At 41.9% G+C, this 142,684-nt stretch overlaps 2 protein-coding genes across 7 annotated transcripts; one reads left to right on the plus strand and one right to left on the minus strand.

The window, feature by feature from the left end:
- Positions 1–8,334: 8,334 nt before the first annotated feature.
- Cntrl (centriolin) lies at positions 8,335–95,889 on the plus strand. 5 transcript variants are annotated; one of them, XM_059260149.1, is made up of 44 exons: positions 8,335–8,721; positions 14,775–15,022; positions 16,642–16,772; positions 20,437–20,567; positions 22,059–22,200; positions 24,039–24,225; positions 25,908–26,101; positions 31,425–31,544; positions 32,508–32,730; positions 34,611–34,720; positions 36,630–36,824; positions 40,643–40,796; positions 41,925–42,145; positions 44,570–44,746; positions 47,272–47,406; positions 50,258–50,403; positions 50,865–51,072; positions 51,796–51,975; positions 53,767–53,946; positions 54,977–55,093; positions 55,504–55,648; positions 56,270–56,418; positions 63,849–64,038; positions 65,943–66,259; positions 69,062–69,270; positions 71,358–71,550; positions 77,161–77,291; positions 77,387–77,527; positions 77,624–77,750; positions 77,897–78,061; positions 78,769–78,928; positions 81,348–81,463; positions 81,538–81,755; positions 84,913–85,070; positions 86,274–86,347; positions 87,242–87,430; positions 87,829–88,054; positions 88,640–88,845; positions 89,902–90,042; positions 92,393–92,656; positions 92,827–92,889; positions 93,439–93,642; positions 95,097–95,145; positions 95,460–95,889. In XM_059260149.1, exons 2-43 carry the CDS (start codon positions 14,806–14,808, stop codon positions 95,127–95,129), a joined length of 6,987 nt encoding a protein of 2,328 aa, XP_059116132.1. In that variant the 5' UTR covers positions 8,335–8,721; positions 14,775–14,805; the 3' UTR covers positions 95,130–95,145; positions 95,460–95,889. The 5 variants fall into 5 exon arrangements, with proteins under 5 accessions (XP_059116132.1, XP_059116131.1, XP_059116130.1 ...); XM_059260148.1 differs by lacking the exon at positions 95,097–95,145 and having other exon boundaries at positions 81,348–81,448; XM_059260147.1 differs by lacking the exon at positions 95,097–95,145 and having other exon boundaries at positions 65,946–66,259.
- A 16,661-nt stretch (positions 95,890–112,550) lies between these two features.
- On the minus strand, positions 112,551–134,983 carry Rab14 (RAB14, member RAS oncogene family). 2 transcript variants are annotated; one of them, XM_059260151.1, is made up of 8 exons: positions 134,696–134,983; positions 126,129–126,187; positions 125,044–125,097; positions 123,634–123,811; positions 120,376–120,442; positions 116,060–116,147; positions 115,697–115,727; positions 112,551–114,765 (listed from the first exon to the last, which is right to left on the minus strand). In XM_059260151.1, exons 2-8 carry the CDS (start codon positions 126,178–126,180, stop codon positions 114,588–114,590), a joined length of 648 nt encoding a protein of 215 aa, XP_059116134.1. In that variant the 5' UTR covers positions 126,181–126,187; positions 134,696–134,983; the 3' UTR covers positions 112,551–114,587. The 2 variants fall into 2 exon arrangements, with proteins under 2 accessions (XP_059116134.1, XP_059116135.1); XM_059260152.1 differs by lacking the exon at positions 134,696–134,983 and adding an exon at positions 129,877–131,512.
- Between the last annotated feature and the right edge of the window lie 7,701 nt (positions 134,984–142,684).

A 142,684-nucleotide genomic window follows, 5' to 3' on the forward strand; every position in this document is an offset into this window, starting at 1 on the left:
GATAAGAAAACAGGATCCATCCATCTGCTGCATACAAGAAACACACCTTAACTTCAAAGACAGACACTACCCCAGAGTAAAGGGCTGGGAAAAGGCTTTTCAATCAAATGGACCTAAGAAGCAAGCTGGTGTAGCTATCCTAATATCTAATAAAATAGACTTCAAACTAAAATCAACCAAAAGAGATCAGGATGGACATTACATATTTATCACAGGAAAAATCCACCAAGATGAAGTCTCATTCTGAATATTTATGCCCCAAATACAAAGGCACCTACATTTATAAAGGAAACATTACTAAAGCTTAAAATGCACATCAAACCCCACACATTAGTAGTGGGAGATTTCAACACACTACTCTCATCAAAAGACAGATCTACCAGACTGAAACTTAACAAAGAAATAAAGGACCTAACAGATGTTATGACTCAAATGGACTTAATAGATATCTACAGAACATTCCACCCTAACACTAAGGAATATACCTTCTTCTCAGCACCCCATGGAACCGTTTCATAAATTGACCACATGCTCAGTCACAAAGCAAATCTCAACAGATACAAAAATATTGGCATAACCTCCTGTATCTTATCGGACCATCATGCCTTAAAGTTAGATTTCAACAACAACAAAAATTATAGAAAGCCTACAATCTCATGGAAACTGAATAATGTCCACCTGAAACACCAATGGGTCAAGGAAGAAATAAAGAAATTAAAGATTTCCTAGAACTCAATGAAAATGAAAGTACAACATACCCAAACTTATGAGACACTATGAAAGCAGTGCTAAGAGGAAAATTCATAGCTCTAAATGCACACATAAAGAAGATGGAGAAATCTCATACCAATAAATTAACAGCACAACTGAAAGCTCTAGAACAAAAAGAAACAAACTCACCGAGGAGAAATAGGTGCCAGGAAATAATCAAATTGAGGGCTGAAATCAATGAAATAGAAACCAAGAGAACAATAAAAAAAAAAATCGATGAAACAAAGAGTTGGTTCTTTGAAAAAATCAACAAGATAGACAAACCCCTAGCCAAATTAACCAAAAGGCAGAGAGAGCACCCAAATTAACAAAATCAGAAATGAAAAGGGAGACATAACAACAGACAACGAGGAAATCCAGAGATCAATCAGACCATGCTTCAAAAACCTGTACTCCACAAAAATGGAAAATCTAAAAGAAATGGACAATTTTCTGGATAGATACCACATACCAAAGTCAAATCAAGACCAGATAAACTATTTAAATAGACCAATAAACCCTAAAGAAATAGAAACAGTCATCAAAAGTCTCCCAACCAAAAAAAGCCTAGGACCAGATGGTTTCAGTGCAGAATTCTACCAGATTTTCAAAGAAGAGCTAATTCAAATACTCTTCAAATTGTTCCACACAATAGAAACAGAAGGAACATTACCAAACTCCTTCTATGAGGCTACAATTACCCTGATACCCAAACCACACAAAGATGCGCAACAAAGAAAGAGAATTACAGACCAATCTCCCTCATGAACACTGATGCAAAAACACTCAACAAAATATTGGCAAACCGAATCCAAGAACACATCAAAAAATTATCCACCATGACCAAGTAGGTTTCATCCCAGGGATGCAAAGATGGTTCAACATATGAAAATCTGTCAATGTAATACACCATATAAACAAACTGAAAGAAAAAACCCACATGATCATCTCATTAGAAGCTGAAAAAGCCTTTGACAAAATCCAACACCCCTTCATGATAAAGGTCTTAGAAAGATCAGGAATGCAGGGAACATTCCTAAACATAATAAAAGGCAATTTACAGCAAGCCAATAGCCACCATCAAATTAAAAGGAGAAAAACTAAAAGTGATTCCACTAAAATCAGGAACAAGACAAGGCTGTCCACTCTCCCCATATTTATTCAATATAGCACTAGAAGTTCTAGCCAGAGCAATAAGACAACAAAAGGAGATCAAAGGGATACAAATTGAAAAGGAAGAAGTCAAACTTTCACTATTTGCAGATAGTGATATGACAGTATACATAAGTGACCCCAAAAATTCTACCAGGGAACTCCTACAGCTGATAAACTCCTACAGTAAAGTGGCAGGATACAAGATCAACTCAAAAAAATCAGTAGCCCTCCTATACACAAACTATAAAAGGGCTGAGAAAGAAGTCAGAGAAACATCACCCTTTACAATAGCCACAAATAATATAAAATACCTGGGGATAACACTAACTAAACAAGTTACACTAACTAAACAAAAAGTTGATAAGGACTTTAAATCTCTAAAGAAAGAAATTGAAGAAGATATCAGAAAATGGAAGGATCTCCCATGCTCATGGATAGGTAGGATTAACATAGTAAAAATGGCAATCTTACCAAAAGCAATCTACAGATTCAATGCAATCCCCATCAAAATCCCAACACAATTCTTCACAGACTTGGAAAGAAAAATACTCAACTCCATATGGAAAAACAAAAGACCCAGGATAGCTAAAAGAATCCTGTATAATAAAGCAACCTCTGGAGGCATCACCATCCCTGACTTCAAGCTCTACTATAGAGCTATAGTAATAAAAACAGCTTGGTACTGGCATTAAAACTGACATACAGACCAATGGAATTGAATTGAAGACCCTGACATTAATCCACGCATATATGAACACCTGATTTTTAACAAAGAAGCCAAAACTGTACAATGGAAAAAAGAAAGCATCTTCAACAAATGGTGCTGGCATAACTGATTGTCAATATGTAAAAGATTACAAATAGATCCATATCTGTCAGCATGCACAAAACTCAAGTCCAAGTGGATCAAAGACCTCAACATAAATCCAGTTACACTAAACTTAATAGAAGAGAAAGTAGGAAGTACTCTTGAATGCAGTGGCACAGGAGATCACTTCCTAAATATAACACCAGCAGCACAGACCCTGAGCACAACAATTAATAAATGGGACCTCTTGAAACTGAGAAGCTTTTGTAGGACAAAAGACATGGTCAATAAGACAAAAAGACAGCCCACAGAACGAGAAAAGACCTTCACCAACCCCACATCTGACAGAAGACTGATCTCCAAAGTATATAAAGAACTCAAGAAACTAGACATCAAAATACTGAACAATTCAATTTTAAAAAAGGGATAAAGAGCTAAACAGAATTCTCAAAAGAAGAATCTCAAATGGCTGAAAGTCATTTAAGGAAATGCTCAGCATCCTTAGTTATCAGAGAAATGCAAAATCAAAATGACTCTGAGATACCACCTTATACCTGTCAGAATGGCCATGATCAAAAACACTAACGACAGTCTATGTTGGAGAGGATTCAGAGCAAAGGGAACACTCCTCCACTGTTGGTGGGAATGCAAACTTGTACAACCACTGTGGAAATCAGTATGGCAGTTTCTCAGAAAATTGGGAATCGATCTACCTCAAGACCTAGCCATACCACTCTTGGGCATATACCCAAGGAATGCTCAATCTTACCACAAAGATACATGCTCAACTATGTTCATAGCAGCACTATTCGTAATAGCCAGAACCTGGAAACAACCTAGATGCCTGTTAACTGAAAAATGGATTAAGAAAAAGTGGTACATATACACAATGGAGTACTACTCAGCAGAGAAAAACAATGACAGCATGAAATTTGCAGGCAAATGGATAGAACTAGAAAATATCATCCTGAGTGAGGTAACCCAAACCCAGAAGGACAAACATGGTATGTACTCACTCATAAGTGAATACTAGATACAAAACAATGTACAATCAGACTGCAACCCACAGAACCATAGAGGCTATATAGCAGGGGGGACACTAGATTGACTGTGGCTTATAATAAGTTTTGGTTTTACTCAATTACTGGGTAAGCCTCAATGAAACATTTCACTATCACTATTAGGGTAAGAATTTATACTGTATCAAGCTGATAATAGATAGATAAATAAATAAATAAATAAAAATGAAAAAAATAAAAAAGATGATGAGGGTAATTAATACAGAAACTAAAACATTTAAACTGTCATGGAAAGTATGGTGGTTTGAATGAGAAAAGGCCTCATAGGCTCATGTTTAATACTTCGTCCTCAGTTGGTAGAACTGTTTGGGAAGGATTAGGAGGTGTGGCCTTATGGAAGATTGTTGGGGTCCACAGAGGTTTCCTAGTGAGATCTGTGTTTGCTTTACACAGCAGGGCTGTATTGGGGATGGCTTGACCATGTGCATGGTCACCAGGTGTCTGAGATGGTCTGCACTTGGCTGTGCTGGGGGGAGGTCTTTTGCTCCACTCCTTGGCATTCCTTTTAAAGCCCTTTGGCAGATACAGTCAGGGCCTGATGGATTAGGATCCAAGCCCTCCTGAGGTTATCCTGTGTTTTCTGTCTGTCTCTAATTATATTTCCATCTAATATTTCATGCTGTTCCTGTTTGAGTACCCTGGGGAAAAATGGGGGTGGGTAGCCCCCCCACAGGAGATGTGTTACAAGGGGTAGGCTTTGAAGTTTCAAAAGCCCACAACATTCCCCGTTAGCTCTCTCTGCCTCATGGCTGTATTTCAAGATGTAAAATATCCACTACTGCTCCATCAACCATGCCTGCCTGCTTGCTGCCATGCTCCTGGCCTTGATGGTCATTTTATCTAGATTAACTAGCTAGAATTCTTCTGAAAAAGGCAGTGGGGGCACTTTCTTTTTATAGCAATTCACATAGCCGACTTAGAGAAGCTTTAAAATTAGAAACAAAGTCAGAGGTCTGTGGAGCTGAACAAATGAGAAAGCTGGACATAAGCAAATAGCATTTGCTGTCTGTTCTGGTCTTCAGTGTTCGGGGATGTGCCCTTTCACTTAGATGAGAGAATCTCTTTGGCCTTGGGGAAGGGAATGGTGAATCTGGCTTTAAGGGGTACAGTTCAGAGACAGAGGGGTTCCAGATTTGCAGGACTGGTTCTAGCTGGACCTGAGAGTTTAAGCCCAGTCCTGGCTTTAGAGTAGAGGCAGACTACAAATGTCACAAACTTCAGCACTGGAAAAAGGCCTAGGGTTAATCCATTAGGTTATTCATTTATTTTAAATGATACAGTGGACATGAAAGGTCTTCCCAGTGCATACTTGGATTCACACCGTATTAAAAAGGAAGTCTGTAATTCCACTCCACTATCACAATGCCATATTTCCACATTTTTCACTGTGCTACAATCTCTCTCAGAGCCCAAATGATATTTACATTCATTCACCAAGCATACTCACAGACTACATACATGTTAGGGTTATCACATATCCACATATTGAAAAATAAATATAGAGCAAGGAAACACAAACAACAACAGAAGCCCAGTTAATTGAGGGAAGATATTGAAGGCAGCTTATGAAGTCTGATATTCTGTAGATGGCAGCAGGCCAGCTGAAGTTTTTTATAGAATCGAGTCATTTTCTCATATCTGTATTTTCAAGGGTCTAAGATAGAATTTATATTTATCATGGAAAATATTTTTTTAAACCATACCTTATAAGACTTAGAGGGAAAAGAGCAAGTCATACAAAAATCCCAGCGTGCATGGGGTCACAGTCTCAACCCTAGCTAAGGAGCTATTGGCAATTGATGAAGGCTACAAGACTCAGTTTTCTTCAGGGATGAGTGCTGTGGAATAATCCTCTTGTACACTGTAAGATTTGTCATTTGAATCGGTTTAATAAAACACTGATTGGCCAGGCATGAAGTGTAGGTGGGGTGACCAAACTAAGAATGCTGGGAAGAGGAAGGGTGGAGTGAGGAATCACCAGCCAGATGCAGAGGAAGCAAGATGAGAATGCCACACTGAGAAAAGGCACCAAGCCACATGGCTAAACATAGATAAGAATTATGGGTTAACTTAAGTGTAACAGCTAGTTAGTAATAAGCCTGAGCTACTGGCCAAGCATTTATAAATAATATAAGCCTCCGAGTCAATTATCTGGGAAGCAGCTGCTGGGTATTTGGGAATAGGCAGGCGGGAGAGAAACTGCCACCTACAGATGAGGCCCTTGAGAGGCCACCCATGCTTCAGCAGCAGACAACCCTACACCCTTACCCATACTGACAGCACTAAATAAACTTGATGGGTTTACAGAAAACAAAAATAAAACACATTAATTTCGGAGGAAAAAGTGGAGGGGGGGAGAGTGTAGGAAATGGGGGGTGTGTTTGACCAAAACACACAACATGGCCCAGTGGTGATGGCACATGCCTTTAATCCCAACACTTGGGAGGCTGAGACCATCCTGGTCTACAGAGTTAGTTCTAGGACAGTCAAGGCTACACAGAGAAACCCCGTCTCAAAAACCAAAATAAATAAATAAGCACACACTGCATGTACGTATGAAATTTCCAAACAGAAACAAGCTTTATTTTTAAACGTAGCTGTAATCTAGTTAATTTTTGTAAAGTCATGCTATTAAGTCACAGAAATGGGACAGTGGAGGCTGCCACCTCTGCCTCAGAAGTCCCTCTGACTCTCTTTTAAAGGTGACACACGGTGCTTAGTGTGGAGTGCAAAGGAGGAAGCAAGTAAGAACGCAGAGTTTTGCTAGGGCTTGGACAAAAGAGTCAGCGAGAACTAAGTCACTGTGCCGTGGCCCATCTTTCAACCTTGGAGACATGTCACAGCCAGGCTACCTTCACATCTTCTAGGTGATATCTATATTGTAAATTAAATGCAACCCAGAAAAATGACAAAAAAATGACAAAAAAAAATGACTCTCTTCTGAAGTCTCCAAGGCTGGAGGTACATCCAAGGTTTTCACCATGCTAAACTCCAGGGAAGGTTAATTACTAGATCCGTATGAAGAAGAAAAACAGGGCAACATGAAACCAGATGAAAACAGGAGCTACACAACTCCCTGGAATTTTGTGTGTGTTTTTTGAGAGCTACTGACAGGATTGATGAATTAACTCTGGCACAGTGTAATCCGACAATGGAACTCATCTGAACACCATTACAGATTAGGGGTACAGCCATGAGCTTGTGCAATAAACCCAAGTCTCTGAAAAGACAAGTAGACGGGTATTAAAGAACAGAACAGAACCTCAGCAATGTAATACCGAACTAATACATAACATTTGAACTTCGACTAGAAATGGATACAACTTCCTTTCAAGGTTAAACAGATCTTTACATAAAGTTTGCTTTTCAACTGCAATGACTATTGTGCTGAATAGTGATGGGGAGGGGCGCATTATTCAAATGGGAGTAAATAGCGCCCCCTGTTGGCAATTACCAGAATTTCCTGTCCGGTGATATTACCTCTGCTTCTATAAAACAGCAAGGTTTAAAGCTGCTTGTAAGGTTCCTCTTCCGTCTTCAGCTTCTGCACTCCAGACTATTGCACAAGCCATACTGAACTACATTTGTGTATTACTTACGTTTTCTTCCAACCACAATGAATTACTTAATATCCAGTTCACTGCCAAATTCTCTTCCCCAATTCTTCCTGGGGTTTGTACAAGCTGTTCTCTTGGCCAAGCAAATCTCCACCCTTCGGTTAAATTCTTCTTTCAGAGTTAAGATGAAAAGTGATTTCTAAGAAGTCTTGCTTAATGATAAGAACAATTAGAGCATACTGAGAACTTACTAAATGTCAGATACTGCTCTAAGTTCTTTCAAATTATTAAAGTTTCTGCTCATTGGGAAAACTGCAGGAAATGGAGATGATTACCTGTTACGTGGGAGAAGAAACTGAGGCAGAGAGGAAATACCTAAAAAGTGTTAGAAAAAATGAGCCAGGAAGTTAGTGGTAAAGAAAGGAAACTTTAATGCTGGACTGGAGAATAAGGTAGTTAAGAAATACGCTGGACTGGCTAAAGAGGTGGCTCAGTGCTTGGAAGCACTGGCTGCTCTCCCAGAGGACCCAGGCTCAGTCCCAGCACCCGTATGACAGCTCAAAATGGTGTGTAACTGTAGTTTTAGGGGATCTGATGCCTTCTTCTGGCCTCAACAGGCAGGAGGCATGCACGTGGTGCAGACAAACATGCAATCAAAGCAGAAATGCAGTAGAAGACAGCACTTTTGGGCATACCCAGCTCAAGTCTCTGCAAATCCTTCTTGCTTTAGTTCCTTTGTGCTAACATGAAGAACATTCTCGGGCTGAATATCTCAGGCTCACATAGCTCCCTAAACCTCAGGAGGATGGCAGCTGGAGCCCAAGGACACGCAGCCACGTCTGGCTGGATAGGTTCCCAAATTTGCCTCCAAAATAGTCAGGTACGGGATAAGCTGCTTTGAGACACGGAAGCTCAAGGCCAGCCTTCCACCATCCGAATGTTGTGGACAACTGGTCCCTCAGGCTGTTGCCTCAGGGAGAGGAACGGCTGGCCTGGAAGCCTCCCCTCACAGACTCGGTGCCCAGGAGGCTGACCACAGCCCGCCAGCTCGTTCACGGAAGCCGCGCACGCGAAGCGGAGCCCGCCCAGAGGCGACAAGAGTGGCGGGAAGTCACCCCCGCCCCGCCCACTAGCTCCGTGCCGGGGGCGTGGCGAGAACACGCCCCGCCCACGCCGAGCGGCTCCTCTCGGCAACTGGCACAACACAACAAGATGGCCGCCGCGCCGCCGGTCGCCTGAGGGCCCGCGTCTCCGCGTCGCCCCTCCCGCGAGGCTGTCCCTCCCGTTCCTCAGGCGGTGAAGTGTGCTTCGGCGTCGGCACCAGGCGGGGCGGGCGTGCGGCTAAGGCCGGGAGGCCCCGGGTCAGCGTGAGGTGGGCCGGCTCGGGACGGATTCGGGGCGGGGGTGTGTGCTTGGAAAGGGGATTGGACGGGAGGGCGGGAGGGCAGGGGCCGGTGTAGGCCGGGGAGGGAGGGGAGGGAGGAGAGGGAGGGGAGGGAGGGGAGACGCTCGGCCGCTGGCTCGCCCGAGCGCTGCTGTGTCGCCGCCGGGCTGGGTGCGACGCTCCGAAGGATGAGGTCCCGCTAGGAGGATAGGAGGAAGGGGGCCGGGGCGGCGTGCCACTGTCCCCCGAATGCCTGCGACGGAGATGGGCTGGCAGTCCAGAGGGCAGCTTGGGAGGGAGTGTCGGTCGAGAGAAATAGGGACAGTGAATGTGGACGCCACACTTGAGTCTACCACTCTGCTTTCCTTAAACCTTAGCTCTGTGGCTCTAGGCAGGTTCCCTTTTTTAAAAACTTTTTTTTAAAAAAGTATATGTGAATGGGGGACATGCCGTGGTGCACATGTGGAGTCACTTCTATCCTTCTACGTTTACATGGGTTCCAGATATGGAACTTAGGTCATCAAATTAGCACCGGATGCCTTTACCCACTGAGCCACCTCGCTGGCCCCCTGGGCATGTTTCTTAACTACTTCCTTGATGTCTTAGTTATTGCTGTAGTAAGACACTGTGACCAAAATCAACTTGGGGAGGAAAGGGTTTTTTGTCTTACAAGTCCCTGATTACAGTGCACTGAGGAAAATCAAGGCAGGGACTCAACAAAGGAATTTAAGCAGAAGCAGTGGAGGAATGCTGCTTACTGGCTTGTCCCTCTTGGCTTGCTCATTCTGCTTTCAAAATACCATCCAGGACCACTTCCCCAGGGGTGGTATGGTCCCCAGGGATCTGGGCCCTCTCCCATTAATCAAGGAAATGCCCTACAGGCCAATCTTTGGTTTTTCAAGACAGAGTTTCTCTGTGTAACAGCCCTGGCTGTCCTGGAACTCATATGTAGACCAGGCTGGCTTTGACCTCACAGAGATCCACCTGTCTCCGCCTCCCAAGTGCTGGGATTAAAGGTGTGCTCCTCTACTGCCTGGCACCTACAGGCCAATCTTATGGATGCATTTTGTCAATTAAAATTCCCTCTTCACAGTTGTCTAGGTTTGTGTCAAGTTGATAAAAACCAATCAGCACCCTTGATCTGTTTCTTCATGTGTAAGAGTCATATCTAATCACTTTTGAGTGTTCGCCATGTGTCAGATACAGTTCTAAACACTACTTAAGTATAAAGTCATTTAGAATTTAATGTAACTGGAAGTTGCATTCACACTTTAAAACTGAGCAAGTAACCTCAAAGTAAATAATTTGTCTTAATGTTACATAGTAAGTGAAAAACGATTTTGATTTAGGCCATGTAATTCTAGAATCCAAGGTCTTGATTGCTAACTATCACTTGTAAATGAGATGAGTAATTTTGTTGTAACATAGCATCTTAAGGATTTAAATTTGGCAATGTCTGGAGCTGGAAAGATGGCTCAGAGGTTTAGAGCACTGGCTGCTCTTCCAGAGGTCCTGAGTTCAATCTCCAGCAACCACATGGTGGCTCACAACTGTCTATAATGGGATCTGATGCCATATTCTGGTGTGCATGCTGACAAAGCGTCCATATTCATAAAATCTATATTTAAACAAATCTTTTTTTTTTAAATGGCAATGTCTTTGGAGTGTTCACCTGTCCCTTCCAGGCAGTAGGCCTTCTTATTGTTTATACAATAGGCAATCCTTCTCTACTCTCTTGTGGCTTACAGTCTGATAGGAGGAACAAATCCAATGGAATGAATGTTTATAAATCACTTAGTGCAGTCTGCAATGCAGAGACTGTTTTCTCATACATTCTGAGTGTAGAAATCTCAGCTGTGTGTTTGCTCCTCAATTCATAAAAATTGTTCAGTGAAGTTGGATAAATAAATATCTAATAGAGAGGGATGGGAAGTTTGTGAGATGGGAGGGAAGAACTAAGGTTGTAAATAGATAGAGGAAGGTATACTAGCCAGGGTGTTAGCATGGAAAGGCATGTTCTGAGATAATCAGGTTGAAATGAAGATGAGTGGCGGTTTGGGCATGTTGTTTGAGTATTCAAAGAATGGAGAAGGATGTGGTGGTACTTGGTGAGTTGAGAGAGAAGCAGGTGAGGAAGATGGGATAGATACTGAAGAGTTAAGGGAGAGTATTAGAACTGTAGAGAAATGGGGAAGAATACTGTGGTGTCTGGGAACTGGGCCAGAATTTGTGGGGAAAACTTTACAGTTCAAATGGTAGTGAAAAAGTAAAAGGCAGAAGTGGGTAGCACGGAATGGGACATTGGCTTTAAAACGAATTGTGACTAGGTTAGAGACCTTGAAGAATGATGAAGTTTAACAAGAATATTTAAATAAGCTAGAAGGTGTAGAATGAAGAGAATCAGAGGGATAGTACTAAGATGTTAAAGGGCTAAGGAAAAACTGTTGGGGTTGTTAGATCAGGGCAAGTACCTGGGTTTGTGAGTGGCAGGATGTCGTGTGTTAGAGCTTAGTCATATAAATCTAATTGTCACAACACTCCAGTGGTTCTCTCTTGCTCTGTTGAACATCTGCTGGGCATTTAAAAACAAATCTCCAGCTCTCCACTTGTTTTCTTGTTTCTGTTTTGTTCCTTGACAACACAAGCACTACCCTGTCTTCTCTTTTCCATTGTTTCCATTTGTTCATTCTGGGGTCAAACTTCAACCCATTGCAGACAACAACACAGGGTCATACTTCTCTGTTTTTTCCTTAAGAAATGAGTGGCAGGCCGGGCGGTGGTGGCGCACGCCTTTAATCCCAGCACTCGGGAGGCAGAGGCAGGCGGATCTCTGTGAGTTCGAGGCCAGCCTGGGCTACAGAGTGAGTTCCAGGACAGGCTCCAAAGCTACACAGAGAAACCTTGTCTCAAAAAACCAAAATAAAGAAAGAAAGAAAGAAAGAAAGAAAGAAAGAAAGAAAGAAAGAAAGAAAGAAAGAAAGAAAGAAATGAATGGCTACCACCAAAGTTAACTAGAATATGCTAGTAGCCACTATTTACACAGGGTTTACCAAGTACCAAATACCATAACAAACTTGTATTTGTTGTGTGATATTTTGTTTGTGTTCTGACAAATAAGGCTTGCCTGGAGATCAGAGGGTGGAGCTAGCCACTAGTTAACCACAGAAGCCAGGCAGTGGTGGCACACACCTTTAATCCCAGCATTTGAGAGGAGGAAGCAAGAAGATCAGGAGTTCAAGGCCACCCTGGGCTATCCATATTGAGCCCGTCTAAAAGAGGAACAGGAGCTGGGCGCTGGTGGTGCACGCCTTTAATCCCAGCACTAAGGAGATGCAGACAGGAATATAAGGCAAGTGGAGACAGGATCTCATCCCATTCAGTCTGAGGATTCTTGGAGACAAGACCCCCCCCCCCCCCTTCAGTCTGAGGATTCATGGAGACAGGATCTCCGCCCCATTCAGTCTGAGATTTCATAGAGGTATGAAGTCTCTGATGGCCCACTGCTCTGCTTCTCTGATCTTTTAGCTTTCACCCTTAATATCTGACTTCGGTTTTTATTTGATAAGACTAATTAAAATCACACATCATATATTGTCATTGGAAGAACTGAATACATACTATCTCATATTTTACAGATGAAGAGTTCATTTGCCCAAAGTTCCACACTAATTGGATAAGCCAAAATTTCAATTCTCCTATGATCCCCAAACTTGTGCTCTTTGTTACCATGTCACATAGCTGGATGAGTTTTCTGGGGTTTGGATCATGTTTTTCATCATGTCCTGCAGGGCACCACATGCCTTACACAAAACAAACTCTAAGTGACTTCTGCCTCATTACAGTATTACATAGTTAGTTCACTGCACACATACACACACATCGCTACTTTAAACTGCTAACTTACATATGTCTATACTTTTTCTTTCATTTTTCTCATGTGTAACTAACCATATAAGTCAGAAAAGCTTTCTCCCGAAGTCACAAAACTACTGTTTATACCACCATCACAAAACTTTTTGCTCTTTATTTTAAAAGGGTGGCTAAAATAACTAAACAAAAACCCATTTGTGTCTAATATCATACTATTCTTACATGGAAAAGGGTCTCTTGGTCATACTATTGATTCTGTGTTAAGGTGAACTGGCATTCTCCTTCAGATATGAACAATACACTCAAGCTTGAGAAACTAGGCTTGATGCAAACACTTAGATAAAATGGTTTGAATTAGGGTGGCCCCATAGGCTCATATATCTGAGTACTTAGTCCCCAGCTGGTGGAACTGTTTGGGAAGGATTAGGAGGAATGGCTTTTTTGGAGGAGTAGTGTCACTAGGGGTGGGCCAGGTAGTTCACCTTCTGCTTGTGGATGAAGATGTGAGGTCTCAGCTGCTGCTGCCTGCCTGCCGCCATGCTGCCTGCCATGATGGTCATGAACTACCTCTCTGGAACTGTAACCTTTGATAAGTTCTTCCTTCTCTAAGTTGTCTTGTTATAGTGTCTTGCCACAGCAGTAGAAAGTAACTAAGTCACTCTCATTAATAAAATTAATTAATGGATGACAAATACTCTAGGTTATAGTTCTCATAAAGGCAAGAAATTCAAAACAAAACAAAACAGGGAGGTACAGGCCCATCCTCTTATATTTTTTTTCCTGTCTCATTATATCTGATGATTATAAAAATAGAATAATGTGTATCATATACTGTAGATATATTTTTATATTTTTCTTGTTTTTGTTTAAAAAAAAAAAGCACCCTATATCTTTAGGCAGTTCAATTATTTTGTGTCTTACATCTTAGTCTTCTCTCCAAATCATCGAAATTGTAAACCATCTAGAATTCCTCTTGTAAATCCTAGTGATCATCTCACTAAATTATTATGAAGTCTTGTTACCTCTCCTGCTAAGTGAAATTTATATTTACCCAGTCATAGAATTAGAAAAGTATTCTGTGGATTCCAGAAACCTTTTTATAACCTGTGACCTGAAAGATTAAGTGATGGTTCCAAAGTCACAGTGCACCTGCAGGTCCCTCCTTGAGTTGCCCAAGTCTGGATATTGGAACATATACTGTCTCATAGGGTAACTATCCTGTGAGCCAAAGTTTGGGATTACAGGTTTTGAGAATGGAGACTCAGGCAGCACTTAGGGACAGAAATGGAACTGAGGTTTGGGAACAGTTTCATTGGTTGCAGATCAACATTTGTCTTATTTGAACATGGTTTGATACCTTAGCAAACCCGTGATTAAGAAAAGCTGGACTAAGACTCAGCTAATTGTTTCAAAAGTATATTGTTAAGTTGGACTTTCAGTTTAGTTTGTACATGAAGGTTGTGTTTGGCTGTATAGAAACTCAAGGCCAAAGGAATGCAACCACAGGCCAAATTCAACATACATAAAGATGTGTATACATCGTTCTATTACAGTATCCCCTTCGGATACCAATTTATTATTAGATTGAAAACTACTTTAACTTAATACACTATCTCACTAAATGTTTTTTCCTAAAACTTAACTGTGTATTTGAGAGCTGAGGGTATGTGTTGGATCGTCCAAGGTGACATTTAAAGGGGACAAAAGGGAAACTTAAAGGAGTACTGGCATTTGGGCTGAGTAAAGGATCATGATCCAGTGAAGGAGGCTACGGAGTAGCCAGAAAGATGGAAGAAAGCCAATAGAACGTGGTGTCACAGACTGGTTTCTAGGAGGAAAGGGTGCTTACAAGTATTGGTTGTCATATATTCCCATATGTGACCCTGTATCGGAAGGATTGGGAAAAGTTTGGGCTGATAAACAGAGAAAAGAAGTAACAAGTAAGACTCTGACCTGAGCATGTGTCAGTGACAGGCCTTCCGGGGTCTCGTCCCTATGGAGGGGTGATCAACATTTAAGACAGCACTGCTCCATAAGTTTAGAGAAGTATGGGCCAAGTCTCCATAGCCTTTGAGTTCACAGCCTTATGGTCTTAGAGCTCTAGAGATAATCTAATACTCTTAATAACTGCAGAGAGTTAACATTATTAAATACATTGAAAACTCTTACAGGTTTTGATGGCCACCTGGTTTTATTCTTGCAATGAAGAAAGGTTCTGAACAAAAGCTCTCCAAAGCAAAGATGCCACTGTCATCTCATTTTTCTGGGCCATCATCTCTTATGTCCAATATGCGATCTAGGTCACTTTCACCTTTAATTGGATCTGAGACTACACCTTTTCATGCTGGTGGACAGTGGTCTGTACAGACTGAGCTTACAGATGAAAACACCATGCTTTTGGAGTCCCAACACCATAAAGGTACTGCTAAAAATGTGTCTGGTCTCACATGTAAGTAGAGATGGGAAGTACTGAGCTTAGATGTAGGACCCTGATGTAACACCCTCCTGAACTAACTTGAATTGCTGTTTTAACTGGTAGAAACTGTGAGAATGGGGAGAGGACTGAGGCTTTGGGTGAGGATAGAGATGTCTGTGAAGGCATCAGGGGTGGGGAGTTTCTAGAGAGGAGGTTAGATTTCTTGTTGAGTTCTTTCAAGCTCTTCCTAGGAATATTCCACCCTCTTTATTTAGTTGGGGTTGGACATACCTCCTTACTTGAGAGTGGAGTGCTTTCAAGATAGAAGTTCAGTAGAAATGTGCTTAGCCGTGTTTGGCACTTCAGTCTGCTGGTTTTCAAAGTGCCTCTCTGTGAGAGCACTGACTTCCACTTAGGGACCATGCACATGTCCCCCCAGCAATTCAAGTTTTTTTTTTTTTTTTTTCCTTAAAAACTTTCTGCTGTGCTAGTTCCTGTTTTCAGAAATGCTTTATTCTTTACTAGGTCATGAAATCTCGTCAACCTCTGCTGACTTGATGGTTTTATAAAAATATGTCAACATTGAGTTCATACTCTACTGTGCAGCTTTACTGCTTATTGGTACCTGGTTATTTCTGAATTTATTATTCCAAAATATTGGTTTTGTGTTAGGAGACTTTTCTTTTTATAAAACAATATGGCTTTAACAGTCTTTGACCACACTTTCCACAAAGGCCATAAAAGTTCTGTTACTTACAAGCTGATACCTTATGTCTATAAAATATGTTACTTTTATTAAATAAAGCAACAGATGAAAAAAAAATAGCGCTCTGAAACAAACCTCAGTGCTGCATATGGTTGAAAGTACAAGTAAAAACACTTGCCACATAGGCCTGAGGACCTGAGCTTGAGCTCCAGGACCCATGGTGGAAGGCAAGAACTGACTCCCAAAAGTTACGTTCTTATATCCACACATGTACCATGGCAAAAGTGCAGCTGCGCACGTGTACACACACACACACACACACACACACACACACACACACACACAGAGTACAAGTTTTAAATGTATCTGCTTGAGTTGACATTTTCATTTGCGCTATATTAGTTGCAGGATATTGAGACAAAAATTTAAAATATTTATTTTTGTATGTGCATGTTTTGCCTGCATGTGTATCAATGCACTACTTGTATGCCTGGTGCCCTTGGAGGCCAGATGAGAGTATTGGATCCCTTAGCACTGGAGTTACAGATGGTTGTGAGCTGCTGTGTGGGTGCTGGGATCAAACCCATGTGCTCTGAATAGCAGCCAGTGCTCTTAACTAATGAGCCATTTCTCTTGATCAAACAGTTTTTTATAGAATGTGAACATTAATAATTTTTCTTCACAGGTTTATACAAATTACATTTTTAATGTAAATTTATCACAAAGCCCAAACTGTAACTTTTCATCATGATAGTGAAGTGATATAAAGTGACATATTAAGGTACTGTGATTACAACTAGCCAGATACTCTGTACATCTACATAGATTAAAATTTCTTTAAGTATAGTGTAAAAGTGATTTGTATTTTATGATATTTATACCTTCTTACTGATAATGACCTGTTTTTGGATTTCAGGAGCGGATTCATATGTAGGAGTCCGGTATATTACAGAGGCCCTCATCAAAAAAATCACTAAACAAGACAATTTGACCCTGGTACATTCTCTGAACCTTTCACTTTCTAAAGATGGTGGCAAGAAATTTAGGGTAGGTTTCCAGCAATTTCTAAACATAAACATTGATTTCATTTTTTTATGTCTTAAAGCTGCCAGAATTTTTTTTAGGAATGTCTTTTATTTTTTCCTTTAGTGACTTTTTAAAATTTAATTTTAGTTTTGTGTGTTTGCACACATGAGTGCAGGAGGTCAGAGGCATTGAATCCCTTGGAGCTGGAGCTGTGAGTATTTGTGAACTACTTGATGTAGGTACTAGAAATTGAACTCAGGTCCTCTGCACCAGCAGTACAGGCTCTTTTAACTGCTGAGCCATCTCTCCAGCACCCTTCAGTGAAAACTTTTATCAAGTATTGCTTTGGCAAAATCAAGTTTTCATTTCAGGTTTATAGTGTTTGTGTTTAGGAAATGTCTATTCACTGCTGGGACTTTTAAAAACCATATACTGGAGTGTTATATCGCTTTTTAAGCTGGAACAGTTTGTTTATATTGTGTGTTGCGGGGGTAATTATTATTTTGGTTCACTTTATTTTGTTTTGGTTTTAGAGATCTCAGTCCATAGTTGTTTGGCTCTGGTATTTGGGGGCCTATTGTGAGGCAAAATACAGCAGAGAGACATGCCAGAGCAAAGCTGCCCAGCTCCCTCCTGGCAGCCAGAAAAGAGAGAGGACAGTCGGCAGGAGCCAGAGTTCTGTGCCCTCTTGTTTTCAGTGGGGGTGTCATCTTCTTTCCTAACTGGCCGCAGAGCTTTTGCTGTACCATAAAGGAAGACACTATAGATTCAGCTTCCTAAAGATTTTAAAGAGAGCTTGTAAATGTCCAAAGGCAAACAGATCTGGCAGTTAGTGTGGGCAGCATGTGTAGCAGCACCATTCATGTAATACAGAAGATGTCCTCTGATTCAGTGACAGAGACAGGGGAGATTTGCAAAGAATGTGAGTAGGCAGTTCAAAATGTGGTATCAATGACCACTAGTAACTTGAAACCCTGATCCGTTCATTACTGTCAAATAAAACAATAGTTTGGTAGCATTGTATGTTTTGTACAGCCAGTGGTCAAGTTTTGAAAGCTTTCACTATCCCAGAGGTCTGAGAAGGGGTGTTTTGTGTGTGTGTGTGTGTGTGTGTGTGTGTGTATACGGAGAGCAGGTAGTGTTCAGATGTGCTTGTTCTCTCGTCAGTAACTTGGTTTATACTCGCTGAGTTTATACGCAGTACCCAGCAGTTCTCCTACTCTATTATACTTTTCTAGGAACACGTTTTGAACATATATACCAAAATGCCAGTACAGTGATGCTTATTAAGTACTATTTAGATAGAAAATTTAGAAATGCCTAAACGTCTCATTGGAGGTTGGCTAAATAAATTATAGTGCAATATACCATGAACTAATGTGTCAATTTTTTAAAGTGATTTAGAATCCTATGTTAACATGTCTTAGTCAGTGTTCTGTTGCTGTAAAGAGACACCATGACTAAGATATCTTTTACAAAAGAAAACATTTAACTATGGGCTTGCTTACAGTTTCAGAGGTCAGTCCGTTATCACCATGGCAGCAGTGACACAGCTCCTCCAGAAAGGTCACGCTTCCTAACCCTTCCCTGATAGCTCATCAGTTGGGGATGTAGCTTGAAATATGTGCGTGTATGGGGCCAGTCCCATCCAAACCACCACAATGGGGTGTACTTCTTTTTTCTTCATATTAGTTTCAGTGAAAATCAAATTCTAAAAGTGTTTTATTTAGTATAATCTCAAGCTATTTAAAAAATTCTGTTTGCTGTATGCATGGCCAGAAAGGAAGAGAAGAACCTGAATGCATACACATCAGCCTCTTAACAGTAGTTCACTGAGCCATGCGACTCTTACCTTAGTGAGCTCAGAAAGAATGTTTTATGTTTCATTTGAAGATTTAAATAGAATACACTCAGGTTTCAGTTATATAGTTATGGAGGAGAAGGAAACCTGCGGTAGTTTTAGAGTTATAGAAATGAAATATCAAATCAGTTTGTAGTTGTTCGTGGCTCTTATATGCACCAGACATGTCAGTCTGAGGAGGTGAAACAGAGGTAAATAAGCTTAGCTTTAGTCTAGGATTTTAGAGTTTGGTGTGAAAGTGTCCAGGATTGAGTGTGAGATTAGGGAGAATCAGGGCGTTTGGGTTGGGGAGGCAAAGCCAGTGTGAAAGCCTGAAGGATCTGTTGTATTGGAAAAGACCCGAGAGCATGAGGCGTGGAGGCTACGGAGAAGGATGAGGAAAGTGATGCAGAAGAGCCAGAGAGGAGAGCAGAAGTCATGGCTTTCTCAAACCCACCAGGCCATTCTTCCAAGGCCTCTGTAGAGTTTTGTTTTTAAGATTTTTATTTTGAGTGTGTGTGTGTGTGGCCTGCATGTATGTCTGTGCACCTTGTGCATGCCTTGTGCCCACAGAGGCTAGAAGAGGGCACTGGATCCCCTGGAACTAGAGTTAGTTGTAGTAACCATGTGGGTGCTGAGAATCAAACATGGGTCCTTTTCTTACCTGCAGAGCCATCCCTCCAGACCCTTGCTTGCGGTTTTTGTTATTTAGTTGGCCTAGTTTTCTGTGTTCCAGGGTGTACACACAAATGACTTCATGTTATTAAGTCTGTGCTGTATGTACTTCCTCTGTGGGGCCTTCTCTTACTACCCAGTTTTAGACAGATGCCTTTCTCCTCTTCATTCAACAGATACTTACTTAGCGCCCAGTTTGTGTCATACTATCACAAGATGTTTTTCTTATTGTCTTCTTTGAATTTTTCTGTCTGACAATCTTGTTTGATGTTGATATGCCAGTAAAGTCAAGAAACCCTATTTTTCTTACTTGCCACTATATTTCATGTACATAGAACAGCTCCTGGCACATAATCCATGTTGGATAAATATTTGCTGAATGGATGGTAATAGAGAGGACACAATGTGCTAAAAAGATGTATTGCCTTACCAGTACAATAGCAGTAACAGGGAAGGCAGGAAAAGAAATGTAGACCTAGCCGGGCGGTGGTGGCGCACGCCTTTAGTCCCAGCACTCGGGAGGCAGAGGCAGGTGGATCTTTGTGAATTTGAGGCCAGCCTGGTCTACAGAGCGAGATCCAGGAAAGGCGCAAAGCTACACAGAGAAACCCTGTCTTGAAAAACCAAAAAAAAAAAAAAAAAAAAAAGAAATGTAGACCATTCTTGTGAGTATGCTCGTGATGAATGAGGGGCTAAGAGGAAGGCTCAATAGAAACCCTGTTATAGTGAAGTGCGTCTTGCTGATAACAGGAGAAGTGTGAACATGGCGAATATGAACTGTGCAGCGGGGAAAATGGCCTAGGCCACTGCCATAGCCTTGCTGCAATGGCTCCCACTTCATTGATATTAGCCATGTGATGCATATCGATTGTAAAGTGGCTGCCTTTCAACTGAGAAGGGGAGAGGCCGTTAAACAGTGCAGTCCTTAGTTTGTACAGAGGAACAGTGGTGGGAGAATTCTTGTTGAGTAGTTTGTGCTGCTTACTGTATGGGCATTGCTGAGGGTCAGGGAGAATATTGGCAGAACCTTACTACTCGGTCAGGGAAAGCAGTAGAGGTCTAGGAAAGGTGTTAGGATTCACTGATCAAAGCTGCCTCTAATGCACCTCCCTTAGTGTGTTCTGTCAAGGAATCTGTTGTATAAAGTATTTACCATTTATTTCCAATTAGTACATCGAAAATTTGGAGAAGTGTGTTAAACTTGAAGTACTGAATCTCAGCTATAATCTAATAGCAAAGATTGAGAAAATGGACAAGCTGCTAAGATTACGTGAACTCAACTTATCCTATAACAAAATCAGGTGAGTGACTGCTCCTTTAGGTAGCATTGCAGGGTCTTCCTGTCAGTGGTAGACTAAGGGTATCCAGGTCATTGAAAGAATCCACTGAAGGATTGTGTGCTGGAACTTCCCATCTTTCTTCATATTTCAGCATTACTTAACTAGAGGATAGTATTTTACTTAGCATTATTAAAGCAGATATATTTTTTGTACCAACTTTTAATTATATTTTTAGCAGTAACTTTGTCTAGATATTGTCTGTGATTCCTTGCCTTATTATATAATAATGTTTATGTAAGAGAATGGTATTTTGATCTGGAAAATATTCCAAATAACTTGATCCTGTGTATTTATCTTCATGTTCTTTGCTCATTGTTGTAAGAAATAACACTGTACGTCTCATTTCTAATTCAGATTCACATACAAATATACAACTGGGAGATATAAATGTAAAACCTAGTGATGACTAAAGCTAGGTATAGAAAACTGTGACGGGGAAGATGAAGCAGGAAATCTTGGAAATCTTTAAACACTTTTTCCCCCGACCTAGACTTCTTAAATACAGTGGTCAGTAAATGAAAACAGGCTGGAGAGATGACTCAGCAATGCAGAGCACTGGCTGCTCCTCCGGAGCACACAGGCTCTGTTCCCAACACCCATGTGGTGGCTCCAAACTGTAACCCCAGTGTCAGAGGAATCCTACACCCTTTTCTGGCCTCCGTGGGCACTGCACACACATGCTTCACGGACAAATTCATGTAGGCAAAACATATATAAACATAAAATTTTTAAAAGTTGGGGGGGGAGAAAACAACTGTAATAACAAGAGAAGTTCTAATTAAGACAAAAAATGAAATGTAAAAAAAAACTTGGCAAATCAAGTTCACAATATGAAAACTTCAAAAGAATTGATCTAATGAAAAGAATTTCATGAAAATAGAGAAGCTCAGGAATATTTGGTCAGTATAGTAAATTGACTAGGGAATTAAATTGACAACTAAATTGCTGGTAATGTAAAGGATATGCTATCAATGAAAGTTTAGTGGGATGAATGGCAAATGTGTTTTATTTAAGTATTTTCATTGCAGTGTATATGTTCACAAACACAGTATCATTTTAGAATGTGCCGCATGTGCTACTGGTATAGTTCATCTTTGGTGAGGCCAGTGTAGTTACTGTGGACATGTGGACAGCACTGCGGCCTACAGCAATGTGCTGTTGAGTGCTCCACTCTCAGTGGTACGGCCATGGGCACCTCTTCTTTCCTGTTAGGAGATCTTCGAGTACGGTAAGGCAAGTAGGACTACGGGCTCACTCACAAAGGGTTGGCAGTTTAGCTCTGTGAGGAAATTTGACTTTGGCCACTTTCTTTAGTTGTCATTCAGGAAGAAGTTAATAAATTATAGTTATGAAAAGCAGCTTCGTGCAGCTGATGCTATTTACTGTAAACTGCTGTGAAAGAACTTAATCATTTTATGTACTAAGTGTGATTTGTTGTACTCTGGTTTTCAGCAAGATTGAAGGACTAGAAAACATGTGTAATCTGCAAAAGCTAAACCTAGCAGGGAATGAAATCGAGCACATTCCAGTGTGGTTCGCAAAGAAGTTGAAATCTTTGCGAGTCCTCAATCTAAAGGGCAATAAGATATCATCGGTAAGTGTTCAAAGTATCGAGATTTATTTTTCCTAAAACTTAGGTTATTTGAATTGTAAACTCGGCCATGTTTATGTTTTATATTGAACATGACCCCTTAGGCCAGTGCCCTCTCTTTTCAGGCCCCTTCCTCCTCCAGTTAGTCCCTTTTGTCTTCCTAAAAACTTCTTTATTTAAATTTTTTTATTTATTGGGAAAAAATATTTAGAAACCTTAAGTTGTTTTTAAAGTATGATATTTCTTTTAATATCCTTGATTGATTGACCATATGCTAAATTCAGATATAACCTAGGATTCTTGAGTGTAATGAAACATAGACTGATCTCATTTTGCAAAGGTTCCATAATAACCAAGAATTGATCTCTTAGTATTTTATATCCATCATTTCATTGCACCTTCTTTTATCCTTGTTGCCTAGTGCCGTGCTTCAAGTGTAATATGTATGTGATACATACCTATTTTAAATTAATTCATGTTTAGTTAGAAAATGCCTTCTGAACACCTAATGAATAAATGTGGCACCTAATTGGTGTTACATTGGGTATTAGAACTGAAACAATCATGACATATCTTAAATTGTTATACTAGAAATGGAAAGGCATGACCAGCCACAGGCCAAGGCTGTCCTAATGTACCTTGGAGTCCTTTGATTTCTATGAACTGTTTAAACTAGAGAAAATAATTCTGTATGGCCTCTTTACGGAGGTGTCAAGAGACTCAGGAGAAATGAGAGAAACGTTCAGAGAATGAGTGACTTAGGCTGTGTTTGCTGTTCCTTAAATGTGAAGACGTATTAGAACAGGCACCATTTGTTCATCTCACTGTTGGTGATCTTGTTTGTTATTACACTGAGCTTGTGGAGACGTCTTTCTCTGTAAGTCAAGCACAACTCAGACTTACAGCTCTCACACCTTCATGTCCACACGTTGCTGCCACGGGCGTCCTCTGCCACACTCGGCAAGTATCTTCCCTTCTTCCATTTTTATAAAGATCTGGGAAGGAGACTCTATTTTACTGCAGCAGCTCAAGAGCCTCAGAGTCCAAGCCTTACGCCATTCTTATGTTACCTCATGCTCTTAAAACTCACAGGCCCATAGGAAGAAGTAGCCAGGGATCAAAAATTGACCCTAAGTATTTCTCAGTTCTTGATTTTAGGTCATACCCAGTGTCTGCTGAATAACAGGAAAACTGTTCAGTATTTATTATATGTAATCATGTATCATTTTCTCATCTGTATGTTTGGAATTGGCATTACTAAGGGTAATACATGTTTATTTAGGAGAAATACATACTTGTACAAGCTGTTTAAGATAGTGTTTCTCAACCTACATAAGTCCTTAGAATAAACAAGAAGCTTCAAAGAATGTTGGTATCTATACATATTTTTGTAGGTTTTTTTTAACCATCAGTTATAATTGTTACCTCAGAATTTAACAGAATCCTTCATAGCAGTTCATTTCATGCTTACTTGAGCAATACAAAATAAAGACATCAGTTTAGAATAATATAGACTTAGATTGAAACCCCCATTTTATTCAGTGTCACTAGCTTCTAAGCAAGTCATATCTTTGACTCTTGAGTTCTTGACCTGTAAAATTCAGGTAACACTTACAGCATGGGTTTTGTGAGGAGCCACAAAGGAAAACGAATATTACTGCCTGATATACCAATGCTCATATGCTCCTTTTCTGTCCCTTTCTTACATTGCTAATTTGGGGCAGTAGGTTTTTTAAATAGGTTTCTGGACATGCTAAAAGCAGTCCTCTGATTTGTTACTTTCTTTGTTAGTTTATGATTTTAAAGTAAATTATTCCAATGCTGCTATTGTACCGTTTCAGCTCCAGGATGTAAGCAAGTTGAAACCACTACAAGATTTGACTTCTCTAATCCTCATTGAGAATCCAGTTGCGAGCCTTCCTCATTACCTCCAGTTTACCGTTTTCCACCTTCGTTCCCTGGAAAGTTTGGAAGGTCAGCCAGTGACCACCCAGGACAGACAAGAGGCTTTCGAGAGATTCAGTTTAGGTAAGGTGATACTTAAAAACTTGACTGAGGAAGGAACTTGTCTTTATAGTCTCTAGAGGGATGGGGTCTTGTGAGGCAGCTCAGAGGGTAAAGACATTTGTTGCCAGACCCGAGAATCTGAGTTCAGTCCCCAGGACCCACTTGGTGGAAGGAGTGAACCGACTCCTACAAGTTGTTCTCGGATCTGTACACTTAGGCCATGTCAGTAGATGTTCATTCATACCCACCTCCAATAAACACAAACCCTCAGTTTAAACAGGTGCATATCACTGCACCTGACTTTTTTTTTAAACAAGGATTAATTATAAACCTTAAAATCCTACTAAAATTTTCATAGAAAATGGCACCATAAATTGGTTAATTAAGCAAGTATCTGTTGAGCATATACTATGTACCACAAGTTCCCTGCCTCAAAAATGATCTCCTGAATGTGTGTGTGTGTATGTGTGTGTGTGTGTGTGTGTCTAAGGTGTGAGAAGAGGAAGAATGGTGAGCAGCCAGCCAAGAAAACAGTAAGTGACAGGCTAGCAAGATCAGAGTACAGGAAATAGTTTCAAAAGCCCAGAAAAGAGTTCAGGAGAACAAGTGGTCACCATGGTGAATGGGCTGACACATGAGGTAAGACAGGCGCAGAGACGGCTTTAGAATGGCTTTGGACTGGGCAGTGGGGTGCACACCTTTAATCCCAGCAGTAAAGAAGAGAGGCAGGCTAATCTCTGAGTTTGAGGCCAGCCTGCTCCAGGATGGCTGGGGCTACACAGAGAAACTCAAAAAACAAACAAACAAAAAGAATTGCTTTGAATTGGTTTGGTGTTCTTGCCTAGAGCAATTCAAGAGGAATGGGAGCTAATGATAGATGTTAACAGATTAAAGAATGGGAGGAAGATGTTTGAGCAAAGACCTGAAATTCCTAAAACAGCTTCACTCTTCTAATACTTAATAATTGTGATTTTTTTAGTTTTAAAGGTAAAGAAAAGATCCAAGACTAAACATTCACCAATAGCTTCAAGGCCAGGAAATGGGAAGAAACAAAATGCAATTAAACCTCAAAGTTTGTAGTGATGAAATAGTGTTTCTAAGATCAGGAGAGACGAATCACACCTTGATTCTTTTAGTTCATAAAAATGAGGACCATGAGATTAGATTGGTAGGAGGAATACATTCTCCGTTAAAAAGGAGAGAAGAAAGTGTAGATGTTGGTGCTTTTGTTGTTTGGAGTAGGAAAATAAGGGCATCCCTTAATGAAATGGGAAGCGAAGCTGGCCTCTGTTCAGTCTGAAGTGGAAATTGAATCTGAAATTGGCATGCATCACTTTTGACCTACAGAAATGGCAGTTTCACACCATGGTGGTGGCTTAGTGAGGAAGGCAGTTCTGAGCAAGCCTGCTAACTTGAGTCCCATCCTGAAAACCACAAACAGGTGGAAGAGCCAGTTCCACCGAGCTGCCCTGTGACTTCTGTGCCACATCATGGCTTCTTGTGTGTGTGTCACACAGATAATGATTATAATAAAGATCTCCTCCAATTACTACTTTCTTATGTCGGATTCAGATCCAAGGTGGTCCTCATTTTCCCGAAAGCCCACGGGCGTATAATTTTCAAAGTCATGTTGCGTGTTCTTAGACCTCTTCCACTGTTGCTCTGAGAAGCACACTCTGTTCCTATTACGTTTTTATTCGCAGAAGAGGTCGAAAGACTGGAAAAGGCCCTGGAAAAGAAGACGGTGGAAACAGAAGAGCTTAAGAACAAACAAACAAAGTTTCTTGAAGAAATTAAAAATCAAGATAAGCTAAATAAGTCCTTAAAAGAAGAAGCCATGTTGCAGAAACAGAGCTGTGAAGAGCTAGAAAGTGACCTCAGCACAAAAAACAAGTTGGTGAGTCTGTGCTACACATTGCTTTGGCTGTATTCTTTTAAGGTAGAGAAATTTTGCTCTTATATTTAAAAACACAACATCCTGACTGTAGCATCGGGAAGATGGCCAAAGGCTTTGTGAATTGTAGTTGACTGTGATCTGCTACCCAAAGGCTAATGTGTGAGGTATGGTGTCCAGCATGAAGGGAACATAATACTTCACACTGGGTCACACTGGTTAGGATATGTTTAAAATAGCTTCATAGATAAGACTATATATTGTCAAAAGTTTAGAAGCTGGCAGAGTTATCCAAAGGTTAACCGTATGCACCCTGTGTCATGGAGACTCCTTTTCTGTAGAAATGGTAGCACTAATGTGTAAAAGTAAGCCCGTGTTCATACACAGACACACACACACACACACACACACACACACACACAGATATATGACATGCTTTATATTAGCAAAATTTCAAATAACTAAAATATCCATCATTGGGTATCCATGTGGTTGAATAACTTATAATAAGCTCCTAATAAAATGAAGCCAGACATGGAAGGGTGCTGGGCATATTTTACTATGTGAAAAATTCCAAGTGGTGAGAACAGTGAATCCAGCATGATCCTGCATGGAAAGAACACGATGGTCTTCTGGGGGAAAATAGCAGAAGATTAACAGGAGTTGTTTCTGAGGATTAACCATCTAGGAAATTTCCAAGGTGACCTTTATGTATCTCTGTAAAGTCTAACTTTTACATAATTTACTTTATAGTTGAAATGTGGAGAAAAACATTAAAATGTAGAAGAGTTTGGACAAATATTTGAGAAGGTGACTAACTGAGAACTTGAGAGGTCTGGCGAGGGTCAAGGAGCTAGTTGTCCAGGCTGGAGGCAACTCAGGGGGCTCTACCAGTTGTAGCTGTCTCACACAAGAAGACTTAGAGCTATACTTATATAAATCAGGCCTTGTGAGGTAAATTTAAGATCTAGCAGAGACTTGTTTTCATTTAGTAGTGAATCTGATGAGTCTTGAACTATACTACAATAATCAGAATATACCTCTGTCTTAAAATAAGCAAATATTAACTGTGTGCTTGGTGCTTCAAGAAAGACCTTCCCCAGGCCCTACCACCACCTCCCTCTCACCCCCTCACCCTACAGGGTTTCTCTGTATAGTCCTGGCCAGCTTTGAATTCACTTTATAGACCAGGCTGGCCTCGAACTCACAGAGATCAGTCTGTCTCTGCCTCCCAAGTGCTAGGATTAAAGACATGCACCACCACCTGGCCAAGAAAGGCCTTTCAACACAGACAATATGATTTTGTAAATTTATACACACACACACACACACACACACACACACACACATTTGATGTGTGCACATGTGGAGGTCAGAGGACAACTTAACAGTTTTTTAGTTCTCTCCTTGCCCTGTGTGAACCCCAGGGGTTGACCTCAAATCATAAGATTTGAGGGCAAGTGCCTTTACCCGCTGGGCGATCCTGCCAGTCCCTTGTTTTCCTGTCGTTTGTTATAATGTTACACCTTAGACAGGTGTTTTATAAACTGTCAACAGTTTTGTTCCTTCTTCTGTATTTTTATTACAAGTCATATGCTCTTCTGTGAACTGTACTATTTTTATTGTTAACATTTTTAAAACCTTTTTATACATAATTAACATTTATTTTAACAAATTCAGGTCATAGAAATATAAGCATATGGAAATGAAGGCTTTCTTCTATTTCACTCCCCCAGATGTTAATGTGTAGCCTTTTCATTTCCATGCTTCTGTACTACATATGTAATAAGTACATTATACACTGGAATAATTTCATGAATATTTTAAAAAGGAATCTTTTTAATATATATGTATCTATAGACAATATAGATAGATACTGCATTTTATCTTTAATAACACAGTCAAAGCTCTCCAAGTTAAAAAATAATGTATATATAAATCTTCCTCAGTATTCTAAAAGTCTGTGGTTTTTGTTCCATTGAATGGCTCCTCCATAATTTAGCCAGTGCTGCAGATAGATATTTAGATAGTTGTTTTTGCTCTTGGAAGTAGTACCACATAGAAATTGAGTGTGTGTGTGTGTGTGTGTGTGTGTATGTATCACACACTCACACTAGTTTTTTTTTTAGCATAAATCACATCAAGGACAATTACTGTGCAAATTTCTTTTGAAGTTTTGACAAATGAGACCAGCAGGATAACTCAGCAGCTCAAGGTGCCTGCCACTGAGTGTACAGACCTGAGTTCAGTCTCTGGAATGTACGTGGTAGAAGAAGACAGCCAGCCCTGCAAGTTGTTAACATAACACACACACACACACACACACACACACACTCACACTCACATACCACACACACACATACCACACACATCACACACACACACACACACTCACATACCACACACACTCACATACACATACCACACACTCACATACACACACACCACACGCATACACACACCACACACACACACACACTCACACTCACATACCACACACACACATACCACACACATACATACCACACACACACACACACACACTCACATACCACACACACTCACATACACACACCACACACTCACATACACACACACCACACACATACACACCACACACACACACACACACTCACACTCATACCACACACACACATACCACACACACACATACACACACCACACACACACACACACACACACACACACATACTCACATATGCCAATGTCAACTTAAAAAAGCTTATTACTAATTTGTGTTTTCCACAGCAGTGAGTAAAGGGGTCTAACTGGGTTTATTGTTGTGAACTTATTAGAGAGAAAAAAATGGAATCTTGTTAGTTTATTTTTATATTTTTTTAACTGTTGGAGGAGTGAATATTAATTGATCATTTTGTCTTTCCTTCTAAATTACCCATTTCATTATTTTGTCTCATGTTATCTCAAAGTACTACTATATATTTAGAAGTAGAATTCTAGGTCGTCTTTTGAGAGCTTACATTTCCCTTTGTCTCTTGCAAGATATGTGATGATAATATCACTCCAATTATATAACTGTGCAATTTTATTAAGTGATTGTGTACTAAACTAGTTCCTTTATAAAACAAAAGTTGTTTTGATGGTTATCTAAACTGTAGTGGGCCCTATCCCCACCATCTGCAAATACTAACCCAACTTCCTCCTGGTCATTTTGCAAGGTATTTAACCCTGACCTTTCAGTGTTCTTGTTGTTTAAATGGAGCATTTACTTGTCTCGTCACCTCATGGCCTTGTGAGGATTTAGTAAGGTTCTAAATGTGAGAATAACTTCAAGTGAAGCCAGCTAAGTAATGTAAGGTGGTAAATATACACTCAGTGACGCCATGGGTTAGAGTAAGAGTGACACCAGGACTGATATCATTCGGTGGTGAGCCATCAAGAAAAATGCTGGGGGCTTCAGAGCCTTCCTGTCTCCATCGTGCTGCAGGTAATGTGTGTCTGTCTGCTGCTTCTCTTAGCCCTTCCTTCTCTTGGTCTCTTGCAGGCCTTTTTCTGCTGGGTCTTTAGTCTTCTGTCAGGTAGTTCCTTCAGGACTGAATGCACTGTTTTCTGTGATGTTGCATGGTAACTTGTATAATATGCTTGTTTACATTTTAAGTTTTGAAACTGGTTTGCCTCTTTGGGAATGTGTTTGTGTAATAATGTTGTAAATGACTTTGGATACAGGCGAGCAAATTTGAATGTGAGAGGAAATGTGTATTATTGTTCCTGTTTGTAGTGAGTTAACTGCAGTCATTTCTTGATTCTCCATAGCCAATATACTACTGGCCTACTACTTCCCTTGGCCTGTGTTGCTCCCATGTATGCACTTCTGCTTCCAGATGTTTGCTGAGGGCTTATCATCATCTAAGTCTAGAACTATGGGAAACACAAAAGTACTTTGAAAACACAGATTAGTGTAAAAAGTAGTGGAAAAAAACTGAAACTAAGTTGATGCTGTTGATTGTGAATTGTATCTCTGAGACTCGTCTCTTGAGCGTTCACTGGAAACATCAGTGTGGGCAATGTGCTAGAGAGCCTGCAAGAGGACCCTGAAGGCAGCATAGGACAATAGACAGTGTTAGACTAAAACTGGTTACACAGATTTGTATTTACCTTTTCAACCAGCTGCTCAGCTGGGCAAGTGGAGTAACCTCTCTGAGCAGCTTGTATCACCTCAGAGAAGGTTGTGCAGCCTGGGTGAGGTAGCAATGTAAACCACACAACGTCTGGCTCTCAGAGAGAGCTCAAGATCGGTGTTACTCCTTTAATGGTACTCAGGAGGTGACTGCACGTTAACTCATGCACGATTTTGATTTCCAGTCTTGTAAAATGTTCATGTGTATGCTTTCTTCTTTTCAACTTGTATTTTGATATTCATGAAATATTTCTGCATGCTTTTCTGTTTGAAATCAACTCCCAGAATGCCCCCCCCCAAAAAAAAAAAGAAAAAAAAAATCACTTAGTGGACCTTTGAAATGAACTCAAAGGATTAGTTTAGTAGTCTGGTAACCTGTGGCAAGGCAGTTCATCAATCTGAAAAAATTCAGAAAATTAGGTTAGATTATCCTTACATTTTTCTCTCACTCGAAAATCTTCCAAGAGTAACCAAAAGGTTGTAATTAAAGTTACTGTATTAAAAATGACTGATGCCACATATTTGCATCTGATTGAGCTTATTTACGTTCCTTACCTCTCTGCTACAGAGTAATGTTCTGGCCCAGCATGGAGGCACATGCCTGTAATCTAGTGCTGAAGAGGCTAAGACAGAAAGATCACACACTGCCTTCCTGGGCTGCATAGCAGATTCCTGGGAAACACAGTGAGATACACACACACACACACACACACACACACACACACACACACTGAACACTCACAGCTAAGAGTCATTGACTAAAGCCAATCTTTCTCCTCTTCTGTAAAATGTCTCTCCATGAATTGAAGCAATCATTAAAATGAAAGAGTAAGCTAAGAGTTCAGTTCAGTAAATTAGTGCTCATAATTGGGAAACCAGGAAGCAAGTACTACAAAATGGCTGATAATTTATTTTCATGTTTAGATGAAACAACCTAAATTGCTTTTTAAAACTTGACTCACTATATCCTGAAATAGCGTACAAGCTTCAAAGGTCTTTTATGTGATCTCTTCTAAAATGATAATTCTGTGTTTCATTTTTTGTAATATAGGATTGAGATAAAATAGTCTCAGTGTTGTGCTATTTGGTGTAGCTATAGTGAGAACTACCTATATCATTATAGGGTCATGCTAACTCACTGATACTGATTCATCTCATATTGACCAATAGCTAAAACAGAAAACAATGGAACTAACTCGAGCATGTCAAAAGCAGTATGAGCTGGAGCAGGAACTGGCCTTTTATAAAATTGATGCTAAGTTTGAGCCACTAAATTATTATCCATCAGAGGTAAGTTTATATTTTTTTTAGCACTCTAAAAGGGATTTTAATCACTCGGTTTTCTTTTTAAATACGTATTCGTGTTTGTGTGTATAGGGAGGGCATGCATGTGGAGGTTAGACAGTTTTGGGAGTTACTTCTTGGCTTCCACTGTGTGGTTCCCAGAGATTGAACTCAGGTGGTCAGCCTTGGCAGCAGGTGCCTTTGCCACAAGTGCCTGTGCATGCAGAGCCAGCCCACCAGTCACACTCCATTTTCTTGATGTAAAGGTATCACCAAAATAAACTGTATTTTGGTTGAGTGTGTGTTATTTGCCTCCTGGAGTTAAAGTAGTGTTCTAAAAAGATAAACGTTCCAAGGAGATCCTTGCTTATAGCCACATCTATCATTGAAAGCAGTCATCTTGGCCACTGTTACCTTACTCTGGGTGTGGGTCAGTTCACTGTATACTTTGAATGCGGGTGCTTCAGCACCTGAGTGGTCACCTCCTCAAATGGCTTGTCCACTGTTCTCTAGAGCCAGCACCAGGCAGCCATTACTAGTAAAAATGCCATAGAAACAAGGAACTGCCAATGTCCAAGACCAGTAATTCAACAGTATCATGTTTAGGTTTTAAAATGTTAATATTAAAATGTATTAGATGGAGATCTTACTTATATTGGTCAGGAAGCAACATAATACACACAGGCTTTTGACTGAAAGATGAAACAATGTTAAAAAGTTGTATAGCCGTGGGTAGTCTTTAGTTATTAAAGACTTGTTAGTAGAGAGAATCCTTTTGAGACCGTTTTTAATTCTAGTTCCTTTTTGCTATATGAAAAAGAGGATAAAGAATAACATTCTATCTTTCAGCTTCTAGACATATAAGATTAATATAAATATAAGTAATTCTGTGATATATTTGCCACCAATAAGATAAATAATGTTGGGTTGCTTCTTAATCTATAAACCTATTGCTATGCTTGCTTTTAGTATGCTGAAATTGAAAAATCCCCAGATGAAAGCCCTTATATTGGCAAATCCAGATACAAGAGAAACATGTTTGCCACTGAGACTTACATTGTCAGCGATGCCCAGGCAGTTCAGATCCAGAAGATGACGTCAGGAGGACAGCTTAGACATGAGCACGTGCCCCTGAGAGCCCATGCATCACCGGATGTACAGTTGGAAGACACAGAAAAAAAAATAAGTGCAGGTTAAACAAAGTTATTCTTAAGTTCTTAAAAAATATGAGATTGGGCATGTGGCTCCATGTGGACATTTGCCTGGCATGTACAAATCTTTTGGTTCAGTGTCTAGCACTACAAGAAGTAATGCATGCATACAGACAGACAGTCATAAACTAACAGGATATGCAGATTGATTTTTATCTTATAAGTTTTAGTTGAACATATTGGTGGTACTTATTATTTACATGAAAAGTCTAAAGCCTAAGTAGTGATAATTGAGCCCGCTTTTTAGATGATTCCTGTTGTACTTGAGGATGAGATTTCTGACAGTAATTGATGGCAACATGTCAAGGAATCCATCTAATAAGAGTCTGGCTAGGCAGTGATGGTGCACATCTTTAATCCCAGCACTTGGGAGGCAGAGGCAGGCAGATCTCTGTGAGTTCAAGGCCAGCCTGGTCTACAGAGTGAGTTCCAGGTCAGCCAGAGCTATTACAGAGTGAAAACCTGTCTGGGGAGGGAAGTATGTAAATCGGATTCTGCCAACAAGCACTGAAACTACTCATTTAGAGATACAGTTAATAATCACTGAAGCAGGTAAAGAACCATGAGGGCAAAAGCCTTCCAGTACTGGAGAAGAGCACTCTCCTTAGGCTTAGACCTCAGGCCGGCCTCTGACTCTTCCTGACATGCCCTGCAGTCTGTTTCCTCAACCCTGGTGTGCAGCCCCCAGTCTAATTCAAGGGATCTTTCCACTCCCGGTAAGCCAGTACAGGAAGAGGTTAAGCCAAGAGGTACTGAAGGGTCTCTGCCAGTGTTAGCTCTGAGTCCACTTAGTCACTGGCTGTGTGGATTCGGAAGAAAGGGAACCCTGACTGGAGTCTGTGCACCTTGTGGACTCCTGGTCCACTGTGGGGCTCCCACTAATCAGATTATCAGCACATCCTTGCTTAGCTGATAGTTACATAGGAGTCCAGGTGGACACTGATTTCTTTTTTTTTTTCATGTATTTTATGGAAAGCTTTGGCAGGAGAAAGAAATAAATGAGATGTGTGTACAAACTGGCTTCAGGAGGGTTTTGTGAGAGGATGAAGTGTGAGCAAGGGAAAAGGCAGAATGAAATCTGTGGTAGAAAGTAGCTGATTTGAGGTCCCCTCGAGAGTAAAGTTTTTCTTCCTTCCTTCCTTTCTTTTCTTTCTTTCGTTCTGTTACTTCCCTTTTCTTTATTTCCTTTCCTTCCCTTTTCTTCATCGGTGCTGGGAAACAAGCCTGAGGCCTTGTGCACTTACTGGACAAGTACCCTTCCTCAAATCCAGCTCCAGCCCTCCCACAACGAACTACTTGGGTTTCAGTGTTTGTTTTTTCTGAGACAGGATCTCTCTATGGTTCTGGCTGTCCTGGAACTCACTATGTAGATCAGGCTGCCCTCAAACTCACAGAGATCTCCCTGCTCTGCCTCTGAGTGCTGGGATTAAAGGCATACACCACCATACCCAGCCCCAGATGGTGAACTTCTTGATACTGAATCCCATCATAAAGCATTTAATCTGTAACAAAGGAGATGGTAGTGGTGTTATTGTTAATATCCCGGGTGAATTATGACTTAGTAACATGTAAAGTAAAGTACCTACTTTGCAATGAAGTTCTGTTCTCTTAAAACAGTTCACAGTGGTAAGAGAAATCAAGTCCTTCTCGTGTTAAGAAGTATACAAATAAAAGGATCAATTATAGTTTTGTAGAATGGAGCTGAATAGAGATGGACGCCATCATAAGTACTACATTTCCTTGTTCTGCAGTGGAACAACTTACCTAGGGTGGAGCTCACTGCACAGAAAGAAAACGTAGTAAGAACTTGAGAAGTCAGCGTTTTTCTTGTGTATATAGGAGAATTGTTTTAAATTTGCAGCACACATTCGACTGTCAGAGCTCCATCACGAAATAGAAACAGCAGAGCAGAAAATATTACGGGCTACTCAAGAATTAAAGCAGCTAGAAGAAGCTATACAACAAAAAAAGGTATGTGGAAGCATAGCTAAGAAAATAGTTTTTAGTGGGTTTGCTTCCTACCTGTAGAATTTCAGTGGTGGTGCACGCCATTAATCCCAGCACTCGGGAGGCAGAGGTAGGAAGATCTCTGTGAGTTTGAGACCCACCTGGTCTACAGAGTGAGTTCCAGACCAGCCAGGGATGTATAGTCATATAAATCATTTTTAAATTAATTGTTGGATACTTTTAGAGTTGAATATGGTTAAAGCATGTCATTCATGATGACATCCTATTAACATTTCATAGACTGTATAGAAATAAATTACTTAAAATTGACATAAACTGAGACTGAGAGATGGGTCAGTAGTTAAGATCAATTACTGCTCTTCCAGAGGACCAGAGTTCAGTTCCCAGCATCCATGTTAGGCAGCTTACAACTGCCTATAACTCCAGGGGGATCTAACACATCTGTCGTCCATGGGCATCTGCCCTCACACAAATTCACATACAGATACACAAATAATTAAAATAGTAAAAACAAATATTAAAAATTCTCACAGAACATGTATTCGGTCTCCTATACTGTGTTGCTCCCTGACTCGTCTCTTCTGATGAAGCCTCTTCACCTGGGACTTAGGTTAAGAACCAAAGAACACCTCTGCCGGGCCGTGAACATTGTCAAACGCAAGGTTGTGTGTCAGGTGGGGGACATACGACCAAAAACTACTTTGAGCAATTGCCAAGTGTTTCATGCAGTTCAAATCCATGATGTAATTGCATAGGTTAAAAAATATTTTTAATGTATTTTGGATTTTTTTTTTAATACAGGGTCTCATGTAGCCCAGGGTGGCCTGGAAATTGCTATGTAGCTGAGGATAACCTTGAACTACTTATTCTTCCTCCTGCACCCACTTCCCAAGTGCTGGGATTAAAGGTGTGGACCATCCTCAATCCTGCACTTCTGAAAAGCGTTGCTACTTTGTATAAATCTCTACATTAAAAATTTTTGGAAGTAGCCAGGTGGTGGTGGCCCACACTTTTAATCTCAGCACTTGGGAGGCAGAGGCAGGCAGATCTCTGTGAGTTTGAGACCAGCCTCCGTGGTCTACAGAGCTAGTTCTAGGATGGCCAAGGCTACACAAAGAAACCCTGTCTTGAAAAACCAAAAAGAAAAAAAATTGTTGGAAGTAGTAGATGAATATAAATTTATTGCTACTGTGTCAATCCTCGGAACTCACTGGTTTACTATGTTCATATTTAAACTGTAATACAATAGTAAAATTGTCTAAAGTCACACATAGTCTTGGTTCTATAACCTCCTAATGTGACCTTGAGCAAGATACCCGAGTTTTCTGTGATGTTATTTTCCTTCCTGTAAAATTGCTGTAGTGCTGATATACACGTTTAATCCCAGCACTCGGGAGGCAGAGAAAGGTAGATCTCTGTGAGTTCAAGGCCAGTGCGGTCTACAAAGAGTTCCAGGATGGTCGGGATTGTTACACAGAGAAACTCTTGAAAAAACAAAATTAATTAATTGTTTAATTTGGGGGGCTTGGGGTTCCAGAGGGTTAGAGTCCATGACCTTTGTGGCGGCAGGCAGGCATGGTGCTGGAGCAGTGGCTGAGAGATGACATCTTGAGGTACAACACAAGGCACAGTGACCTAACTGGGAATGGCTTGAGCTTTTGAAACCTCAGAGCTTGCCCCCAGTAGTACACCTACTCCAGCAATGCCACACCTTTGTTCTTCCCAAACAACTGGAGATCAAGTATTCAGATATATGAGCCTGTAGGAACCATTTTCATTCCAACCACCACAGCCAAATCTCTTATTTTCCTCATTTTCTAGGATATGAAATATTTTTTAAATTATAGATGTGAACTTCATAAATTGTTGTTGCTCCTTTGTTAATTCCATGCTGGGGTTTGGGGAGAATTAGATTTCAGAAGCAGAGAAAGATCTTCTTCTCAAGCAGTTGAGTGATAGAATACAACTTCTAAACAAATTGCGCCAGGAGGCTCTGGATCTAGAAATGCAGATGGAAAAGCAAAGGAAAGAAACAGCCGAAAAGCAGGAGGAGATCAGCAACCTGCAACTAGCCATAGATAGCCTGGACTCCAAAGACCCAAAGCATGTGAGTACGATAGGAAATCATGACTTGTTCTGTGTGTAGATAGGACATGCATGCCTCATCATTTTAAATGGCAGAACCCTTTCTGAAAGTCTCTTAGTTTGATACACAGATTTAAGTGATATATATGTATGTATATATAATTAAATACAAATATATGCTATGTATTCATGTGAAGCATTCATATCCAAAACAAAACAACCTAAGTCTTGAAAGAATGGCTTTCAATAAATGAAGGCTGCGTGGTACACTTTGGGTGCGCAGTGGTTGAATTCATTGTGTTTTAGAGCAAGAGAGACTTGCTTCAAGGTGCCCTGTAAATTTCTCTCTCTTTAGAGGGAGAAAGTGCTGAAGGAGGGGTGGGGTCAGAGGTCTTATGTACCTCTTTAATTCTTCGTACAAATATTCCACAGAAGCTGTTTGCTGTTCCTGTTCATTTTGTCCTTAAAAATAAACCATTTCTCTGGAGTTTGTCATCCTGAGTTATGAAGTCAGATGCTGAATGGTAGGGTCAGACTCTTGTGTTTTGTCAGTGATTCTTACTAATGGCTTACATTTTAGCCACTATTCTGAAATAGGTGAAACTAATTCCTTCATGTTTTCCTGTTACAGTTTGAATCGTAAAGTTATAAGTTAAGAAAATGTAAGCTCTCTGGACTAACAGGAATAAAAATTTAATGTGATAAGGACAGTGCACTACAAATGCTTTAAGTACTTGACAAATTAGTGGTTCTTTAAATGTGTCAGTTTTGTACATATGTGTGTAAGTGTGTACATACCTATGAATAGAGGACCAGGTAATTTTGACAAAGGGTAACATTATTGTCATATTCTCTAAAAAAGGCCTTATGACTTATACCGTTCAAACTGAAAGTATTATTTTTAATTGTGTGTATGCATGCATATGTAGTGTACACACACATTTATGTGTATGTACATGTGCATGTTGTATATGTGTGGAGGCCAGAGGTCAGTGTCAGTTTCCATCCTCATTTGTTGTCTGTCTTATTTGTGCACTCATTTATTCGTTGATTCGTTTATTTTTGAGACAGGATCTCTTACTGAATCTGGAGCTAAGTAATTCAGCTAGGCGGGCGGGCCAGTGAGATCCAAGGATTGTCCCCCCCCCCCCCCCATCTTGTGCTGTGCCTGCTTTACATAAGAGCTGGGTATCTGAGTTCAAGAGCTGGGTATCTGAGTTCAGCTTCTCATGCCCATATGGCTATCTCCCTACTAGCCCTAAGAGTCTTGGTTATTTTCGGGAATTTTTGTTAGATGAAAACTCAGAGATTTTTAAGTACCGTGATGTATAATAGTCAATTATTATGTGATGTGTTAAGAAGTCTTCCATCTGTGTAAGGGTTGCCCTCACAAGAGAAAACTGTATCCCCCTACAAGGCAGGCAGGAAGCAGCCTGATGGTCCTGAGTCCAGTTAAAGCCTGAATTATGTGTTTGCTTCAGCAAACGATGTGACATCCTGGGCAGAAGGGGAGTGTACTTTTCACTGTGGAGTGTCACATAGAGGAGAGGCTAAAGAGACTGAGGAATGGTGTTTTATGTCGTGAGGGTAGCTAGAACCCATCTGCTCAGGTAGGAGTAAGGCCACCCACCAAGCTCAGGTCCCCACACCAGAGCACAGCCTTTTCAGTTCACCTCATCTCAAGTTTTCAATTTGCAGAGGGTAGGAATGTGACTTGGAAAACTAAGTTATCTGCCCCTGATCACTCAGAGGAAGAGATGGGGCCCTTGCTTAATCCTCAGGAAAGGATTAAAATCCAAAAATAAAGATTAAAAAATGAAAAAATATTAGCTCAGGAACCAAGCCTAGTCAGATGTTTTTTAAAAATACATTTCATTAGATTTCAGGATGGAAAATGGCATTTAAAATCGAATCCCATTGTAGTTACCAAGTTTTCCCAGCTAGAGGAACAGTATCACTGAGCAAACATCATAAAGATCTGTGCTGCTTTCCTAGAGGGAATTAGCCCAGTGATCTTTCAACCTCTGGGCGTGATTGGCCCTCGGGAGCTTCCTGTGTTTTGATTTAAAGTTGGGGGCGGGGCCTGTTCACAGAGCATGCTGGTGACTGGGCCAGCTCAGCTGTCACTCAGCTTGCCTAGGACGGTGGTTTGAGGCGCTGGGAAGTTACTTAGGCACAGAGGCACTTGTAAAGATGCGGCTGTCAGAGAGGGAAGGGCACATGAATTTGAAGATGAACTTAGCTTTCCTCCCACTATTGGTGTTCTCCATGGCTCAGTTGTAACTGATTCGGAGTTAAGGTATGGTCGTTCTTCTGTGTATAAAGAAAGGGCTTGGAAGGAGGAGGAGTCAGGTCTGTGAGTTCCTGTTTTCACAGTACCTCTTTTGTGAGCTCCACCGCTGCGGAAAACCACGGGGTCTGCTGTCGTTCCGTGTGTTTAGTGCCCAGCACCGACATCTTGAACCACATGTTTGCCCTGCGTGCAGAGGTTGCAGTGTACTTTAACTGGGAATTTTCAGGGTTGTTGGTTAAGATAGGAGTACAGTAGGGCTTTTGTTCATTTTGAGCCACCAAAGTCTAGGGTGTACTATTAGGATGTAAACTCTTATCTACAGTAACTGAGTGTCAAAAGATTGAAGGTGAGTATTTGGGGAGTGTGGGGAAAAGTAAGATTTGAGCATCCCTTGATCAAATTTACCGGTAGTAAAATAAAAGCTGACGGGTGCATTGCCACGCATTCGTTCTCCGTTTGAAAGGAGACCTCTCAAACAGAGGGCGTTCTTGTCTATCCAACAGGTCTCAGGCTTGAGAACCTCAGCATTTGTTGTTCAGGCTCTAACTGTTCTGACAGCTCTCCCTCAGTCATTGTATTATCCGAGCCTGTTGGGTAAGGGCAGAATGAGTGGGAAGGCAGACTTTCTCTGGAGAATTACTGTGTGAATGACTGTTGCCAAAGGAGACCCCAGTCAAGACGTTTGATTGATCTGCGACTCAGGCTTACATTTGTGAAATGAAGGGTTAGATAGATGATTGGTTCTCTGGTTTCCCCCAGCACACCTGAGGAAGAGAATCCATTCCTTTCATGTGGCAGTGGCTGGAGAACGCCATCATTGTCAGGAGGCAGGGAGTGTGTGGGCCATGGATAGTGTGAGAGCAATGTCTCTCCCAGGCCCTGCATTGAATACTTGCTGCGATATATGGTCTTTGAGCACCCTCACCATTCCCAGTTTAGTATATCTAAAAACAAAATGTTTGAATAGAAGATAGAAAATAAACGTGAATTCTCAGTATTTGGTTATTACAAGTCTCCATTTTTCCCAAGAAACCTTTTAAAGTACATTCAAATGTATTTTTTCACATTAAAAAGGCCTTAGTTATCTGTTATAAAACTCCCAACCCCAAAATTTTGTAAATAAAAAAACCCATAAGTAAAATCTCTTAGAGTCCTTGTACACAGACATAATGCTTATTTATGTTTTGGAATGCACTTTTGGATGTTCCCTGTTAATATACTGTCTTTCCGTATAGCCAGTGCTCTGGAAACCTTTTTTAAAAGACACATTTTAATTTATGCATAAAGCACTGAAATTTTCTATATGACCTACCAATTGTGCCCTTAATATTTTACACTCCCTGATCAGCTCTGATTTCTCATCTTATTTCAACTCATCCTAGGGTTTAACAAGAACCACTTACATGAAAATACTACAGGGCCTAACTCAAGCAGATGCAATTGCCACATTTTATTTTCTATCCTTCCTTTTAAAATGTTGCTAAAGATTATTTTTTAAGAGTTTTAAAAACTTAGGTTGTATTGATTTTTTTTCCCCCTAAATTCAGTCCCATATGAAAGCCCAGAAAAGGGGTAAAGAACAGCAGCTTGACATTATGAACAAGCAGTACATACAACTGGAGAGCCGCTTGGATGAGATCCTTTCTAGAATTGCCAAAGAGACTGAAGAGATCAAGGATCTTGAACAACAGCTTACTGATGGTGAGATTGAAGTGTGATTTAAGTGAATGGTCTCAGTGTTAGCAGAAGTTACCCAGACAGACAGTCTGGGACTTGGCTGGATACAGCCTGGGTGTTAGTACTAATATTTGATAGGGAAATTTTGCTGAATTTATCCAGAATGTTTGATAAAATTTAAAGTATTTTGTATTATTATGGTTTGTTACATTGACGACTAGTAAGCATGAAGTCAGTATGATGAGGAACAGCTGGTCATTGGTTATCTTCTGTGGCGTGAAATCCTTTCAGGAGCCCGTTGACGTTAGGAGACTCCTTGTCTAGTTACAGAAAGTGTGTGGAAAGAAGTCTGGGTCCACATTTGCAAGGCAGTTTTAAATGGGAACACTCTCAGAATAGTGGTGTAGTAATGAGAGCCTGCACTTAGTGTACAGCAAGATTCCATCCCCTGATTGCCACTCTGTGTGTCACCTTAAACTTGTTTATATCTTGATAATTAGTTGTGGAGACAAGTTTTTCGTACTGTTGTCAATAAAGTATCCTGCAAAATAGCATGTATCGGCATATACTTTTAAAATCCTTACACAGAAATGTATGTGAATGGGTATTTTGCCTGCATGTATGTCTGTGTACCATGTGCATGTGGTGCCCATGGAATGTAGAAGAGATTGTCAGATCCCCTGGGACTGAAGTTAACAGCCAGTTGTGAGCTGCCATGACAAGCAGCCAGTTGCTCCTAACTGATGGGCCATTTCTCCAACCCCCATACCACATATCACTTTGTTTGTTTGAACTTTCTTTTTAACTCTTCAGGGTCTGTATTTATGCTGCCAGTCTGAAATTGGTGTTTAGTCTTATTTATTGAGTGGTCTTGTTTTGTATATTCAGCAAGAACTCATAGTTTTATTATACCTTTTTTTATTATTTTAGCAGAAATTAAATTTTTATAGCATTAGGCATTCTGTAAATGTTTGTCATTAATATGCTTATTTTATTGTATACATGCATAATATTATAGGAAATAAATTATCCTATCTTGAAAAATAAAGTAAATAAGAAACTTAGAATTTCACTCTGGGCTAATAACCAATCACAAAGGAGACAAAGTACTTCTAAAATACATATTACCCCCTCTGTTTTAACCTTGCACAGGCCAGATAGCAGCAAATGAAGCTCTGAAGAAGGATTTAGAAGGTGTCATCAGTGGGTTGCAAGAGTACCTGGGGACCATCAAAGGCCAGGCAACTCAGGCTCAGAATGAATGCAGGAAGCTACAGGGTGAGAAAGAGACATTGCTGCAGAGACTGACAGACGTCAAGCAGGAGAGGGATGAACTGGAAATAGTTGCCATGGATGCAGAAAATATGAGGAAGGTATGATTTCTTTCTTTCTGTTTGTTTGAACTTTGGAAGTAAATGCTGTCCAAATTTAGTTAGACACAGTGCCACTGTAAGTCACAAAAGGATTAGTGGTTCTTTGGTGTGTGTTCTTTCAAGTTGAGGACAATGACAATTACTATTTCTTATTCTGTATACTTGGAAGCGTTATTCTTTCTTTGCCTAGAAAGATTATGCTAGCTTTGTTCCTGTCTCTCAAAGGTTGCCAAACAACTAAAGATTATGAAATTGTATCTGCTCAAAGTGATATATAAAATATTTATGTAGGGTGTATGCAGTAAAATTATAGGAATAGCATAGTTCATCTTACTGTTACTACTTGGTAACTGACATCGTTTTATAGCTGTGCCCCACACCCGTAAGGCTGTAAGTTAGACCTTTCATTTGTTGCCCATCCTCATCACTTTGAGAATTTCCCTGTGCTGTCTTAGTTCTCTTTTTCAGATAAAATCTTGCTATAGCTGGGTGGTGGTGGTACATGCCTTTAATTCCAGCACTTGAAAGGTAGAGGCAGGCGTATCTCTGAGTTTGAGGCCAGCCTGAGCTACAGAGCGAGTTCCAAGGCTACACAGAGAAACCCTGTCTCAAAAATTTAAAAAAAAAAAAAAAAAAACTTACTGTGTAGCTCAGGCTGGCCTTGAACTTGTGACTCTTCTGCCTCTACTACCTGAGTTCTGAGATTGTAGGTGTGCATCACCACACCAGCAGGAAGTGTAATTATTTGTCAATCTGCTGAATTTTAAAAAATGTCTTCCTCCAAACTTTGTATTATGAAAATTTTCACATTTGCAGGAACATTGAAAGAGTGGTTAAATATCTCTGAGCCTACTTAGAGTAATAAATATTTTGGTTTGGATTTTATAAATGTATATGCTTTGTTCCTGCTCATAAGGTTTCAAACATCATACTTTCATATCACTGTTGTTAGTTTCTGACATCACTACAATGAATGCCATTCTTACACCTAGGAAAAGTGAGGGTACTTCCTTGGGGTCATCTAACGGTTAAACTACCTTCAGATTTTCCTACCTATCCCCAAAAATGTCTTTTATAGTGGTGTGGGTGTGGGTGTGGGGCACATGTGCATGTGCCAGCATGTGTGCATGAGTGATGAAGCTTTGGACTGCTCTCCATTCTGTACTTGTGCCTGATGGGTTCCTTGTGCTGGTTTACTATTGGAAATTATTAAGGCCACTCCACATAGTTGAAAGGGAGGTTTATTTTGTGGGGTAACTTACAATTGAAGGGATAGGTAACAGGGTCTGGGAAAGGTGTAGCGCAGTCCAGCGGTGTTCTCTGGAGAACTCTGCTCAGTCTACCTCCAGTGTCCAGGGTCCAGGAACCAAGAGAGGCCCTCACATCCGATCTCGGGTCTCCAGGGTCCTCTCTCGGCCCCGCCTTGTAGGCGTGACAGTTACCGAAGCCTCAATGGGGGTTGGAACTTCCAGATCAAAGCTGGAATGGCTACCCACTACAGTTTACTTTGTTCTTCTATGCTCCATATTAAATAGTATCTTCTTTTAATTTCATTTTCCCTGAGTACTGGAGAGGTTACACACCCTTCATTTGTTCTTTGAAGTTCAGATTTCCTCAGCCTAATGGATTCCTAATCATATTCTTTGACCTTTTTTTTTTTTGTATTAGACCCTCTTTCTTTTGTTAATGATTCACAAGAATTCTTTATATTTTGGATGTTAATCTTTTGTGGTATACGTGCAATAACTGCATTTATTCACAGTAGTTTAAGCTAATTCTTCTATACCCAAATAAATAGGCTGAAGTTGCACACTAGCGTATGAAGGTGTGTCAGTATAGTTTAGTTTGGAAAGCATTTTCCTTTCCTCAGTGGCTAGCACTTGGGTTGTTGGCAGCACTCTGTTCAGTCACTGCCATCTTTAGAATGCCAGTCCTTCCGTGTTCACACTATGGTTTACTCAGAAAAGTGTGGACTTTGCCGTCAGAGATCTAGGTCCATAATGCACCTCCTTTTTCTAGCACCATGGTGCTGTGGTCACTGAGATGGTTCTCCAGTTGCTTTCCTAGAAACCGTGAACTGTCTTCCAGACCTGTTAGGAAGGTAATGAAACACAAGGTCCAGGGAAACAGGCCTTACACTTAGTTATTCTTTTTTTTTTGTGCATTTTCCCCACTCCTGTCTTTCTCATATGCTTGCAGAGTAGAGTGTCATTCAAATAGTTACTTGGAAACAGCATGTTGGTAACTTGGTGAATTTTCAGGACTTGGATATGCCAGCATGATATTCCATCCTGCTGTTCATAAATCTTTCTGTGCCAGGCAGTAGCAGTTGGTCAGCATTGGGTGCGCAGGTTAGTTACGATGACTTGCAGATGATCACACAACACTCAGGATGCTGCATTTAAACATGCTGCATCTTTGCAGGAGCTTGCAGAGCTAGAAAGTGCCCTCCGGGAGCAGCGTGAGGTGAATGCATCCCTGCAGCAAGCCCAAGGAGATCTCAGTGCCTACGAAGCTGAGCTGGAGACTCGGCTAAGACTAAAGGATGCTGAAGCCAGCCAGCTCAAGGAGGAGCTGGAGAACCTCAAAAGGCTCACTCAGGTAGGTGGAGCATATGCCAAGTATAGACTAAGCAGCCTGTGATAGCATCTCACTATGTAGTGTAGCCTAGGCTGGCCTGGGATTCATGGAAATCACCCTTTCTCAGCTTTATAGTGCTGGGATTACAGGCATGAACCACCAGTCCTGGCATAATCCTAATAGTAAATATTTTTAAAATAAAGGATATGAATTGATGGAACATGTCAGAGAGCATATTTTGGGAGTCTGGCATTCTGAATTCAAACATTACCCCTATGTAAAACGTGGGCAAGTCATTTCAGGGCTCTGAGCCCCCAGCCTGTTCCTCCGTTAGATGGGAGATGGTGAGATAAAGGAGATATGGACATTAAAGCCCTTGGTAGTTCGTACTTGATAAATCCTAGTTTTCCTTTCTCAGAATAGCTCCAAGACCTTCTTTTTAAGTTAATGTTAGATTTTAGTTTGCTGTTTCCTTTTATGATTGGTTGAAAGAGCCACTACTTGGTTATACTTGCAAATTAGAGAAAACAATATTCATCCAATAAGTATTCATTTGCCTCTGAGGACCTGTCTTGAGGAGTTGATAGTCCAGCACATGAAACAGGTGAGAGAGAGAAAGAGGTGACCACCCTTTAGAAATGATGTCTCAGCTGTGACCTGGAGGGTGAGTGGGTAGGCTGTGGGCACAGGGAGGGTCAGGAGTGAAAGGAACAGAGAAGGGAGGGGTGAGTGAACTTGCAGAAGGATCTTCAGACCTCAGGGCAAAAGAAGAGTGAGGAAAGAAGGTAAATTTACTACAAGAAGGTAGAGGGAGGTCAGCTGTGCATAGTATCTATCAGAGCGAAAAATACAGTTTGGGCTGGGTGATGGTGGCAGAGGCAGGCAGATCTCTGAGTTCGAGGCCAGCCTGGTCTACAGAGCTAGTTCCAGGACAGCCAAGGCTACACAGAGAAACCCTAACTCGAAAAATAAAAAAAGAAAGAAAGAAAAAGAAAATACAATTTGGGGAGCTGAAGAGATAGCTCAGCGTTTAAGAACATTAACAGAGGACCAGAATGGATTCTCAGCACCCACATGGTGGCTCACAACCGATTATAACTCCAGTTCCAGGGAGTTAGATGCTCTCTTCTGACCTCTGCAAGTGCCACATATGCATATAGTCTACAGACATCCATGCCAGCAAACACGTAGACATATAAAATAATAAAGAAAGCATAAAGGCACATGCTGAGAGTGTCCTGTGATTAGGAAAGGAACTGAGAATAGGACTTGTACTGTAGTGGTTAACGTTCTGTTCTTCACTCTCCAGAGGTTGTTAGCATCTTGCCAAGAATCAGGATTGCATTTTCAAGAGATTTAAGTTTTACAAAGCCCTTGGCAGGATCAGAGAAACAGAAAACAGCAGGTTAGGGAAAATAAAATATAAGTGAATACTTTTTTAAAAACAATAGTAAATAAAATTTCTAAATGCCATTTCTTTAAACTTTTTTGTCAAGTCCGCCCTAACTAGTCTGAACGATGCTATCTTTTGTACTTCTACTTTGATTTTTGGTTAAGTCTTGACAAAAATGTTAGAAGACCTTGATGTCCACTTGTTATTGAAAGCAGTACTCTACCCTTAACCACCAGGACTGGGCTTCAGACCATGTAGAAAATACAGAGCTTGGAGGCTCTGGTCTCTCGTGTTGTTATACTGTAGTTACATGAAACCATTTGTGAAGCTTGTGAGATGCAGAGGCCATAGATGTTCTGACCTGTCAATCTGAGATGGGGTCTGGCCGTCTGCTCTTTTGTTTTGTCCTTCTTCCCTTTTTTCTTTCCTTCTTCCCTCCCTCCCTCCCTTCTTCTCTTTATCTCCCCCCTCTTTCCACCCCTTCTCCCCCTCTTTCTTTCTTCTCTCTCTCTGTCTCTGTCTGTCTGTCTCTGTCTCTCTCTGTCTGTCTGTCTCTCTGTCTCTGTCTCTATCTCTCTCCCTCTCTCCAAGTTCTCATTTTGTAGCCCAGGCCGCCCTCTCTCTCCTCCTCCTCAGCCTTCCACGTGTTGGGATTACAAACCAGGCCTCAGGTATTGCTTCCTCGTCTGTCTGTGTACCACGTACATTCCTGGTGCCTGCCAAGGCCAGAACGTGTCTAATGCCCTGGACCTGGGGTTACAGATGGTCGTGAACCACCATGTGGGTGCTGGGAATTGAACCCAGGACTTGTGGAAGAGCAGCCAACTGAGCCATCTCTCCATCCCCCTCACTTTTAATAAATATGAAATTATTTTGATACTGGTGTTTGAGGACCACAGTTTGCTTTTAAAGGTTGGTATTGGAGACTGCCCTGAAGATTCTGATGGTCTATCTAGGCTGAGCTAATTCTGATGTGAGTTCCTCATATGTAGTCAGAGTGACATGTGGAAAAGTGATGTTGGGTTTTTAACTTCAGAGTATTAATGTACAGCTATAGCAATGGTGTGTGTGCACATGTAAATATACCTGTGCGTTTGGGATCATAAACTGTGACCATTTGTCTCTTTGATACCATTGCTTCCTCTGACAACAGCTAGAGCAGTCTGTGCTTCAGACAGAGCTGGAGAAGGAAAGAGAGTCCCTCAGGGATGTCCTGGGCAAAGCCCAGTCCTCGGAAGAGAAGCAACAGGAGAACAGCAAGCTCCGCACACAGCTTACAAAGCTGCAGGTAAAGACCTGTGCTCGTGGAGCACCCCGAGCTGGTGATGACTTTACTCGGGCTTTAACAGCCTGCTCTAACATGCACTATGCAACGTGAACTGTTAGGTGAAAATGAACTCTGGAGGAGTCGCACCAGAGCCTCTGCTTCTTCCTAACGCTGCTTTTAATTAACTGGATTAACCAGGACTCTGTAAACTCTTCTCTGTGAAAGCAGCTCCTTGCCTGCTTCCTAGGAACTGTCAGCAGACTGAGCTAAGACTGCTAGATCAGTGCACCCTCTCCCATTGAAATGTCTCCTGTAGTGAGCTGCAGTAAGATCTCCTAATTATAAACAGTTCACACAGTCTTCTCAGTAAAGATGCAGTTAAAAATATAATCAGTTTTTCATCCTTGTGTGGGATCTGCGTGTGTGTGTGTGTGTGTGTGTGTGTGTGTGTGTGTGTGTTTGTGTGTTTGCAGTCTTTGCTGGATTAATTTTTATTTTTAGTATGAAAGTTTAAGATGATCACAAAAACAAAATAAGCCCATGACCTTTTATCCATTGCGTTTTATATAATTTTTTTAACCTATTGTGGTTGGTTTTTTTTTTTCTTGAGACAGGGTTTCTTTGTGTAGCTTTGTGCCTTTCCTGGAACTCACTCTGTAGCCCAGGTTGACCTTGAACTCACAGAGATCCTCCTGCCTCCACCTCCCGAGTGCAGGGATTAAAGGTGTGCGCCACCACCGCCTGGCTACAATTTTTTTTAATGTACATTGGTGTTTTACCTGAATGTGTGTCTGTATGAGGGTGTCAGATCCCCTGGAACTGGGGTTACACACAATTGTAAGCTGCCATGTGGGTGCTGGGACTTGAAACCAGGTCCTCTGGAAGAGTAGCCAGTGTGCTTAACTGCTGAGCCATCTCTCCAACCCTGTTTTATACAGTTATTAATACTGTTTCATTTAGTTCTTTTTCTTTGAAATATTTTAAAGAAAAATTCAAGTCTGGAGGCAGAGGCAGGTGAATCTCTGAGTTCTGGACCTGCCTGGTCTACATGTAATGGGTTCCAGAACAATAGGACTACATAGTGAGACCTTGTTTCAAAAAGAAAGGAAAAGCCCAATATATTTTCACCTAGAAATACTTAATATGCAGCTCTTACTGAAAAGAACTAAAATCAAGTCTTCAGGGGCCTTTCTCTAAAGTGTAAACTTTCCAACCTGGAAGTTGGAAGTCCACTTTCCAACCTGGCCTTACCATGGTCTGCCTTGGTTAGGGTTAGATCCTACTTGGCCTTCTAGCCTCCTGATGGAGAGTACAGCTTTTACCCTCTACCTTTCTCTTTCTCAAATGTCAGTTTGATAGGATGAATAGACAAACCAAAGTATGCATACCACCAAAGTCCAGCTTGGTGAACCAATGGATGTTTATTGGTGTTAACACAGGAATGTGGGTGAGGGGTCCCTTACAGGAGCAGAAATGACTCACAGACAGCTGCATCACCAATGCCCACCTGAGCACAGGTGACAGCCCACAAAAGCTGGGAACCTGGAGCACCCCGCACAGCCTGCAGGCAGCTCAACAGGCTGGAGAGTGTCCTTTCTATGTGACTGGTCTACACCTCTTCCCGGCAGCTCAGCTGGTTTCTACTATTCCTAGACAGCTGCGCTGGTCTCAGTCTTCTTTGCAACCCAACTTCCTTGGCTGAGAGGGTCTCTCAGCTTCTATTGCTTACTCTGGCAGGGAGGGGCCTGGTGAATCTGGTCAGTTTCAGGGAGTTCGTGAAGCTATTTTGAGCTGTTTACATTCCTGCTTAAGGTACTTCCCTACAGGATGGAACATTTCAATCTAGAAGGAAACTGTCAACACAAAACTTGCTGAGAAACAAAGTTATTGATCAGTCTTTTAGGGGCTAAATGGCTCTCATATTTATTTCTTCTTCCTAATTCTCTGTGTATCATATTTAACACAACCCGAACCCCAGTCCTGAGTTTTTGTATTGTTTCAGGTCCAACTCTTGTACAGACTTTATATGTACTATATCCAGCTTCAAATTATGAAGATAGTAAGAGCCTATTTTTCTGGCTCTCAGTGGGTTTTGGCTGGTCTTGAGTCAGATCCCCTAGGGCCAGGATTAGGCTATAGAGATGTCCTTGATTTATGATGGGGTTATGTCCTGACAGACCCACTACAAGTAGAAAATAATTTGCAAATACATTTACTATGCCTAAGCTTAATATCATACTATGGCCCAACTATCCTTAAATGTGCTTAGAATATGTGTATTTAGTCTAGTAAGGAAAAGTTACCTTAACATAAAGCTTATTTTATAATAAAATGTTGGCTATCTGTTGTTACTTATTGGAAACATGATGACATTCAAAAACACAAGACCATGTAAAAAACATGGCATCTGGGTGCACTGTAGGGTAGTATTACCCTGGTAGCCTGGCTAGTCCGGGAGCTGGGTCTCCTTGCCTCCACACAGTATCAGGAGAGAACAGTTGAAAACCCATAAAGTGGGGGAGGACACTGTGGTTCAGGGTATTGGGAGGGAGAGTACAGATCAGACCTAGATACCATGGGCACTTAAAATGCATTTGCCATTTTAGATCCTCCTTGTAACTAGCAGTGCTGCCTTGGATTTGAAATAGAGTAATCCCTAGGGTATTACAGGCATTCAGGGGACTAGCACTCATCTATCTCTTAGGATATACAACATTTTTCTTTATATTGTGGGGACATTTTAACAATTCTTTTTATTTGAGAGAGGTACCATATGAATTTCATTCTGTGGTCAAGATATGCTCTCGCATCTGTTAGTAATGAATATCTGTTGGCAGATAACACATCTTCTCCATTTCCTGCCTACACACAGGATGACAACAGCCTATTAAAGCAGCAGCTAAAAGATTTCCAGAACCACCTCAACCATGTGGTTGACGGTCTGATTCATCCAGAAGAAGTAGCAGCTCGTGTAGATGAGCTAAGGAGAAAGTTGAAACTAGGAGCTGGAGAAATGAGGTAAGGAGAAGCAGGACCCCCAAGTTAGAGTGAGCCTTCCCACCTCAGAGCTGTGCCTGAGACCAGCCATGAGCTCCCCGTCCTCAGTCTTTGTGGTACTGACTGATGTTTCTGAAAGACAGTGATGCAGGGTTGCTTCATTCTAGTAACAGCATAAAGATATTTATTTAAGAGTCTTTCTTGAAAGTTCATCCGAAGGAAGAGTATGCATTTTCAGTAGGGAATGAGTACAAAACAGGATAACCTCAAATTTGCGGACATGTATTCTTAGCCTGTGTCTTCAGAGTGGCCACAGTGATTTGATACAGTGATTTGCTCTTAGGAGGTCTTGAGCAACATGCTGCAATTGACAACAGTCCCTTTGCACAGTACTTTCTGCTCTTAATTTTGACATGTTTGCATTGAACATGTTTGCATCAAATCAAATGTCACATTTATACCTTCTTGTTTTTTCTCCTTAGAATCCATAGTCCTTCAGATATCTTGGGGAAAAGTCTCGCTGATCTACAGAAACAATTCAGTGAAATCCTTGCACGATCTCAGTGGGAAAAAGAGGAAGCACAAGTTAGAGAGAGGAAACTCCATGAAGAAATGGTTCTCCAGCAAGAGAGACTGGCAAATGGACAAGAGGAGTTCAGGCAGGCCTGCGAAAGAGCACTTGAAGCCAGAGTAAGAAAGGGCAGAGACAGCCAGAGGGTGGCCTTCAGCAAATGTGGATGTTTTCAGCGTGTGAATTGAGCATACCCTTGTTTTTTTCACTCATAACTAGTCTGTGACTAAAATCCAGTCCTGAATATGGTTATTAATGCCAAAATCAGGCCTGTTTGTACCAGTGCTTTCCTTGTTTTGAAAGCAGATGAGAGATACTTTACAGTGGACAGATTAAATAATACCACATTACTAAAGTATAGTGTGGTGCCAGAATCTTGAGTTCTTTTTAACCTACTGATGTTCACATTGAGGCAAGCATTCAAATCCCAGAGAACGAGATAAAAACATCTCTGGTCACTATTTAGTATAAAACCTTGTTATATTTATATTCCCTGGTAAGGAAACCATAGCTCCATAACACTTTTATTTTGCTTAAAATACACATATATTTATATGTTTATATGTTTGTATGCTTACATACATGTTTATTAATGTGTTTGGTTACATATGTGTTTGAATATATACACATGTTTTTATGTACACACACACACACACACACACACACACACACACGCACACATACACACACACACAGATGCCTATGATCCTATCACTTGGAAGATGCAGGTGGGGGTTTCACAAGTTCAAAGCTGGCTTGGGCTGTATACCAAGAGCCTGTCTCAAAAAAAAAAAAAAAAGAAAGAAAGAAAAGAATAAGTTCTTCATTTTGTTTCCTCACAGATTAAGTTTGATAAAAGGCAACATAATGCAAGAATCCAGCAATTAGAAAATGAAATTCACTATTTGCAAGAAAACCTAAAAAGTATGGAAGAAATCCAAGGCCTTACAGACCTCCAGCTTCAGGAAGCAGATGAAGAGAAGGAAAGAATTCTGGCCCAACTCCAGGAGTTAGAGAAAAAGGTGGGGAACCTAGAAGAGTAAGAGACCTGCTTCTCGGGTCCTGCCCCTGGTGACAGAGTCACCACGCTCTGAGTGCTGAGGCTGACCTCACAGCTGGGTGCTTGTTACTCAGTTGTGGGCCTGAGACTCTCCTAATCCAGGGAAACAAAAGACTTGGAAATAGGAGAACTCACCTTAGGGTCACGTAGAAGACACTTAACAAATGATAATGGGGTAAGCTTGCCACCTTAGACACACTTTGGCCACCTGGGTCCATCCTCTTCCTCTCCTTTCCAATGCCCTGGCCTCTCTGATGGCCTTTTCTCCATCTCCCTTGCCCATCCCCGTGTCTTCTCCACAGTCACACTCAGAAATCTCACTCAGCACTTCTGAAACCACAGACTGAAGCCTCTTGTCTTCCAGTGCTCCTCATGTTAATGCTTTTGCAGCCTTCTTGAGCTTCTGTTCACTGGCCTCCAGCTTTTCAGTCTCTTCTGGCCTCAAGTCCACAGCCAGCTGCTAAGTCTTTTTGTCGCCAAGAAGTAGCTTCAAGTCCCTCTTCTTTTTCTCCTGTCTCACTTCCCCTGACAAAACTGAGATCACTGCTTTCTTGGAGTCTGCATGGTTCTGGGGGAGGTGGAATATCCTTCTCCAGCACAGTAGTATCACTACAGTCTCACTGTCACATGTCACGTGGCATCATTCTTCACTGTAAGCTCGCCTCCTATCTTGCTGTTTGGTCTGTCCCTTTCCACATCTGCCATCTCTTCCTCATCTCAGTGAGTGATTTACCCCATAGGAACCCTCCAGTCTCCAAGTCTTGTTGACTTCCATCTCCCTTTAGCCATTCTCCTGCTCAGCTGCTGGGCTACCAAGCCAGTTTCCCCATTCTACACATGACCCTATTCCACAGAGCAACCAGTCCACCCTCTGAAATGGGGAAATGGCTGTAGTCAGTCCAACCTCCTCTCCCAACCTCCACTGTTAAAGACCCTGTCTCATTCAATAGCCTCAAAAATGTCAAGGTCTTCACTATCATATATCCAGGCCTGATACAGTTACTTTGAAAGCTTTGTCCATCTGTTACGGTGCCTAGAAATAAGGTTGGGTTTAGAAGGTTGTTTGTTTAAATATTATTCATTTATTTTCATGTGTACGGGTATTTTGTTACCATGTGTGCTCCAGGTACCCACTGAAGCCAGAAGAGGGTGTTGGATTCCCAGGAACTTGAGTTACAGATGGCTGTGAGCTGCTGTGTGGGTTCTGGGAATCCAACTTTGGTCGTCTGGAACAGTATCCAGTGCTCATAACCTCTAAGCCATCTTTCCAGTCCAAGATTCTTAACTAAGAAAAGAGTTATTTAAAAAGTCTTATGTATTTGGGGAGCTGGAGAGATGATTCAGCTGTTGGGAGCAGTGCTGGCCATCATGAGGACCAGAGACCATCAACCCTCACAACAGACTGTACTCCTCCATACACCTGCAGTCAGAGCTGTGAGGGAAGCTGAAACAAGAGGATGGCTAGGACTTGCTGGCTGCAGCCTAGCTGAGAAACACAAGCCCCAAGAAAGATTCTGTCTCAAAGGACTGAGAGGGAAATGGTATTTGCACGCACACACACACACATACACACATACACACACACAGTTTTTGTCTCTTTTTGTCTCTATTGAAATTGCCTGTTCAGTGAATATATAATGAAGCACCTAGTATACATCAGGTATTATTCTAGACATGGCCCTCTTGCAGCTCATATCTTAATTTATTGCCTCTAAACGATTCACTTATCTCAGCTATGATTCTCTTACTTTAGAAGAGGCGTGAAGACGCCAAATCTCAGGAGCAGTTCCTTGGTCTAGATCAAGAGCTGAAGAGTCTGAAGAAAGCTGTGGCTGCTTCTGATAAACTAGCTGCAGCTGAGCTTACCATCGCCAAAGACCAGCTCAAGTCTCTGCATGGAACTGTCATGAGAATTAATCAGGAGCGAGCAGAGGTTAGTCCATAAAGTCTGGACGTCTTCACCAGCTCTGTCTCAAAAACGCAGCAGCATACATATTGATCCTTGGTGCAGACTTTGGTCATACAAACTGCTGTGATACTCTGCTTTTCTTTTTTTTTTTTTCTTTTTTTCTTTTTTTGGTTTTTCGAAAACAGGGTTTCTCTGTATAGTTTTGGTGCCTGTCCTGGATCCCACTCATGTAGACCAGGCTGGCCTCAAACTCACAGAGATCCACCTGGCTCTGCCTCCTGAGTGCTGGGATTAAAGGTGTGCGCCACCACCGCTCGGCGACACTCTGCTTTTCTTAAGACCCAGTGATTTTATACCATCATGGGGGCTATCTGGGCCCCAGGTTTTACTGAGTTCTGAAAGGAACCATCAAATGAATAGTAAAAGCTAGCAGTCTTCTTAGAGAAATCACTGTCAGTACATGCTTGGATTGAAGTTTTGAAAGCTAACCATACAGTCCCTCTGAGCCTCAAGTTTTGTCTTTCTTTTCTTTTTTGTGGTTGTTTGTTTGTTTGTTTGAGATAGGGTCTCTCTATGTAGCCCTGGCTGTCCTGGAACTGGCTGTGTAGACCAGGCTGTCCTGGAACTTACAGAGATCTACCAGCCTCTGCTTCATGTTCTGAGATTAAAGCTGTGTACCACCAAGCTCATCATGAGCCTCACAATGTTTATTTTGTATATGTGTATGAAAACCTTATATGCTGTTAGTGCTGTGGCTGGAGTGATGGTTAAAGTGCTCAATGTGACACAGATTTCAGTGAGATTGATCTAGTAGATCATAGGAAGAGAACCCAGAAGGATAGTCTTGAGAGACCGTAGGATAATGAACAGAAGGTCCTTTTCTTCATGCAAAACCCTCCACTTGCCCCAGGACTGGTCAGGCTTGGCACCCCGTGTGCAGGAGTAAGCAAGGCTGGTAATAGGATGGAGCATAGGGGAGGGGTCACTCTGAGAGAGGACTGACTGAAGATGACCATCATGATGGCCGTGCCCTTCTCATGTCCTGTCCCAATAGGAGCTGCAGGAAGCAGAGAAGTTCAGCAGAAAGGCCACACAAGCAGCCAGAGACCTGACCCGGGCTGAAGCGGAGATCGAGCTCCTGCAGCATCTTCTCAGGGAGAGAGAGGGGCAGGTCAGTGTTGGTACTCAGAGACACTCTCCAGAGAGAGGGGCAGGTCAGTGTTGGTACCCAGAGACACTCTCCAGAGAGAGGAGCAGGTCAGTGTTGGTACCCAGAGACACTCTTCAGAGAGAGGGGCAGGTCGGTGTTAGTACCCAGAGACACTCTCCAGAGAGGGGCAGGTGGGTGTTGGTTCCTGGAGCCGCCCTCCTGGTGAGCTCCTAGGCGTCTAAACCAGGCCCTGTGTGACTGCTCAGCACACTGAGGTCCGTTCGTAGGCAGTACTTCAGCTTCAGCTGTGCAGTACCATGAAAATGAAGGGTAAGGTGGTGTCCTCGTTGTCAGAAGTGAACAAAAACTGCGGGATTCTTAAGTTACGAGGGTAAGTGCTCCTATAACTTGGTGTGTGTGCTTTGTAATAGTTTCGCATTGAGATGGAGAATGCAGATGTAGGTTCAAAAGGAGCAACCTCACAGCTGCTGGAGATGGAGACGCTGAACGAGGCCATGGCAAAGCAAAGGGCTGAGATCACAAGGCTTCGGGATGTCCTAAACCTCACTGGGACTGGTAAAGTACTGTTGGGTTTGATTTGGGTGGTTCTGTAATTATCAAATTGAACTGCCTTCTTCTGCCTTTAGAAAAAAGCACTTAACTGAAAGAGTCAGTTCCTTGCCTGACCTAGAGAGTCGTGGCTTACTTGACAACTTAAAGGTCTTAGAAAGCATTTGACCATGTGGTGTTAGGGATTTGATTATAAAAAGACAAGCTGTAGACTGTAATTTAAAAAAAATAATGTTTACAAATCTGTTTGTTTTCTGTGAATTACTTTATAATCGATGTAAAAAAGGATGTTCTGTCAGTGTTCAGCAAAAAGTAATTACCCAGCCGGGCAGTGGTGGCGCACGCCTTTAATCCCAGCACTCGGGAGGCAGAGCCAGGCGGATCTCTGTGAGTTCGAGGCCAGCCTGGGCTACCAAGTGAGTTCCAGGAAAGGCGCAAAGCTACACAGAGAAACCCTGTCTCGAAAAACCAAAAAAAAAAAAAAAAAAAAGTAATTACCCAAGGGCAGGCTGAAAGTCAGCTTTGGGGACATGGTAGAACCTGTTGACTCACGTGTCTCTCTTCTGTGTTGGAAAAGAAAGGAAGTTCATGAATGCATGAACTTCATAGAATGGCTTTCCTTTACAGATAATAAAGGAGGCATTGAAAATGTTTTAGAGGAAATTGCTGAACTCCGGCATGAAGTTTCTGCTCAGAATGAGTACATCAGCAACATGACAGATCCTTTCAAAAGACAAGGCTATTGGTATTTCATACCACCACCGCCATCATCAAAAGTAGGAATTCTGTGTTGCTAGAAGTATATACTGAATTTTCTTGAAAGTGACATTTTCTCCTTCCCTAAATTTGTTAGTAGGTGCTAAAAATACTTCTCTGCTGAGACATACATTTAGGCTCTTCAGTGTTTGTGTTATTTGAGATTTAAAAATAGAGCTATCCACAGACAGTAGTACTTGCCTTTCACGGCCAGTGCCATGAAGCAGATAAAGGATAAGGTGACTTAAGCCCAACAAGCTGAATGAAAATGATTATAGAAATGTGCAGAGGTGTAGACAGAATACTGGGTACCTAGGTTTGATTTCCTTTTTAAAAAAATCTTGGAGTGTTTACCAAAGTCTAGAGCACGTGCTAAGCAGTATTGGAGTGCTGTGATGACAGATGCATCCCTGCACTCAGAAGAACCATGCTGTGCCAGGGTAGTTACAGAACAGTGACGTACTGTGACAGCAGACTTGGCCGCTGTGCTCTAGTTGCTGAGAGGTTGGTTTCCAAGATTCTTCTCATAAGGAAAGAAAGCTAACTAGCTGAGGCTATGAGGTGAGCAGTGAGCAAATGTCCGGAGAGGGCTTAAGAGGGAGGAGACAGCTTGTGTGAAGAGGAAGGGTAGTGTAACCATACTGAGGAACCTGTAGATCAACAGTTTGCTGGGAATGCTGAAACAAGAGCTGGAAAAGTAGATTGGGGCTGTGTTAGCTGCTTTTCTGCCACTGTGATAAGTGAGCATGCCCAGAACAACAAAAGAAAGAGTTTATTTGGGCTTGTGGTTCCAAAGGGCAAGAGTCTCTCATGTTGGGGAAGCATGGCAGCAGGAACAGAAATCTGAAAGCACACATCTTGAACCACAAGCACAAAGCAAAGAGAGTATGCACTGGGACCCCCAGGATGTATATCAAGGCCACACCTCCCAAACAGCACCACCAGTGAGGGACCAAGTGTTCAAATACCAGAGCCTTATGGAGACATTCTCGTTCAAACCCACAGGGGCCATCCTTCTTTAAAAGGGACATTATATATGTTATGGGAAAATGAGATTACTGTTAATAGAGTCAGAGTTCAGAAGGGTATTCTAGCTGAGCATGGGGGCTAGAGTTGCAGCTAGGTGAGCTCTGTGAGGCTATTTGAAACCTTTCAAGTGCAAGATAGAAGAGGCCAGGCTAGATTAGTGGCACTGGAAAAGAGATAATGTTAAGGGATGAGCTTGCTATCTGAGTTTGGAAGTGAGGAATGGATCTAAATGGGACTTAATCCAAAGCAGAGGGACTGAATGATACCTTCTGAGTCAGCTGTGGAGCAGTAGCAGGAGAAGCAGCTCAGACACTGGGGTCCCAGGGATCTGACTGTAGTCTCAACCAGAACCTACTAGCAGAATCCATCTCCCAGAAATCTGAAGGAAACAACACCCTGTGTGCAACCAAGGCTGGAGGTCAAAAACAGGAAATAAAAGGAAAACACTACACCTGTGCTGAGTGTGCTGGGAAACGGAGAATAGAAGCACCACATTCCCAGGACAGCAAGACACTAGCCTCCAGTTTCCTCCAGAGTGGGTGGTTTCCTTTACCTTAGCTACTGGGCCATTAAGGACAAGGCAGAGGAAGAGAAGCCACTAAGTGGTGAGTGCAGGTAGAAGGAAGATGTGACACTAAAGGGTCTGATCACTTATGGAGAATTTATTTTTATTTTTCTCTCATGGAAAATTATTCCATAAAATAAACTCAGTCAAACAGCCAGCTTGCATTTACCACTGCAGTGCCGTGAGGATCCATATTCCTTGAGAACAGCCAAAACAGCAAGGTGGGAAATGGATGTGTTGGGTCTGGGGTCACGAAGTAATGGGGGACAGACCACCAAAGTCTGTTAAACCAGAAGTAGACTTTATTCCAGAAAAAAAAAGAAAGAAAGAAAAGAAGAAAAGAAAATTGCTGTGGGGTACAAAAGCTTATCAGCTAGCTGAGACCACAGCCAGGGTTCTAGATTCTGAAGCTGTGGCGAAGGGGTGGATTTCAAACCCCTTTTTATAGCAAAAGTAAGCATTAGGCATTGGATGCATGCTAGGAGTCATGTAGAAACAATTATTAAAAGTTAACTTTGGTCCAAGCAGTTGTTGGCTATAAGGGGCAAGGGGGTTAAAAGTTAACCCCTGGCTGTTGACAGAGAAACTGGCTGTAAGCAGAGAGCCATTGTTAGAAGTTAACCTTTAGAGCTGATGACTGTCAGCTTTTATTTTTTTTTAAGGTTTACAATTCTATATTTCTATATTCCTGGACCTTTCCTTCCCCCCTTAAGTTATAACCAGAATCAAACCTTGGATTCTTCTAGGTCTAAATATGAGCCAGATTATAATCCTGAATGATTTATATAAAAATAATTTTTTAAGCCTTTGACTTGGCCTTTTTAGCCTGTTTTGGGGGCAGGGATTATTCTGTTCTATAGCTGTTTCAAGCTGAAACGGGACATTGATGGTCAGGGCCCAGGAAGGCTAAAAGGCTAATCAAAGGTAAGGAGGGAATTTATGCCATGGGGTACTTATCAGAAGCATCTGATTTGACCCAGCGGGAGACCAGGAGCATTCATATCGGCTGGATTGGTCCATGTCAGCTCTTTAGCAAATCCATGGCTCACAAGTTGAAGTCAGCAGCTGATTCGTAAGTGTGTCAGTCAGTCAAGTGGAAACCTGCTAAAACAGATACAGACTAGAGACAGAAGTTAAAATTTAGGAATTTAAGGGGAAATTATAATTGGAACTTTTAGGCCCAAATCTTAGTAATTGGAGAAAGGAAGAAGTCCCAAGACAAGAGAGGGAGAGAGACATCATCCTCAGGAACAGATAGATAGGGGAAATTTAGGCTGTACTTATCTGGAATCCTTTTGATCTATGAGAAATGGATTTAAGTCTTAGGACTTTTTTGATCCTTTGAAGCCTATATGAATTTTATATCATTTTTATATTTTTGAATCCTAGCAAAAACTATAGATTTGAGTTAAAAAGTATGTACATTTTTCTTCTGTCTCACAAGCCAGGTATAGATTGGACAGAGATGTCTTTGGCTTGATGAGATGCATCTTTTAAGTTTACATTTAATTGTTTATCAGGTATATAAGTAGCTATTATTGAGAGCAGTCTTTTCAAATTATATTTGAAATCTCTTTGTCCCTTAACATGAAGCATGTGAGTAAGGCAAACCTGTTTGTCTTTTTTATCAAGAAACCGAGTAGCTTTAGAAAAAGCAAGGCAGATATATATATCTGAGAGTCTGGTTGTCCAATGCTGCTAAATTGACAGTTATAGTTAGCCTAGCCATCAGTATTGTCAGAGATCTGAGAAAGATAAATTATACCTGAGTGCAGACCAAGCAGCTTCTGAATCTATCAATATATGACAGAGACTAGTCCATACCCAGTTAGCCATACCCAGGTCTCCATGGCATTGGAGGCAGAAGTATCAGAACAGCATCAATCTTCGCCTGCCAGGCCTATAAGGGGAGAGTTTTTCCTATGGAAGAGGGACATGGGGAAGACCAATCTTACTTTGTCTAGGCAAATGGGGTGCAATCCTCCAGTGTCCTGTTGATTGTCCACAGTCTGGCTGGGTCCTGTTGGCAGGTGTTTCATCAGGGCATCTTGCCCAGTGGTCAGGATTGCCATAATCCAGGTAGAGAAATCGTGGTGCCCTGTAATCTTTGGAGACCTTGGGGCACTGCTAGGATCTAGGAGTCTCTGTCTGATATAATAAGCTTTTTAGTCAACATTTTAAATGCCATATTCTGCAGATCTCTGAAGTACTTGAAGCCTGTCCAGGTATATCTGGATAGACAAACTTTGTTTCTATCCTGAAAACATATGCAAGGGACTAAGTAAAACTTATCTCTGTAATTAATTACCTCAGTCCCATAGTCTTATAAATTTAAATATTTTTAAAAACTGTTCTTAAAAAATTACAATCTCTCAAATGTCTTCCTGCAATATCAACAATAAAGTACCCTTTTTTACTTTAAGAGGGAGAAAACATATCATAACCATAATCTGTATAAGGCAAAACCAAGCGCCAAGTGCAAACAGTCCCAAAGTTCAGTATCTGGGATTCATTCACAATCCTTTTGGTTCTTTAACTTAGAGGCTTGGATCATTTCTTTGGCCCCACCTTTGGCAGCATATAGATAGCCTGCCTTCCAGATCTCAGCCTGCTCCATTTCACTGTGGCTGGTGCTTCTGATGACTATCATCTGGCCCTGGCATTTCCAAAACTGTTAGGATCCATCATTGCAAATGGACCCTCAGCTGTTCCCTATGATCCCTTCATGCCTTTAAAGCCATTACCACCTGGGTGACTCTTACATTGCAAAGTTTAGTTGCCAGAGCAAGGTACATTCTTGTGTATAAAAGCATTGAGGTTCAGCTTTAATATCTTATTTATTAAATATCTTATCAAACATGTGTAGCCATCTATTTAAATTCTCTAGAAGCTTGCTATTGAACATTTGGCAAAGACTTAGGTGTAAATCTCTAAGTTTGCTTTTGTTAACCTGAATAGCTCTTTTACTATTTATAAGATCTATATAAGGTTATAACCTTAGTAAAAGTTGGCTATCAACCACGGGGCTGTCTATATCATGATGGGGTCACCAGCCAATCTGGAGGAAAGCCACATGGTTGCTATTTAAAACATGTTTTTCTAAACAATAATTATATGCACACGTATGCACAGTTGGATCCAAGTTACATACACATACAGAGTTAAAGCTAGCTTACATTCACATATATAGAGTTAAATCCAAGTCATATATGTGTTCATATATATGTATATATCTTTTTTTAACAAACATTTTGCACTGAAGAATCATCAGCTATTTTTAAAATGAAGAAAACCAACCATAATTAACCTAATATGGTCAAATTTCAAATTCAGTGTTTGCAGGTATAAGAAACCATAACCAACAGAGTTCACATCCCCTCTGGCCTTCTACAACCTTCTGTATACCTTCAGTCTGTTCCTTTGATTCCTAAGACATTTTTGCTTCAGACTAATTCCTCTTTCCTTTTCTTTCTCTTTATTATTCCAATCTCCTGCCTTCTTTCTTATTTTCCAAACATAAAACTTTATCAAAGTCTTTCTTGTGATTCCTCTCAGTAGTCTAGAATATATTGTGTGGCTACAATATTTTAAACATACATATGCCATAACAAAAATAACTCTAAATTTGCATCAACACTGTACCAATGTAAAGCATCTGAAACTAGCAGTAGGGTTTTTTTTTTTTTTTTTTTCTATAATAGTTGAATCTAAGTTATAAGCATATATATGCATAATTAAGCCCAGCTCATTTATATATAGATATATAGAGAGAGTTAAGTTTAAGTTGTGTATGTGCATGCATATATGTGCATGCATCTCAAACAGGAGTTGACTATACATATGGGCCAAACCAGATATATATATATACATATATATATCCGTGTGTGTATGTATCCATGTATAGAATTTTAATTATAAGCCCTTTGTTATAAGCTTAAAGCCAAATTTTGTCATAAATTATATAGATTTAGCTCATATCTCATGAGCAATTTATTAGTCCTGAGGTAAGAGCTTATAGTATAATTTTAAAATAGTATTATTATTATTATTATTTATCCTTATTATATTAGACCCAATGACCAGGAAATCCAGAGGTAAATTTTAAGTTTGGGCAGTAAAAAGGGCTGCAGCCAGTATACATTGAACATAGTTGACTCATACATTTAGAAATAAGCATTTAGTGGCCACCTTTATGCATTCAAACCAGATAAAACTTTTTTTACTTTATTTAGCTGAATTTTAGGGGGGGGTGCAGCATGCCCTTTGTGCTTTCCTGGTGGGGATGTTCCTGCTGCTGTTCGGCCTGGTCTTTCCTATGCAGCTTTGGAGCATGTGCCATTTCTGTGAGACTTAAAACATTTATTGTCCAGAAGAAGGCACCTGGCCTCATAGTCTCCTTTGCCCTCCCCTGCTGGGCTCCTCATTGGTACTCTGGCAGGAGGCTGCAGCATCTGGGGTCGGGGGGAAAAACAGAGGGTCCTCTTCCTGGCTGCAGGCTGCTTGCACAAACTGGAGCCAGCTCAACTGCCTTGGGGAGCCTGGACTCCTGAAGTGGAGAAAGACAGGGAAGGCTGGCAAAAACTACTGTTATGTTCTTGAAATCCTGGAAATGAGAGAACAAGACCTGAAAGGGGCCTGAGGCTTAGAGGAACCTTGGCCCAGGGTAAAGGTTAATTTACTAACAATCACCACAAAGAGACTGAGAACAGGTAACATGACAAACAGAATAGATAAGACATTAAGAAGGAAGAACACTGCATGCAGGGATCTGGGGCTCCCAATCCAGTCCTGAAGGGCTGCAGATAAGCAGCCAATGGCCAGAAGAAGGGTTGAAGCGTCCTTCATCCCTGCCAGCTCAGGTCTTTGGTTGGTCAACCCACTCTTATTGAGCGTTGGTTTTATCTAGACAGCAGATACAGAAACCAGACAAAAAAACTTACGGTTGGCCAAAACCAGTAGAATAAAGTTGCCAGAGACTGAGGTGTCCCCCAGAACCAGTATTGCGAGAGGTCCCAGGTTTCAGCACCAAAGATAGGGTCTGGGATCATGTAATAACGGAGGACAGATCACCAAAGTCTATTAAACCAGAAGCAGACTTTATTCTAGAAAAAAACCAAAAACCAAAACAAAACAAAAGAAAAACAAAAAAAAGAAAAAAGAAAATTACCACAGGGCACAAAAGCTTGTCAGGTAGCTGAGACCACAGCCAGGGCTCGGGATTCTGAAGCTATGGCGAAGGGGGTGGATTTCAAGCTCCTTTTTATAGCAAAAGTAAGCATCAGGCATGGGGTGCATGCTAGGAGTAGCGTAGAAACAATTATTAAAAGTTAACTTTGGTCCAGGCAGTTGTTGGCTATAAGGGGCAAGGGGGTTAAAAGTTAACCCCTGGCTGTCGATAGAGAAACTGGCTGTAAGCAGAGAGCCATTGTTAGAAGTTAACCTTTAGAGCTGATGACTGTCAGCTTTTATTTTATTTTTTTAGGTTTACAATTTTATATTTCTATATTCCTAGACCCTTCAGATGCTATTACATAACTTCCTGAAGAGATCCCTTCTCTTTTCACAGAGCAGTCTGACATAACTCTAGCCACTGCATATATACTCCTCCCTGCCCAGCCTTCCTGACACTGCTCTGCTAAAGAAATGTTAATAAGCTGAGCCATATGTATAGACCATAGTTTATAACTGTGTAATCATTTCTTATTTCTGTGAAAAATGAGAATCATAATAAGGAAATAACAAATCCTTTCTTAGTTTGTGTGTATCTCACCTTAGCTGTATACTTTGATCTATCTAAAGGTCAGCCTTTCCTTTCCATTGGTAATAGGCAATGTGCTCTCCTGTCACTGTTTTTAGGTTTCCAGCCATAGTTCTCAAGCCACCAAGGACTCTGGTTTGGGTCTAAAGTATACAGCATCTACTCCTCTTAGAAAACCACAGCCTGGACAGCAAGAAGAGAAGGACAACAGTGGACCTCTGCCTGCTTCAGGATACTGGGTCTATTCACCCATCAGAAATAGGTTGCATAAGTCATTTTCAAATAGAGGTAGGTCACATCACATAAGGGAAGTTGCATTTCTCTTACCTATTTAATAACCTTTTATTGTTTCCTTGAAATCTACAGATGCATTCCAAAGTCCTTAGCTTACTCTGAGGTCCTGTATAATCCTGCGTTGGCCAATAACCTATCTTCCCATAGATTATCTGAAGGGGACTCCCACACAGCGGGGGACTCCCTTCCAGACCCCAGATTAGGCACAAACCACACCCAAACACCTGTTTTCACAGAGAGATCCTTTATTAAGCTGGGAAGAAAAGTTAAAGTGGCTGCTTTCTGACTCTGGCCGAAAAACAGCAGCAAATGATGTTGCAGGTGTCACTCTTAAAGGGAGAAGAAGGGGAGGTCTCTGTTAGGATGGGCTAGGATGCAGTGGTAGAGGAGATGGGGATGAGGGAGAAGGGGAGGGGGAGGGTCATCTGTCCAGAGGGACAAAGGACGGTCTCTGGATAGAGAGGAACAGGCATGGCCCTTAGGCAAATGGCGGTTCGTAAAGGGAAAGGGGAAACCCCGAAGTAGGATGAGGTGTTTAATTTTAATTTAATTAGGTGAATCAAAGGGAGCTTTTGATTGCTGGACCTTGGTAGTCAGCCTCAGGAGGAGGAAGTGGTCAAATTGACCAAACAGACCTTGGTGGCTAGCTTTAGGACTGTAATCTAAAGGATTTTAGCAAGGCAGAGGGAATGGGGGAAGGGGAAGGCCGCTGTTAGTGTCCTTTCATTATCTGTCTAAAGCAGTGGTTCTCAGCCTGTGGACTGCAACCCTTTAGGGGTTGAACAACTCTTTCACAGGGGTTGCTTATCCTGCATATCAGATAATTACATTATGATTCATAACAGTAGCAAAATTACAGTTATGAACTATAATGAAATAATTTTATAGTTGGGGTCACCACAACATAAAGAGCTGTGTTAAAGGACACTGTGTTAGGAAGGCTGAGAACCTGCTCAAAAGATACTTGTAGCATGCCAAGTTCCTCAAGCCCTTGCCTTTGTTGTTGGTTTTCAGTGCTGTGGGCTGAACACTTGGCCACCAAGCTCCATCCTCACCTCTACACCTCTCTGTTTTAAGCCATTTTTCTGTAATGCTGTCTTCCTCTTTCCTTCCCCAAACCCATTCAGAGTCAAGGTTTAGTAAGACTGTGCTCCCTGTATGGTGCCTTCCTCCACTCTCCAACTGAACAGCTCTGTGGCTGGTGCTTCTGGATCATGAGGCATTGGACCTTTTTTTTTTTAATATCATGGCTTTCTGTCGTAGCTCTACTAAGATTGTCAGCGGTTACTCTTCCAAAGCTCTGTTCAAAGAGTGAGACTTGCATTAGCCTAAGCTCTTACATTTCATAGCTCTGTGGTCATAGTCAACTCATTTTACTGCTCTGAGACTGTTGATCTGTGACATAATAATGCTCCATTTTGATGATTTACCAATTAAGAAAGTATTTTTGGGATGGGGATGTGGTTCATTGTTAGTTCCACCCCTAGCAACACAAAAGCAAACCACAGAAACTCTGTATTGGGTGAGCACTGCTGTGTGCTTGCTTTATTTGATGTCAGGTCCGCCAGCCCAGCTCCTGCCTTAAGGGGAGATCAACGCCATACTAGAGTGCTGCATGTCATGGCAGAATCAATTGGAGTTCTTTCTGATCTCACAACACTTGTACATGTTTTCTGTAGGATGAAGCAGATATTCAAATGATTGTTGAGTACATTATTAATTAATGGGTGAAGAGATGTGAAAAGCTGGCTGCTGAAGACACTGTGTATTGATCTGTTTCTCACAACTACAGTTGACCATTCTTAGAGTTTTGTTCTACGTCTCCATTGTTTCCATTGAATTGTTGCTGTTTCTTCGTAAATCTACTTACCTAGTATACTCTCCTGTTTGTTTCATAGAAGATGCGGACAGTGGAGGAGATAGCCAGGAAGAGAGTGGACTGGATGACCAGGAAGATCCCTCATTTGTGCCTCCTCCTGGGTACATAATGTATACTGTGCTTCCTGATGGGTCTCCGGTACCCCAGGGAATGGCCTTGTATGCACCATCGCCTCCTTTGCCCAACAACAGTCAACCTCTGACCCCTGGCACTGTGGTTTATGGCCCACCTCCTGCTGGGGCCCCCATCATATGTGGACCTCCTCCCACCAACTTTGCTGTTCCCCTTGTCCCTGTGGGTGTGCAGCATTGCAACGTCCCAGAGCACCATAACCTAGTAAGTGGGAAACACAAGTCTGTCCCCATTGTACCATAACCTAGTAAGTGGGAAACATAACTCTATCCCCATTGTACCATAACCTAGTAAGTGGGAAACACAAATTCACACCACTTCCCAGTGCCTGAGACAGACGCACATGTGATGAGTTCACAGAAATGTGGGCCTAGCTCAGGAGTGAGATTATAGGACTGATGTTTATGAACTAAACATTCTCCTGTTAAAATATGATTTTGAACAGGATAGTAAATTCTCAAGCCCAAATTCTGGCACAGCTAGCTGTTTTCTAAAATGCTTTCAGTCTAAAAACCAACAACTTTTCCTATGATTTTCTCTAGTTAACTGTGTAGGAGTGTTTATGTAAAGCTATCACATACTATTACCTATAGCTTATGCACATGTGAGTATGCTTCACATGAACATGTGTGCCTGTATATGCTGATATGTATAAAGAGCATACAGTAGGTATGGGTTGGAATTACCTCTGGGTTAACTGATGATTATACATTATTTCCACAGTTACTGTTGTATGCACATTTGAATTCCATTTTCCCATTTAATGTTAGAAATAATACCTAGTACTTTACATTTTAATATTTTATTGGTTTTAATTAATGTATATGTGTGTTGGGAGAGTATACATGTGAATGTGATGCCCTCAGAGGCAGAAATGGTATCAACTCTCTTGAAGCTGGAGTTACAGATAGTTGTGAGAAGCTGGTGTGGGTTCTGGGAAAGGAACCTAAGTCCTCTGAAAGAACTGTTGTATGAAATACTTTTCCTGGGGAGACACAACACAGGTATTTACTCACCTGGTATAAGGAACCCACAACAGACTAAAATACAGATCCCACCAAAGTCCAGCTTGGTGAACCAATGAGTGTTTATTGGGGGCACTTACAGGAATGTGGGTGAGGGGTTACTTACAGGAGCAGAAATCACTCATAGACAGTTGCATCACCAAGGCCCAGCCCGGCTCACAAAAGCTGGGAACCTGGAGCACACTGTACACACTGACAGCTTACAGGTTGGAGAGTGTCCTTTCCAAGTGACTCAGTTGCTCTAAACCACTTCCAGGCATCTCAGGAGTCTTTGCAGCTTAGCGCTGCTTGTTCTGGCAGGGAGGGGCTTAGTAAATGTGGTCAGTTTCAGGGACTTCCTGGAGCTATTTTGAGTTGTTTACCTTCCTGCTTAAGAAGCTTCCCTGCAGTATGGAGTGTTTCAATATAGGAGGAAACTGTTATACAACAGTCCCTACAAATATTTTTAAACAGCATGTTAACATCTAAATAATCTTTATTTGTAGATGTAATAGGTGACTGTGTGGATTCTTAAGTATGCTTTTTATTCTTTTCTTAGGCTAGATTCTAAGGAGGGATTACTTCCTGATCTGATTGCTTTCTAACTTCTGAGTTCTAACATAATAAAACTGCACTCCAAGTCCTCTTTTGAGCTCAGAGCACTTGGAGCTTTTGTTCTTTGCTCCCTCAGCCCACTGAGGGAATAGAAGACAAGATACCTCGTGTTCCCTTCTAGTAGGTCACACTTGGTCCACAGGGCCCACGTGCATTTGTGTGGCTACTACAGTAATTACCCACATATTCTGTGGCTCTGATGTACATTCAGCTTGTAACCATCTGTCTGTTAAGCATTTGCTGAGACTGCTTGGATTGCTTCTTCTACTTTCCAGAAGTGAAAGGACTGAATTGGCACAGGACACACTGAGACCTAGTTCTCAGCACAAACGAGATCTATTTGCCCCAGAGAGACAAAGACAGGAGACAGAAGACAAGGAAGAGAAAAGGGGCGGGGGCGGGCGGAATATTTGTCCTGGAGGACAAAGGACTGCTTCTGGATAGAGAGGAGACAGGTGTGACAAGTGGCAGTTTATTAAGGGACAAGGGGAAACCCCCATGTTAGGATGAGGTGTTTAATTTTGATTGAGCATGTTAATTAGGTGAGCCAAAAGGGGGCTTCTGATTGCTGGACTAAAATACTTTGATAGCTGGGCCTTGTTAGCCTCAGGAGGAGGAAGTGGCCAAATAAGGGAACAGGCCTTGGTGGCTAGCTTTAGGAATGCAGTATAATTGTTTTTAGCAAGAGAGAAAGAGAAAGGTGAAGGGCAAACCTCTTAGTGCCATGCTTGCTGTGCTTGGGCCTGCTGGAGCCGTTCAAGAATACAGGACTCAGACAGCTGCGCCAGTGTGCTTTCACACCTCAGACACTTTAGCAGCTACTGCTGCTGCTGCTTTTTTTTTTTTTTTTAGTTTTTCAGGACATAGTTTCTCTGTGTATCCCTGGCTGTCTTGAAGCTTGCTCTGTAGACCAGGTTGGCCTCCAACTCTGAAATCTGCCTGCCTCTGCCTCCCAAGTGCTGGGATTAAAGGCGTGCCCCGCCACTGCCTGGCTAGCTTTTTATCTCTTGAGAGTCAATTTACCTTATTCATTCTGCAAAATGCAGGGAAACATGTCTTCTTCTAGGAACCTATTCCAACAATTCTCCCATGTGTGGAGAGTGGAGAGAGACTTTAGTGTGTTTATTCTGCTGGATCAGGAGCTCCAGAGACAGAGAGGTCTGGTGAACCTCTAATGCATCGTCAGGCTGGTGGAAAGGTCTTGTGAAGTCTGTCCGTTTCATCTATGCCACGTGAAAACATTGGCTTTGGTTTTTCTTTCCATATCGACGTCTTAGAATGTCCCACTATTTTTTAGACCACTTTATCCAATTGATTTCAGTTTTGACAGCAAAAGGGAAGAGACGCCCTCTGATATCGTAGTAATGCATTCACTTTCTGTGGTCAGGAGAATGAAGTGTCTAGACTGGAAGACATAATGCAGCAGCTAAAATCAAAACGACGGGAAGAGCAGAGGCTGAAAACATCCAAGCAGCATTCTGAGAAAGAAGTAGAAGAGCTGCATCGTAATATTGATGACCTTTTGCAAGAGAAGAAGGAATTAGAACAGGAAGTAGAAGAATTGCACAGAACCATCCAGAAACATCAACAACGACAGTAAGCATTCGCCATTCTATTTTTATAATTGAGAGGTTACGTACGATATCAGTTCTGAAGGGCACCCTCCGTCAGCACTGGCTTCATAAAACATTCTGTCTTTTTAGAAGTTCTTAGATCTAAACAGCAAAATAGTAAATGTTAGCCATATGTGGGTGGAGGTCTCTAGATGTGGCAATGGGAACTGAGAAACAATTCATTTGCAGTTAATTTAGTGCCCACATGGTGAATACCATTTAGGACAGCAAATATCTAAGATCTCCTGGTAAATAATACAAATTGGCTCTTTTTGTAGTTGTCTTTGTTGAACAGCATGACCATTCTCCATCCCAGCTACCACAGCAAAACATACAATAGGATGTTTAAACCTTCTTTCTCCATGGCGTCTGTTTGGTTTCCTTGTCCTTCTGACCATTTTCTGTTATTTTCACTACATGCCCTTTAATTAGTGGAATTCTAGACCACTAGAGTAGGTTCCACGCTTGCCACCATGTGTAGAATCTTTCTTTCCAGTCTCTCAGGAAACACTGGACTCAGTCTCATCTCAGTACACAGGCAGTCGGAACCCTGCCTCTCTGTCATCCTTCAGCCTCACACAGTGCTTGACCTGACCCACTTCTACGGTCTCCCCAGCACCACTTTTCTCCACCTCCACACCTCCACATCTTCTGTCCTCTTCCTGAAATGCCTTCCCCAAGCCCTGTCTCTCTGTCCTGCCTTTCAAAACAGAGCTAGGGTGGAGAGACTGGAGAGTCGGCTCAACACTTTAAAGCACTGGTTGCTTTCTGGAGAGGATGCAGGCTTAATTCCCAGCATCCACGTAATGGCTCACAAACATCCATAACTCCAGTTTCAGAGGATCTGACACCCTCTTTTGACCTTTCTGGACACCAGGCATTCAGTGGTGCATATACATACATGCAAGCAAAACATTCATACACATAAAATCTAAAAAAAAAAATTAAAACAAAGTCAGGGGATCCTTTTACATTAAGCCTTTCTTTTTTTTTTTTTTTTTTTTTCTTCTCAGGTACCCTGTAAAATTTAGGGTTAGCAACCCTTGACATAGCCCTGTTCATGCAGTGCTGTGAGCAGCCAGAGAGTCAGTTGGGGTAATAGCTGGACCTCCATCTATGGGTGCCAGCACCTAGCATAAAGTCAATTCACACAGCCTCTGTTGTCTGGTCAGTTATCTAAAATGTCTTCTGTGGTGGTCCATGGACTATGGCAGCTCCCTAGTTTGTGTCATTTAATCTAGACTAGCCAAGGCTCAGGGTGGTAGGAGGCCTGTGAGGCATGCGGAGTGAGGCGTGCGGATCACTGCCATCTAGGGGTGGACAGCTGAGGGATTACAGTGCTGAGGAAAGGGAGAGCCATGCTGAGAAGAATGGGGTGGGGGTTATAGCTACTTCTCAATTACAAATGCATGTTAAAAGAAGAGGACAGTGGGCAGGGCAGTAGGGTGCCACTTCTGCTACTCTTAGAGTGATGAAAGGATCATTCCAGGAGATTTGTGTCAGACCTGAGTGTCAGAGTTTTAAAAAGGCAAAAGTTTTCTGCATGCCTTTGTGTAAAGAAAGAAGAAAAGCATCAGTGTGCTGAGCTTGTTTTCATATTTTTCTATGAAGCAGTCCATTTGCATTTAATTTTGTCATGTTAGCCTTGAGTTACTGGATTTTGTGTCCTTTTTTTTTTTTTGTCAAATCTTTTATGACAGTTTTCTCTGACATAAAGAAGTCACACAACCATGCAGTGTTTGGGGCTGACTGACCTGGGAACTGTCCTTAAAGACTGTCAGAGGAATTGGATATTATTATGTAGTCATTTCCTATATTTCTGTTTTTCAGAAAAATAATGTGGCAGCGCTGTCTTGGCCAGATGTTGACAGCACAAATCCATCAGGCATTTTACCTAGTGTGCATTTACTGCCAGAAATATTCCATGTTTATAATAAGAGTATATTTTGAATTCGAGTTGAACATAATCAATTGTAGCAAAGTTAGTAAATCTTAGAAAGTTAGTAAATTCCCATTCTATGAGTGTACATATGGTCTGTTTAAAATCTCTCTATTTATGTAATTTTTTAGGGACTTCATTGATGGAAATGTTGAGAATCTTATGACTGAACTAGAAATAGAAAAGTCTCTCAAACGCCATGAGGATATTGTTGATGAGGTTGCATGCATAGAGAAGACTCTTCTGAAGCGGCGCTCGGAACTCAGGGAAGCTGACCGACTTCTGGCAGAGGCTGAGCATGAGCTCTCCTGCACTAAGGAGAAGGTGAGTCCCCTGTGGTTCAGGCAGGGACACACTGTCCAAGTCTGGACCCTGCCAGTCAAGAGCTGGGCATTTGGGTAAGTCGTTTAGGTCCTTGTAGCTAGAGTTTTTCTGCCTGGCCCACAGTCAGGACAAATCTCTCTCACCTGCCAGTGCCACAGCCACTCAGACCCAACCAAGTAAACACAGAGACTTATATTGGTTACAAACTGTATGGCCGTGGCAGGCTTCTTGCTAACTGTTCTTACAGCTTAAATTAATCCATTTCCATTAATCTATACCTTGCCACATGGCTTGTGGCTTACCGGCATCTTCACATGCTGTTTGTCATGGTGGCGGCTGGCAGTATCTCTCTCCTCAGCCTTCCACTTCCCAGCTTTATTCTCCTTCTTGTCCTGCCTATACTTCCTGCCTGTCCACTGGCCAATCAGTGATTTATTTATTGACCAATCAGCAACACACTTGACATATAGACCATCCCACAGCACTTCCCCTTTTCTTTCTTTTTTTTTCAAAAAGGAAGGTTTTAACCTTAACAAAGTAAAATTACATATAATTTGGGAATTTGGGCGTAGCTTCTCTTACTACTTCCTGCTGGAGGGGGGCGCTGTATCTTATGGGGACACAAAGAAAATTTTAGGATTATGGAATAGTCCATGAGGCTGTATTGTCTGAGCCAGTTGCCTTCAAACCATTCTGGATGTTGGATCATCTGGGCCATGGTGTCATCGAAGACCTTTCAGGGGGTCTTGGCTGGTCAAACCTGATGTATCTTAATCTGGAACAAATCCATAGCCTCTGGCTTTCTGTGGGAACAAAAGCAGAGTCTCCTTTCTAAAGCAACATATCCTTATATCCAAATTTTAAAGTCAAGGTATCTTTAAAATATACATATTGGTTTAACTCAACAGCTTTTACAATCAAATGTTTTTCTGCAGTTAAAAATCCCAAAGACAACACAATCCAGATTCTCTGTGTAATATTCATCTTCACATGGCTTATTTTTATATTAATTTTACTGTCTCTTTAAAGACTTTATTTTTTAAAACTATGTATTTGTTTATATAACTGTATATATCACCTTTTTTGTCTCTTTCAAGCCTACGTATATTTTACACACATTGTAAACTATTACATCTGAATCTGTCTTATTGTGAATCTATTGCTTTAAACTGCAGCAGCTGTGGCTGCTGGCTCTGCCCACCTCAGCTTCCCAACATGGCGGTGGTACGCTTTACACCAGCTCTGGGAGCTATCGTGGGTCTATGCTTTTATCCAAGCAGCATGTAGCCCAGAAACCTCTTTTTTCGTTTTGTACTAGCAAAGTCTAAATCCACCATGCAGCTTAATGTGCCACTTGCAGAGGCCTCATTCTCACTATACGGCGGCAGGTCGAGCACGCAAGCTAGGAACCCACAAGTAGCTCAAACCAGCAGCTGCCGCTCATTTGAGAGAGACAATTAAGAAGCTGTTTTTAGCTCCATTTTAGAATCTTTTTTTCCCAGTTTTTAGGTGGAAACTCTTGCCACCACGTTGGACGCCATTTGTAGCTAGAGTTTTTCTGCCTGGCCCACAGTCAGGATATATCTCTTTCACCTGCCAGTCCCACAGCCTCTCAGACCCGACCAAGTAAACACAGAGACTTATATTGGTTACAAACTGTATGGCCGTGGCAGGCTTCTTGCTAACTGTTCTTACAGCTTAAATTAATCCATTTCCATAAATCTATACCTTGCCACGTGGCTCGTGGCTTACTGGCATCTTCACATGCTGTTTGTCATGGTGGCGGCTGGCAGTGTCTCTCTCCTCAGCCTTCCACTTCCTAGCTTCATTCTCCTTCTTGTCCCGCCTATACTTCCTGCCTGTCCACTGGCCAATCAGTGATTTATTTATTGACCAATCAGCAACACACTTGACATATAGACCATCCCACAGCAGGTCCTCAGACTTCATACATGCTGTTCAGTAGGGAATCAATAGCATGCTTTAAATTCCCAAAGCTGTTCAGATATCAGCTTGTCTCTCTTCCCCATCTGAGTGTGTATGTTAGGGGTTTGTTGTTTGTTTTTATTTTGGACTCTTCAACCTGTGTCTTTTTAAACGACCAGTCAGATGCTTAGAGAAGTCATACTTTTCTTCACAATGATAACAGAAGTAATGATGTTTTCAGTTCCTGGGTCATATAGATTTCCATTCATTTAAGCACAGCCAAGTTGAAATTAAAAAAAGAAAGAAAGATTCTGAGATGTTCTTTGCTGGTAACTTACCTCTGTGGACTACTGAGTGAGTGATAATAACATTTTTTAGGCCACACAGAAGAAAGCCAGAGAGGGAAAGTGATTTCCCAAGCCTGTGTGGTGGCTATTTACAGGTGCCGTTTCACTCAGCAGCCCCAGCAATCCTGTGAGGTGACTTAACTAAGTTTGCACATGCAGCTCAGAAGAGCTCATAACTGGCCCAGATTCTTGTAGCTGAAGCTCTGCCTTCCCAAGAGTTCTTTAATAAAATGAGAATCCAGAGAGGAAAAAGCCCCTGGGCACACAAAACACCTCAGAAACTATTTTCACTTTGCTAGTTTAACTTGAATCTATTTAAGTTAATAGAAACCTACTACTTGGGAACTGAATGAATGGTTTCACCTATTAAAAAAAAATTCTGTGGACTGTTGTTGCAATACAACCCAAAGGTTTTTTGTTTGTTTGGTTTTGGTTTTTAACCTGTTTTTCAGGATGTTAGATCAGGCTTTATCTGCTAGTCCACACACAGGGTGTTGGGTCCCACACAGAGGTGGGCAAAGCATGTCTCTAATTTAGGAGGCTGACGCTAACCCAGTGTAAACTGTAATGAGTTTCTGGACCTTTAGCCCCTTCCAGGAATCCTCCTTCACATGGTCTTAAATGAGACCAGGGAAGTCCTCATTTCTTTTCATCTCTTTTTTCTTTTTCTTTTTTTTTTTTTTTTATTTGAGACAGGGTTTCTCTGTGTAGCTCTGGCTGTCCTGGAACTCACTCTGTAGCCCGAGCTGGCCACAAACTCACAGGGATCCGCTTGCCTCTGCCTCCAGAGTGCTGGGATTAAAGGTGTGCGCCACCACTGCCTGGCCCTCATTTGTTTTCTTCTGAGTAGTCCTTGTGCAGTGAACATTCGGTCGCTGTGTGGAGAAGTGGGCGTCACAACCCTGGAGAAAACCTCTCACTTGCGTTAGTTTTCAGCAGTGGCATTCCACACAGTGGAAAGGCACACAGTGGAAAGGCGCACAGTGGCATTCCACACAGTGGAAAGGCACACAGTGGAAAGGCACACAGTGGAAAGGCACACAGTGGAAAGGCACACAGTGGCATTCCACACAGTGGAAAGGCACACAGTGGCATTCCACACAGTGGAAAGGCACACAGTGGAAAGGCACACAGTGGCATTCCACACAGTGGAAAGGCACACAGTGGCATTCCACACAGTGGAAAGGCACACAGTGGCATTCCACACAGTGGAAAGGCACACAGTGGCATTCCACACAGTGGAAAGGCACACAGTGGCATTCCACACAGTGGAAAGGCACACAGTGGAAAGGCACACAGTGGCATTCCACACAGTGGAAAGGCACACAGTGGAAAGGCACACAGTGGCATTCCACACAGTGGAAAGGCACACAGTGGCATTCCACACAGTGGAAAGGCACACAGTGGCATTCCACACAGTGGAAAGGCACACAGTGGCATTCCACACAGTGGAAAGGCACACAGTGGGAAGGCACACAGTGGAAAGGCACACAGTGGCATTCCACACAGTGGAAAGGCACACAGTGGCATTCCACACAGTGGAAAGGCACACAGTGGGAAGGCACACAGTGGAAAGGCACACCGTGGAAAGGCACACAGTGGGAAGGCACACAGTGGAAAGGCACACAGTGGAAAGGCACACAGTGGAAAGGCACACAGTGGCATTCCACACAGTGGAAAGGCACACAGTGGCATTCCACACAGTGGAAAGGCACACAGTGGCATTCCACACAGTGGAAAGGCACACAGTGGCATTCCACACAGTGGAAAGGCACACAGTGGCATTCCACACAGTGGAAAGGCACACAGTGGCATTCCACACAGTGGAAAGGCACACAGTGGCATTCCACACAGTGGAAAGGCACACAGTGGCATTCCACACAGTGGAAAGGCACACAGTGGCATTCCACACAGTGGAAAGGCACACAGTGGCATTCCACACAGTGGAAAGGCACACAGTGGAAAGGCACACAGTGGCATTCCACACAGTGGAAAGGCACACAGTGGCATTCCACACAGTGGAAAGGCACACAGTGGAAAGGCACACAGTGGCATTCCACACAGTGGAAAGGCACACAGTGGAAAGGCACACAGTGGAAAGGCACACAGTGGCATTCCACACAGTGGAAAGGCACACAGCGGAGCCGCTCTTTCTCCTCCCAGGGACTCTGGCGCAGCTTGGAAAGAAGGAGAGGAGAGGAAGTAGCTAAATGTGCCAGACATGTTCAAACCTGCCTCGGGAGACAAATCTTCCCTCCTTCCTGAGCTCTACCTGTTGCTTTGCTCAAGAGTCAGCAGAAGGCAGCTCTCTGAAGAGCTGCCGGGACATGTCTAGTGCTGTGGACCCTGTCGGCGAGTATACGTTCCCGGGACAGTTCGTAGACAGACATCACACACACACAGACACCTTTGACTTTTGAGGCTGGGTATGAGTCAGTATTCAGCCAAGTACAAACTGAATCTCCTTTAGATCCATTAAACCTCTTATTCTAGGCAGATCAAGAAACCAAGCTGATATTTAAAAAGTGTTTTTGCCAAATCTAGCATAGGAGTATTTCCAAAGACTTGAAAAGAATTTGGTATTTGTGTTCCTTAACTATAAGTAAATCACCATCACAAAGTGAGAGTCCATTTCAACTGATAGTGTCTGAAGTAAGAAGAAGCTATGTGGAAGATTGGAAGCTTGGTAAAATTATTGCCATTTAGTTGGCTAGATTTGATGTAATCAAATTTTTGAAATAAAAAGATATCTCTAGTCAGTCTCATCATCTTCAAACAACTTTTTCATAAATGCTTTTTGTTGACACAGATGTGATTTTATATAGTTCCTTTCACAGTGCTTACACCATTTACGGTGTTTTTCTGGTCTAACATACTCAAACATCTGTGTGCTGCTACACTGTCGTTTTAAAGACTAGACAGTATTCTGTTTGAATACACTGTCACTTCATCTTTTGTCGAGATTTAGCTAGTTACATTTTTACATAGTAATTATTTGCTTCTGGACAATTTTCTAAGTATTAGAGAGCCACAGCAAAGGAATGTTTTCAGGTTTTTCTCTTTTTATCTTGTTTTCTGAGAGTTGTACCAGTTAATACTGTGAATAACTGTGGTGAGTACTGTAGCCAAATTGTTGTGGTTTTGGTTTTTTTTTTTTGGTTTTTCGAGACAGGGTTTCTCTGTGTAGCTTTGGAGCCTGTCCTGGAACTCACTTGGTAGCCCAGGCTGGACTCGAACTCACAGAGATCCGCCTGCCTCTGCCTCCCAAGTGCTGGGATTAAAGGTGTGCACCACCGCCGCCCGGCGCCAAATTGTTTTTAATGAGTTTCTCTTCTAGACAAAGAATGCTGTTGAAAAGTTTGCTGATGCTGAAAGAAATCTATTACAAGCCGAGTCAGATGCTGAGGCTTTAGAAAAGAGAGCCCAAGAGACTGCATTTAACCTCGTGAAAGCTGAGCAGCAACTGAGGTGGGTGGACCCTGGGCCGCTGAGGGCTGAGGTGCACAGAGTAATGGTTGATGTGTGCTAAGCCTGAAGGACCGGGCATAAATATTCCATTGTAGATTGCTCCAGGCTGATGCGGAGGACTTGGAGCAGCACAAAATCAAACAAGAAGAAATCTTGAAAGAAATAAACAGAGTTATAGTAGCCAAAGATGCAGATTTCCAGTGTCTGAGCAAGAAGAAGGAGAAACTGACAGAAGAGTAAGTAAAGGGCTCTGGGGGCTGCGCTGGGGTGCTGCAGCAGCTGTGGGCATCGGGCTCCTTTAGAGGCTGCTCAAGTGCTGCCCTGCTTTGTAGGCTCCAGAGTCTGCAGACAGACATTGAGACAGCGGAACACAATGAGGACCACCACCTCCAGGTCCTTAAAGAGTCTGAGACTCTCCTTCAGGCCAAGAGAGCTGAACTGGAAACACTGAAAAGCCAGGTATGGCTAGACCCTCAGGAAAGACTGTTTAAGACGTATTTCTTCTTGAGGATTGCTGGATAAGGGTTATTTGATTGTAGAAAAGATGGAAAAGTATTAAGAATGTGTACATCCTGGAGTCACACTTCCCGGCTCTCCCCTTTCAGGTGACAAGCCAGCAGCAGGAGCTGGCTGTCCTAGACACTCAGTTGGGGCATAGAAGGGAAGAGCTGCTCCTACTCCAGGACAGCCTGGGCCAGGCAAAAGCGGACCTCCAGGAAGCCCTGACACTGGGCGAGACAGAAGTCGCTGAGAAGTGCAGTCACATCAGGGTATGTTTGGGAGGAGGCTTTCTTAGAAGTCCTCCGCAGTGCTTTGAAGTTTATCTTGAAGTTTTTCCGTGGTTCTTCCCAAATGGAGATAGAAATGCCTCCTCTATAGCGCTGTTTAGGTGTATGTTAATGTGTTGGTGATGAGGCAATCAGGTAGCCTCTGGATATACTCTGGGTTCTCTTGCTTCTTGGCTTTCTCATGTCTTTCCTGTCCAGGAGTGCCCTTATCCCAGTCACAGTCTACATCCCATTCTGCCTGTTTCTCATAGCTCAACCACATGCAACCTTCTGGTTTTTTTTCAGTTGCTCTTAAAGAGTTTCTTTCTCATGCATCTGATAGCAGCTGCTTGTCTACTGAGCATCTCAGTCTGTGATTGTGTCTGTGCCCCTAGCCTTCCGCCATGACAGCCCCTGAGGCTGGTGACCATGTCTGTGCCCCCAGCCTTCTGCCCTGACAGTCCTGTGACTGGGAGCAGCCTTTGCTTGGGGTAAATGGCACAAACACATTTGCATGAACATGTTACTTTTTTCTATTACACAGTAGATGTTAGTGCAAAATATAGTGCTGTTCTTGGTACCAAAGGCAAAAATTGCTATAAACTAAATTACAAATTAGATGTATGAGATAAAATAATAACAGGCTAACTCCTGTGAAAGGGATGCCAATTCTTAATTTCACAGAGGAGATGACTTTTATTTAAACACAGGAAGTAAAATCACTTCTGGAAGAGCTGAGTTTTCAGAAAGGAGAACTGAATGTCCACATCAGTGAAAAGAAGACTCAGCTCGCACTTATAAAGCAGGAGATGGAGAAAGAGGAAGAAAATCTTCAGGTAGTTTTACAGCAGCTGTCAAAACATAAGACTGGTGAGTTTAAAGAGCAAGTCTCAAAGTGTGAGGCTGGGGACATCTGACTGCAGGCCACAGAAAAGCACAGCTGGCCAGAGTCACATCTTCTGGATTGTATAAGCTCACTGATAAGCAAGAGGAGCAAGTTATAAAAGAAACATTAGTTTGTTAAGGTTGATTTAAAGCAAAATAACCATATTGGTGGCAGATTAGCGTATGTTGATGGAAGGAAGGACTCTTAGAGCTGATAGAGTGTAACTGAGACAGTTTTAAGACTCCAAATATTCAGACTTGTAAAACCAATTTTGTGGGGTATTTGATCACATGTGAAACCCAAAGCTGTGTTAATAAAATCAGCCTTGGATCAGTTGACAGGAATTAGCCATAGAGAGTACGGAGGACCCAGGAAGATGAATAGAAAGATGCACAGGAAGGAGTAGGGAGGGACTTGAGTTTCACGGTATTTTTTGTTTGGGACATCTGAAGAGAGGCTTTCTTGCTGGATCTCTGGCCAAAAAGGAGAGTCAGTTGGTTGTTTCTCGGCCTCTCTTAGCTAGCAGGTTTTCACCCCAACATCTGACTCCAGAGTCTTTATTGGTAAATAGAACAGTAGAGACTTAGTTAAAAACTACATTTGGCTGCCCCGGTAGAGCCGGTGCTGGCGGGACTGGAAATCCTGCCAGGCCTCAGGGCTGCAGGGCCACAGATGGTAGTTAAAATATCAGTAGATTCAGGTGCTGCCACTAAGCTGACTACAAAACAACAAACTCAAGTGTCCATTTCTACTCATCCAGAGAGGGCCAACCTTTATGTGTATGTACCACAGCAAGATTTCTAATTTCAAAACTGGGAGGAAAAGGCTTACGTTTAATATTTAATGACATGTAAAAATAGAATGAAAAATGTAGGTGAATGGTGACTGTGGGATATAGCCCAGTTATTTTATTTATTTATGTTACCATCATGTTTTATTTTATGTGAGTATAGTGTAGTCACATGTGTGTGCATGCCTATGTGTGTACACAGCCCAGAGGAGGACATCTGGGTCACTCTCTGTCTTTCCTTGAGACAAAGGCTCTCACTAAACCTGGTCCCAGTGATCCTCCTGACTCTGCATCCCACCCTACCCCACACATACACACATAGAACACTACAGTTATAGGTGCACAGCCACACCACAGCCACACACCAGTCCTCAGACCTACATAGCAAATGAGTTTACCTGCAGTGTCCTGGAAACCTGTGTGGGCAGTGAAGGGATGGGGAGAAAACAGATAGGCAGACATGCACACAGAACAGTGGGGATCAGGTGAGCTATACTCATTCTGTCATAGCAGCACCAACTCCACAGCAGCCTGGATCCTCGACTGGTTTATTCTGTGCAGCACAGTGGGGTTGCGGTCCAGTCTCAGTAGGAAGTCTCTCAGGCTGTAAGTATCTAGGAGGAGGGAGCTGCACTTGCTAGTCTGTGCACACACTGTCAGTGTTCGTGAGCTAAGGGAAGGACGGCTTTGCCCAGTCAAGTTGGCTTCCACTTGAGGACTGGGAATTCCTGGGAATTACCATTGACTATGGGTCTGAGGCCATGCCGTGTCAAACAAAGTATACTGAAATAAAATACCCCAAAAATGCTGTTGTAGTAGTCATCTTTTGAATTATTTTATTACACTGTTTTGTTGATTGTGTATGTGCATGTGAGGAACAGTGTGGAAGTCAGGACAACTTTTGGGGCGTTGGTTCTTTCCGCCATGTGGGTCCTTCCTATTGATCTCAGGTCACCAGACTTGGTGGTAAGAGCCGTGTCACCAGCCCTTTTAGAGATTTCTTTACTACATTTATTAGTACTTATCATTTGACTGTTGGACTTCTGATATTTACTTTCCAGATTGTCCCTAAAGAACAAATACCTATATTTTCAAGTTTTTCCTATTTTAATTAATATTTTTGCATATGAAATGTACTTAGCTCATTGTATGTGGATTTAAATGCTCCTAGAGTCAGAATTTTATTAAATGTTTTTAACAAATTAGTGTTGTTTTTTGGTTGGTCGGTTGGTTGGTTGGTTTTTTTTAGGGGGGCGTGAGTAGTGGGTTCCAGACAGGGTTTCTCTGAGTAACAGCCCTGGCTGTCGTGGAACTCGTTCTATAGACCAGGCTGGCCTTGAATTAACTCACAGAGATCCATCTGCCTCTACCTTCCAAGTGCTGGGATTAAAGGCATGCACTACCACCACCCAGCTAAAAATTAGCGTTTTTAATACTACATTCAAAAATATTTTTCCTTTACAAATAAAATCCTTTACAAATAAAATTAGCATTTAGGCAGTTCAACATAATTGTGTTTCAGTGTCAGTCAACAAGGAGTCACAGTCTGTCCTGTTCTGTTCTGTTCTGTCTCCTGGTTCTTTTACTCACTGACCCTGCTTTGTCTCTTTCAGAACTAAAGAATGTTGCAGACATACTGCAGCTTGAAAACAGTGCGCTTCAAGGTCTGAAGCTACAGCATGACCAAAAGGTGACGGAGCTGGAGAAGACGCAGGTGGATGTGCTGGAGGTACTGAGGAGAGCCTGTGCCTTTGCCCACAGCCTTTCTCCTCAGGGTTCTGAAGTCTCTCCTGTCTGATTCAGGAGAAGCTGGAACTGGAGAATTTGCAGCGGACAGCTGAGCAGCAGAGCAGGGAAATCGAGTGGCAGAAGCAGCTCCTGGAGAGGGACAGGCGGGACCTGGATCGAGTGAGGGCTGAGACCCAGGCACTGCAGTCATGCATCGAGTGTTTGACTAAAGAAAAGGAAGACCTCCGAGAGCAGTGTGAGACTTGGGAAAAGAAGTCTTCACACGCCAAAAGGTAAGAGAGCTGCTGTAGTGCTGTGTGTCTGTAATCCCAGTACCCAGGAAGCTGAGGCAGGAACATTGCTGTGGATTTGTGGCCACCATGGCCTACATAGCAGGTTCCAATTACCAGTACTGTTTAGTAAGAACCTGTCTCAAAACAGTAGCAAAAGCCAAGCCCACGCCTTTAATCCCAGCACTTGGGAGGCAGAGGCAGGTGAATCTCTGTGAGTTCAAGGCCAGCCTGGGCTACAGAGTGAGTTCCAGGAAAGGCGCAAAGCTACACTATTTTGCCTGGGGTTGGACAGTAAAGCTTGCCTTTCAAGCATGAGGACTTGAGTTCAGTCTCCAGAGCCCATGTTTAAAGCAGAAACAGCCCGACAGGAAAACCCACACTTGTAATCCCAGCAATAGGGAGGTCTCTGAAGCACCCAGGCCGGCCAGCCTAGCCTGCATGAGCTCCAGGCCACTGAGAGAGACCCTGCCTCAAAAAGACAGCAGCTCATAAGTACCTGAGGGTGTCCTCTGACACACAGACACACACAGACACACACACACACACACACACACACACACACACACACACACACACACAATCTTTTGCTGAAAACAATTGGAAAGGAACATTTTGTTCATTTCTGTAAGAAGACAGATTGTTCTCAGATCAATCTACATATTCAAAACAGTTGCAGTCAAAATCCCAGGTAGCATTTTTTTTCTGCCTTATTTAGAAATTCAAAAGTTGATTCTAAAATTTATAAGGAAATGTAAAAGACCTACAATTCATAGAATTCTTTAGATATAGCACATAAAAAAAGACAAAAACAACAACAAAAAAAAACTTTAGGAAATAAGAAAAAGATTTAAGACTAACCCCACTTGATTTTAAGACTTCATATAAATGATAGTAATCAAACCCTATATGATACTGGTGTGCACCAGATAAGTAGATCCATGGAACAGACTAGAACAGTGGATCTCAGTGATCCTGCTGCTTCACCCTTTAATACAGCTCCACATGCTGTGTGACCCCAACCATAACATTATTTCCGTTGCTACTTCATAACTGTAACTTTGCTACTGTTATGAATCCTAATGTAAATATCTGTTTTCCCATTGGTCTTAGGTGACCCCTGTCCTACCTACCCCCAAAGAGGTTGTGACCTACAGGTTGAGAACTGCTGGAATAGAGGGTCAAGAAATAAACTGTGATATATGAAGCACGTGTTTTGAGAAGTAGCTAAAGGCATCTTTTCAACAGAGAAATAGTCTTTTTAGATTTATTATTATAAGAATTGAAGATCCAAAACCCAAAATGCAATACATATTTTCACTATATAAAAAATGGAGGAGTAGAGAGATGGCTCAGCAGTTAAGGGCATCGGCTGCTCTCCCAGAGGATCTGAGTTGGATTTTTACCACCCACTGGCAGCGTACAACCACATGTAACTCTGGTTCCAGGCAATCTGGCACTCCCTTCTGGCCACTGTTAGCACTGGGCATGCAAGTAGTGCACAGATGTACATGCAGGCTGGACACCCATGCTCATAGAATAAGCAGACACAATGGTTCCATGGGTAAAGGTTCTTGCTACTGAGCCTGGGACACCCTGAGTTTAATTCCCTGAGCCCACAAAGTAGAAGGAGAATACCAACTCTTCTAAGTTGTCATTTTATCTCCACACATGCAACATGGCATGTGCATGCCCCCTCCCCAACTGAATAAATAAGTGTAAAAAAATGAGCCATAAATGTAAATGTAAAAATTAAATATGAAACTTAAGAGAAGGCAAGCAAGCCCTCTGTGACTTTGAGTAGGACAAAAATTTTCTTAACTCAGTACCAAAAACATGATCCATATAAAACAATAAAGTACAGGGGTTAGGGAGATGTCTGAGTGAGGACCTGAATTCTAGGACCAGAACTCATGTTAAAAGCTAGGCGTTGAGGAGTGAAGGCAAGATCCCATGGGCCCACTGGCCAGCCTGTTTAGCCAAGAGTGAGTTCCGGGTTCAGAGAGAGACTGTCTCATTTCATGCATGCCTGTACAGTTAAGCATGCCTGATGTGCTTTCACATAGACATAAAATTAGATAAGTAAAACAGGACATTTAAAGCTGACAAGAAGGCATACCAGATGCTGGGGTTGTGCATTGAGAATCCCAGCACTCTTGGGGAGAGATGCAAGGCAGGGATAGGAAAATCACCTGGAAGCCCACATGCCTGCCAGCCTGGAGAACACAGTCTAGCAGAAACATGATGAGAAACCACAGCAGGGAGAAAGGGAACCCCTGGAGGCTGTGCTCTGGCCTGTGCTCAGACATATGCACAGTAGTAATAACAAGTGATCTTATTAAAAACTGGGCGTGTAAGCCAGGTGTGATGATATGCACCTTTAATCCTTGCACTTGGGAAGTAGAGCAGGTGGATCTCTGAGTCTGAAGTCAGCTTGGTCTACAGAGCAAGTTCCAGGACAGCCAGGGCTCTGTAGAAAGACCCTTACTCAAAAAATCAAAATAAAATAAATTTAAAAATAAAAACCAGACATTTAAAAGATTACTTCAAAAGACACTATTGAACGTAATAAAAATACATGACAAGGGTTAGGAGAAAAATTTTTTCAGCTATGTGTGTAATATAAGTCCACAAAATGTATATTATAAAGAACCTTCAAAACTTGATAGGAAATAACCTAGTTTTTTAAATGGGCAAAAGATTTGAACATACATTTTCATAGAAGCTACATAATGGAAAAGAAGCGCATGAAAAGGTGCCCAGCGTCATTCCTCACCAGGGAAACCCAAGTTAAAACCTCAGTGAGATGCACACTTGCTAGAATGGCTGTGATGTGGGCAGACCCTATTGTACACATAGTGTGTTTCCTGCTTTTTCACTGATGATGAGTTAGCAGTCTGTGTTTATCACTCACTTTTATTTTGTTTTGGTTTTGGAATTTTGAATGTCGTATGTAATACTTTAACTTAGGGAATCTTTTGTTTTAATCTCCTATTTGGAATGCTGGTAAGGTATCCTTTGAAAATGAGTTCTGGCGTCTTAAATCCCAGCCTTATCCTCATCCCAACTTCCTACTGCACACCGTGGAAGGTGGCACTGCCCCTCAGGTGGCTTCATGGTGGGTGCTTTCTGCTTAACAGTCTGGTTTGTTCCATGGCAGAGTTTTAGCAGCTACAGAAGAAAGCAACAGAATGGAGCGGTCAAACTTAGGGACGCTAGAGCTGCGTGTCCAAGAGCTGCAGCAGGAGCTGGAGCACCTGAGCAGAGACAAGCTGGCCTTGCACAGCGACATTTCCACAGTGCAGCAGCAGCTACAAGGTAAGGGATGGACTCTGCAGCCCGCAGCCTGCCCTCAAGAGAAGTGATGGGTGCAGAATGCAGCATGGGATTGCTTTCTAAAGTTCAGTTATGGATTTATTATACCACTCTATAGATATACCATCCAAATCATAGACTTTAAGACACACATGATACGTGAATTTCATCTTAAGCTGTTTTTTTTCTTTAAATCTAATTTATGTTCCTTAGAGAACAGTTTAAAATTAGGGATATATATATATATCCCTTTATATATATATATAAAGTTACTTTTGGGCCAGTGAGGTGGCTCAGTAGGTAAAAAGCACTTGCCATAAAGCTTGACTACAACCTGTCCTTCAAGCTCACAATAAAAGGAGAGAATTGACTCCCAATGTTGACCTCTGCCCTCCACACTGATGCATGGCACATGCTCATTCTCACACAAAGACACACAATAAATTGACATCACCACTCAGGTCATAACTACGGCGTGTGTGTGTGTGTGTGTGTGTGTGTGTGTGTGTGACTGAATGCAAATAGGAAAACGTCTTTTATTACCAATGCTTCTGTTAATTTATTTAGGAGAAATGGCTAAGTATTTGTAGGTAATAATGTACGTGTTAAGCATGTATCATGTTCTAGTCATGATGTATGTACTGTCTCATTTTTAATCATATGACAAAACCAGATCTGGTGATACACACCTGTAAACTCAGCACTCAGTAAGCTGAGGCAAGAGGAAAGTAAGTTCAAAACCAACTGGGCTGCATAATGAAACACTGTATCAAAAACAAAATCTCTGGAGCGTTTGGGACATAGAAACCAGTATTCTGTCTATTTACAGGTGATGATACTAATAAGTTCTTGCAGTTTGCTCAGGATCACATAGCTAGCAATGGATATCAATTTTATCTAGGATTGTCTTCAGGAAAGAGTCTGCAAGGGTTACATTTCCACAAGTAATGTACAGTATACCCATTCTACATCATGAATCTCACCAACACTATTATCTAAATGTTTACTCTTTAATATGGAAATCTTTGAAAACCCGTACCTGGGTAGTATGTGTAACTGTCTTTTGTCCTTTAGTAATTACTGTGGCATCGCCATTGATTTGACAAAAATAAATATAAATTCAGTTCTGATAAACTTTGAAAGGGGGATCAAGTGGAAAACTATATGTATATGTGTAAGTAACATTTTATGAAAACGTTTTTCTAGATAAACGGGAAGCCATAATCTCCCTACAGGAGGAACTGAATAGTACCCAAGACCATTTGGACCTAGCAAAGCAGGTGAGTTTCACAAATATAATGGGCTTCTTACCGCTGGCACTACAGCACCATAGGCCTTTACACAGCACCATAGGCCCCCTACCTACACAGCACCATAGGCCTTACACAGCACCATAGGCCCTTACACAGCACCATAGGCCCCCTACCTACACAGCACCATAGGCCCCCTACCTACACAGCACCATAGGCCCCCTATCTACACAGCACCATAGGCCTTACACAGCACAGCCTTCCGATAAGGCTTTGGTCCTTGGATGGTTCTCTGATCTCTTTCAGCCCTCCATTCATGTTTGCCCAAAGCTAGTAAGAAGTAGGGTGGCAGCTAGACTCGAGCCAAACAGCAGTCCCTAGAAGGCTCTGTGGGGACATGGGGACCTATGACACAGGTGACCCCCACCTCCTGTAAGACTGCTCATAGAGCTGCAGAGCAGCTGTCGATTGGAGCACGCCTTTAATCCCAGCACTTGGGAGGCAGAGGTAGGCAGATCTCAGTGAGTTCAAGGCCAGCCTGGTCTACAAAGTGACAGCCAGGAATGTTACACAGAGAAACCCTGTCTCAAAAAACCAAAAACAGTAAAATAATAATAACACAGATAGTAACAAAAGAATGAATCCTTGTGTGTAGTTTTCTCTTCATTTTCTCAGCAGTCTTGGTTATTTGCAGAGCAGTGTTTATTCCCATCTTGGTGACAAGGCAGCTGAAGCTTTTCCTGAGGTTTTGCCATCCTTTGGCATCTTACCTGTTAGGCACTAAAAGAAGGCAAGCTGGGTGTTAACTCTGAGTCCTGGGCACTTTTCTGTAAGTTTGCTGATGGACCTGGTTGGTGCTGAACAGACACTGATCACCCTAGGAATGGCTTTGTGAGGAGTTCCAATGTGTCCTTTCTCCTAAAGGACCTGCTCCACACCACCCAGCGCCAGAATGCTCTGCTCAGTGAGCAGGGGCAGCTGCAGAAGGACATCAGCAAATGGATTGCCAGGTTTGAGAGCTGCCAGAAAGAGGCGGAGAATAAAGAACAGCAACTTCAGGAGCTTCAGAATGAGATCAGAGAGAGCAAGCTCCAGCTAGACCAGCAAGAAACGGTACTGCACAGAAAGGGGGCCATTCTGCGCTTCCTGGGAGCTCTGTGCCTCCCACCTCCCCACCCCAGATCAGACTGCCTGTGTGCATCTTCTGGGTGACTCTGAGTAGTATAAGTTATGGACCATTAAAAGTCATCAGGCATTGGTCTTGTAAAGCTCTTCATGGCCACATGCTAATGAGTTAGCAGCATACATCCTCTTCTCATGGTGGCCAGGTGGCTTCCCAGCCCCTGCTTCGTCTTTATGAAGGCACTGGCATTTGCTCTCCCTTTCTGTCTCCCCCCTCCTTCCCCCCTTCCCCGCAGACATCTCTCTCCTTTCTTTTGAACTGGAATCTCTCTGAGGATCGTCAGGGACACTTGTCCCTTTATGACTGACTGGGGTTCTTTTCTATTCAGATGTTCGAAAGGCTCCAGAAGGAAAGAGAAAGTGAGGAACAGAAGTTAGAGGCTGGTAAAGTTACACTGAGGCAGCAGCAAGAGCAGCTGGAGAAGGAGTTGACAGAGCAGAAAACCAGACTGGAGCAGCTGCTCACAGACGTGACGGCCGCTGAAGGACGCCTCAGGACCCTGCAGGAAGAGGAGCGGTGCAGTGAGAGCCTGGAGAAGACGCTCTCCCAGGCCAGTGAGTACACTGCAGGGGTGGGAGTTGGGCTGGGCTGGGGTGTTGTTCTGCTGGTCTGTGAAGAAGACCCAAGAAGGAGGAAGGAGGACCGAAGCGGGAAGGAGGGCAGCAGCCCTGGGAGAGATGGCTGAGGACACAGGGGCAGAGGGAGTGTGTCTTTATGGGGAGGTTTGACCCCAAGACTGGCCAGCATGGCCCTTCATGCCCTTCGGCCTCATTCCAGAAGATGAGTGGGTAAGTGGGACGTGAAGGGGGGAAGTTCGAGACTCGGAGGGCGAGCTTTCGGGAAATGTGCACGTGGGTGTATTTGGCTTCAGCTGCTGAGAAAAAGAGTTTCGGCACCGAGGGTGACTGCATGAGCTGTGCTAGAGTACAGGGGTCATCTCGGAGTCAGTGTGCTCTCTTGGTGAGCTTCTCTTGAGCCTGTGGAGTGGGTCAGGGCAGGCTTGTGAAACCCGCAACTAAAGGAAACAGCAGAGTGGGTAACACGCCACTATTAGGTGTCTGCTCGTGAGATACAGAAAGCTCTGCCCACAGATGGTCCAGGGCCTCCAGCCAAACGTACTAAGCATGCTCACATTCCAGAACAGCAGCTTTCAGAACGGGAGCAGCAGCTGATGGAGAAATCAAGTGAGCTGTTGGCCCTGCAGAAGGAGGCGGACGCTATGAGGGCAGATTTCAGCCTACTGCGAAACCAGTTCTTAACAGAAAGGAAAAAGGCAGAGAAGCAGGTGACTGGCCTAAAGGAAGCTCTAAAGAACCAGAGGAGCCAGCTGGAGAAGAACCTTCTGGTGAGTATTTGCTCCCCTGGAAGTGTAGAGAAAACAGTATGTTTACATTGAATTGACATAGACATTTTACTTATATACTGCTTCACTGGAGAGAAAAGAAATTACCCATCAGCCCAGGCCCTAGTCCAGTAGTTATTATTGGTATATATAATCATAATTTATTGTTGAAGTACACAGTGAGTTTTTTCTGAGACTTGGGCAGCTCTGGCTGCCCACAAGGGGCCATCCTGTGGACAGCATCAGCACAGTAGAGAGTTATGTTCAGCCCACTGTGGGCTGCCAGGGGTTGGGTTGGTAGGAACCTTTGTATAGCTACAGTTTGCCCTTTTGGGTCAACATTGGCTTTTATCAAACATACTACAACCAGGAAGTCAGGTGTACCATGCTTTTACCCATGAACTAAGTATGTTGAGGGGAGGGATAATTACATCATTGAGCACGGTGAGCAGTGGGTTCCCAAGGAATGGGTTCTCCCTGCTCTCTGCAGGGAATAGTGGAATCTGCTATATGAAAGGAATCTGGATGCATTTCCCAGAGGATGGTGTGCTTACACCTAGGACTTAGACAAGATGACCATAGAGATAGAATTTAGATGTCTAAAATTTAGTTTGGACATGGTAGCACACACCTTTAATCCCAGCACTCAGAACTAGAGGCCAGAGGATCTCTGAATTTGAGGCCAGCCTAGACTTACATGGTAAGTTCTAGGCCAGCCATAGCTACATAGTGAGACCCTATCTCAAATACATAAATAAATAAAATACCCCCCCATACACACACATAGAACCAATGATGATATTGTTGCCATTTCACAGATAATTAATGGGGCTGAGAAGGAGGAAGTAACTTGTCAGAGATAGTGCTAAAGATCTGAGGTTCAGACTTTGGGAGACCCCCAGCCACACTACACCCACCGGCCTCCAGAAGGCAGATGGATTTAGCTCCATCCTACAGCTATAGAAACTGAGGTGGTTACAGCGCTCGTGAGTGTGGAAGCCAGTGACTACAGCTGCCCATCCGTGACTGCAGGGCCATTTGCCTCCCTCTCTGTGCTAGGAGCAAAAGCAGGAGAATAGTTGCATGCAAAAGGAAATGGCCACAATTGAACTGGTGGCCCAGGACAACCACGAGCGAGCCAGGCGCCTCATGAAGGAGCTCAGCCAGATGCAGCACGAGTACCTGGAGCTCAAGAAACAGGTGTGCACCCCTGGAGCCTGCTGGCCAGCCTGGGCCGTCATGTGGGCTTAATACATTCCCTCCCCCAGGGCTCAGGCAGCTTTATTGTTGTATTTCTCTCTAAGAGGCATGTGGGAGTTGTGAAAAGCTGATGGTTAAGAGTGTTCTGTAAGTTAAATCTTTTTCAGCCCTAAAATTTAGACACAAACTTAAGGAAAAAGTATTGGTTAAAAATATACTTTTAAAATTATTTTAAGTTCAACTAGCTTTTTTTTAAATGATGTTTATTTATTCGTGTGTTTGTTTATCCCTTGCATGCCCTCTAGGCACACACTATAGTGAACATGTGGGGGAGGTCAGAAGATAACTTGAGGGAGTCAGTTCTCTCCTTCCTACTGGGTCTTGGGGATTCAACTCAGGTTGGCAGGCTTAACCTGCTGAGCCAGCTCAACTGACTTTAAAATGGCTGTGTAGGCACAGGCTCCTAAGTGTGCAGGTCTGCATGTGTGGAGTTGGAGTACACCTTGGCTATCATTATCAGGAACCCTAGCCATGTCTCTTTAGCCAGGGTCCCTAATTGTCCTGGGGCTTACCTATTAGATTAGACTGGCTGGGCAGGAACTCCACGGAGGCCCTGTCTCCATTTCTCCGGCACTAGGATTCAAGTGTGTCCCCATGCCCACCATTTTATGTGGGTTCTGAGGATTGAGCTCAAGTCCTCATGCTTGACTTGACTGACTGATAGGTCCCTCCACCCCCAACTCGTTATGTTGTGTGTGCATGTGTAGCAGTACACATGTGTACACACATGTGGAGGCCAGAGATCAGACTCAGGTGTCAGTCCTCAGAAGACATCCACCCTGCTGTCTTAAGAGTTTCTATTGTTGTGATAAACACCATGACCAAAAGCAATTTGGGGAGGAAAGGGTTTATTTCAGCTTATAACTCTCAGGTCCATCACAGAGGGAAGTCAGGGCAGGAACTGAAACAGGGGCCATGGAGGAACACTGCTTACTGGCATGCTTCTCATGGCTTGCTCAGTCTGCTTATACAACTCAGGACCATCAGCCCACGAACGGCACCAACCAGTGTGCTGGGGCCTCTGACATCATCAATCATTAATCAAGACAATGCCTGACAGAATCACCTCATGCCAGTCTTAGAGGCATCTTCTCAAGTCAGAGTCCCTCTTCCCAAATGACATAAAACTAAGCAACAGTCTCTCACTGGGACCTGCGGCTTACCAGTTAGGACAGGCTCCATACATCCTCCTGTCTCCACGTCCCCCAGCACTGGAATTACAAGCACAATGACACAACACCCAGCTTTTTATGTGAACACTGGAAACCAAACTCCAGTCCTGATTTATGGCCTGCACTGCACTGAGCCATCTCCTCAAGGTGTTGCTTGGTGTATGTATGCATGTGTGTTAAGGTGTTGCTTGGTGTGTGTGTGTGGGGGGTGTTAGGGTATTTGTGTGTGTGTGTGTGTGTGTGTGTGTGTGTGTGTGTGTGGTGTTAGGGTATTGTGTGGTGTGTGTGGTGTTAGGGCATTGTGTGGTGTGATGTGTGTGTGTGTGTGTGGTGTTAGGATGTTGTGTGGTGTGTGTGTGTGGTGTTAGGATGTTGTGTGGTGTTAGGGTATTGTGTGGTGTGGTGTGTGTGTGTGGTGTTAGGATGTTGTGTGGTGTGGTGTGTGTGGTGTTAGGGTATTGTGTGGTGTGTGTGTGTGTGTGGTGTTAGGGTGTTGTGTGGTGTATGTGTGGTGTATGTGTGTGGTGTTAGGGTGTTGTGTGGTGTGTGTGTGTGGTGTTAGGGCATTGTGTGGTGTGATGTGTGTGTGTGTGTGTGTGTGGTGTTAGGGTATTGTGTGGTGTGGTGTGTGTGTGTGGTGTTAGGATGTTGTGTGGTGTGGTGTGTGTGGTGTTAGGGTATTGTGTGGTGTGTGTGTGGTGTATGTGTGTGTGGTGTTAGGGTGTTGTGTGGTGTTAGGGTGTTGTGTGGTATGTGTGGTGTTAGGGTGTTGTGTGGTGTGGTGTGGGTGTTGCATGCACTGAGTGTTTCATGTAGAGGCCAGAGAAGGACCCTGGTGTCCTCCTCTAATTGCTCTTACTGCCTTGAGACAGGGCCTCTCATTGAAGCAGCTCGCTAGTTAGGCTTGGTGGCCAGCCAGTGAGCTCCAAAGATTGACCTGTTCCTGCCTGCCCAGTACTGAACTTTCAACATGGTCCACCTCGTCCAGCCTTGTGTGTCCTTCTCCTTGCAAAGCAAGCACTTTACTGAGCCAGTCCAGTGTTTGTAGATCCTTCACTATATGGCACATAAGCAACTCGATTCTAAGTGCTGCTGTTGGACCTCAATTCATTCTTTAGATGGCAAACCAAAAGGATCTGGAGAGAAGGCAAATGGAGATCAGTGATGCAATGAGGACACTTAAGTCTGAGGTGAAAGATGAAATCAGAACCAGTCTGAAGAACCTCAACCAGTTTCTCCCAGAACTACCAGCGGATCTAGCAGCTATTTTGGAAAGAAACGAAAACTTAGGAGCATTGGAAAGCTTGAAAGAGAACTTCCCATTCACCACGAATGAGAGACTTTTTGAAGAAAAATCCAACTTTTCCCATGTTCACATCATGGTAAAGTTCATCCTGTTCTTCCCTGGGCTTCACAGAGTGATAGTTTGGTTCCCACCTCCCCCAGTAAAGCTAAAAACAGGTTTTGGGGTGCCAGGATAGGAGAGAAAGATGGTAGGGCTCCCACTCACGTCAGTTGGTGACTCATTGGTCTCCTTTTCTTTCTGAAAAAGGATGAACACTGGCGTGGAGAAGCACTCCGTGAGAGACTGCGCCACCGTGAAGATCGACTCAAGGTTGCCTCTTTAAAAAAAACAACAAAAGCCAGTGTGAGATAGTTGGCACTTGGCAAGTGGGGAGACGTCTCCATGCCCGCGAGCTGCCCCGCGAGCTGCTTAGTCCACTCTATTGCAGCCTCGAGAGGCCACTTAGAGGTCACATTGTAAAAGTCCAGAGGAGCTGACCTCACTCAGTAGTAACTGGCTGTCACTATTCACAACCTTAGGGCCCTGGACGTACAGCTCAGTGGTACAGCACTTGCCCAGCAGTGTAGGGCACTTGGTCCAGTCGTAATTCGGATGTGAAGTTGTGTTCTTTAACCTGTGTAACGCTTCCTTGAGACAGGGTCTCCCTCTACCATAGGCTGTCCTGGAACTACAGGGGGGTCTTGACCTGGGGGCTGTCCTGCCTCAGCCGTCCCAGTGCCAGGACTAAATAGGGATACTGCCATGCCCTGCCCTCACTCCTGTTGATTGAAGTCAGACTTGCTTATCAGAGGTGAAGAAGCTGAGTGATGTTTCAGGTGCATTTCTTCCGTGTAAACCCCACATCTGTAACACTTTCAGGCTCAACTTCGACACTGTATGTCTAAGCAAGCAGAAGTATTAATCAAAGGGAAGCAGCAGACAGAGGGCACCTTACACAGTCTGAGGAGACAAGTCGATGCGTTAGGAGAACTGGTCACTAGTACTTCTGTAGACTCGTCATCACCCAGTCTGTCTCATCTAGAATCATCCCTTGTGGAGGACTCCCAGCTTGGACAAAGTCAGGTAAGAGGGAAACTCTGAAAGAGTTTAGAGTTACTTAGACTACCTGAAAACTTTGGGGTTGGTGATCCAAGACTTGGGATCTAAATGGCACTCTCAGCTGTCTTGGCAAAAACCTTGTCTGCCATCTCTGGGAAAATTTACCTGCTCTATAGGTACAGAAAGAAGGTAAACTGGTGTTAGTGAACTAGAACTGGATAGGAGGGCCCAGGAGAAACGGAGTCAGTTTGTCTGTGCTCTCCACTTGTGAGATCAGTGTAGAGCCTAGACCCTGAGAGCTGGAGGGATGGCTCAGCAGTTAAGAGCACTGGCTGTTCTTCCAGAGGTCCTGAGTTCAATTCCCAGCAACCACATGGTGGCTCACAACCATCTGTAATGAGATCTGGTGCCCTCTGCTGGCCTGCAGACACAGTACCGTATACATAATAAGTAAATAAATCTTTTTTTTTTTTTTTTAAAAAAAAAAAAGAGCACTGGCTGCTCTTCCAGAGGACTTGGATTCACTTCCCAGTACCCACATGATGTTCACAATCATCTGTTGTTACTCTACGTCCAGGGGACCCAATACCCTTTTTTCCAGTCACCCAAATAATGTAGACATATACATGCAGTCAAAACAGCTATAACACATTTTTAGAAGAAAAAGCTTAGACCTGTGAGGTCAAGTCTGGGTTTCCCTGGGTTTTAGGTAGTGACCATTTCTCACAGGCATTTGAATGCCGACCTCTTCACTGTCTTATAAAACTCTAGATCTCTCAAGGGTTTCTGTGTGAGGTTTAGTTAGTAACCATTTAAGAGGAACATAAAGTAACTCATGGAACTGGCCAACAATAACATGGTTGGACAGAAAATGGCTTCAATTTCCAGGTGCTTACTCTGTGTACATGCTAAAAGCTGTACATTCAACATCCCATTTAATTTTTATATCCTGGAAGGTACAAATTGTCCCTTTATGTTGGTAAAGAACTATATAAAGTGGTAAACACCAGGTCAAGGATATAGCAAAGGACAAATGGGGATATACAGGCCAACCTACCTTTACCAGAAAGCAGTGTGTCCCAAAGAATGTCCAAGGACAGTTGCTTCTTTAATTTGCCTAAGGAGGGGCAAATGACTTACCTGAGTCACAAAGCTAATGAGCAGCAGGACTGAGATTTTAACATGATTGCTTTAACACTTGTGGTGGAGACAAGTCAGGTAAAGGCCCAAACCACTTGGCCCTCCAGAACTTAATAGACTCAGTAAGGGCTTAGTAAGAGCATGTATGGGCCGTGGATATAGAAGAATGCATGCGCTTTGGAGGTACTCTACATTAGAGGTGCAGGTGAGTTGTAGGCACCTGTCAAAGTCTGGGGTTGTCACAACATCTGGGACACTATGAGATGAAGCTGGATTGGGGGCTGGCTCCTGTGCTTAAAATTGTTTTTCTTTCTTAGAGTTCCTTTCACGTTCTGCAGGGTCCATCAAAACCACACAGTTACCACCTCTGAGTTTCCTGCTTGAAGGGTATGTTAGCAACCCTGCATTTAATTGGAAGATTTGGAAGTCTGGCAGCCCCAGAAAAAATAACTGTTCACCTTTCAGTCATGATTTTGTAGCAGTTCATCTTAAAGTATTTTGGGGGCTGGGGATTTGGCTTAATGGTAGAGCACTTGCCTAGCACATGCACATCCCCAGATTCATCCCCCAGCACTACAAAAAAAGGTTCCAGAGAGGCCCTTAAACAAGTTACTTTGCCAGCCATCACACCACCTCCTCATTCTGTAAGACCGTGTCCTGTTAGAGAGGTTTAATTCATCCACTCTGTTCTGTTACTGTAGGAAAAGAAGCTTCAGCCGAGGTCAGGAATACAGTCGTGTGTGAACAAAGAGGAAATGCCTACTCTACCTCATTGACTTCCTAATTGGAACGTCAGTTTATTACCAAGACCCTGTGAATCAAAGACTGAAAATGCGTTGTAGTTTGTGTTTGTACTGTTTATACTGCAGTTTTTGTAAATTACATGTACTTGTGGGACAAGATGTGGATAGTCTAAACCAGAATGTAAGGGGGGTATTTTTATTTTTCTCCCCCAGTCTTGCTATGTTTTTGTTCTCCCAGTGAATTTTTAACCACATACCCTGAATCCATAACTGGTATGTCTAGTTACCATGAAAAAGAATGTACTAAAAGTCCCAAGACTTAAGTTATTTTTAGATTCTGATCAGAAATCTATTTTTAATATGAAAATAAAAGATACTGTCAACTTGGTCTAACTTTACATTTCTTAGCGTTCTTTGGTAAAACATCAAGTTATTCCTTAATTCCAAGACAATGACAATCTTCCAGCCATTTCTCCCCAATTTTTACCTGGTCTTAGCAATGAGTGCTTCCTTCTTCAGAAGTCTCTATCAGGAAATCATTGCACTTAGGCTGCTTTTCTTTAGCCTATTAAAATAGTAATTCTCCAGTGGAAAACGTCAAGACTGTATTGTGGAGACTAAGCTCTGATGACGAATGTATATATTCGTCAGCCAAGCAGTGGTGGCGCACACCTTTAATCCCAGCACTCGGGAGGCAGAGGCAGGTGGATCTCTGAGTTAGAAGCCAGCCTGGTCTACAGAGTGAGTTCCAGGACAGCCAGGACTACACAGAGAAACCCTGTCTCAAAAAACAAAAACAAAAAACAGAAAACAAACAAACAAACAAACAAAAGAATGTGTATTAGTCCACTTTTAAGCACTGGAACAGCTCACTCTGTGTTACATTTCTTTAGAAATGAGCAGCTCTGTCACGGCTGTGTGGCTCCAACCGTCCTAATGATGTTGGTGACTAGACAGCCTTTGAGCCATAGTCAGTACTGCACCATGTCAGCAGAGCACCTAGAGTTTTGAACCTCTAAGATACAGGGTAAATATAATTACCACAGAGATAATGGAAGTCACACCGCTTGCTGCACAGTATGTTCTAGAAGGCATGCATTTCCAACACCGTGGGAGCTGGTTTTCAGGTTCCTCATGGCTTTCCCCAGCAGGTCCACAAAGAGAGGATGATTAGGACCACGGGCCTGAGTGCAGGTGTCTGACATGGTCTGCACTTGGCTGTGCTGGGGGAGGAGGTCTTTTGCTCCACCCCTTGCGTCTCTATAAATAACCTGGGGCAGAGACAGTTGGGCCATTGGAAAAGGTTGCAGGCCTCTCGGGGCTATCCTTTATTTTCTATCTGTTCATCTCCACAATCTAAATCCTTCTATCTAATATTTCCTGCTGCTCTCACTCAAGAAAACTCTGGGGAGCTGTGGGGTTGGTGGGTAAATGCCCCACAGAATGGCGCCATGAACAGGGACTTAAAAAAAAAAGAGAAAAAGAAGAAAAAAGAAGGGGGGAACTAAAGATAAATGAACAGGGACTAAAGACAAAGTAATAAGGACTAAAGATAAAGGAAAATAATAGTTTTATTACAGAGTTTTTTGGCAAAAGTGCTGAGTCAGCCCTGCCAGTGGAAAGGGGCATGCCCAGTGTTATGGAATATATATATATATATAAAATTAAAGGGCAGGGGTTTTATCCTCAAGAGAAAAGGAAAAACGGACTGGAAGGATGTCCAATGCTGCAGCGCAAAAATTCTCTTCTGTCAAAATTTTCTATCTTCTATCCCCTTTTCAATTTCTTTTTTTTTTTTTTTTTTTTTTTTTTTTTTTGGTTTTTCGAGACAGGGTTTCTCTGTGTAGCTTTGCGCCTCTCCTGGAACTCACTTGGTAGCCCAGGCTGGCCTCGAACTCACAGAGATTCACCTGGCTCTGCCTCCCGAGTGCTGGGATTAAAGGCGTGCGCCACCACCGCCCGGCCCTTTTCAATTTCTATCTGTGAAAAAATAAGTATAAGGTATAGGGTAGTAATATAGTGTAGGGAAAACTTAGAAGTGTTAAGATTGTGTATAAAAAATTTAACTAAAAGCAACTAGACAGCAAAACTCCAATTTTCTAATTTTGGGGGCTATGAACGCAAACTGGGGAAAAAAATCTTTCTTTGAGCTTTATGGGGAGTAAAAAAGCTCTTCTTTGAGCTGACGGGGAAGAAAAAGTTTCCTATGGAAGCTTTTGTCCTGGGGACAGCTGAAATGCTAAGTCCAAGCGGCAGGAGAAAGTGATTTCTCCCTGAGGCAAAAATGTGGGTGTAAGAAGCCAAAAAGTTTAAAGTTCAGAAGTTTTGGGAAAAGTTAGTCTTTCTCTCTTGGGGAAAAAAATCTTTCTCTTAAACTAAAAGCTTTTCTTGGAAAATTTGGGGGGGGAAATCTCTCTAAAAAGCCTTAATCATTCTTTCTTAAACTAAAAGCTCTCTTAAACTTAAAAACTAAAGCCTTTAACTTTCTCTCAGAAGGACAAAAACTAGAATCACCTGAAGATATTAGTATGGGGATCACCTGTGATTAGCTCTAAGGGAAAACAACAAACCTCTTAAGACAGCAAAGCCTCTCTAAGTTCTGTCTTTCAAGCTTTAAAAATCCTCCGTGCAATACAGGAGGCAGGGATGGAGTTCCTAAAAACCTCTTCTAAGATCTGTCTCTTCAAGCTAGTAAGACAGTGGGTCAGAGTACCCTGAGGGAAATGCTTGGGAGAGTGTGGGTGAAGAGCCATAAAGAATCCAATAGGGCAGGAAACTGTTTACTGGGAAAAGCAAAAAAGCCAAGCTTTTCAGTTATACCGAGCTGAGGCATCAAGGGTTTTGTTTGAGTGAGTTTCAGAATGAAAAGGTGCTTCTAATCATCCTAACACAAAGATCCCCTGAAGCAATGCAAACTCTGTTAGCATTGTATCCTCGCTTCTGACCAAAAACCCAGAGGCCAGTCTCTTGAGTTGGGGTGCATTTCGGGGATACTAGGGAGCACAGAGCTGAGGCAGGAAGGTGCAGGACCCAGGGGAAGATTGCTAATGAACAAACAAAGCTAAAGCTGGTGGGAACAGCATAGTTGCAGGCTTTCCTACAAGTCCCGGGTTGATAGGTCCACAGCTGCAAAAAGAAATCTGAGAAAAGCTTTCCTATCAGAGTAAGGACCTTTCTGGGAAAACAGTAAAGCTGAACTGTGTCTGAAGCAGTTGTGCTGCTGAGTCAGAACGCTGTCTGGGGAAAGAGCCCAGCCAGGGACAGAATAGAACTATCCAGGAGTAAAGCTTTCTTCTCTATCAGAGAAAGCATCTTTTTGAGAAAAGTTTTGTTTCAGCTGACTCCCTGAGATGAGGAAGTGTAGCCCTGAGGGGTGATTGCCTCTGGCATAAGCTCTGTCCTTGAGCACCCAGACAAGCAAATGCAACCCACTGGGGGACTGGGCCAGGTGAAGGCCTGATGAGGCAACACACCTGTCCTAATGGGAGTTTAGAGATGGCAAAAACCTCCCGTTAGAAAAGCAGAAGCTTGATTTAAGAACACAAACTCCACAGACCCCGAAAACAAACGGACAAAAAGCCCCTACCTTTAGTAGCAGGGAAAGCCACCACTGTAGTGTCGGAAACTGTTTCTGGGGTAGAGGGGATAAACTGAGACCAAACTGGGAACTGATTCTGAAGGAACGGAGAAGGGACAGATTCCTCTCCAGAAAATGCATGACCTGACAAAGCTGCTAGAGTTTGAGGCAGATTTGGGGGGATAAAAGCCCCTACCTCCAAAGGCAGCTAGCAGAGGTACAGAGCCATAGACAGATACCTGAAGCTCTGCATGGGGGGGGGGGGGGGACAAGCAAAACGGGATAAAGATCAGTGGGAGAAAAATCTCTGAAGGAGCTATGGAAAAGCTCTGTTGTAAATGCTTTTGTTTTTCACTGACTGGCTAAGGCAAACACAAGCCCCAAGGAAAGCTGCTATCAGGAATGCCAGCCTCAATGCGCACTAACAAGGCAGGTGCAGTTCCGACTGGGGCCGGTGTCCGATAAAACAGAGAGAGACACCTGTTGAAGCCAGCTGAGAAGAGTGCAGAAATCTCCCAATCTCCTGTAGTTGAAAACTTAAAACACTTGGTTCAAATCTCTTGTTGCAAAAGCAAAAACTTCGTAAGCAAGTCCGGTAAAAGTACCAGAAGTTAACTCCTAGACCCGAAAAGAACTATGGAAAATGAAGTCTGAAAGCTAGCTTGTGACAGTGAGCTGATGAAGAGAAATGCATTCTGGGAAATGTAGTATTTCAGCTAAAGATGGCGATACTGTCCAAAAACTTTTCAGCTCAGAATGAAGTTTCTTCTCAAAGCAATGCTAGAAAGCTTAATCTTACCTCTTGAGAACTCAGATCAGACAAAAAAGCTACATATAAGTGCAAACAAGCCACTTTAAAATCCTTAAAACAAGGGAAAGCAGTTTATACACTGAATGTTGTCTTAGATATGAAGAAACTTATGTGAAGTTAAAAATTCTTTACCTCTTCAACAAACAGCCTGCAATGAGTGATTCCTCTGCAAATTTAATAAGGGAGACAAGGAAACAGGCATTCAAAAAGGAAATGACTGCTTTATAGACTAGAAACAAACTTCAGAAAATCTAGCCATCCATCTTAAAAAAAAAGTTGCTTCACCTGAAAGTTCCTTATAAGAAATCAATGTTAAATATTACAGCTGCTAATAATGATAACATCAGGAGTTAAAGCTAATGAAGTGAAAATACTAAATCCTGAAAATGCTTTTTCTCAAAGTAAGCTAATGAAGGATATGTTTCATGAAAGAACATCTATGTTCTTGACTCCTTTGAATAGTAACAGTTTTGGTGAAAATATTGGAACTAACAACAATCAAGTAAAAAATGTTTCAACAAATTCAAGATGCTATTCACAAAAGAAAGCTGCCATGCTTTGTGGGACATATTAGATCTCACTCCAATCTTCCTGGTCCTTTAGCTGAGGGTAATGCAATGGCTGATAAGTTAACAAAGATAAGTAGCATTATCCCAAGTGGAAATGGATCAACAGTCTCATGCTCCTCATCATCATAATAGCAAAAGCTTAAGAAAGCAATTCAATCTTACCAAAGCAGCAGCTCGTCATAGTTAAACAATGTGGGGTATGTCCAAAATATTTTCCTGTCCCTCACTTAGGGGTAAACCCTCGAGGTCTTCCTAATCATCTATGGCAAATGGATGTTACTCATATTGCAGAATTTGGCAAATTAAAATATGTACATGTGACCATTGACACTTATTCAGGATTTTTAATGGCTAGTGTACAACCTGGAGAAGCTACAAAGCATATAATTATGCACTGCTTGAAGTGTTTTTCGTATGTGGGTATACCAAAAATTAAAACTGATAATGGTTCTGGATATAGTAGCAAGGCATTTCAACAATTTTGTACCCAATGGGAAATCGTACATAAAACAGGTATTCCTTATAATCCTCAGGGACAAGGTATTGTAGAAAGGGCTCATAGCAGTCTTAAAATACAACTTGAAAAAATAAAAAAGGATGAAATTTACCCTTAATCGCCACATAATGCATTAAATCACACTCTTTTTGTTCTGAACTTTTTGAATATGGATGTCTGTGAGCAGTCTGCCGCAGATAGATTTTGGCACAGTGGCACCCAAGCAACTTTTGGTCAAGTGAAATGGAAAGATCCCTGCTTGGGATTTTGGAAGGGTCCCGATCCTGTGTTAATATGGGGTCGAGGACATGTTTGTGTTTTTTCACAAGAGGAGAATGAAGCTTGGTGGTTACCGGAGCATCTGGTAAGGAGCGTGGAACTAAGGAAGGTCAGCTCCAATGACGTTCCTATAAAGGAACCAGAATGAAAGTGGCTCAATTAGTGTTTCTGAGGTTTTGTCACTGGTTAATGCAAACAGTGAGGAATAAGAGTTTGGAGGTGTGCCGCTTTTGGCTTTACTGGCTCCTTTAGAAAAATACTTTATGTCACCTAATAGCTGTGCAGTATTTTTGCAAAGAGCTTTACAGCAGCTAAATACGGTAATTTCACCCTAAGCGTGAAGTGACATCTTTTGGTAGAACAAACCAAGAGTACTGCTGTAATAGAAACGTTTGTCTGAATTGAAGCACTTAGGAGAGCTATTATGAATTTGGGTGAAGGGACAGCCTCTAGTTAAAAACTGTTTACCGCTGACAGTGCATCTCTGCCAGTTCCAGAAAGGCTGAGAGAATTCGGCAACTTTGGGGTGTGGCTTCGTCCCGAGAATGTTACACTCCCCTAGCAACAAGTATCACAACTCTATAATGACAACACTCACTAAATCCTAGTGTTGTATAGCAAAGCTGACTATAAACTCAAAACTTTAGAAATGATGTACGTACTTCCTGTCTAGTTAAGAGAATCTTTCTAATAGAGATGGTGATGATAATTAAGAATAAGAAGTAGAAAAAGATGAAAATAAGATATGTGAGTTTGTAGAAATTATTCTCTTGTTAGATCTCTGTGTTAAGAAATCTTTGGGTGTTTGCTAAGTTAGATATATGCTAATGGTAGCCCTATATAAGTTTGTAAAATAGATCTATAGAGTTCCTTTAAGAATATAAGCTTGCAGCCGGGCGGTGGTGGCGCACACCTTTAATCCCAGCACTCGGGAGGCAGAGCTAGGCGGATCTCTGTGAGTTCGAGGCCAGCCTGGGCTACCAAGTGAGTTCCAGGAAAGGCACAAAGCTACACAGAGAAACCCTGTCACGAAAAACCAAAAAAAAAAAGAATATAAGCTTGCAAGAAGGATCTAAGGTAGTCTTAAGACATGTCAGAAGTAGCCGGGAAAGGTGCAAAGCTACACAGTGAAACCCTGTCTCAAAAAACCAAAAAAAAAAAAAAAAAAAAAAAAGACATGTCAGAAGTAAAGATGCTAGTTGTAAATGTAAGTTTAAGTTTAAATAAAAATATAAGAAGTAAATCAGTAAAGATATTTGTAAAAAATGAAAATAGGTAAATAAGAAATGTATTTGCTAAAGTAGTTCTATAGCTTCCTTAAGAAGTATAAATAAGTAGATGTTAATATGTTATATGTGAGTTTGTAAAAGTATAAATATTGAGTGTGAATCTATGCTTAAATGTATATGGTGAAAGAACCTGAGACACAGAAGATAGTGTCCTAGTAGACTGAGAAGCAGGCAGTCTGAATGGTTTCAAAAGCTCCAAAAGCCGCTAAGAAGCTAAGAATGGCAGACGCCAGAACCAGCACAAGGTGAGATCCGTGGAAAATCAACGCAACACAGAAAAACCTGAGCTAACAGCAAAAAGTAAGTTTAAAATATTACTGTACCTAAAAAGGTCTCTGGCTTGAGAATAAAAGTTGCAGGGATGCTTGTTTGAACTAAATTGTTAACTGCAAAAAGTTTTGGTTGTAAAACGTCTCCTCATATTTGGAAGTAAAATTTTTTGAACTTTTTGAACTTAAATAATGAGATAAAACTACAAAAAGATTTTGGTTATGGATTTCTTCATATTTGGAAGGCTAGTACCAGAATGTATTTGAATTTTGGGACTTAAGAAATGAAATGAACAATAGTTTTTTCATTGCAGTGGGGTAATTTTGAATTTATATATAGTAATGACCTGGGAACTGTTTTCTGGAATTACTTGTGTTAAAAATGGAACTGTTAGCCGGGCGGTGGTGGCGCACGCCTTTAATCCCAGCACTCGGGAGGCAGAGGCAGGCAGATCTCTGTGAGTTCGAGGCCAGCCTGGTCTACAGAGCGAGATCCAGGAAAGGCGCAAAGCTACACAGAGAAACCCTGTCTCGAAAAAAAAAAAAAAAAAGGAACTGTTTAAATGAAATTTATTGTTCTACCTAGAGTCAAGGTGCAATTTTGTGTATGCATATATGCTTTATTAACTGGTGATTCATGAATTGTTTTATGGAACTGTTTATGTAAAAATGGAATTACTTATGAACTGGTTTTGTCACAAATGGAACTGTTTAAACAGAAAAGTGTGGGTTTTCTAACTAGGCTTGAGATTTTGCTTAAAAAATTATAAAGAAAAGGAGGAATTAATATTCCTTAGTCTATTTAACTTAAAAAATTGTTGAGGCAGAGGCAGGCAGGCAGGCGCGGCAGCGGGCAGCAGCCGAGACACAGTTGCAGTAAAGACCAGAAAATGAGCTATTACCCGCTGAAAAGTTAGTGAAAACAAGCTCTTAATCAAGAGCTTGGAACAGGGACCCCTTGAATCCCAACACCTGGGGAAGGAGCTATCTCTGTGGGTCGTGACCAGAACGGATCTGAACACTCTGTCTGAGGCCAACCCAGGGCACAGCTGCTGATCCTACGAAACCCGACAACTTGGAGGTGTTGGTGAGACTACCCTGCTCAGCTGAAATCCATCCGGGAGAGGATTCAGACCCTACAGTTTGAAGTCTGAGGAAACAAGATCAACTGAGGTGTTGACGAATGAGCAAAACGTGACCTGAGAACACAGAAGAAGGCACCGCCCAGCCACCGAGCCAGATCACCAGAATCGTAAGTATACACTTCGCCGACTGAGAACAGGTAAGCCCCCATTTCCAGACCGACAGATCAGGTCCCTAGCCCCTAGGCCCTACCCATCGGAGTCCCAGAGACCAGACAGCTACCTTTCCCTGCTCCCCCACCAAAAAAAAAAAAAAAAAAAAAAAGCAACTAACCCTACGAAACTAACAACCACTGAAACCATAAGCACAACCTGCACCAACTGGGAACAACTGCTCCCAGAGACAGAACCCATTAACACTGATTTGACTAAGCTGCTCCTGAAGAAACAGAGCCCAACAGCACCAATTTAACCAAGAACTCCTAGTGAACCAAGACTAAAAATTAGAACAAGAGAGGCACCTTCAGACACAGACACTGCCTGCACCGAGCAGAGGAAGAGATGAGTAGACGCCAGTGCAAAAACACAGGCAACATCATAAAGACCTATACAACAACATCAGAACCTAGTGATTCTACACCTGCAAGACCTGAACATACCAAGGCAGAAGAAACAGAAGAAGTCAATCATAAAAATGACTTTAAGAAGATGATAGAGGCCCTTAAAGAAGAAATAAAAAATTCCCGTAAAGAGGAAATGAAAAACTACATTAAAGAGGAAATAAAAAATTTCCTTAAAGTGGAAATGAAAAACTCCCTTAAAGAGGAAATGAAAAATTCCTTTAAAGAGAAAATAAAAAATTCCCTTAAAGAAATGGAAGAAAAAACAAAAAATTGGAAGAAATCAAAGAAAGCAAAGAAAAAGTAAACAGAGAAAGAAACATTCCAAGATCTGAAAAATGAAATTGAGACAATAAAGAAAACACAAGCTGAGGGAATGCTGGAAATAGAAATCCTGATTAAATGAACAGGAACTACAGAAACAAGCATAACCAACCGAATGCAAGAGATGGAAAAGAGAATCTCTGACACTGAAGACACAATAGAGAAAACAGATTCATCAGTCAAAGAAAACACTAAAAACAAAAATGTCTTAACACAAAACCTCCAAGAAATTTGGGACACCATGAAAAGACCAAACCTAAGAATAATAGGGATAGAAGAAAGGGAAGAATACCAACTCAAAGGCACAGAAAATATATTCAACAAAATCATAGAAGAAAACTTACCCAACCTAAAGAAAGAAATACCTATGAAGATACAAGAAGCTTACAGAACACCAAATAGGCTGGATCCCCCCCAAAAAAAGGTCCCCTCGCCACATAATAATCAAAACACTAAACACACAGAACAAAGAAAAAATATTAAGAGCCAAAAAGGAAAAAGACCAACTAACATATAAAGGCAAACCCATCAGAATAACACCAGACTTCTCAATAGACACTATGAAAGCTAGAAGGTCCTGGACAAATGCTATGTAGACACTAAGAGACCACAGATGCCAACCAAGACTATTATACCCAGCAAAACTCTCAATCACCATAGACGGAGTAAACAAAATATTCCATGATAAAATCAGATTTAATAAATACCTGTCCACAAACCCAGCCCCACAGAAAGCACTACAAGGGAAAATCCAACCCAAAGAAGCTAAACACACCCATGAAAACTCAGGCAATAGATAACCCCACACCAACAAACACCAAAGAAGGACAACACAACACAACCACAAAAAATAACAAGAATTAACAATCACTGGTCATTAATATCCATCAATATCAATGGTCTCAACTCACCTATAAAAAGACACAGACTAACAGAATGGATAAGAAAACAGGATCCATCCATCTGCTGCATACAAGAAACACACCTTAACTTCAAAGACAGACACTACCTCAGAGTAAAGGGCTGGGAAAAGGCTTTCCAAGCAAATGGACCTAAGAAACAAGCAGGTGTAGCTATCCTAATATCTAATAAAATAGACTTCAAACTAAAATCAATCAAAAGAGATCAGGATGGACATTACATATTTATCACAGGAAAAATCTACCAAGATGAAGTCTCGATTCTGAACATTTATGCCCCAAATACAAAAGCACCTACATTCATAAAAGAAACATTACTAAAGCTTAAAACGCACATCAAACCCCACACATTAGTAGTGGGAGATTTCAACACACCACTCTCACCAAAAGACAGATCTACCAGACTGAAACTTAACAAAGAAATAAAGGACCTAGCAGATGTTGTAACTCAAATGGACTTAAGAGATATCTACAGAGCATTCCATCCTAACACAAAAGAATATACCTTCCTCTCAGCACCCCATGGAACCTTCTCAAAAATTGACCACATGCTTGGTCACAAAACAAATCTCAACAGATACAAAAAAATTGGAATAACCTCCTGTATCTTATTGGACCACCATGCCTTAAAGTTAGACTTCAACAACAACAAAAATATAGAAAGCCTACAATCTCATGGAAACTGAATAATGCCCACCTGAAACATCAATGTGTCAAGGAAGAAATAAAGAAATTAAAGATTTTCTAGAATTCAATGAAAATTAAAGTACAACATACCCAAACTTATGAGACACTTTAAAGCAGTGCTAAGAGAAAAATTCATAGCTCTAAATGCACGCATAAAGAAGATGGAGCAATCCCATACCAATGAATTAACAGCACAACCGAAAGCTCTAGAACAAAAAGAAACAAACTCACCCAGGAGAAATAGATGCCAGGAAATAATCAAATTGAGGGCTGAAATCAACGAAATAGAAAACAAGAGAACAATACAAAAAATCGATGGAACAAAGAGTTGGTTCTTTGAAAAAATCAACAAGATAGACAAACCTCTAGCTAAATTAACCAAAAGGCAAAGAGAGAGCACCCAAATTAACAAAATCAGAAATGAAAAGGGAGACATAACAGACAACGAGGAAATCCAGAGATTCATCAGATCATACTTCAAAAACCTGTACTCCACAAAAATGGAAAATCTGGAAGAAATGGACAATTTTCTGGATAGATACCACATACCAAAATTAAATCAAGACCAGATAAACTATTTAAATAGACCAATAACCCCTAAAGAAATAGAAACAGTCATCAAAAGTCTCCCAACCAAAAAAAGCCCAGGACCAGATGGTTTCAGTGCAGAATTCTACCAGACTTTCAAAGAACTAATACCAGTACTCTTCAAATTGTTTCACACAATAGAAACAGAAGGAACACTACCAAACTCTTTTTATGAGGCTACAATTACCCTGATACCCAAACCACACAAAGATGCAACAAAGAAAGAGAATTACAGACCAATCTCCCTCTTGAACGTTGATGCAAAAATACTCAACAAAATATTGGCAAACCGAATCCAAGAATACATCAAAAAAATTATCCATCATGACCAAGTAGGATTCATCCCAGGGATGCAAGGATGGTTCAACATACAAAAATCTGTCAATGTAATACACCATATAAACAAACTGAAAGAAAAAAACCACATGATCATCTCATTAGAAGCTGAAAAAGCCTTTGACAAAATCCAACACCCCTTCATGATAAAGGTCTTAGAAAGATCAGAAATATAAGGAACATACCTAAACATAATAAAGGCAATTTACAGCAAGCCAACAGCCAACATCAAATTAAATGGAAACTCAAAGCGATACCACTAAAATCAGGAACAAGACAAGGCTGTCCACTCTCCCCATATTTATTCAATATAGTACTAGAAGTTCTAGCCAGAACAATAAGACAACAAAAGGAGATCAAAGGGATACAAATTGAAAAGGAAAAAGTCAAACTTTCACTATTTGCAGATGATATGATAGTATACATAAGTGACCCCAAAAATTCTACCAGGGAACTCCTATAGCTGATAAACTCCTTCAGTAAAATGGCAGGATACAAGATCAACTCAAAAAAATCAGTAGCTCTCCTATACACAAATGATAAAAGGGCTGAGAAAGAAGTCAGAGAAACATCACCCTTTACAATAGCCACAAATAATATAAAATACCTTGGGATAACACTAACTAAACAAGTGAAGGACCTTTTTGATAAGAACTTTAAATCTCTAAAAGAAATTGAAGAAGATATCAGAAAATGGAAGGATCTCCCATGCTCATGGATAGGTAGGATTAACATAGTAAAAATGGCAATCTTACCAAAAGCAATCTACAGATTCAATGCAATCCCCATCAAAATCCCAACACTTCTCCACTGTTGGTGGGAATGCAAGCTTGTACAACCACTGTGGAAATCAGTATGGCAGTTTCTCAGAAAATTAGGAATCGAACTACCTCAAGACCCAGCCATACCACTCTTGGGCATATACCCAAGGAATGCTGATTCATACCACAAAGATACATGCTCAACTATGTTCATAGCAGCACTATTTGTAATAGCCAGAACCTGGAAACAACCTAGATGCCCATCAACTGAAGAATGGATTAAGAAAATATGGTAAATATACACAATGGAGTACTACTCAGCAGAGAAAAACAATGAAAGCATGAAATTTGCAGGCAAATGGATGGAACTAGAAAAAATCATCCTGAGTGAGGTAACCCAAACCCAGAAGGACAAACTGGTATGTACTCACTCATAGGTGGATTCTAGATATAAAGAACAATCAGACTACAACCCACAGAACCATGGAGACTATATATATAGCATGGGGGACCCTAGGATGACTGTAGCTTATCATAAGTTTTGGTTTTACTCAATTACTGAGCAAGCCTCAATGAAACATTTCACAATTAAGATGGGAATACATACTGTATCAAGCTGGTAATAGAAAGGTGGATAAATTGATTAATTTAAAAAAGTGAAAAATGAAAAAAATAAAAAATAAAAGAAAAATTTGAACTGTTTAAAAAGTAGCCAAACATATTTCGCTGGAGTAAAAAAAGGGAGAACTGGGGACTCATCATTCCTCTCCACATTCTATTCTTTCCCTTGTTTTATATATTTTAAATTTTTTATCGGTGGATTCTGCTGGAGTATCCACTGCAGATAAGCACTGGAGGTCTCCTGTTGCAAATCACCCTCTGGAGCGATGGAAGGATCTTTCTACTAGCACTTGGAGGAGACCCGATCTGGTGTTGGTGTGGGCCCGGGGTTCTGTTTATGTCTTTCCTCAGGACAATGAGGTTCCTCCTTGGATTCCTGAGCGCTGTGTTCGCCCTGTGACTGCTGCTGAAACCCAACATGGCAGAGACCTATTGAGCCTTAATGAAAAACTCTCCCCTTCTGATGCCAATGGGAATTCAGAGCCCAATATGGCCAGCTTTGGCAAGCATTAACGTAAGCGTAGGAACTGTAGCCATGCTTTTGGATTCTCCAGAAGAGCTGCCAGCCTAAGTCGTGCTGGGATCAAGAAAAATGGGGCCTTGGTGGTTTGTGTTCCTGGAGTTGTATCCATGCCAGTGGATGTCCACATGCTCCAGAAGAGAATTTGACATTGCTGCTGCCATTGTTGCTGTTATAGCAGTGGTGGACACTGCTGCTACTGTTTCTGGGATTACCATTTCATAATTGCTTACTACAGCTAGCACAGTGGAGACCCTGGCAGCAAAAGTAGCTACCACAGTTAGTTAATTTTTCACTCTTTTGGGCATGATAAATTTAATTCAATAGTTATATACATTTCGATTGGCTTTGAAAATTATAAATTTATAAACTCAAGTTCCATTTGCTTTTGGGATACCATCTTACAAGGACTCTAATTTGTAGTAAGGCTCGTTAAAGAAGGGAATGTCTCAGTTGCCTTTAGCTTACTGGCTATGGGAGGATTAGGACCTCTGTTGGTCTTTTCTGTGTCCAACACACAGATTGCAAGCCCAGTGCCACTTTGAGATCTTTGGCAGCAGTTAACTCTGCAGCTCACACACTATTGAGCCTGTATGATAATGAGTATTCAGAGACGGGTAATGCCTGGGGGGTGCTCACCAACCTAAGACAGAGTGCCTGTGCGGCCTGGGCAGGCATCTCCATGATGGGTAAGGTGACCTGCTGACATCCCATGCAACCTAAGAAGCTCATTTTTTAGTAAAAGGGGGACCTGTAGGGCCCTGGCCCGTTTTGCTGACCTTGACCTTGATATCCTCCCTATGCTAATTCCCTTCCGGGTTCCACCCTCCTGAATGCTTAAGGGAAGTTCCTTGTCTGTGTATCCTGCATAATGGGCGTTAACAGCTTAGATGCAAGTTTGTAAAACATCTGTAGCCAACTTCTGCCCTCTGGGGTTCTCCCATTGTGCTGTAAGCCTGTATTTAAGACCTCTTCCCTCCTTCAATAAACAGCATTTGGCATAAAAAAAAAAAAAAAAATTGTTGAGTGGGCCGCGTGGTGGTGGCGCATGCCTTTAACTTCAGCACTTGGGAGGCAGAGCCAGGTGGATCTCTGTGAGTTCAAGGCTAGCCTGGTCTACAGAGCGAGTTCCAGGACAGGCATCAAAACTACACAGAGAAACCCTGTCTCGAAAAAAACAAAACAAAAAATTGTTGAGTGGATTAACATCATGTTTTGTTAGTAAGAAATGCAAATGGGGTATACTAAGAGACTACTTTTAAAGTGTAAAAAGTTTTATTAAGAAACTGCTTTTGAATGTTTTGCTAAAAGTTTTTGAAGTGTTAATTAATGGTTAGATTGAGAATATTGCTTTTTAATATGGGTTTGTAGGAATTGTGTAAGTTTGGTTTTTTTCTAACTAGGTTCAAGATTTTGTTTTAAAAAATTATAAAGAAAAGGTGTTATGAGTGAATTAAGGTTGAATTATGTTTGCAGAAATTATGTTTAACCTATTGATATTAATGCATCCTGGTTTTGTGGAGTTAAGGAAATATTTAAGTTTGAGAATACATCACAAGTTTTTCCTATGTTCTGTTAGCAAGAAAATTCAAATGATGTTAAGACTTAAAGATGTAAGATTGAGAGAATTGTAACTATGGATAGCAATATTTATGTTAACTTGTTACTAAAGATGTAAGATTAAGAGAATTGTAACTATAAATAGCAATATTTATGTTAATAAAGGATTCTTTAAGTTTGCAATTACATTAAGAGTTTTTGGTTTAGAAAGGGCTGGATGCAGCCAAAGACTGCTGTAGTCACCTTGTAGTCATCCAAAAGAGAAATGCCATCTTTATCATTCTCTACTCCCATACTGGGAGGTATAACAGCTATGCAGATTGCTGTATGCTATTAATAATGAGTTATTTTTATATATATTAAGAAAGGGGGACCTGTGGGAGCCCATTTTCAGGTTCCTCATGGCTTTCCCCAGCAGGTCCACAAAGAGAGGATGATTAGGACCACGGGCCTGAGTGCAGGTGTCTGAGATGGTCTGTACTTGGCTGTGCTGGGGAGAGGTCTTTTGCTCCACCCCTTGGCGTTTCTATAAAAACCCTGGGGCAGAGACAGTCAGGGCCCGTTGGAATAGGTTCCAGGCCCTCTCGAGGCTATCCTTTATTTTCTATCTGTTCATCTCCACAATCTAAATCCTAATATTTCCTGCTGCTCACACTCAAGAAAACTCTGGGGAGCTGTGGGGTTGGTGGGTAAACGCCCCACACAACACAAAACTTGTCTTTTGTATTCCAAGGGTGCTTTCACTTTACATCTTTACAAAATGCTTAAAGGCATGGACTAATACCAATTGTTGACATGGTTTGGGAACAGAGTTTTCTGGGCCTGAACCAAATGAAGGTAAAGTACCCTCTCAAACTGTCACGTGAATCCTTCGTCTCTACTCCCACATAAGTAGGAATGGGAATTATCTGGGGGTTTTTGTTTATGGTGAGGGAACTTCACAACCATCTATTTCTTTTAAGGCCACATTTAAAACAGATGTGCAGGTAAAAAAAAAAAAAAAGTTCCCAAGCTTATTGAGTAGAGAAGGTGAGGTAATGAATGAATGAAACCAAACACCTGATTTCAAAAATTACCTTTCCACAGCTGGATGCTTGCTTGCCTTGTATGTGCAAAGTCCTGAGTTTGATCCACCACACACACCAAAAACATGCCTCTAAAGAAACTTTGTACAACTTTTTACTAGTACAATATGACCAACCACCGACAAACTCTCCATGAGTTATTGCATCCAACACTATTACTTGAGAAAAACAGCCCACCGCTGTGCTGGAGTACTGATGCACAGTACTAGTGCATCAGTAGTACTAGATGAGTACTAGTTCCCACCAGAGCGGTTCCTCCCCAGTGAAAGCAGGGACAACATCAGAGAAGCAGACCCGCACAAGCTCTGGTGGGTTAAAAATTAACAAATCCACTCTGCCCAGTGCTAGCACACTGATGTTGCAGGATGACAATCTGCTCCTTTAACGTCAGCTCCCAAGTTTATTACACAGCAATTATACATGTAAATAGAATCTGGCCCCACGTGCAGTAAAGGGAGAACACTATTAACCACCAACATGCTGGCCTCAAAGATGCATTATACAGAGATGGGACTGCAGCTCAATTAGTTTTATGAGCTACACGGACCTCACCATACACTAAAGCACAATGCTGCAATAAAACCTTGACAGTTCATACCCAAATATTCATCTGAAGAAAGTCTTTACAGCTCAAAAATAATGCAACTACGTTCAGTTTAATCTAGATACAGGTACTTTATTTACAAATATTTAGATAATAGCATTTTGTTACATCAAATGAAGAGTACAGCAGTCTGAATAAATCCTTCTGTCACAGAAACAATCAAGACCCACTGTAACTGAGAGTCAGGGCATTGTACCTAAAGAAGCCAAGGTCTTTAGTTTGTGATTGCTACCACTTTCTATCCCGATGGGTGATTTGTTTTGTTTTTGTAGATATATACACACACCAGCAGGTCATGGTCCCTGGGCAAATCCCTTGTGATACAACAGTTTAAGCAAATGGATTGCTCTAAGTCTTTAAAGAATATACCAATCAACTCCAGGAATCCTTGAAGTTAAACAAAGACAAAAGGTGAATCCACAAAGAAACCGAACCCTATTTTCTGCACATTCCAGTTTTGGCTTTTATTTAACATCGACTATACAAAACTCTGGAACTATCACATGTTTATAGTCCAGAAGATGTACTTTACATTAGTGTCTGGTAAAGGGATTTAAAATGTGAATGTTAAACACAGCATTGAGCTGAGAGCATTTTATGTGACTTGCTTGGGCTTCCCTGCCTGCACTTCCAATGACCTCTTGATTCCCAGCCACTTTCAACTCTGCTAGAAACCAACCAAGAGTGAAGAACTGAGTAAAGCAGATGCCGTCTAAAGGTTGGTTTCTCTTGCAAGGTGTTCTTTTTGTGGCCAGACCACCCAGTGCAGAGCACTAACTTACTTCATGTCAGCATTCCCTCTTACTAAACAGTTTCCACCAACAAGACATAAAATAGCCCCTCATCCTATGAACACAAGGGATTGTATTAAATTATTTCACCATAGTGTTAAAAATGCACAATTTAAAATCCCTTAACAGCAGACCTGTGGTTCTGGCTATCTGGTCCAGAAGTTGACCATTCCAAGATAAAGGTATAAAAGCTTAAAATGTGCAATATTAGACCCAGCCTTCTTCCTTTTTCTATACAGTAAGGCAAGAATGCAGCCTGTAACACAAAATGTTTACAAAAAGAAAAGCAGGTTAGCACATTGTTGATTACACAAGAACAGTTAAGAAAATTGGCAGGTAAGCCACAGTGCAAAGATGGAATAGAATCCACTAGTGTTTCCGCTGATGCCAGGAGCTCCTTTCAGCATTATGTCTGTCCCCACACACTGCCAGCACCAAGGAGTGGAGCCAGTATTACTTGTGAAACTGCAGTTGTGTCTATTTCCTCGTGTGAAATGGAAGAGAGTAACATGGTCACATATAGATCACACTGTACAAACTGGTATTTTATACTGTTCCAATGCCAGTAATCAATTTATTTTCTTCATTAAAATAATATACACAGAAGGTATTGTTAGTTTAGGTTCCTTCAAATTTTATACATATTTACTTTCTGTTAAAGAGAAAAGGATAAAATGATGTGAAAAAAAAGATAAAGCTATTAATTAAGCACAAGAAAAGATAAATGGGTATTTTTTTTCCCTGTGCAAGGCTAAGACAGAAGCAAACCTCATCCAGAAAAATGCCACCCCTACAACAGGGAATTTATCCAACAAAAAACAAAAGCAGTTGCAGACCCCCTTTTCTTTACCACTGGAAGTCATTTCACAGCAATGAACTTTCTGGCTACAACAGACATACTTGAACAGTTTAAAGATGCGAGGGAGAAGGCTGAAGAGATCAAATTTAAACCGTACAGTGAGTGAGACAAAGCCTCGCCAGAGGGGAAGGTAAAAATCGAGTCCGCGTCAGTGCTCAGTTGAAATCCTATATTGGTAACAAACCTATCACAAGGACAATCAAAGGGGGAAGTCTAGATTTACCATGCAGGAGAGATTATTACTCTACTTGCCTTTGATAACCTGATTACATCTAGTTGTTTAGCAGTTTAGTATTGTTAAACTGTTTTTTACAAGAGTTGTTTTTTCTTTTTTCAATTAAACCCAGTAAGATGTACAGAAGACAAGGAGGCAGTAAAAAGTACTGCTTCCAACAGACAGATGTGAAAGGTCAATGAAGGGCCAGAGCAAAGAGGTCACTAGCAGCCACAGCCTTCTCTCTGGGGCTGGGGTTCACTGGTTAGCCGTCCTCCCTGCGGGGCTGAGGGTTTGTGTTGTACACCAGACTCGGCAGCATTCAGATCCAGGCTTCCGTCCTGAATGTTCTGATAGATTTTCTTGGCAGCCTCAAGAAAAGCATCTTCTACATTCTCTCCCCTAAGAGACAATCAACAACTTTATTCACAACCCACAGCTTTCTAGAAAACATAAGGCATTTACACTGACCTTCTGCTAACCTTTAGTGAACCGCCATGAAGTCTTCCACTTAGCCACTGTCATCTAATAAGAGATTACCAAAAACTGAGCTAAGAGAACAGTGTGGAAAATGGCTTTGGTGGTGAGCACACAACACAGTACTGAGCTATTCTAAGCTCATTTGCATATTTAGTCTTCTATTCCTGCAGTGCTACACTAGCATATTACATGACAACTGGGATGGCCACTTAAGATGAGAGCACGTTCTCACCAAACATACTGCTGACAGGATCCCAGGCTTTCCACTCTATAAACAGCCATGTGGAAACAATACTATTTTTATCATGAAATGGACGGTGACACAGTCGTGCTTAATCATGGTCACACTTCAGTTCTCTTGGGACTGACAGCAGAGGTTAAGTAAATACACACAGGTTGGTCTGCCCTTTCCTGGTGTGATACAGAAAGAACTATGGCAGTGCTGGGATCAATGTGGGGACTCCAAGGACGATCAGAAATGGTCTCTGAGTCTCATCAATCACTGAGTATGTCCTTGAATCATTTCTTAAAGTGATCACAAGTGCTGGGTGAGCATGTTGGCCAACCTGTTGTGAAAGTCAAACACTTGTGAAATGTAAGCAGTTTCATTTATTAACCCGGGTTACCAATAGCCACAGTAAGGTACAACCCTCTAAGTAAAGAACTTCACATTCTCTCGTGATGTGAAACACAAGCATCTGCTTACTGCTCTTCCTGCCATGGCACTGCACACCCTCGCTGCACGGTACAATTCACATGCATGTCTACAGAGGCCATCCACTTACACAGCACATGGTTCTACTCAGAACCTGCATCTAACTGAAAACATGATCTACATTTTAGCCATACTTACGTTTTTGCACTTGCTTCAAGGAACAATAAGCCTAAAAATAAAATTCAGACTATAATTAGGACATTGCAGACTGCCAAGAGCACTCTTCAGTCACATGTGACAAGGCTCCCCCCGCAACTGTCAGTACTCCTGCCACAGTACTTAGGAAGAAGCACTCGTCTGAGGGGCAGGGGCAGATCTGTACTTGTCATTCAGTAGCTGCACTACTACTAACGTGCATCATGGAAACAAACACTGATTTCCTCATTGAGAGTTCTAAACAGTCCACATTAAAAAAAAAGAAAAAACTATCCAATAACTTGTATGATCAAAATCACCTTTCCTTTGATACTTTCCCAAGGATGAACATTGTCTTAAACCTACCATTTTCTTCGGCAAACTGTTTGGCTTCTTCATAGGTAACATCTCTCTGTGCTTCCAAATCTGCTTTATTTCCTATGAGAATTATTACCTAGTTTGTGAACAAAAGAAAAGATAACTTAGAACAAAAATAACAATTAAAATTCTCAAATACAAAAGTCTTGACCGTAGAAAAAGGAGCCCTAAGTACCCTGGACTGCAGACCCATAAAGGTCTGCACTAGGAAGGACTCTGGCAGCAAACTAGGCCAGGGATTGACAAACTGCTGTAAAGAGAAAAGGTATATTTTCAGGTTTGTATTCTCCAACAGCTTTTGTTGAACAATGGTGGAGTGTTTTGTTTTGTTTTGTTTTTTGATTTTTTGAAACAAGAGTTTCTCTGTGTAACAGCCCTGGCTGTCCTAAAACTTGCTCTGTAGACCAAGCTAGCCTCAAACTCACAGAGATCCACCTGCCTCTGCCTCCTGAATACTGGGGTTAAAGGTGTGCGCCACCACCACCCAGCCTTGAATATTGTTTTTATTGTTGTTATAGATCTCTTAAAAGTAGAAAAGCAAACCACTCAAAGATAAGCTATTAAGTGAATATGGCCCACAAGCCAGTTTGCTCATACCTGGTCTAGGCCAAAAAATAATAGTAAGAATGTCCTAGAATTAATTATAAAAGTACTACAAATATGAACATTCCCTGGAGGTTTGTGGCTTTCAGATTCTCAAAAGATTCTGGGACCCGGAGGAAGCTTAAAGACCACTAGTTCAATTCCTTCTAGAGAACAATAATTATCTTCCCTTAAACACAATTATGGCAAAGAGAGTTGGCAAAAAGGGCATTAGAACCCTAAGAGAAGGCAAGCTGTAACCTAGAGACAATACTGTCCTAGCTGACACTATCCCAGGAGAGGTAGAAACTTCTAGCAACTCATCACCAATGTTTGTGTCTGTGTGTGTAAAAGCTGGGAATGGGGTACATATGCAACAGGTTCAAACCCTGGATAAAATATCACACCCTATTGTCTACTTTGGAGTCACCTATACAAGTAAAATTCTATTAAAATTAAAGACAATAAAGGTAGCCTTGGGAAACAAAGGGTTCTGGGGTTAAGAATCAATGATTTCAACAAAAAGGGGCTTCTCAACATTTTTTTCTACATAAAATTTGTGCTTGGCTCTTTCTTCCACTTTCAAATGTCTGGGTCCAGTGAACTAATCTTTCCTGAGTATCAATCATTTCCATACAAGTTAACTTGTACAACAAAGAACATTCTTTAAAGAGCCAGTGACTACTGAGAAGGGAAAATAATGCTCATATACAGTTCATAGTCACTGAACAATAAAAAATCAATTAAAAAAAAAATCAAGAGCCGGGCGGTGGTGGCGCACGCCTTTAATCCCAGCACTCGGGAGGCAGAGCCAGGCGGATCTTTGTGAGTTCAAGGCCAGCCTGGGCTACCAAGTGAGTTCCAGAAAAGGCGCAAAGCTACATTGAGAAACCCTGTCTCGAAAAACCAAAAAAAAAAAAAAATCAAGCTTCGTATAGGGCCATTATAAGACAGGTACCTGGAGTGTGGGCAGAGCACTGACCTAGAAGGCACAGAGCTCTGGCTCTAATCCCCAGCACTCTACCCCACCAGCACCCTCCTCAAGAAGAAGTGTGTTTTCTTCTTTCCTCATTCCCAACTACATGTCAACCTGCAGACTTCACTGCCCATCTGAGAGGCTGTAGTCGGCTAACAACAAAGAGAATAAAAGACTTAACAACCATTTCAAAACCAAAGGCAATTTCATAGAAAACAATAGTTTGAACTGGGCTTCAAGGCATTTTTCTTCTTTTGAAGATATGGTTAGATTTTAAAGGGTATAAATTGAAACGACATGGCTCACTACATTTCCATGGACCCTCTACAATGAATTTTGTAATGAATTTTGAACAGTTTACTTGGGGAAAAAACCAACTAGACTTGGCAAACTATAATCATGATGTTTGATGCACCTTTACCAGTACTCTTCAATGGCTACAACTTAAGGAGCCACAGTATACTCGGAAAACTGACAGTGGTGCAATTGCAACCCTCAGACTCTTGTGTGTTGTGGCTGTATCCACGAGTGGTTCTGTGCAATGTCACCACAGCTACATGGTGTCACTACAATCAGGGCACAGAACTATCACATCATCACCAAGAAACTGTTCTGTGCTGTTTTTTCAGCTATATCACCCACCCACCCCATCACTAACGAATCCCTGGCCACCGCTAATTTGTTCTCCATCTATCTACAATGCTGTCACTTTGAAATATGTCATTTTGTCTTTTTTTTTCCCAGAGCTGAGGACCGAACCCAGGGCCTTGCACTTGCTAGGCAAGCGCTCTACCACTGAGCTAAATCCCCAACCCCAACTTTGAAATTTGTCAATGGACTCACAGAATATCTAGACTTTTGAGACTTTTTTCTCATATTTTCTCATAAGTCATTAGAGCAGATGCTGTTATCACAATTCCTTCCTCTGTGTGCCCAAGGGGTTTCTACAGTGTGGATGCACCAAACTGTTTGCCGTTCACCTGTCTGTGGGCAGTGGGACTGCTTTCAGTTCTTAGCTATCACAGAAAATGTTGTACATTTATCCAAAGGTCTGTATACACAGCAAGAGTGAGTTCAGTATGAATGGAAATGAAAGCCTTAGACTCGACACAAATGGGCCTCTTACCACTCGTCTACATATTGATTGGCCCAGGCCTCTCTCTGCCAGATGCAGGAGGTACAGAGAGAAGTGAGAGACCTGACCTCTCAAGTTCCTGCAACACCCTCCAGGGACCCTCTGACACCCCTGATGCCTGCAAAGCTGGTTTCTCCAGAGGGTCCTGCCCGACCTGCTCACTGGCACTGCACCAGTCAATGCATTTCTAATTCATCTTTCAGGTGGATTTGAGACTTGTCTGTAAATCTGAAAGTTCTCTCTCTGCTAGACAATAACCCCTTGAGGACGAGACAAATGTCTATCTTTGCATGCTGTGGAGTCTAGCATAGTAGCTGTCCTTTAACATCTCACTGTCTTCTCAGTCTGATTAAGAAGTTATAATTGCCGGGCGGTGGTGGCGTATGCCTTTAATCCCAGCACTCGGGAGGCAGAGCCAGGCGGATCTCTGTGAGTTTGAGGCCAGCCTGAGCTACTAAGTGAGTTCCAGGAAAGGCGCAAAGCTACACAGAGAAACCCTGTCTCGAAAAACCAAAAAAAAAAAAAAAAAAAAAAAAAAAAAGTTATAATTACTTAAAGTAAGTGGAATACTTAACTTTCAATTGACATTTTATTCAGATAATTAAGATTCACATGCAATTATAAAAAAAAATCATAAGAAAGCCCTTGCCCAGTTTCCTCCAATGGTAGTATTTCACAAACTTAATGCAAATGCTTCTTAAATTATAATTTCAGATTAAAACATCTCCACCTGAGAGTGCCACTTCATTCATAGCTTTTTTTTTCCAGATCCAAACATAACAAGTATAATAAAATGGAAAAGTTGGAAACAACCAGAACTGAAAAAAGTTTTCTTCAATGAGCTTAAGAATAAAATAAAGGCCTTTAATCCCAGCACTTGGGAGGCAGAGGCAGACAGATCTCTGTGAGTTTGAGGCCAGCCTGGTCTACAGAGTGAGTTCCAGGACAGCCAAGGCTACACAGAGAAACCCTGCCTCGAATAAACAAACAAACAAACAAACAAATAAGAAAGAAAGAGAGAGAGAGAGAGAAAGATACTTGGGTGCTGTGGATATCCTTCTGTATAAATAAAACACTGATTGGCCAGCGGCCAGGCAGGAAGTATAGGCGGGACAATGAGAGAGGAGAATTCTGGGAAGAGGAAGGCTGAGGGAGACACTGCCAGCCGCCGCCATAACAAGCAGCATGTGAAGATGCCGGTAAGCTACGAGCCATGTGGCAAGGTATAGATTTATAGAAATGGATTAATTTAAGCTATAAGAACAGTTAGCAAGAAGCCTGCCACGGCCATACAGTTTGTAAGCAATATAAGTCTCTGTGTTTACTTGGTTGGGTCTGAGCGACTGTGGGACTGGCGGGTGACAGAGGTTTGTCCTGACTGTGGGCCAGGCAGGAAAACTCTAACTACACTTGGGGCTCCATAGTTTCATGGCAGATCATCTGCTTAGCATACATGAGGCCTGGATCTCTAGCACCAAAGAAAATATGAATGAATGAGGGAATGGTCTCTTATTTATAGTACCCAAATAACAAAAGCTCACCAGTAAAAAAGGGCTTGCTTGTTTGGGTTGACTGATTTTAAATTTCTTATACAGTGAGGTGGTGACTTACAGTGTTTGGATTGGTGAGATTCCTTGCATCTGTCAACCAGCTGCTTAAGTGGTTATATGTACTTCTTCTGTAAAAATTAAAATGAAAATTACAATTGCCATTTATACAGAAAAAAGAAGACAGCCAGATATGATGTGTTGCACACTTGTAATCCCAGCAATTAAAAAGCAGGGTCAAGGCAGAAGTGACCTGAGTTCAAGGCCATCATGGCCATAAATGAATTCCAGATCAGCTTATACTACAGTGAGACCTTGTCTCAAAAGACATGCAAGCAAACACTCGACTTTAATTGGAAGATCCAACTACAAGTATTTCTACTTTGACCAGATAGTTACTCCAAAGAATGACTGTAAAATAGAACCAACATAATTCTAAAAAAAATCTAGCCAAACTTTGTTTTGCTTTTTGAAACAAGGTTATATGTAGTCTAAGCCATCTTCCCTCTCCTAGATAGCCAACTTTATCTCAATCCTCTCATGTCCTGGATTACAGGTGTGTGCCATCATACCTGGCCACAAACTCATTATTTTTAAGTAGCTCAATATCCAACTATACTAATGCTAACACAAGTATTTAAAAGCATATACATAAACACACCGATATACAAGCAAGAAACATACAAAATTGAGAATCACGACTTGCAATTTAGTCAAAACTAACATTCCTTGAAATCATCCAGATTTTTCAATCACAAAATGGAGAAAAATACCAAAGTGTCTAGCCAAAAATATACTCAGGGAAAGATATTTCTGTATCTACCTTCAAATTATAATTTTTCAGGCAGAAATAAAAGATAGTCATACTAAATTAGTACATAATTCATCTTTCCCAAATTGTCCTTTTCCTTTCTTTTTTCAGATAGTGTTTCCCAGCTGGCTTCCAACTTGTGATCCACCTGCCTCTACCTCCTAAATGCTAGAATTACAGGCATGTAGGCACCATGCCCAGTTTACTAATTGGGAGTAAGCCAATGCACAGATCAAAAAACTGTCTTTAAAACGGCATTTAATACATTCATCTAGAAATTCAGGCCCTCAGCTACCAGAATGTTAATTTACACTTCATAACTCTTATTTACATCAGTTAAATAATCTGCAGATTCAGACTGCAACATTCTTCTACTTCATCTGAGCAAGTTTAAAAAGCAGTGTCAGCCAAGCAATGGTGGCACACACCTTTGAACCTAGCACTCAGGAGGCAGAGGCAGGCAGATCTCTGTGAGTTCAAGGCCAGCCTGATCTACAGAGTGAGTTCCAAAACAGTCAGGAATACACAGTGAAACTGTCTCGAAAAACCAAAAAAAAAAAAAAAAGGACCGCATCACCTGCACTAGTTCAGTTGGCCCTACCACAGTGAATAAATCCAAACACAGATGGCCTCTGGATTAGGCCATCAGCGCTCTACTTCTTCACTTCACTTCACAGGTATTAACTGCATCCTGGCTGTTTGGCAAAACAACCAACAGGATAAGCTTCACTGTCAATTTAGGAAAGTGCCTTATAACAGTCACTGCTAATGCCAAAGCTGAAAGGTATAATTAAAGCAGGAACTTCTAAGTTGCAAAATGTCAAGGATCAATAGAAAAAATTGGTAGAAAATAGTGTCATGACTCTACTTACCAACCTATGACTATGAATTGTCAAAAGTCACCTATAACCCTAACACTTAAAATTTCACTTTTCAGTAAATTATATTGAGATACAATAAATCACCATAAACCCTTTAAAAATACAATTTACTTTTAGTATCACCACTATCAAATTCTAGAACATTCACAGAAGCCCAAAAGAAAACTCTAGTGCCCAATACCTGCCTATGCCCTTACAATCTTCTTCTTGCCTCTGAGTTTGCCTATTCTAGATAAATACAGAATCACATGGGGCCTTTTACACTTCCATAGAGCATGTACCAGGCATCCTTTATATACAGCTCAAAAGAGCTCACTGTGTGGATACAGCACCTGATGTGTGCCCATTCCTTCAGCTGATGGACAGTTCTGCTATTCCATATCAAGTGCTTTAGATCACTTGAATACACATCAGTTTTACCATAGTATTACTATACTTAAAAAATATGTTTATAAGGAGAACAAACTGCATTTTAAGCATAATGTATGGGATTTTTAATTATGTTAAGTCTTCAGGAATGCAGTAATAATTCACAATGAGGCAGTTCTGCACAACAGCAGGTTCTTACAGTCTCCCCACAAGACCATTTATTGACCATGTTACCAACTGACCTGTAGAGTGAAGAGACTTAAGGCTTGTTTTACTGTTTTCTGATAATGTACTATAATTATAATTGGTCCCTATTAATATTCTAAGGTAGCATTTTCAAGAATGTCAAAAGTCAACAAAGTTACACAACAAGGGATTCCTTTACAGTAAAGGTCTCAGAGTCTTCATAAGCTTAGGTACTCTTTGACTCTTCAAGATGAAACGGCGTAAAACTTTTTCCCAGATGGAACAATCTCCAGCTGTCACTTGGTCCCACTCACTTGTCTCTACCTCCTCAGGAGGGACTCTTCTTTCTTAGGGGTGCTTTTGACTGGCACCACGCATCATCATGAAAGGCAACCAGTTCATTTCTAACTTACAGCAGACAACTGTTCAGGTCTAGGAAGTATCAGTTTCCTACGTGCTCCAGAGTCAAACCTTTATATATATTCCTGTGTTGTGACTTCACGTCAAATGCTCTCAGTTTCCAGAAATAGCCATGGTGTCACAACTGAATCCTGGTACAGTGCTTAGGTCACTTCAACACATGGTAGAAAATGAACGGAGTAAATATCATACATAAACCATTACCTAAAAGTCAGAAAAGTCCTATCTATCAAAAAAGAACACAAGATCTGTTCCAGTCTATCATGCTTCCATAACAAAACTAAATATTTCACTCCTCACTTGGCCTCTTTGCAGATGGTGTCAATTTTAACACAGAGACTGAATATAGCAATTCCTCCATGCTGACTTGCCTTCCCTGAGGTCAGTTTCTTATAATGCCACCTCTCTGCAGACAGCTGATGCTGCTTCTCAGACTGTGTTCTTCTCTCAGTCCCCCCATTATCTCCATGGTCTTTACTTCAGGTAAAGAAAATCAGCATGTTATTTAAGTTTTTCACAGCTTTAGAGGAGAACCCATAAAACCCAAATAAATTACTTAGTCATCTGATTACAAACTAAAGAAAGCCTAAATCTGTAAGAAAGAAACCATACTGGCCAAAGTGGAGGTCTACTCCCAAGTGTGACATCATCTTACCTGGTGATATCATACACCATAAGTGCGCCCGCAGCTCCTCTGTAGTAGCTCCGTGTAACAGCTCTGAACCGTTCCTGTCCTGCTGTATCCCAAATCTGCAGTTTGATTTTTTGGCCACTAACTTCAATTATTCTTGTACCAAATTCAACACCAATTGTGTGAGGACAGTCAGCCATAACTATTGGAGAAATGAAAATATCCAAATTTCAGAAAACTTTTGTGGTAAGTAGCACAAAAATGCCATAATCCCAATTGTATTTAGCTTATCAATTACAACATATGGCCTCTTTCTCCACCATAAGATAAAAACTGTACTCTAAATCTCAGCCAGTCATAAAAACAGAAAGAATTCTATTAAGTATTCCAAAACTACTAATTATTGTGAGTAAATTATATATACAGTGCAAAAAAAAAAAAAAGTTTCTTACAATAATACATTTTGGGGGTGGAGAGCTGAAGAGATGTCACAGTGGTTAAGAACATTTGCTGTCCTTTCAGAGGACCGGAGTCTAGTTCCCTGCATCACCTACACTAAACAACTCACAAATGATCCAACACTCTCTTCTGGTCTCTGTGGTTACCAGTTATGGCATACACATACATACATACGAACACGCACACATGCATGCATGTGTATATACTCACATAAATAAAAAAAACGTTTAAAGAATACATCTAAAGTAGAATAAAAATGAGGTTATTTAAATTTAACATTCTACACACTTTTAAAAATAAATTCTACATTTGTACTATCAGGAAATCAAAACAGTCTGCCATGGTGGTGCACATCTTCAATCCCAACACTCAGGAGACAAAGGTAGGCAGATCTCTTTGAATTAGAGTACAGTTTGGTCTACAGAGTCTAGTCCAGGCCAGTCAGAGCAGAGCAGTGAGACCCTGTCTTTAAAAATAAAGCAAATCTAATCATACATCATGCATTTAAACCAACATATAAACATGCTAGTAGTAATACTGCATTTTAGCTGTACCTATTAAAAAATTTATGGCACTTGGGGCCAGAGATGGCTCAGCAGTTAAAAGTTAAAACTGCTCTTGCAGACAAACCAAGTTTGTTTCTCAGCACCCACATCAAGATGGCTCACAACCACCTATAACTCACTCCCGCTCCAGAGGATCTGCTGTCTCTGCCCTCCAAGGCCACCTTCACATGCACATAACCCTACACACACACACACACTCTCTCTCTCTCTCTCTCTCTCTCTCTCTCTCTCAATAAATCTTTAAAATCAAACTTTTAGAAAAAAAAAATCATGGCACTTTCCCAAGTGTAAATATGAAGACAGGTTATTATCAAATGCATAAAGTATACTGAAAATAACGTTTTAAAATGTAGAGAATGTGACAATAAAGTAAGCTACTCATCTTTTTTACCTTTTATATTGAACTTACATTTTTTTTCTGTAAATTGATGAAGCAAGCAAGACTTTCCTACTCCCATATCCCCTGTTTAAAAAAAGACAATGTTTCAGGTGGCAATTCTATTTCTCAATTTTTACTCTTATAACCTACGTAGTAACTGCTGCACTGCACATAGTACACACATCCCAGGTGTCTGACCACTTGAAGCACCCGCATCTCCCTCCTTTACAATCAATTCAAAAGACAAACTGACTATCCTAACTTTTAGAAGGATAGAGTTTGGTTGTAAATTACTGTTTAGTAAATAGCCAACAAGTTGTACATGACTTGTGACAGAAAAATTAATGTAATGGGACTTTTTTAGTTTGAACTGCTTCCAGGTGGGTGCCCCAAGTACACCCCATTGGGCTATACAAATGAACTATCTCAAGGGCAAAGAGAAAGAAGTAAATTAAATTCTGGAAGCTTGGCTCATTATGTCTCCTGTTTTTCCTCTACATTACAGGAGATGCCATCTTACAAGGCTACACAAACTTGACATCAAAGCAAAAGACATGGGCCTTTTATACATGTATGGCTTGTTTAGTCTCTGTTTTCCAAACTGGAGGCCAAGCCAGACCCACAGCCGGGTAGGTTCGTAGTCTACCACCAGCGCACAACCCACCCAGCACCTAGGCTCTCACCTCTTATTCCAGAAACATTCATGGATAAACAGCATTAAGCCAATTAGAGCAAAGTCTAGACATGTAAAGGAGACAAAAACACTCTGATTCTGAATCAAACAGTGTTCTCTACCAACTGGAATACAAGGGGACATGAAAATTTAGGACAATGGGTTATTTCAGCACTAGCAGGAAATTAATTTCATCTCCAACACTAACAAGTTTGGAGGTAGCCCTAAAGAACAATCACCATCATTTCACTAGTGCCCAAAAAGAGACTAGAGAAATACCCAGGGTCATGATGCCAAAGGTATATTTATTTTAATCAAAAAGCTTTACTTCTGAAGTCAGAAAATCATATACTTCTGCAGCAGTATGTTTAAGTACTGGTGTATAAATGTTTCATGTGTTAACTTTCTTTGGAGAACAAGCATACAAGTTTAATAAACTTACCAATAATAATATACTTAAAGATGTAAGAGTAGTTGTATGGTGCAGTTGCCATGGTGGCACTAAAAACAAAGAAAACTATGTTACTTCAGAAAAAAGTACACACAAGTTATCTAAACCTATTACTGCTGCCCTTTCAAAAGGCGGATACATTGCAAACATACATTCATCCACACATCTTTTAAATATGTTACACATATTAAGAAAGCACACTGACTACACAAAATTTTGATTCAAGTTAGTAAAATTCCCAAACTGATCACAAATTCGCTCTTGAATAAATGTTACTTAAATATTCTCATGTTATCCACAAAAATATGAAAAAAAAATGTGTTCCAAAACACTCCAAAAGTTTCACTTTAGAAAATATCCAAAAATAAATATTCTGGAAATTTTTCAAAGAAGAGAATCTTTATAAGTCAAACATCACTAAACAGTTCCTTCTCCCTGCTAACTAATCAAATAAGCTATGGCATCAAAAGTAACCACTAACATAAATACAAAATAACTTTCATCCTCTACTTTAAATCAATACTTAGCAAAGAGTCTAAAGTCCAAAGAAAGAACAAGCATGTAATCCAAATCAAATGGATGCCAAAATTAGATCGAAACCCTTGAAGTTGTTGTTCCTATAGACTTTTAAAAAGGGAACATTACTGGCAATTTCACATAGCTCAACTCAATACATTATTTAATTATTAAAAACACATGAAGTACCTTCTGTATACCATTCTAGGAGTTGAGAAATAATGCTATAAAACTACATTCACATTTATGAAATGCAAAAGCTTATACATTAAGATAATTCCAAAGATCACAGCTTACTCCTTAGTCCTCAGGTAGACTTAACCTTAAAATTTTAATTTCTTTCCTACTTGTAATAACTTTTAATCTCAAAGGCACAATGGCACGCGCATTAGTCCCAGCTGATACTCAGGAGGATTATTTGAATCCAGGCTTTTGAGGTCAGCCTGGACAATAAAGAAACCTATATCTCAATAACAAAAATCTTCCCAAATAACTCATGTAAGTGCCTTAATGCATCTAACACTATGCTAGGTTCTAGAGAAACACATTCTAATACTAATAATAACATCTAGTGAATTTATTTTTTCAGCCAAGCAAAGACATCATACATATGAGACTTATTAACTGTTCAAAATGTTTGCTTTCTAGAGTTTTAATGAATATTTTGTGACTCATTAAAACTTTATCCTGTATTTCAAACAAAATTTCAACATAATCAAATTAAACCTACCGGAAGAACATCTGTAATAGGTAAATAATCAAGGAACAGAAATCCTTAAATGCAGAAAAGTAAAGAGCACCTAACATGATACATGGTCATCTCTGCTGTCCAAACAACACTCAACACAAGTTCATACCTTGCTCCCAATCCACAAAGCATGTTGGGACACATTTATAATCAGTCCTCCATATCATAGAAAACTCCCTTAACCAGTTCTTTCAGGAGAAGTTTTTCTAGTTAGATTAGCCGGGAACCTAAACACTAACTTTTACCCCGTTTCCAGATGCTACTGGGACTCAAGCTTTAAAATGAACTTGGCCTTAACCCGGGTGGTGGCACAGGCCTTTAATGTCAGCACTCAGAAAGCAGAGGCAGGCAGATACCTCAGTTAAAGGCCAGCCTACTCTACAGAATGATTCCAGGACAGCCAAGGATACACAGAGAAACAAAGCAAAACAAAAACAAACAAACAAAAAAAACCCATTGGCCTCAAGGTTAAACCTTGATCTAAATTATTTACCGGATCTCTGAACCAGCTACTAATTACGAGGGGACCCCAAATGAATGAATTTTCAAGGTTATTAAATTCTTAATTTCTTTTCTGTATGGAAACAGTACATTCTTTCCCTCCAATGTTTTTAATTCCTAACATTCCTTTCCAAAGCAATCATTTGGTCACCTCTGAATTAGCTTCTCTTGCACTCTTCCCCTTGATTTTCCTATCTTCTTCCCCTCTTCTGACTAAAATTTTACATTCATACTTGACTTCCTTCTATTTTATTATGTTAAAATCCAGCACTAAGGAGACAGAGGCAGGTAGATCTCTGAGTTTGATGCCAGCCTATTCTACATAGTGAGTTCAGGACAGCTAGGCCTATGCAGAGAAGCTATGTCTCAAATAGATTGATGAAGGGATGGAGACAGACAGACAGATAGATAAAAAAAATTATAAGGCCTGTGGTATACCTTAGTGTTGAATGCATGGTTAGCATGCACAAGGCCCTGGCTTCAAGCCCCAGCACACAACACCCAGGAATTATGGCATTTAAACAGTCCCAAAGCCAACTAACTTCAAGTGTTCTAGGAGCAATCATGAAACTGTAACTCAATTCTAGTTGGGCAATTTGTGTACATGCTGGCTGTCACACATAGCACTCTCTAAATATCAACTGAAATGATGAATTTTGAGAATGTTTTTAAGTAATAAACATTAATATAGTAGTTTTCCAAATAAATAATCACTATTTCAGAATGAACACCAAAGCTTTGTTTCTTCTTCACCACAATCATTTTTCGGCTCAGGTTTACAAATAAAAAGCCTAAAAGCAGAAGCACAGAAACAGTGCTGGGCATGTACCTCAAATGAGAGTGTCTGACTAGCATAAACAAGACCCAGTGGCACAGGCCTATAAATCCACCACTCAGGTAGAAAAGACAGTCAGGTCAGAAGGTCAAGATCATCTTTAGCTACATAATGAACCTGAGGATAGCCTGAGCTACATGAGACATTGTCTCAAAAAAAAAAACAAAACAAACAGCAACAACAAATAACACTAACTTTATTCATTTCTGTAGACAAAGGCAGAAAACTTCTTATTCAAAAATCAGAAACTGGTAAACTTTAAATAATCTCATAGATTGTTTATTCAGTCAAAGTCATGTATTTACAGCAGAGCTACATGCAGGGGGCTACACTGACCACTGCTCAAAGGCTTTCTCAACCTCACCTCTTGAACATAAAACATGCTACTGATTAAGTGAACAAAATATTTTTGTCTAGCTTTGAAAAGAGGAAAAACTTCCTGTTATTTAAGGGCAAGTTTGCTTTAAAAGCTCAAAGGTCAAAGGCAGAGGGGTGAGGATATGAACAAGAACTGTCCTAGTTCACGCTGAAAGCGCAAGTTCACTCAACGCTACAATTTCCACTCATTTAAAAAAGAAAAGCTTGGCAATATTCTAGAACTTGTGTCATTAAAATGCATTTTCTTCCCGTTTTATTTTGTGAAACAGGGTCTCATATCATCCAAGCTTGCCTGGGACTCACTTCATCATCCATTTATAATTCTCCTGCCTCAGTCTTCCAAGTACTGTGACTACAGGAAATGCCACCCTTGGTTTCATTTTTTTTTTTTTTTAATAAAAATTATTTGGATAAAGCTGACATTAAGATCTCCTTTTGATGCCTTTGGCTTTTTTTAAAGAAAAACAGAGAATGCTGCCTTTTCAACAACAAGCACCATTAAACGTGATGACCAATATGTGAACTACACAATTACCACAGTTTCCATTTATGGGGCACTTAATAATTACCAGGCAATGCTCTTAAGTGTGACTTCATCTTTACTGCTATCCTTATAAAACAGCTACTAGTATCCTCATTTTACAAATGAGGAAATGATCTCAAGAAGAAAGTAGTATGTCTAGCTCAGGCAGTTTGGGACAAGTCTCTACTGTACCAGCACTGTTAACAGAAATTCCCTTTTAAAAACAGCACCACCCTACCTCCTCCAGGTGATTATGTACTAGGAAGCACGATGCTTTAAGGTACCTTCATTCCTTTGCTTGTAATGTAACACTCTGAATAAGAAGTATTAAATAAGTACATTTGGAGTATGCACAGATTTAAGAAACTACAACTACAGATAATTAGTAATATTGATTTATTATTTATCTACTGTTAACACTGAGAAGGAAGACTTCAGAATAAATCATAAAATGATCTGTTACATTTCCATATACTAATTCTTAATTCCCACAACTCTGTAAAGCTATTATTTTCTTGCAGAAATTGAAGAACTTGAGATTTGGAGAAATTCACTACTTTGGCCAATGTTCTAAAGTTAGTAAATAGCAGACCAAGAACTTGAGCCCAGAGGTATGACTCCAAAGAGCATGATGTTCTCTACTAATGTATTGAAGATGTGCAAAAGTGGACACATAACTGTCCCTGGCTATCAAAAGAAATCTTCACAAAATGCCCCATAAGCACTGGTAATTGTTGCACTTACATATTCAAGTAGCCACTTTTAAATATTAAGCATGCTTAATGTTGCATTAACAAAGGATTTCTCAATTTTATCTCAATATAAAACATAACTATATTAAGGAGATATGAAAGCTTTATTTGAAAATGGAATATACTGCCAGGCAGTGGTGGCACACACCTTTAATCCCAGTACTCAGGAGGCAAAGGCAGGTGGATCTCTGAGTTTGAGGCCAGCCTGGTCTACATAGTGAGTTCCAGGACAGCCAGGACTATAGAGAAACCTTGTCTTGAGAAAATAAAAACGAAACAAAAAAACATCCAGATGAAATATACCAATGCATTAAAACATGCAACATAGTTGGATGGTGGTGGCAACTACCTGTCTGGACAAACAAAAAACAAACATGCAGCATGTTCTTTTCACTTAATGAAATCATATATATTCCCGAGTCAATACATTTATAGCTAAATGGTTACCAAACATGTATTACATGTTAGTCACTGTTGTGCCAAACAAAATCAGATCCCTTCCCAAGTTATATAAATGACTAATTTTTTAAAAATTTATTCTATGAATATGAACATTTTGTCTGCATGTATAGTATGTGACCACCCGAATGTCTGGTGGGCACAGAGATCAAGAGGGGTGTCAGATTCCTTAAAAATGGAGTTATGGATGGTTGTGAGCCACCATGTGGGTGCTGGGACTGGAACTTGGCTCATCTGCAAGAGCAGCAAGTGCTTTTATCTACTGAGATGTCTCTCTTCGGCCCCAAATGACTAGTTTTAAAGGTGCTGGTATAGACCTCAGAGTAAAAAAACAAAGCACCCAATAATAAAGGGCATTTGTCGGGCTTCTATTTGAACTCCTTATGTGTTTGTTTATACACTGTCATTCACTGTTCTATAGCTATTGTAGTCTATCCTTCAGGTCACTACACAATCTTTACACAACTAATTCTACAGCAGGGGAAAAGCAGCCCACTAAATATGCTGGTGATCTAAAATCTTTACTATCACTCTCTAGTTTTAGGTTTTTATTTATGCATTTTGTTACTGGAGACAAGACTACTTTTGTGATTCCAACACCAACAATATGAAAACACCTAGTATCTACTAAGCACAAACCACTACAAAAGGTTTTAACAATAATCAAAAAAAGGAGTAACATTGTTTCTGCCTTCAAGGAACTCAAGAATGGATGCATTCTTGCTAAGAAGCCCCTGAAGTGGAATGTTACTCAACTTGTCAGCCAGGTGGACATAAAACTTCCATAGTTAATCTAATAATCTAATCAAATGGTCCATTTCCTTTCCATAATAGTATTACAACCTCTGAAAACAACCTGTCCATTTCTAAGACTAACTTTTCACAAGTCATTTAAGGATATACTTTTGTGTAAATTAATGTAAATAAATTTTAAAAAATACCTGATTGCTTAAAAATGTCCAAAAAGACAAAACTTTCCCACTAATGATAGTATGCTATGAATAAGAAATAAAGTACTCCAATTCTGCACCCTCTTTTCCCTAAAAGTACTTAACCAAAAACCTATGAAACCTGCATTTGAAAGGATTATAAGAGTAAAAATGTGGGGTGGAGAGATGGCTCAATGGTTAAGAGCACTGGCTGCTCTTCCAGACGCCCCGAGTTCAATTCCCAGCAACCACATGGTGGCTCACAACCATCTGTAATGAGATCTGGCACCCTCTTCTGGCATGCAGGCAGAACACTGTATACATAATAAATAAATCTTAAAAAAAAAAAAAAAAAAAAAAGAGTAAAAATGTTACTGATGATGTGTCTGAGAATCAGCTGAGTATGGGAGGAGCTGTGTATAGCTAGAATAAAACTATTTACTGCAGACACTGGGTAATATGATATTAATGCTCATTAAACTGATACTCAATATACTGCTTTACTTCACAAACTTTAAAAAGTTTGAAATACAGTATCTCAAGCAGGCAGTCGTAGCGCATGCCTTTAATCCCAGCACTCGGGAGGCAGAGCCAGGCGGATCTCTGTGAGATCCAGGACAGGCATCAAAACTATACAGAGAAACCCTGTCTTGGAAAAAAAGGAAAAAGAAAAAGAAAATGAAGTACAGTATCTCTTACATATAATCTAGTACTATGGATTGTCCCCTGCCACAGCTTTTTTCACAGCTATTTGTTTTGTGTGTATGTGTGTGCACATGTGCACACATGTGGATGTCAGAGGATAACAAGCAGGAATCCATTCTCTCCTTCCACTACATGGGTTCTGGAATCCAACTCAGGTTCTCAAGCTTGGCAGCAAGAGCCTTTACCTGCTGAGCCATCTTACCAGCCCCACGTTGCTAACATTTTTAATGACATAAACATCTCAATAGCTTAGTTTTAACATTTTTATCTTACGTGTCTTGCTAAGAGTATGCAAATACAGTACCTTTAAAACTGACAAGAAATTTCCAAGCTCTTTTGCAAAGTTGAAGTTTACATGTATAAAATTTAACATGAAAAATAGAAAGCAGATTTAAAAAAAAAAAATAGCCTTAATTCCAAGAAATTTCCAGTAGCTTTAGAATCTAATGTTTTTACATCTTTACAATAAATCCACTTACTGAGTGCCTAATATAAATCAGCTACTTCATAAAACAAATCTCTAATCCTACAAATTCACTTTACAAATAAGGAAACCAGGTCAGAAGTGACATAGTGATGGTTATATACTACTAAATGGACAGGTAGTATTAAGCCCAGGGTCCACTCCAAAGCCATACTCCTTTCATTCAACAGATTATTAAACACTCATTATATGCCTAGCAATATCAGAGGCACTGAGGCACTTACATGCCAAACAAGGTATTAAGGGCTTTCTTTAAATCCTATTTAATCCTTGAAATAACTCTGAATTGTGGGCATGATTATTCCCTTTACAGATAAGGACACTGAATCTGGGGGGGGGGGGTGTTTTAGCCTATCTGGTTAGGGTCAATTAAATAACTAGGAACTGGCAGCTTGGTTTGGGCGATTTTACGTGGTCATGCCTGAGGCCGTGTAAGTTAAGGTTTTGGAGTCTCGATGCCTTGGGTTCCTATTCCGAGTTACACTTCCTAGTTACAGCGAATTCCCGAGAAAAAACTGTTGAAAGGAAGGGAGAAAAGGGAGCTTGGATTATCGCGGGGTCAAACTTGTCCTCAGTGATCACATTTACATAAAAGGTAGTTAGAACAACATGCCATGAACAGTAAACTTTCCAAGTTTCTAACCCTTGGCTGTGCAGCCACCAAGAACACAGCTTTCTTCACAAATAAAGAGGAAATCCAACTCCACCTCTCCTCCAATGAGCATCTGCCAGTGTAGCAGCTGACACGATAGATTTTGGGTGTTATCCGGTATCACCCAGAGCAAATTAGAGGAAAACCAGAATTGAGTTGCCACTACTCTGAAACGGTCACGTCTTGTATGTTCAACCCTCGTTGAACGTAGTGTAGTACAAAATATACCAGCCAGTGTGGGGAGAAGCCAGTTTGTGCGTGCCGTCATTACTCAGCTACATGACAACTTCTGGCCTCAGTCCGTCCCCCGCCCCTTATAAAAAAAATGCGGAAAACTCTCAAAAGGCACTCGAAGCAAGGTATGTGTGAAGACACCTAAACCCGTGCCTGGCACACACACACCTAAACCCGTGCCTGGCACACAGGGCAGTGCAAACTCTCGAAGCAATCCCATTCCACCTGCTTTTCTCAAACGCTCAAGATGCCCAAAACTTTTCCCCTTCCCTTTTTCTCGATGCTGTGGAGGCGCTACCCCGTGCCGGCTGGCCAGGGACTTTACAGGGACTCACAGGACCTCGCCACCAGTCCCACGACCCTATCCCCGCCGGGGCTCCAGACCGGCTGCCCACAAGGACACGGGAGCCAGTCCGAGGTGCCGGAGCGCTGCCTTTTGTACGGAGGGTGAGATGAGGCCTGTGGGGTGGGACTGCCACCACGGGCTCGTGGGTGGCAGGACGGCGACACGCGTGGGGAAACCCTGCGGGAGTGGTCCGAAGCAGCCGCGGGCCAAGGCGGCGAGCCCCGGGCCTGCGGAGGCCGCGGCCGTGTCCCGCGCGGGCCGGGCACGCCTCGGAGCCGGACTGCAGCCGGGGGCACGAGCCGGCCCGGGTGGCGCGGGGACAGCTCGCCCCACAGAGCGCTGTCAGGCCGGCGCCCTCCGCCGACCCACGGGCCGGCCGCGGCCTGCGGGGCCTGTCCGGGACGCCGCCCGCCTCCCTCCCGGCTCGCCTCCGCCCCTCGGAAGGGCCGGGCCCGGAGGCCGGCGCCGGGCGGCCGCTGCGCAAGGCCTCGGTTACCTGGGGGGTTGCTGGTGGCTGGGCAGCTTTCCGGACGGGAGGGGGACGTCAGGACGAGGAAGCGGAGTGCGGACGCGGCGGGAGAGCGGCCGGGGTCGGTCGGCCGAGGCCCCAGCAGGAAGGCGGGCTGGCCTGGGGTTGCAGACGCTCGGGCGGCAGGCGCGGTGGCGGCGGCGGCTGCTCCTGCGGCTCCCTCAGGATCTTCCTCGGGCTGGTCCAAGATGGCGGCGCTCCCTGCACAGGGTTTCCTGTCACCCTCGCAATGGGCCGGACCACAAAAGAAGGGGGGTGGATGCGCGCGCAGCCGGCGGAGCCCGGAAGAGGGTGGCGGAGACCGACCCGACGGCCACGCCCCTTCCTCAGCCCGCCCCTCTGGAGTCGACCCGCCCCGGCCGAGGCCCGCCCCACTGGCCCTCACGCCCGAAGGGGGCGGGGGAAGTGGTGTACGCAGGCGCGGGCGCGTGCCCGGGCCTCCCGGGGAGGTTACTGCGCAGGTTGTCGTGCTGTTTTCTGAGGGGTGCCGAGGTCCAGAACTGTCGCGTTTGGAGACGTAACTGTTTTTAATCCCCGTATCTGTTTCTCACTGGGCCGCTTCTGTACACTGGCTTCTGGGACACACACGTATTTACTGCATTTATTCAACATTTACCAACCGGTTCGGGACCAGCGGGAGCAAGGCTGGCCAACACCCAGACAGGCTTCTCCTTGTGCTATCAGAGGCTGACCAACCCACTTGTATTAATTAGGAGGTGGCCCTTTCTGCCTTGTTTCATCTTGGTCTCTCCTAACCTTGCTTGCAGACTCCTTGGACAGGAAGAGGGAAACACCACTCCCACGCTGCCCAGACACCTCAGTGAAAGCAACAGTTTTACTTTCTTGGTGTTGTCTTTTTCACCTTGTAGATTTTTCACCTTGTAGAACCCAGGTCGAGGTTTATTACATTTACGTTTAATTTATATTTTACCCTGCCCAATAATGTATATTGAACCCCGTCCCAGCCCCCAAGAAAAAAACAGGAGGAAAAAATCAACTTCTTTGCCGAAGGCTTTGCTCTATGGTATTAATGTATCCATCCTTGTGTCTTGTGCTTAATTGGCCATCTGGTAAGATCATGGAAAACAGTGCTGAGGGTGATTTGAACTGTGGAGGCCCAGTTCAAGAAGTATCAGAGGGGAAGAATATTAGTAAGTGGCCTAGAGATCATTCTTGTGATATTTTGACAAAGAATATGGCCGCTTTCTGCCATTGTTGTAAAAATGTGCTGGAGGGTAAACTGAAGAGTTTTGGATTAATGGCATTGGTAGAGGAGATTTCAAGACTGTCACTTGGTTACTAGCGGTCACTCTTATGTAAATCTACAGTGGAAAGGAGAAAGTGGGCAAAAAGAAATTCAGAATGAACAGTTTGAGGAGAAAAGGATCACCAGGAAACATAATGGAGCCAAGTCAATGAGATAAAAAGTTTAAAGAAAAGCCTGATGCTAAATGGAATAAAGGGAATGGTCACCTCAGGGCAAGACTCCACTCACCTAGGATTCCAACTTGTGAAAAGAAATTAAAAACTTAAGCAGTGAAGGAGACCATTAACAACATTAGCTGATGCTAATGTGATTGAAAGAGAGGACCATGTTCCAGCCCCAGCAAGCAGCAGAACTTGGCAGTTTCAGCCACATAGTTCTGGCCTTAGAGTCAAGGATACAAGAAAGGGGCTGTGGAATCTCCCTCCACAGCTAAGGAAAGCAAGCCATTGAGGCCAGGCATGTGCTGGGGTGTTCCTGAATGGAGGCCAAGAGAGGCCATTGTGTGAAGCTGTAAAGGTGAAGCCTGGATTGTGTTGGAGACCCCAAGATGTTGAACATAACAGGGTTGTGGGATTCCTGCCAAGGGATCTACAGACCTGTTGTGAGCCACTATGTGCATTCTGGGAATGGAAACTGGTCCTCTGTAAGAACAACTAGTGCTCTTATCCTCTGAGCCATCTCTCTAGTCCCATTCTTATTTCTAAAACATCTCTATGAGTTCATCACTGTATCCACCAGCTACTTTACAAATGAAAGGGTGTAATGTCATAAAGGGCCAAAGTCATGTAGGTGAAACTTTGCAGTGTTGAGACAGGAGCCTGACAGGACATGACTTGAGAGTTCCTACTCTGAGCTCTACCCTGCACTTCCTCCTTGGAGATCCTGGACATTACTGGATCATTTTGAAGTAGCATTGAACAGAAACACTGTTGTGAATGAAGAATTCCAAGGTCACATGTTAAGCAAAGAAACTGCAGACCATTAAATAGTTATTTCTTGTAACAGACCCTAGAATTTCTAAAGTTAAGGCTCAATGTAACTGATTGCTGTATAATCGAGGCTGTCTTGCCAAACATCTGTCTATGTAATGAAAGGTATACACACAATATTCATAGGGACATTGTAATGGCAAAGGACTAGAGACAAAAACAGAGAGCCATTACAGTAAATTATAAGTACATCCATATTGTGGTATATTATGTAGCTCTTTAAAAGATGACTCACTTATGTAATAGACACTGGGAGGCATCTTTTCTGTTGTCCTGGTACTACTGCCATGGCCAAACCTGAAAACAAAAGTCCCCAAAGAGTCTATAGTTTACTTCCAAAGAGCCACCAGTGGCTGGAACATGAACCTTCTAGCAAAGGATTGAATATTCTTCAAGGTGTAGATCTTGTTCCAGGAACCTCCCATCCCCACTCCACTGCTTCTCAACCTATTCCCTTCTTCATAGATGCTACCCACAGACACATGCCGTCGGCACTACTCAGTGAAAAGATGGACTGGAGAGATGAGGGGGACATCAGTCTCCATGGAAAACGCAGTGGTGAGGGCCCCCCCTTCCATTCTCTCCACATGGGACTCCTCTTCCCTTCTAGCATTAAGGAAGGGCTCCAAGTCATCAATGAAGGCTAAGTGTGCCTGCAGCAAGGGGGTACTGACCATCCCAGGGCATCTGTTCAGGCAGAAGACTTAACTGATCTAGTCTGCCCAATTGCTGCTTGCACTAGAGGAGGGAGGGAGCCTAGCAGGGGCTTGTGGAATGGAGTGTAAGTGTAGAGAGAGAGAGCAACTTAAACTGTACCCCACTTCCCACTCCAGCAATGGGATGTCATCCGAGGGCTGAAGCATAAACAATGGAGCCTTCGATCAGCTAGACAATACAGCAGATACATGAGGGTCACCAGCTCCCAGGGGAGGCATCTAGGACCCTTGGTACTTAATCATTGCCATACCCACATGGTCTTGCTTTACTTTTGTTTATGTATTCTTATTTTTCTTTTGTAAGGAAAAAGATATTATTTTACTCTGTATCCCATTTCAGAACATAAACAATTAGAGTCATTTTCAGATCTATTGTGCTTATTAAACCAAATGAATGCATCTCCTTGTTATTAGTTTTATAGTCCTAGTTTTGTTGGTTAATTTCCTGTGTTTTCAATTTTTGGTTCATAAGCTTATATTGAATTGCAGATTTTTTCCTCCTCTCTCTCTTCTCCCTTCCCTCTCACTCTCTTCTCCTCTCTCCCAGTCTTTCTCCCCCTTGTCTTTCACTCTTCTTTGGCTGATAGTGTTGGAGTTGGCACCAATCCAGAATCAGATATTAAAGTATCGCTGTCCCAATGCCTTAGAAGATACTGAAGATAATGCCAGAATTAGTACAATTTGTAATCTGCATTGTATACCATATTCCAGTGCTACCTGATTAAAAACAAATACATTTTTAATGTGGTTCATTAACTCTCAGGGATACCTAATTAAGTAAAAACAAATAGCAAAAAAGAATAAAACAACAATAACAAAAACAACAAACACACACACACACACACACACACACACACACACACACACACACAAACCTAGTTCATCTAAAGAAGAAGTAAGTGGTGTGCTTCAAAATTTAGCAGACTAACAAGCAAGTTAAAATCAAATTCAGGGGACCCTTTAGTCTTTAACTGAATTGAAAAGGGATTCAGTTCAGTCAATGATCATAACTAATGGTGTGCTACATCAATACAACTGCTTTAAAAGTTGAAAAAGAAACATTCTATCCATTACCAAAGTGCTTTCCCATCTCCACATACTTTGATGACTCTCAAAAATAAGATCCTCTGCAGCCATCGTATACGATAATGTGACATCTGAAAGATGTCCCATAACAAACAAGAGCACCATAGAAGATTAAAGATCACACTGAACATTTCTAAGAAAAACTCAAGCACTACAGCCTTAGTTTTTCTCTGACATCGATCGGGTCTGGACTTGGGACTGACAGCTGTTTTCTGGCTGACGACAGAAGTGGGTGATTTCAATGTAGAGTCATGTTCTAGGGGGGAAAAACAAACAGAGCTAACTTTGGACTAAGAGTTCACTCCGTGTGGCCAAATGAGCCACCTGTGACAGTCAGTGGAAACACATCTGCAGAAAAACAGACCCAATTCTTTCATTGCACCTCACTCTGGAGAAGCACTACCTAGAAACAAGGAGAACAGAATGGCAGTTGAGGGTTTCTCTATTGCCTTGCACATTTAACTGAAAGTTTAAATGAAGATAAGGATGTAACTCACAGGCCAAGTGCTTGCCTAGCATGGATGAAGCTCTGAGTTCTATCTCCAGAATTGCAAAACAAGAAGAAAAAGACGTTAGAAGTGTGTGTGGCATGGCACAAGCACCCCCTCTCCGGCCCCCTGATAACCCTGATGGATCAAAGGTAGAAGCTGTGAAATATTCCTGTACACTGTGTGAGTATATGTCACTGTGGTTGGTTTAATAAAGAAGCAGACTGGCCAATAGCTGAACAGGATAAAGTTAGCAGGAGAGCCAAACTGAGAATGCAGGAAGGAGAAGGATGGAGTCAGAGGAGTACCAGCAGATGCAAGAGAAGCAAGATGGGCATGCCCTACTGAGAAAAGGTACCAAGCCACGTGGCAAAGCATAGGTAAGAGTTACGGGTTAATATAAAAAAAAAAAAACTCTTATATTTAAATGTAAGAGTTAGCTAGTAAGAAGCCTGAGCTATTGGCCGAGTATTTTTAATTAATACTAAGTCTCTGTGTTGGTTATTTGGGAACTGGTGGTCAAGAAACAAAAGTCTGCCTACAGGAAGTGTTGCCAGGAACACAGACAAATCTGCTTGAACATACAGTTAGCCAGCCAGTTTTGCTCACAGACAGACACTGGTTCTGAGACAGCAGGCCTTGTTCCTAGCAGCCCAGCGAGCAGCCTGAGCACCAGAATGCTAGAATTATTTTCCCCTGTCACTGGTACCCAGGGTGCTGATGTGAGTAGGGCCAGGTCACGTGGTGGGCTGTGTAAGGTAAGAGCCTTGAGCTTAGCCTGGCAGTGGTGGCACACACCATTTATCTCAGGCAGAGGTAGACAGATCTCTGGGAGTTTGAGGTCAGCCTGGTCAACTAGTGAGTTCCAGGACAGCCAGAACTACACACAGAAACTCTATCATGAAAAACAAACAAACAAAAACAATAAAAAAAGAGCTTTGAGCTTAGAAAAATCTATTTATTATTGTTGTTGTTATTATTATTGTAATTAACACTACACTTCTCTGAGCCTCGACTATAGAATAGAATACAGTTCCATTGGCCCAGAACTATTGTTTAGAGAAGTGAGGAAGAAGAGTATTCTGACAGTATCTGGAACTCTGAGCATTCAGCAAGTCCTCACCCTTTTATTTGTCCTTCACTGATTTCCTCAGACAATGAGTTAAGTGAATTTTTAAAGATTTATTCTTATTGTTTTTAATTACGTGTGTGTGTGTGTGTGTGTGTGTGTGTGCGCGCGCGCGTGCTTGCACTCACCCAAAGAGATTAGAGATGTTGGATTTTCCCAGAGCTGGAATTACAGGTGATTGTGAGCTGCCCAGCGTGGGTGCTGGAATCTGAACCCGGGTCCTCTGCAGGAACAGTATGTGCTCTTAACCACCTAGCCATCTCTCCAGCCCCGAGTGTGTTTGTTTCTTGTTTTATGTGTATGAGGACTAGAGAGATGGCTCAGCAGTTAAGGACACTTGCAGCTCTTCCAGAGGACATGAGTTTGGTTGTCAGATGACTCACAACTGCCTCTAACTTCAGCTCCAGTAGATTCTGCTACTTCTGGCCTCCAAGTGCCTGCACTCATGTGTACATGCCCACACACATACACAATATTAAAAAATAAAGGTATGTGTATGTGTCTGTGCGTGAGCATGTATATGAGTGCAGGCACACACAGAGGCCAGAAGAAGGCATTGGATCACCAGAACTGCACCCAACATGGCTGCTGGCAACCAAACGTGTTCTGTAGAAGAGCAGCAAGTGGGTTTAGCCCCGAGACATCTTGCTTGTGCCCTCCAATGCATATTTGGGCCTCTACCAGAGCCCTGTGCCCCTCCCCCTTCTCTCATGTTGGGAAGCAGCTCCTAGGATCCCATTTGTGTTAGATAGGAAATTTGGGTTCAGATGCTACAACCAAGAGCCCCCAAGATGACAGTGACTTGCAAGAGGTAGAAATGTATTCTCTCCCTCCACACTGGGCAGGAAGACCAGATTCACATGGCAGCTGGAAGGGGCCTTGGTTGTTTTGTTGCTTCTTCCCAACTCTCCCAAGGAAAAAATGCTCTGTCTGTGCTTCAAAATACTTAGTGTGTCTTCCCCAAAAGTTGTACAGGCCACTTCTGCTCACATCCCACGGATGAGTCACCTGATCACAAGGCATGATAACTTGCAAGGCTGGCTGGGGACTTAGTCTTTAGTCCATGAGACACACCCATATCTGCCATTCTGCACTTCTTTGCCTAAGAGGGCATTGAGAGTAAAGTAACTTAAGGGAGTTGAAGTTTAAGCCCAGAGACCATTGAGCTGGGGTAGGGGGTGCAAGGTGGTCATTGGAATGAGCTGGGGGTGGTGAGACCATCCTAATGAACTGGGTGGGGGTGCAGTCATTAGAATGAGCTGGGGGTGGTGGTAAACAGTAGGACTTGAAGCCTTTCCCACCAGGGTAATTCCCTCTGCCTATCCCTTTGTGTGCAGAAGTCGGTGGCTTCTCTTCGAGTTGCCTGAGTCCCTTCATTGAGGAAATGAAACATCAAGAAGCAGAGAGGCCAGGATGCCCTTCTCATTACTGATACAGCTTGGTTAAAGAAGAGGACATTAGATCTAGGAGCAGAAATGCACGGCAAGCAAACCCCAGACCTGGGGCTGCAGAAACCGAGGCCAGGTCCCAAAATGGTGAGCAGAATCCAGGACCATGCTGAGCTGAGCATGGCCAGGAATTATCACATTTACCAGACAGATCATCTTTCATCTCCCTAGGAGGAGATGAAGGGGAAGAGGGCCATCCTCAGAAAAAAAAATTCTTCCCAACAGAAAGAAGAACTAGAGAATAGGAGTTCCCCTCGCCATCCTGGTGAACAGAGTAGGACCTAGAAATCGCAGACCAAGCAAGTCTGTAGGAAAAAACACACAAAGAGCAAAGGCCGAGTCAGGAGCGCAGCCTCTGGCTTTGCAGCACTGCAGCTCTAGATGAGGGGCTTCGTGCCCTCGTCTGCAAAAAGTGTGGCGGCGTCAGATCCCCTCAGTGGTGGCGACGCTGGGATGAGGTAAAGCGTGAAAAGCTCTTAGCATGGGACCTGCTCTCGTGGAATTCGATGGAGATCAGAAGGGTGTTCAGAGAGAAGCATAAATGGGGGAAGAGGGAAGTTGGGGAGAATGGGAGGTAGGTATCTTTAGGCTTGGCTGTCTGAGAAGTTGGCTGACATTTGGGACAATCTCAGCAGGATCTTCCATATCCCATGGCATGCACACACACACACACACACACACACACACACACACACACACACATACAAAGAGACAAGATTAGTTCTGAATCTGTCACAGCTCCCTGTCTCAGGAATGCATTTTACTTTTACAGATATGTTAGGAGAGGCTAGGTTTTGCTGCATGACAAGTGAAACCACACCCCAAACTCAGTG

The sequence above is a fragment of the Peromyscus eremicus genome, chromosome 4 (assembly GCF_949786415.1).
Source record: "Peromyscus eremicus chromosome 4, PerEre_H2_v1, whole genome shotgun sequence".
NCBI lineage: Eukaryota > Metazoa > Chordata > Mammalia > Rodentia > Cricetidae > Peromyscus > Peromyscus eremicus.

Bases quoted from the DNA above. Each gene is read 5' to 3' on its own strand.
- Cntrl (XM_059260146.1), top strand. From the start codon at position 14,806: ATGAAGAAAGGTTCTGAACAAAAGCTCTCCAAAGCAAAGATGCCACTG. The intron at 36,825-40,642 runs GTGAGTACGATA...CCCTAAATTCAG, and splicing joins ACTCCAAAGACCCAAAGCAT to TCCCATATGAAAGCCCAGAA. The intron at 81,756-84,912 runs GTAAGAGAGCTG...GTTCCATGGCAG, and splicing joins AAGTCTTCACACGCCAAAAG to AGTTTTAGCAGCTACAGAAG.
- Rab14 (XM_059260151.1), bottom strand. From the start codon at position 126,180: ATGGCAACTGCACCATACAACTACTCTTACATCTTTAAGTATATTATT. The intron at 116,148-120,375 runs GTAAGTCACCAC...TTCACAAACTAG, and splicing joins ATCTCACCAATCCAAACACT to GTAATAATTCTCATAGGAAA. The intron at 115,728-116,059 runs GTAGGTTTAAGA...TTTTATTTTTAG, and splicing joins ACAGTTTGCCGAAGAAAATG to GCTTATTGTTCCTTGAAGCA.